At 47.6% G+C, this 143,424-nt stretch overlaps 3 protein-coding genes, 1 long non-coding RNA gene and 1 pseudogene across 4 annotated transcripts in view; 4 read left to right on the top strand and 1 right to left on the bottom strand.

Annotated features, from left to right (window-relative positions):
• Positions 1-26,970: 26,970 nt before the first annotated feature.
• On the top strand, positions 26,971-28,864 carry LOC144249774 (uncharacterized). The gene is made up of 3 exons (XR_013342300.1): positions 26,971-26,998; positions 27,314-27,388; positions 28,805-28,864. It is a non-coding gene; the product is annotated as an uncharacterized LOC144249774 (long non-coding RNA).
• A 9,123-nt stretch (positions 28,865-37,987) lies between these two features.
• Positions 37,988-43,183, top strand: Cd8a (CD8 subunit alpha). The gene is made up of 6 exons (XM_026409487.1): positions 37,988-38,100; positions 38,249-38,611; positions 39,308-39,418; positions 39,629-39,739; positions 40,210-40,240; positions 42,199-43,183. The coding sequence occupies exons 1-6, from the start codon at positions 38,052-38,054 to the stop codon at positions 42,248-42,250; spliced, it is 717 nt and encodes a 238-aa protein (XP_026265272.1). The 5' UTR covers positions 37,988-38,051; the 3' UTR covers positions 42,251-43,183.
• Positions 43,184-45,155: 1,972 nt separating this feature from the next.
• Rmnd5a (required for meiotic nuclear division 5 homolog A) lies at positions 45,156-80,281 on the bottom strand. The gene is made up of 9 exons (XM_026409459.2): positions 80,080-80,281; positions 71,331-71,473; positions 60,480-60,614; positions 59,059-59,159; positions 55,212-55,378; positions 54,469-54,634; positions 52,005-52,107; positions 50,373-50,527; positions 45,156-49,244 (listed from the first exon to the last, which is right to left on the bottom strand). The coding sequence occupies exons 1-9, from the start codon at positions 80,219-80,221 to the stop codon at positions 49,181-49,183; spliced, it is 1,176 nt and encodes a 391-aa protein (XP_026265244.1). The 5' UTR covers positions 80,222-80,281; the 3' UTR covers positions 45,156-49,180.
• A 9,392-nt stretch (positions 80,282-89,673) lies between these two features.
• Positions 89,674-92,722, top strand: LOC113197246 (heat shock 70 kDa protein 13 pseudogene; annotated as a pseudogene).
• A 41,600-nt stretch (positions 92,723-134,322) lies between these two features.
• The window catches only part of Rnf103 (ring finger protein 103), a 21,527-nt gene continuing 12,425 nt past the window's right edge, over positions 134,323-143,424 (top strand). Inside the window, exons 1-2 of the mRNA XM_026409473.1 lie at positions 134,323-135,062; positions 138,258-138,397. Coding sequence (XP_026265258.1) covers positions 134,837-135,062; positions 138,258-138,397 — 366 coding nt within the window. The 5' untranslated portion in view covers positions 134,323-134,836. The remainder of the gene's footprint in view (positions 135,063-138,257; positions 138,398-143,424) is intronic.

Genomic DNA, 143,424 nt, shown 5'->3' with positions numbered 1-143,424 from the left:
CATCATCATTCTCTGCCTAACCACAAACCCAGAAAAAAAGTGACCACAGACCGAACTCTTCGAAATTGTAACCCAATATAAAATTTTCCTCCTTGTTTATCACAAAGATTGTTTATTCACCAGGATTATTAGTAACAAAACATATGGGAAGCATGCTGAAATTGTAAGTATTCCCACCAACTCTGTCAAGATCCCAATGCATTCTTCACTGAAATATAAGACACAATTCTGAAATTCATTTGGAGCCACACACACACACACACACACAAAAAAAAGTATGAATAACTAAAGCCACACTGAGAAAAAAAGAGTTGAAGGTATTGTACTTCCTGATTTAAGATACATTGCAAAGCTGTAAGAATTTAAACCACACAGTATGGTTTAGATACAGAGACCAATGGAACAGAATAGAGAGATCCTGGAAATAAACTCATGGTTAACTAACATTCAACAAAGGCACTAATAAAACCCAATGGAGGAAGAATATTCTCTTCAATAAATATTGCTGGGAAAATTGTATTTCCACATGCAGACAAATGAAATTGGACCCCTATCTTACAGCATGCGCGCGCGCGCGCACACACACACACACACACACACACACACACACATACTCAACTCAAAATGAATAAAAGATCTAAATATAACACCTAAAACCATAAAAGCAATTTATTTTTTTCCTCTCTGTCTGCCTGGAATTATGATTCTACCTCAGATACATGTGCTTTCTTGGCTGTGGGTTCATGCCTTCCCATCAGGATGAGAGATATAGGGGATATGTTTCTTGACATTGGCCTTGGAAATGATGTTTTAGATATGATACCAAAAATTTAGGCTGTAATAGCAAAAAAGAAATGAATGGGACTACATGAAACTAAAATGCTTCCTCACATCCAAGATAACAATCAGCTAAATGAAAAAGCAACCTATGGAGGAAAATACTTGCAAAACATGCATCTGATAAAGGGTGAATACTACAAATTTATAAAGAATTCAACGCAACAAGAAAAAAAAAGCAAGTGACCTGAGCAAAGTGCTGAACAGTCATTTCTCGAAAGAAGATATAAAAATAACCTACAGGTATATGAAAGGTGCTCAACATCACTTATCATCAGGGAAATGCAAATCAAAACCACTATGAGACACCACTTCACACCCATAAAGAAGACTATTATCAAAAAGATAAAAGATGATTGTCGGTGAGGATGTACAGAAAAGGGAGCCTAACACACTCTGTGGAAATATAGCTTAGTACAGACATTGTGGAAAACAGTATGGAGGTTCCTAAATAAACTGAAAATATAACCATCACATGACCCAGCAATCCCTCCTTTGAGTGTACACAAGAAATCTCCACCTCATAGAGAACTGCACTCACCTTATTAGAATACAATATATTCCATGTTCGTATAAATATATCAAAATAGATTTCCACACATTCACAAAGTAGAATTTCATACTATCCACAGTATCCAAGATATGGGACCAACTTAAATGTCCATCAATCCATCAGTGGACATTTAATTTATTTAATGTATAAAGAAAATGTGGTGGGCTGGGCATGTGGCTCAAGCGGTAGCGCGCTCACCTGGCATGTGTGCGGCCTGGGTTCGATCCCCAGCACCACATACAAAACAAAGATGTTGTGTCCGCTGAAAAACTAAAATAAATATTAAAAATTCTCTCTCTCTCTCTCTCTCTCTCTCTCTCTCTCTCTCTCTCTCTCAAAAAAAAAAAAAAAAAGAAAGAAAGAAAAAAAAAAGAAAATGTGGTGTGAGTGTGTGTTATTCAGCCATAAAAAAGATCTTTCCATTTGCTACAACATGGATGGATAACTCAGAGGACCTTATGCTAAGTGAAATAAGCCAGATATAGAAAGAAAAATATTGCATGGGCTGATTTACATGTGGTTAAAATATAAGAGAGCTCCACTACACAAGAGATAGAGAATGAACAGCCGTCACAGTTGGCGAAGAGCAGGTCAAAAGATGCAAAATAGAAAATGTGTAGGAGGAAGTTTAGAGATCTAATGTACAGCATGATGAAGTTGTAAATTTTTTAAAAGAATTAGATTTTAGCAGCTCTTGTTACCAAAAAAAGGGTGTGTATGTTGGGGAGGGGGGTAACTGTGAGATGACAAATATGTTAATTTGCCTCACAATAATTGCCCTAACATGTTGTAAACCTCAAACATACACAACAAAGCTTAGTTTTTAAAACCCCTAGGTATCCACCAGTGAACTAAATGAGAATATATCTATATACCATGAAGTCCATTAAAGTTATGCCATACAAGAATGTTTAATAAATGGGAAATATTCACAATGTATTCTTAAATTCACAAAGCAGATATAAAACACTAGAAGCTATATAAACCTAATATTGGGAGGGGCAGACTATGAGAAAAATATGTGTATAAGAAACATGCATTTAAAAAAAGTAAGCTGAAAGTGTACATGGCAAACTCTTCACTCTGATTATCACAGGGGATGGGGAGGGGTGCAGATTGCAAATGATTTGCACCTTTTTATGCATGTATAATCATACATTTATAGCCAGATAAAACAACAAAGAAATCTTAAATTTTTAGTGTTGTAATTTTTAATCTTTTTATTAGCAAATTCTAGTTATACACAGTAGTTGGGTTCATCCCAACAAACTCATACATGTGTGGAATTCAATTTCAGTACATGATCCCCTGTGTTCCTTCCCATCCTCCCTCCCCTCTCCCATTCACCTTCCTCTACTAGACTTCCTTTTGCTGCTTTATTAATTTATATTTGATTGGTTCGTTATAGTATCCTATTCTTTCTCCTCCCTTTCTTTTATTTTATTCTAACTTCTGCATATGAGAGAAAATATTTGACCTTTGAGCTTCTAAGTTTGGCTTATTTCACAGAGCATGATGTTCTCCATTTCCATCCATTCACTGGTTTATGCCTTTTTATGGCTGAGTAGAACTTCGTTTTTACATAATATATATAAAATGACAATTTTAATCCATTCACCTAGGTTGATTTCATAATTTAGCTATGGTGAATCATGCCACTATAAACACTGAAGTGGCTGTATCCACTTTTAGATCTTTTGGGTGCAATCTCAATTTTGAAAAAAACACGCAGAACGTGAATATGCTCGCGAATGTGTGTGCATGCGTGAGTGTGTCTACAGAATGTATAGACAAGGAAAGATTATTGTCTTTAAAAATTATGGAAGGCTACCATGGCAACCAGAACAAGGCCCATTTAAGAGTGAGGGAATCTGGAAGTGGATACCCAGAGAAAGAGGGAATCCGGAAGTGGGTGCCCCAGAAGTCAGGGAATCCGGAAGTGGATGCCCAGAGGTCAGGGAATCGGAAATAGTTGTGGTTGAAGGTGAAGGGATCCGGAAGTGGGCGGTGCCGAGGCGCTGGACGTGTCTGAAAGTGGCGCTGTGTGAGTACTGTCCCTATCTCTTCTCCTGCGCTTTCTGATCCTCGATTCCTTTTGAGACACGATTAGGCGATGAGATGACGTCGTCGTAAGGCCGCATCTATTTCAAATGCGCGGAACAGCCCTTGGCCAACCCTCGGCCGCAGAGCTCAGCCCTGCGCTGCGAGGATTTCCGTTAGACTGCGCCAGGGCCGTCGGCAAGGGCCTCTCTTGCCCCTGGAAAATGGCATGCCCACGCGCGGGCACTTCTACTACCGGGCTCACCACAAGGAACCAGATGGCCTTCACGCTGGTATTGACACTTGCCCTCCCTTTCCAGCACCGCCGGTATTTATTGAGCGCTTGCTGTGTGCTTGATACTGCATTCCCATAATTGATTCCCTGCACACATGGGAACTCTTGCCACTTTACAGTCAGGATCTGACGCTTAAGCTGAAGTCAGCAGGCTGGGAAGCAACACAGGATTTGACCCAAATCCCAGTGACGCCTGGTGAGATGTCCTCCCCTACACTGCTCATGAGGACCAGAGCCGAGCAGGTCCCACAGATCGTCGTGGTCTTCCCACTCTGTAAAGCCCAAGTTTGTCACCTGCAGACTCTCTGCAGTGCAGTCATGGCTGAAGCCGCAGCAAAGTCAACTAAAATGCCAAACCCTGTGCAGCTGGCACAAACGGACACTAGTTCTGAGTTCCCAATCTTCATGTTGGAGGAAGAATTCAGTGTGTCCCCAACTCAGTTCCAAAGTAACACATGAACACACTGTATCACATCTGCCAGGTACATCACCCTATGTTGGAATATCTCCTGTGGTGTGAAACCCTCTCTGAACAACCCATTCACTTTTCACTAGTTCTACCAGAAGGTTCTTTTCCTCAAAGGAAGTCCCTATAAATTTCCAAGATTTGCTCAAGACAAGTCCACTCAGTGGCTTCCATTAGGCTGCATGGTTGTTTTTTTTTTTTTTTTAATTTACTTTTTAGTTGTAGTTGAACACAATATCTTTATTTTATTTATTTCTTTTTAATGTGGTCCTGAGGATCGAACCCAGGGTTTCACACGTGTGAGGCCAGTGCTCTACCGCTGAGCCACAACCCCAGCCCTAGTTGCAGTTTTGACCAATCACCAAGATGACTTTTTACTGCTACAAAATCCACAGTAACATCTGTGTGTGACCATTTCTGTGGCCAGTTCCTATTTGGGCTGCTGTGATTCCACCTCTTCCCATCCCAGTAGAGAATCCTACCATGAGCTATCTTTATAAGAAATGATCTTGTACTGACTGTACAGTCTTCTTCCTAAGGAAGTGGGTATTTTTAATTATCATACTCCGCACCTGACAATGACACAGGAAGACATCTTCACAGAGAGGATTCAGATAGTGGGTTCGGTTTTTTCCACATAGCAGGACTCAGGTGATTCAGCAAGCTCTGCTGTTGCCCTTGCTGGGTCATCTTTCCCAAAGTTCTGCTGGTGGCCTCCTTGTGCAGGGTCACTTTCAGCATCATTGTTATGCATTAGTGCTTCCTGTTTACAAAATTGCATGTGTCACTAATTCTCAAAATGCAGAACACCAGTGTTTTAGAGCTGTTCTCTGTTTGCTCGTTGGGAGGAGCGCATTGCTGTTACAGCTCCATCACCAGCCACAAAACTGGGGGGACGTCAGTGGCTGGTGATGGAGGGGTAGGTGTGGCCTGCTCTTTCCTTCTGTGGCCCAAATGGACTCCTGACCAGAAGCAGCGCTAGGAACATAAGATGGGCCCTCCCCTGCTAGCACAGAACTCCCCCACCAGACCACACTTCCTCCTCTGTTTGCAAGGGTACATTGATATCAGATAAATGATACTTTCTAAAAAACCACCTGAAAACAGGCAGCTTGATCTGCTTGATCCAGATTCATCAGAGCCCAGGAGCCATCTTAGAAGTTTTGCTCCAGAGCCACGATCGGGGGTCCACATGTTCAGGTAGGAGCCCTGTTCACCAGCAGTGGAGCTTTGTGTCCCCTCCTCAGGGAAGGGTCTTCAGCTGTTCCTCATGGTGTGTCTTGGGGGTGGCTGGAGACACATGCCATGTTACTCAGCCTGCTGTAGCCAGGTGATAGCAACAGAAGGGAGTGGACAGGAGGAGAATGTCGGGTGGGAAATGGCCCTTTCCAGGAAGTTCCGGCACCTCTTTATGGCCTGTAGACCATTCGTCCTGGAAGAGATGGCACAGGGGCCCCAGAACTTTTGCTTCACTGCTATGCTGCTTAGTAGAACAAACTCAGTTTCTGAGGAGTGTACAAAGATGGCCATCAGCCAACAAGAAGCAGAGCTGCTCTGGCCTAGGCTCCCAGGGCCCAGGTCTCTCCCAGAGCTGGGATATCCACCCAGTGCGCTCCTTCCCAGCTGGCACGTGCTTAGCATGCCTGCCAGGGCAGCCGTTGTCTGGCTCCGGCATGATCACAGCGACCGCAGGCCTGCCGCAAGCCTCTGCCTTTGCATGCCTGCGTTTGCTGACAGTTATAGATTCAAATGTATCAGATTAAAAGGATCAAAAGAATCCCCTGAGCCCTGGGAGAAGAACCCCTGAGCCCTGGGAGAAGAATCCCTGAGCCCAAGGAAGTCACAGGGAATGACCCAAGGGGGGTTGGGGACTCTCAAGGAGGGTGGTTGCCTTCAGGAGCAGGGGCTGGGTGGCAATAGGCAGAGCAATTGCCACTGGGGTCCCACTTGCACCTGCACCTTTATTGTGGGGAAGTTATGTAGGGCGCCCCTCCACCCTGCAGCACCCCTGCACCCACCCCACCAGTGCTGCTTGGGACAGAATGAACAAGTTCACGTTCGATCACAGATCCCAGCCACCATCCCTGTCCTGTTCCTGGCCTCCTCTGGGTACCCAGAGGTGCCTCGGGAGCTCTGGACTGTGACTGCCCAAGATCAACTCTCAGGAAATACCGCTCTCAGGGCGTTTCACATTATTCAGTCTCATTAATCGCTCATTTTAGAAACAGGGAAACAACCCAATCGGTTGGCTGTGCGGGAGGTTCTAATGCACAGATCCATTTACTCAGCAGAGTTATTCAGAACTCAAAAGCTGTGGTCGGGGCTGGGGCTTAGAGGAAGAGCACTTGCCTAGCATACTGAGGCACTGGGTTCCATCCTCAGCACCACATAAAATTAAAAGAAAGGTATTGTGTCCACCTACAACTAAAACATAAATGTTCTTTTTAAAAAAACTTGTGGTCACGAAGATTTCCTGAGAGATACAGAGAACATTTATGTAATTACAGAAAGGAAAGCAGGATGTAACATTTTGGTTACAGGAAATGAGGTCAAGGAGAGGCCTCAGGACAGAGGCTCCAGAAAGCACATCACTGGAGAGATTAGAATCACCTTTCCACCTTCAGGGTGGCCCCTGCTCCCCTGTCCCCCTTCCTCTCGGGCCCCCTCCCTTCCCTGGCCCAGGGGACCAGGAACATCCCCCAGCCAGGGACCTGCGAGAGGATGAGGCATGGGACCCTTTTCCTCTTCATCTGCTCATTCAACCGCCAATCACTCCTCATACAGGGGGACCAAGCAGGTGGCCTCTCCTCCCAGAGTCTCTACTCCTAGGAACTGAAGATAATGATCTGCTGCCGCCCAGCTGCGCAGAGACATGGGAAGAGTAGGTGGGGCTGCAGACGGAGCCATGCCCAGGGGTGTGCGTCCCTCCCTGCCTCCATCTTGTCTGGGAAGTGGGCTTCCAAAGTCCTGATCCTGATGTCCCACGGGTGAGCGTGGCAGAATTAGCACCCCGTTTGACATTTGGTGGGCCTCCCTCAGCCTCAACCATGCGCATGCCTGGGCCTTCTTCTCTTTTTTCAGGCCACAGATGGCAGCCCTCCAGCTCCCACTGTATCTAGAATGCACCCCAGCCAGCTGTCCCTGGGCCCCAGGCTGCCCACAGTCCCTGCACACACTCTGTGAAAAAGCCCCTCCCTCCTCAGTGTCTGGACCCTCCAGGGCTCCTCCTCAGCGTCTCCAGAATCACCCTCACTCCTGCTCCATCCACAAGGCCCACGGTGGTCTGTCTCCGCACCCAGAACTCGTCTCTTCCATTCTTCCCACCACGTTATCACTTCTGAGACCACATGTGCTTCGTGAGCAGTGCTGAGCCCCCGCCTGGCAGCGTGCCCACACCTGTTGTGGGTGCCAGTGAGATGCCATCATCAAGCAAATGAGCGTCACGTTCCCAGGGAAAACAAGCCCAGGCCTTGGTCCTTATCCTCAGAATGCCCTTCAAAATGGTCATGCAAAGGGACCAGTAGGAGGTGCCAGAAAGGTCGAATTCAACAGAAAACAGAAGAGTTTCCCAGGGGTGGGGGCAGACAGAGAGTCGGTCTTCTCTGGAGTTTCTGTTCAGGAAGCTGAGAAAGCTGTCTGGATTTGGGGCGGGGGGGGGGGGGGGGTCCAGTGTGGCACCTGAGCCGCTGCTGTTCTGTTTTGCCAAAATTTCACAAAGCTTTATAAAAAGAGAAAGAGAAAACAAGGTCAGCATTAAGAAGCAACATGTGACCGTGTGGCCCAGACAATGAAGGGCAAGAGGTGACACACACGGCTTGATCCCTGCCCTATAAAGAGAGGTCCAGCTCTGGGGCCATGCCTGGTGGAGACGTCCACCTCTGGGGCCATGCCTGGTGGTGAAGACCAGCTCTGGGGCCACCTCTAGTGGGGAAATCCAACTCTGGGGCCAGGCCTGGTGGAGACATCCAGCTCTGGAGCCACCTCTGGTGGAGAAGTCCAGCTCTGAGGCCAGGCCTGGTGGAGACATCCAGCTCTGGGGCCACGCCTGGTGGTAAAGACCAGCTCTGGGGCCACCTCTGGTGGAGAAGTCCAGCTCTGGGGCCAGGCCTGGTGGTGAAGTCCAGCTCTGAGGCCACCTCTGGTGGAGATGTCTAGCTCTGGGGCCAGGCCTGGTAGAGACATCCAGCTCTTGGGCCACGCCTGGTGGAGACATCCAGCTCTGGGGCCAAGCCTAGAGGAGTGCAGCAATGCAACACCTCTCTCAGGAGAGAACACAAGTTATTGTTAAATTCCACTTGTAAAAAGCATGTCATTGCAGTAAGGTATACTGCAGTAGGTACACTGCAATAAGATATACTGTAATAAGGTGCACTACAGTAGGTACACTGCAGTAAGGAACACTGTAGTAAGGTACACTGCAGTAAGGTACACTGCAATAAGGTGCACTACAGCAGGTACACTGCAGTAAGGTACACTGCAATAAGGTGCACTACAGTAGGTACACTGCAGTAAGGTACACTGCAGTAAGATACATTGCAGTAAGGCATACTGCAGTAAGGCACACTGCAGTAGGTACATTGCTGTAGGTACACTGCAGTAGGTACATTGCAGTAAGGTACATTGCAGTAAGGTACACTGCAGTAGGTACATTGCAGTAAGGTACATTGCAGTAAGATACATTGCAGTAAGGCACACTGCAATAAGGTACACTGCAGTAGGTCCATTGCAGTAAGGTACATTGCAGTAAGGTACACTGCAGTAAGGTACACTGCAGTAGGTACTCTGCAGTAAGGTACATTGCAAAAATTCAGAAACTGGGAGGGCGGGGAGGCAAGGAAAAGACACCTTGATGTATTTATTTCCTTCCAATGTTTTAAAATATTTTTATGTGGCTGTAATCATGCTCAAGCTGTCTTTAAAAAGCACACCACAAGCATTTTCCCTGTTCCTATGTAATTTTCATAATTATAATACTTCATAATTTTAAGCTTAAAATTGTATTGACTGGATTCCCATCATTTACTTAAATATTCCTTTTTAAAAAATCTCAATTTCTCTCAACACTTAACATCTCTGTTCATACCCTATTATGCCAAATCTAAGATTATACCCTCTATAGAAAGATTCCAAATGAGAATTAATTGTGTGTAAGAGTATGAGTAAGAGTAAAGCTTTTTCTCTTTTTAAAAATAACTTTTAGGGTTTTTTTTTAATTTTTGTGACTGGTTTATTTTACTTATTATAACATCCTTAAGGTTATCCATTTTGTAGCATGTGTCAGGATTTCTTTCCTTTTAAGGCTGAATAATATTCCATTTCACACACACACACATTATGTTATGAAATAGGAATTTTCAAAATGACTCTGAAACTCCTATTTCTAATCTTTTTTTTTTTAATATTTATTTTTTAGTTTTCGGCAGATACAACATCTTTGTTTGTATGTGGTGCTGAGGATCGAACCCAGGCCGCACGCATGCCAGGCGAGCGCGCTACCACTTGAGCCACATCCCCAGCCCCCCTATTTCTAATCTTATTGGAATAGCAAAGACCAAACTCATCCTTCCCCTGTGTTTTAGTCGCTTGTCATTGCTTTGCCAAAAGACCTGAGCAGAACAGCTAAGGAAGAGTTTACTGTGGCTCGTGGCTTCAGAAGAGCTTTTAGTTTTAATTGACATAGTTATTGAACAAATTTATGAGGTCCAGTGTGATCTGCCATACGTGTGTACAATGTGTTCACATGTAATCATCACATCCATTACCTCAAACATGGACCATTTCTTTGTGATGGACATTCCACATCCTGTCTGCTGCTGTTTTGAAAGGAGCGATTTCTACCAGCCACAGTGACCCTATGGAGCTGCAGGACATCCAAGGTCATCCCTCCTCCCACTGCACCCTGAATGTGTTAGTCACCACTCTCCCTTCCCTTCTCCCCCTCAGCTTCCCAGCCTCTGCTAACCATTCTTCAGACATATGCCCTTCGTTAAAAATATATATATGTGGGGCTGGGGATGTGGCTCAAGCGGTAGCGCACTCGCCTGGCATGCGTGCGGCCCGGGTTCGATCCTCAGCACCACATACAAACAAAGATGTTGAGTTTGCCGAAAACTAAAAAATAAATTCTCTCTCTGTCTCTCTCACTCTCTCTTTAAAAAAAAAAATATATATATATATATATATATATATATATATATATATATATATATGTATTTATTTATGATGCTGGGATCTAGCCGGCTCTGACACGCTGAGTGGGAGTTCTCCTGCCAGCTGCACCCTCTGGTTTCCTCTCCAGACAAGATCTCCCCACATCCCAGCTGGACTTCCACTTCTGACTTCTGCCTCAGTCTCCCGAGGAGCTGGGCTTACAGGGGTGCACCACCATGCCTAGTCCATTTGCCTTTTGTCAAACTGAATTATTTGGGGATTTTACTTGGTTTTATGGTTTTGCGGTTTGATATGTTTCCTATTTTGAGTTCAATTTTCTTCTATATTCTGGATTTCTGGATATTCTGGAGTAGTTTGTCACTATTTCCTACCGTTCTGTAGGCTCTCCTTTGCTCGGTTGTTTATTTGTACTCTCTGCTTCCGTGAGATGGACTTTTCTATGTCTAGCTTCCCTGGACGTGAGAGCGCCTGCAGCACTGGTCTTCCTGTGTCTGACTCTGCTTAACACAGCGCCTTCTGCTTCTTTCCCTGTGCCACAGATGACAGGGCTTGGTCATGGCTGAGTGATCTGTGCCTCTGCCACACTTCCTCCATCCAGTCAGGTGTTGGGGGCACCTGGGTGGAGTCCCTCTCTTGGTCACTGTGGTGTGCTGGGTCAACCCAGGCACTGCAGGGGTCTTTTCCATATACTGATTCCAGGTCCTTTGGGGACATTCTCAGCAGTGGGATTGCGATGGGTGGTTGAGGAGCTTCCATTCCCTGTCAGGGCTGTGCAGACTGCATCCCGCCCACCAAAGGGGAGAGCTCCCTTTCCGCCAAGTCTGCATTTCCCTGGTGACGAGTGATGTTGAGCGACTTTCACGTATTTAAGACCATTTGTGTGTCGTCTTTGGCGATTCGCAGCATTTGTCCATTTTTAACGGGACTGTGTGGGGGTTTGGCTGCGGAGCTGTTCACTGCCCCTGCTCTGTCCCAGTCCCTGGAGGACAGGCAGTCTGCAGCGCTCCCGTTCGTGTCCTGTGCTGAAGGGCAGCACTTAGCTTGCGGCGAGCTTGCCCATTTTCGCTTGGTTCTGTACTTTGAGGGTCGCATCGGAAACATCTCTGCTCAGGCCCAGGTCCTTAAGCGCTGCCTGGTGTTCCCTGGTGGCTGCAGGGCTTCGGGTCTTTCGGTTGATTTTTGTGAGACAATCTTTAATATCTGGTGTCAAACTGCTCTCGGAGGTGGTCTCCCACCCACCGCGGAGTCACCCACCCCAGGCAGGGTCACTGGGAAGTGCTTCCCCAGGGTTGAGTACCTCTGCATTGGAAGACGGGGCCACCTCCCCGGCCCTCGCCCTCGGTCCACGCTCTCCTTACTCATAGGGCTGGGGTGGCGGGGTGTTCACGCTGCGGACCCGGCAGGAGCCCAGAGTCCTAGGGAGCGCCCATCGGGCACCACGCCCAGGGCCCGGCAGGAGGCCTGCTCAGGCCCAGGTCCTTAAGCGCTGCCCGGCCTTCCCTGGTGGCTGGGGAGGGTGGGGAGGCACGGGCGGCCGGCCCCAGCAGGTGCCAATCAAACCCTGGAAGCGGTGCCCGCGGCGGCTCCCGCTTCCAAGAGGCGTGGGCAACAGGGCCAAGAGGACTAGGGCGCGGGGAAGCCGCCGCGGGCAACAGGGGCGCTGGGAGGGCGCTGGGAGGGCGCGGGGAGGGCGCGGGGAGGGCGCGGCTCCGGGGTAGAGCTCTGCGGGGCTTTCCTACTCAGCGGGATCTTGCTAAAAGTGAAACTGTGATTCTCAGAGGTTCTCAGGGCGTTTGCCCTGTGGGGGGAGATGTTCCATTGGGGGTCCACACTGGCTCCGAAACCGCCTCTACGGCTTTCAGCCTTCCAGGGCCCTGGTGCCCCCACCCCCAGCTCTGGACAGTTCTAAGGCTGCCCCAGGGCTCCGCCTGTCCCTGCGGGCCTGGCAGAGGAGCCCCGTGGGGCGACGGCACGTTGCGCTGCCTCCTGGCTTTCCTAATGCAGTGACCCCGTTAGCAGGTGGGGAGCAGGATCAGAGAGGCTCAGGGCATGCTGAGCATTAATAAATTGGAGAGCTGGGATTCAGTCCCAGGCGGCCTGATTCCAAACCCCTCACCTGTTCCCTGACAGGTTCAGAGAGGGCCCAGCCAGTCCTGGAGACCTTCAGGAGCAGCAAGCCTGGTGAGTTTGGAGAAAAACCCGAGAAGGCTCGTGTAGCCTTATTAAAAAAAAAAAAAAAAAAAAAAAAAGCCAGCAAAAACTTGGAGCTACTGGGTTATTTGGGGTTGGGGGCAAAAAAGTCTAGTTGGCCCTTTCAGGAACATCCATAACTCACAGCAGGTAAGGCCAGATAGGTGAGCAAGAGGGAGAAGGAGGCTAGCAGGAAGTGGTCAGAGCACTGGATGGCCTGGCCGGTAGGGCAGCGCCTGGCAGACCTGGCTGCCTGTGTGACCTAGGCCAGTGAGCAGACCCTTCTGAGCCGCAAATGCCAAACAGGGGTAAGGAGAACACCTAGCCCTACCTGGGCGCTGATGACACAGCACTGCGGAGCTCCGGCAGCCCAGCAGCAGGGGATGCTGCTCGGACCACTGTCACTACAGGACAATGTCACTAGCCGTCTTGAACTAGCCTGGATCTGCCTCTACTCGAGGCTGGGAGACGTACTGACCTTGGGGTTCCAGGGACTTCTCCAAGGCTCAGACCATGGACTCTGTGTGTAGGTATCCACTCCACTGACCCACACAGGACATTTTTGTTTTACACCATGAAATACGTCAAACAAAGAAAAGTACTGAACACAATATGTTTGTCCAAGGTAGCAAATTTGACATTTTACTGAATTTGCTTCTTTCTTTTATTTCAAAATGCTGGTGTCCAGACCTTTCCTTCACCAAGGGCTCCAGCCTCCTGTCTGCCCACTGGTCTGAGTTTGTTGGTTCTGCCATCAGGCTCCCCTCTCTTCCCACTTGTGATCTTTTGGTTATGTAAGTATGTGTCTAGAAATAACGACACAACAATGATATAGAGCTTTGCTTTGCATGTGTCTTTATTTTTTATAAATAATGTCAACTGTGCATGTGCTTTTGAAATTTGTTGGTTTCATTCCACATCACGTTGCTGGGTACACTTGATGACTGTACAGCTCATTCATGGTGGTGCGTTTCACTTATCACCAGGGAGTTTTTCCATTCCTTGGTTATTGGATACTAGGTCGTCTCCGATTTTTGTTACCATGAGTTTCTAATTTCTGCTGTTCATATTTTCATGAACATTCTCCTACATAGAAGTGTCTCTGAGTACTAAATTAGAAGTGCTAGGGCCAGGCATCTCCACTGCTCCTAGAGATGGCCAGGCTGTCCAGATGGTGCCACCAATTCGTGCTCCCACCAACTATGCATTCAAGTTCTTCTTTGGCCATATCCTCACTCTGTTTGGTGTCAGGGACTTATTAGTTTTTACTAAGCTGACTATGAAGAAGTGTCAGTTGTTTTAATTTGCATTTCACTAATTAAAGTTTAGAGTCTTTTGTTTGGATATTGGCTAGCTTATGTTCCTTGCTTATTGTTAATTGTCTTTATCTTATTAATTTGTAAGTTGTATATAGGTGGATAATGATTCTTTATTGTTTTTGTGCAAATATTTTTTTCAAACTTGAGACTTGTCTTTTAAATTTGTACTGATTTTTGTCCTACACACATTTGTATGTGTGGCACTAGCAATGGAACCCAGGAGTTTGTGTCTGCTGGGCAAGCACTCTACTACTGAGCTGTACCCCTAGGCCTGTACTGTGGAGTTCATTTTTTAATATAATAATATATTATCACACTTCTGTGGTTTGTGCTTTTATGTCTTGATCAAAGAAATTTAGCCTCACCCCATGTCTTTAAAACATCATTTTTCCCCAAAACACATTTTACAACTTTGCTTTCTGCATTTAGTTACCAAGGATTGTTTGAGATAAGAGTTGATTGAACCCTGGAGTGCTTAACCACTAAACCACATCCCCAGCCCTTTTTTGTATTTTATTTAGAGACAGGGTCTCACTGAGTTGCTTAGGGCCTTGCTAAGTTGCTGAGGCTGGGTTTGAACTCACATTCCTCCTGCCTCAGTCATTGGGATTACAGGTGTGTGTCACGACGCCCAGCTAGAGCTGAATTTTGACAATGGTCACAGAGCCCGTGACTAACTCCCCCACTGACCTGCCTGGCCACCTCCCAAGAAAACTTTGAATTCACGGGACCTGTAGACTGGAGAGGGAAATAACAGCTCTCCACCACGCCATGCTCAGCAGGGACAGGCCTTGGGGACAAACTCCCTGACACACAGCGGAGCCTGCTTCTGTTCCATTGATGGCTGACAGAGGCCACCCCACACCCCCACTCTGCTGGGGGAAATTTGCAAAGCTTGGGGGTGTTCCTGAGGTCTCATGCAGCCATGTGCCCACACATTCTTGATTCCAAGTGCCAGGGGATTTAGTTGCACACTACTGAAATTACCAAGTAATCTTGGTAATAGAGGCCCAAGGTCATGGGGGAGGCCCAAGGGCATGGGGGAGGCCCAAGGGCATGGGGGAGGCCCAAGGGCATGGGGAAGGCCCGCCTCCCTCAGGTGGGATGCCCTTGCTTACCTGGGGCATAACTGCAACCAGAGCTTCTGCATGCGTGGGCTCCTCATCTCCAGGAGAAACAGAAAGAGTGGGCTTCAAGGTCATGAATCGAATGGATTTGGATCCCATTGTTACCTAAAGCCACTGAGGGCTCCAGCCCTGGCTCCTTTCAGTTGACATAACATCTAATTGGCCAATAGAGTCGCAGAAAAGCCAGTCATTCCTGGAAAATAACCAGCAGGCTGCCTGGAGCCCTCATGGGGCAATGCCCCTGGGTCCTTAAACCCTGCCTGGAAATTGCAGCCTGTTCCAACCTCCTGAAAGCCCCCAGGCCCATGAGGACGCATGGGGACACTCTCAATGCCCCTGTGTCCTTAAGCCCTGCCTGTAAATTGCAGCCTGTTCCAATCTCGTGAAAGCCCCCAGGCCCATGGGCCTCTGGAAATCCTGAGCAAGCAGCCCAGGGACACACCAGCCACCCTCACCAGCATGCCTCCCCACAGGCCCCCAACACACTCCATCACTCGGCTACCTCTGCCCCCCAAGTTCTGGGGGCTCCAGCTCTACCCTGGCCAGCCATGGCCCCTGTCCTGTGAGCCTCAGTGTCCACCTTCTGGCCAAGACTGTCTACCTGGAATCACTGTGCCCAGAGTCTGGGAGTCTGGAGGGACACAGCGGCGCAGAGACTGGCTACTGCTGGGGACATCGTGACCCTACACTGGTGTTGGTCCCTGTGGGCCTACAGCAGATGAGCCCATGACAAGGTTCCAGAAGGTTCCTAAGCCATGCAGATGTTCTCTCCTGAGGGAATGCAATTTTAAGCCTTTCATTTTAAAAATGCTTGTTTAAAAAACAAGCATGCACACATTCGTGAATATATGAATACACTTCTTGTCTTAAAGAAATGTAACTAATACTTCTTCGCTTTCCCAAATCCACCATCAGCACACCAGTTTCCACGGTGCCAGAGGTTCTCCTTTGTGTTACACAAGCACACACACGGTCTTGATGTGAAAGAATCGTAATGTGCATGTTGGCCTGTGAACCACTTAGCAATATCTGTTAGGGTTTGTTCTATTTCTGGACATACACATGTACTGGCCCTTTTACCTGCTGCGTGGCACTCCTCCAGGCCAGTGGGCCACGATTTAAACTTGTACTGCCCCAGTGTTGGACACTGGGTTCTCACCCAGGTATGAGGAAGCATTTATCTTGTTTTGTTTTGTTTCTGTGATGCTGGGATTAGATCCCAACCTTGCACATGCTAGGCAAGCACTCTGCCCCAGCCCTTTTTAAAATTATTTTTATCTTGAAGCACAGTCTCTCTCTAAGTTGCCCAAGCTGGCCTTGAACCTGTGGTCCTTCTGCCTCAGTCTCCCAAGCAGCTGGGACGACAGGCATGGCCACTGCCCCCAGCAGGAAGTGTGTTTGCTGCACATACAGCTAGACAAGATGCCGGCTGACCGCTCAGGACATCCCTGGGAAAACACTGATAAGTAGTTCTCTCAGTGGATGAGGCAAGAGGGAAAGACACAGAGAGGCTAACCCCGAGAGATTATTTACAAATACAGTAGATATTTACCAGTGTATAAAAAATCACTTTGTGAATGGTTTAAGTATACAACTCAAGACAAGAGATTGTCAGAGGATAAAAAAACAAAACCTAACCATACAAGAAACCCACTTTAAGTATAAAGACTCAGACGGGCTGTAAAGGGAGGCAGAAAGACCCTGGTGGCCACACTGAGAAGAGTGGACACAAGGCCCCTCACCAGGCATCCCTAACAGCAGGATCTCTCGCTGGAGGCAAGAAAGACAGAGATGCAGGGAGAATGAGATCCACACCTACTGTAAGGTCTGTCAACACCCTCCTCCCGTCACCGACCAATCCTGCAGACAGAAAATGAGTACTGGTCTGACTGACCTGGACGGACCAGGGCTCAGTGGGTCTCATGGACAGACTCCTCCACACAGCAGGAGTGGGGGCAGGTTCTCCACAAGCTCACGGGGAACATCCCCCTAAGGAGATCACACTCTGCACCCTGAGATCAGCTGACAGAGTTAAATGAACAGAAATCATGCAAAGGGCTCAGGCCACACGAGAATTTTTTTTTTTTCCACACGAGAATTAACAACAGAAATCACACACCTGCAAAAGTCTCCACGGGATCAAAGATCAAACAACATCCTTCTCAATAACACACACGGGAGAAAAAGGAACCTCAGGAGAACTTGCAAATAGTTTGATCTCAATGAAAATGGAAAAGCAACTTTTCAAAATTTATGGGATGTAGCAAAGTAATATGTAGAGGGAAATCCACAGCATTAAATGCTTTTGTTTTTTTTTTTTAAAAAAAAAGATCTGGAGGTGTAGCTCAGAGGAAGAGCACGTGCCTAGTGGGCCAGTGCCAACACACACAAAAAAGATACAAAGAGAAGACCTAAAATCAACCATCTAAACTTCTCCTTTGAGAAACAGGAGAAAGAAGAGCAATTTAAACCTAAAGTAGGCAGGAAAAAAAAAATACTGAAAATTAGAACAGAATCTTTGAAACTGAAAACAGGAAATATAGAGAAAATCAAAGAAAAAAAAAGTTGGCTCTGAAAATAAAGCTAAAAGATAAGTAAACCTCCAGTCAGGCTCACCAGGAAGAGAGAGGACACGGATTCCCTGTGTCAGAAACAAGAGAGAGGTAGTCCCTTTTGACCCCATGGACAGCAGGGACTCTGAAGGGGCCCTTTATATGGCCTGACCACTCCTGGATGCAGACAGGGCCAAAGGCCAAAGGTCCCAGCCCCAAGCCCCCTCCTTGCTCACCAGCCCTCTCTGAGAGACCTCAAAGTAGGAATGTCTCTATCAAGAACCCACGTCATCTCACTGGACACCAGTTTTCCTATATTTCAGCCAAAATGCACTTTTAAAAAATGTGGGTTTTTTTAGAGTCCCCAAACTGTAGAGTTTGGGGCTGCATAGGACCTGCAGGTCGTGTATCTTGCTGAAGGGACCCCTGTCCTGGGAGAGCAGCAGAGGGGCTGGCTGGGTGAACGTCAGGCTTGGAGGGGTGAGTTTTCTTCCTCAGTGAGGTGTTTTGTGGTAGAAAAACAGAACACAATTTCTACAACACAAGAGCTGGCCAAAGTTAAGTTCACTGGTTTAAAACATAGAAAACACAATCACACACAAAAAGAAAACATGAGCACAGAAGGACAAGAACTAACAATCCACATCTGAAAATGAAAATTCAACTAGTTGTCAGACCAACAGGGGAAAAATGAGGTCAGCTGCAAAAATAAATTCTTACATTTAAAAAGTATCTCGTGAGCAGTGCTCCTCAGAGCCCGCCAGCCACCAGCTACGCAGCGCCCGCCGTCACTATAGGCCCTTTACAAAGCCACCGACTTGAAGTGTGAGCAGTTCTGGAAGTACTTGGAGAAGTCGGGGGTGCTGGACATGCTCACCAAGGTGTTGGTAGCCTTAGATGAAGAACCAGAGAAACCTAATAGTGCTTTGGATTTTTTAAAGCATCACTTAAGAGCTGCTACCCCAGAAAATCCAGAAATAGAGTTGCCCGGCTTAGAATGGGCAGAAATGAAAGAAAAATATGAAGCTAATGTAGAAGAAAATAAAAAACTGAAATTAAAGCTTGTTCAGTATGAACCACCTCAGGAGGAGAAGAGTGCTGAATAGGATTCTTCTCAGCTGAAAGGACACTGCAAAAATGGTTTTATATGACTTGAATAATTTGTATAGTATATAATCTTTTCTGAACAGATGCTATAAAACTCTTTTAATATGTTAAATTCACACTTCAAACTGTTATAAACACATATACTTAGAATCACCAATAAAAACTCAATAACTTGCTTTGGGTCTTAAAGCAGAAGAATCCAAAGTGAATCCTGAAAAAAAATTAAACATTAAAAGATATCTATTTATTAGCCTAATTAGGAATAATGGTACTACTTGTATTTTAGCCACGGAAGATTAGCTTGGAGGTATCCCTTGGTTTAGTCTGGATATAAGCATAGATAGAATCATTCTCGACAATGAAGATGACCGTGTTTATATTCTCTTTAGGCAGCTGGAGAGATCTGTGTGACAAGATGCTTTTGCATGGGTTCCCACGAATCATCTTCTCTTATTTACATAATGCAGAACAAATAACTCTTCTTTGCCTCCATTTCACCTTAGATAACTGGGTGTGTGCCAGTTTAACTCTGACACTGCCGCAGTCTGGCTGGGCACAAATCACGAGCCACTAAAGCAGGAACAAATTTTATTTTTTCTACTGCAAGAAAAAACCTCACACACGCTCCTGGGGAATCCTCCCGAAAAGCCACGAGCTCCTCCAGCAAACCCCCAGCCGGAAATCACTATCCGGGAAAAACCTCCTCCTGCACTTCGACAACCAATGGGAACTCCCGGGGAATCCCCGTGAGAACTAAAAATAGCGCGAGAACTCAAAATTAGCGCTAGAACTCAAAAGTAGCGGCAGAGGCGGATATTAACGCCTTGCCTGTCAATCAATACTGTTGGCAAAATGCCAGGGGCCATACAGACTCGGCTGTGGCTCTCAGCATGACACCACGTTTTCCCTCTATGCAATCATGCCCTATCTGATAATGTTGCCCTGATTGCTTTATTGGGTCCTAGTTGCACATTAGCCTGTTTTTCAATTTGCTTAGTAATGCAGTTACCCTGATTATAATTTATATAATTTTAAACAGGATCACACTATTACCCTGCCTTACTTAATTGCTTAGTTGAGCATAGAAGTAATATAAAATTCTGGTTCATGCACAAACTGGAGTAAGAGGAATGAGCCATATATCATGGGCAATGTTGGGTATAATTATATAGTGGTTTTTCCCCTCAAAGTATTTTTCTAATTTTCAATTCATTTTATCTTCATTATCCCTGTGAAGTAGGAAAGGCAAGTATGAAGGGCGGTTGGGCACTTAATTTTTAGGCCAAAGACTGATATTACAAACTATTTGCTAACTATAGAACCTTGGGCACATCAGTTAACTGCTTTTAGATTCACTTTCCTCATCTGTTAATTGAGAAGAATGTCTGTGCTGCCTACCTCACAGGGTTGTTGGAGGGTCAAAGGAGAATGTATGTGAAAGATTTGTAAATGGTAAACCAAAAAAAAAAAAAAAGTATCTCATTTCTTGCCTTTCTCAAATATAACACTGACAAATATGTATGTACTGTACATATATGTATATATAGAGAGAATACGTGTACGTGTGTCTAATTCCTGTTGCTGAGTGGAGTTTAGTGAAACATGCATTCTCATGTACACATTTGTCAAATTCTTAAAAGGACAATTTGGCTGGAAAGCTCACTTCCTTTTGAAAATCTCAACCAAGAGAAATAATTCAGAATGCATAAAAAGATGTATATGCTGGTATGGTTCCTTATTTATCATCTCAACAGCATTTTTACATTCATAATATCACTTTTTAAAAATTTTTAATATTTATTTTTTAGTTATCGGCGGACACAACATCTTTGTTTGTATGTGGTGCTGAGGATCAAACCCAGCCCAGACACAACATCTTTGTTTGTATGTGGTGCTGAGGATCGAACCCGGGCCGCACGCATGCCAGGCGAGCGCGCTACCACTTGAGCCACATCCCCAGCCCCATAATATCACTTTTAAAATACAGAAAGCACAAACTTAGAAATTAGAAGAAATGGAAAATCCAATTGACAGATGAAGTATACAAAAAGTAAAGATATAATAGTTATGGTTAATAAATTTATGGAATTTTGTGCAAAACTATGCCTAAGGTTATTTACAAATGGGCTTGGTGGTGCTCACCTGTAATTCCAGAGACTGAGGCAGGAGGATTGCAAGTTTGAGGCCAGCCTGGGCAACTCAGCAGGACCCTCTCTCAAAATAAAAAATAAAAAGGTTGGGGATGTGGTTCAGTGATAGAGCACCCCTGGGGTCAATACCCTGTAACACACACACACACACACACACACACACACACACACACACTCTCTCACACAAACACACACACAAATCAACCATCAATCAAAACTCAAATCCAAAAAGCAGAAATACAATCACATTCTCAAACTGCAGAGTAAAAAAAATTTTAAACAAAGGGTAAATACCTGTCCACTTGAAAAAAAAAACTGTAAACACCTTTTACAAACTTGTAGCATAACTAAGAAATAAAAATCAAAATTACATGCTACTTCAAATGAAAATGCAGACCCCACCTAAATGCCCAACTAGCTGGACAAAACAGAGTGCAAAGTCATGCAGCTAGCACGTATGATTCAGGAAGGGCATGTCATAGAGAAATTGTCTGAAATATGATTTAATCATTTTTCAAAGCAGGCTGGGGCCAGGCATGACCCACACCTGTAATCCCAGTGGCTAGGGAGGCTAAGCCAGGAGGATCACAAGTTCAAACCCAGTCTCAGTAACTTAGCAAGGCTCCAAGCAACTTAGCAAGACCCTGTCTCAAAATAAAAAATAAACAATGTGCTGGGATGTGACGCAGTGCTTAAGTGCCCCTGGGTTCAATCCCCATACAAAAAAAAAAAGGAAAAAGAAGCAAGTAAGCAGGCTAGAAATTTAGTGACAATTATGGGAAATAATGAAGCAGTACAGAACAAAACCAAACAGGAGGGCCTGGGGCTGTGGCTCAGCAGTAGAGCGCTCACGTAGCACGTGCGAGGAGGCCGAGTTCCATCCTCAGCACCACATAAAAATAAATAAAATAAAGGTATGTGTCCAACTACAACTGAAAAAAAATTTAAAAAAACAAACAGAATTTTTTTTTTTTTTTTTTTTTTTAAAGAGAGAGTGAGAGAGGAGAGAGAGAGAGAGAGAGAATTTTTTAATATTTATTTTTTAGTTCTCGGCAGACACAACATCTTTGTTGGTATGTGGTGCTGAGGATCGAACCCGGGCCGCACGCATGCCAGGCGAGCGCGCTACCGCTTGAGCCACATCCCCAGCCCAAACAAACAGAATTCTTAAAATATACAGTAAAAACATTAAAATTCCATGTTGACACTAGGAGTGATTTTTTTAATTCTCTACAATATTTTTATACTCTAAAATACTTTTAAGCTAAAAAAGAAAGGGAAAACTTTTCTTTAGGCTAAATGTTAATTGATAAGCCCGAGGCAGAGAGGGCCCTGGTTCGCTGCTGTATGTGGTCGCTCAAGACTCCTGCCGACCACAGGGAGAGGAGGATTCGTGTAGCTCCCGCCTAAGGACGCGCGCGCCTCGGCGGTGGAGGGCAGGGCCTGCGCTGACGGCGACCCCTGGTTCTGGCACCTCCAGGGCCGGCGGGGGCGCGCGCCTCCAGGTGAGCCGGAAACCTCACCTGCCAGCCTGGAGCCCCGGGCCACCCCCCACCCCGCGTCCAGCTCCGCCTGCGCACGGCTGGCGGCAGCTCAGATCTTCCTCTGCTGCCATCCGAGGGGGACCCCCTGGACCTAGCGCTCCACCTGCCCCGGGCACCCTGCGCGCAGCGGCCCAGGGGTCACCGCTGGGGGCCCGCAGATCTCACCCAGTCAGCCCGGGTGGGGCCCTGGGCGCCGGAACCCCGGGATCTCCACTCCAGGGCCTTTCCTCTCTCTTCTCTCTCTCTCTCTCTCTCTCTCTCTCTCTCTCTCTCTCTCTCTCTCTCTCAGCGGAGAGGAGAGTTGGAAAAACTCCCCTCCTGACCCCAAAAAGAGAGGTCTCGGATTTGAGGACTCCTGTTCACCGTTCAGGTCACACCCTGTGACCTCTTGGCTCGGGCCAAGGCCACTCCACCGCCGCCGACCAGAAATTCCGTCCCTTGAAACATGCAAAGTCCACCTGCCACCCCGGCCACGCCACTACTGAATCTGGGTCGCCAAAGATAAGTCGGGTTCTGAGGGCCTGTAACAGAACAGGTGACCTGTAACAGAACAGGAGCGTAAGAAGGGATGGCGGGCGAGGCCGAAGGGTCTAGGGGAAGGTGCCGCCGGCCGCCCCCGGCGGGTAGAAACGTGCACCTGGGTCCCTACACGAGGTCCAGAGCGACTGAATCCGAGTCATCCCCTCCTCCCCCGCTCCAGAACCTGCCAACTAGAGCGTCGTCGCCTCCTGCAGGGCCGGGCTGAGCCAGCGCGTGGGTGGCGAGCGCCCCTGCCCTCGCCCGGGATGCCCGGAGCAGGAGGCTCACCAGCCCAGGCCAGGTTCCCCGTTTGGGGAAGAAGGCGAGGCCGGTCTTCCGAGTTTACTTCCAACTCCTAGATCCTTCCTCTCCTTCCCCCACCCCGCCGGGGACCCCAGGGTCCCTCCCTCGGCCAGTCCCCATTCCTACCTCCCACGGCCCTGATGTCCGCGCCCGCGGCAGCTGCGCTTTCCCGGAGCAGGAGCCGGAGCCGCGTTGGCGACTCCGCGCCGGGCTTGCTGTGCGCCAAGGAGGGATTCGCCGGGGACTGCCCAGAGGTGGGGTGATGCTCCGCACCCCAAGGCTGGCCCCGAGGCTCAGGCGGACAGGCCGGAGAGGGACAGCCGCGTCCCTCGCCAGCCGCGGGACCGGCCCACCTCTGCCGCTGGGCTGCTGCGCCCCACAGGCCACGCGGTCCTCCAGGCGGCTGGCCGCTCGCCCTCCTGGGCTCCTCTCCGATGCCGCTGCCGCCGCTACCCTGCTGGTCCAGGTGCGGCCCTGGTCGCCAGTGTGTCCCCCCCGCATCTCACCCCCTGCTCCGGGTGGGCCCTGGCTCGCCTCCGCGCAGCTGCACCTCGAATCCAGCGGAGACCCCCTCAGCGCCAGGACCTGCAGAACCGGCCAGCCGCCGGCGGACACGCAGGACCGCGGCACCCACAACCCAGGGCCCCCAAGCTCCTCGCCACAGCACGCGGCACACCGTCCTCCAGCCGGTCGGAAGAGACTGGCCGTAGGGCACCGGGAGACGCCAGTCAGGGCCCAGCCGCCACCACCCGCAGCAACCTTGCAAAGGTTGATTTTAGCGTCAGAGGTGCCAGAGGGCAGCTCCCTCCTCTCCTCCTGCTAAAATGGGAAAGTGCAAACCATCCTGAGAAGGCAGAAGAGGAAGGGAGGAGGCCGGAGGGACCCAGCCACGAGAAGGGCGCGGGAAAGCTCTGCTCCCGCTTGCCCTTAAGGCTCCCCTCACCAGGTCTGCACGCGACCCCTCCCCACCCGCACACCCCGCTTTCCGGAGGAGGAAAGTTCCATCAACGTCCGGGGTCCCAGCTGCAGAACGGAGCCTTGGCCGGGCCCTCGGACTCCGGTGGGCAGCTGAGGAAACCCAGTCCTCCCCCAGCAGTTTCCATCGCTGCACGCGCTGGCTTCCACAGCTCGCCCCACAGGTGGCCAGAGCTGCTTTGGTCCCCAGTGGGCCTGTCACTAGCAGGGATGGTTTGTAAGACGTGGGAGTGAAAAGGTTTCTGGTTGAGTTGAGGTTCCCCCAGGGACCCTGGACCAGCACTCAGATAAACTAACCTACTTCTGTAAGAAGAAAACTTTCCACCGACTCCTTCAAGTTTCCATTGTGAGTAGACTGTTTAAAGACAACGGACTGTTTCCACCAGCAAAGCAGAGTAATGAGAGAATGAGAAGAGGAAGGAAGGAGAGGAGGAGAGAGGGAGGGAGGGAGGGAAGGAAATGAAGGAAAGGGAGGAACTTTTGGCTCAGTGTTTTTGTGAGCTTCAACTGACAGGTCTCAGGACATCCTCCAAAGAGTTGAGACCCATTTGGTTGGGGAAATTGGTGGTTAGCAATTGTTGGAAAGGAACAGGCTCTCTAAGCATCCACAAAATTCATGTTTTAAGTGAGGTATGTTCTGGAAGGCAGGGCAGGGTGGACGTTGCTTAAATCCTGTTGCCCCCCAACGGGTGGTGGGAAGGATACAACAGGCATCTGGCAGAGCAGCACAACCCAGGAGCCAGCAAGCCTGCAGAAAGACAGCCTCAATCATGACAAGGGACATGCTGGCTCACACAGGACATGCCTGTGCTTATCTGCCAGGTTAGCAGAGCTGAACAGACCGACCAAGCCAGTGCCACAAAGCCTGAGGGGAATGCACATGGGCCTGCAGCTGGTGTGGGCATGTCCCCACCAGCACTGTGGAAATGTCCAGAGCTTTGGAGCTGAAGAGAAGCTCTTTGAAATGAGTCCTGCCTTCCAAGGTGACAGACTTCTCAGAACACCCCTTCTCCAGGTTGACAGCCAAGGGCAAGTCTTGTCCTTGACTCTAATCAACATGTGTGTGTGGGGGGGCTCATGGTAGTGTTATAATGGCAAAAATCAGAAGCAGCCTAAAGGCCATCTGCAGAGAAATGGCTAAGCAGTGGCACTGTCATGGACCTTGTTGCTCTGTAAGCCCCCAAAATATAAAAGATGATGTACGCCTTTGCTCATATTTTTAAATTTATTGTGGTAAATTACACAAAACATAAAAGTCACTGAACCATTTTTCAGAGGACAGTTCAGTGGCATTTGCATGTGCTCTGTTGTGTCACCAGCGCTACCTCCATCTCCAGAACTCTCCATCTTGCACCACCGAAACTACCAGTGGAGGGTGGTTCCCCATTTCCCTCCCATCCACCCTTCTGCTTTGTGTTTCTGTGACCTTGACTGCATGGGCACCTCTTGTGTCTTCTGGCTGGCTGATTTCCCTCAGCACAAAGTCCTCAAGGCTGTTCTACTTTGTAGCATCTGTCAGTTTCCTGCCTCTTAAGGGCTGAGTCATGTCCTATTGTGTGTAGAGGCCACATCTTGCTTATCCATTCATTTGTTAATGGACACTTGGACCGTGCCCTCAGTTTAGCTGTTGTGAATAATACTACAAGATGGGTACACTTCTTTGTGATGACCTGCACAACCAAACCCTAAAAACCAGCAAGGGGCAATGAGGAATTAAGAAAGACACACAAACACAAAGACAAATCTGGGACCCAGTGGGATACCCACCTCAGATGAAGGAGCAGTGGCCAGAACTAGCTCAGCACTTTTGTTATATATAGGATCTCACAATCAAGAAGTTAGAGCACATTGTTATTTGTTCACTAAAAAGTTACAGAACTAGAAACATTTTTTGTAGCTATTCTACTGTTGCAGTGCTGGGAACATCCTGTTATTACCCTGCTGAACCCCAAACGCACATTGTCCAGAGTTTCTGCAGAGCAGGCAGGCTTGAAGTTTGCAACACTTGCAAGATACCATGGTTATCTTGTTATGCTCAGAATTATCTATCTCCTGCAGCTGGCCTCTGGGATCAAGGTCAAGACAGTTGTTGTTCTGTACCTTTGCACAGAAGTTCCTCAGCAGGGCATTACCATAGCTCCTGGGCAATCTCATGCTGCACCTTTACACAGGAAGTTCCCAGAGCAAAGCACAGCTGCAGCTCTGAGGGAGTCAAAGACCATGATCTAACTCACTGCTCTCCACGCTTCTTCACTTTTATTTATTTTTCAATTCATTTCATTTTTTGGGGGGGTGGGGTACTGGGGATTGAGTCCAGGGCCTTGTACATGCTAGGCAAGGGCTCTCCCACTGAGCTACAGCCCCAGCCTCTTTTACTCATTTTTAGCTTGACATTAAAGATGTTTCATCATTGTAAAAAGGATAATTTCCAATGTAGATATTTATTTTTAAATTCAAACCTTTATATCATCCTTTTTAATTATGTCAAATGCCATGTAAATACTATATCAATTCTATTTTTTTTAAGAGAGAGAGAGAGAGAGAGAGAGAGAGAGAGAAAATTTTTAATATTTATTTTTCAGTTCTCGGCCGACACAACATCTTTGTTTGTATGTGGTGCTGAGGATCGAACCCGGGTCGCACGCATGCCAGGTGAGCGCGCTACCACTTGAGCCACATCCCCAGCCCCTATATCAATTCTATTTCAACCATCACCCATTTTTAAAATATAAAAACAAGTTCTTCTTTAACAAATTTTTTATTACTCTTGTTTCTTCCTTGAACTGATGAGTTCTATCTTGCCTCCTCCATACATTTGAGATCTTCTGATGACACTTCTCTGCACAAAAAGTATGTAAATTTCAATTTCCTGTTAAACATAATTTCTAAGTGTTAAAAACACATTTAGTGTCTTCATTACAACCATTTGTAGTGCATGATTATTCAAAATAAAAATAAATTATAAATCTTGAAAATCATCAGGCATAAAAGGTAACCTCTCATGATATCATATTAAGATTATGCAAGATGTGATCATTGAGGGATGCAAGGTAGAGATACAAGATCTCTCTGTATTCTTTTTTTTTAATTAAAAAAAATTTTAGTATTGGGGATTTTACTCAGGGGCACTTTACATCCCAGCCTTTTTTTTTTTTTTTGAAACAGAGTCTTGCTAGGTTGCTGAGGCTGGCTTGAACCTGGAATCCTCCTAAGACACTGGGATTACAGGCCTGCACCATGGTACCCCTTTTATTGTTTTTTATAACTGTGTATCAATCCACGATTACCTCAGATTAAGAAAGTTTTGTCTTAAAAATAGCTTTCCAGGAGGGGACCTCAGCTCTTAATGAAATAGGGCCCAGTTAGTTCATGAAGCCATAGGAAAACATCACTTACTCTAGAATGAGACAGAATCTAGAATCACGCATTTTCCCTTTTTGTCATGTGATGTAAGCACTGAGAAATCTGGTTTCCATAAAGAAATATGTGTTTTATTACAACATAGTAATCAATCTGTTAGCTGTTCCGTTTTTTGAAATGGCAATACCAGTGCTCTGCCAATTGCTGTACTGTTTTGCTGGGCTGCTATAACAAAGTACCCCAAGTTAGGTGGCTTAAACAACAGAAATGCATTGCCCCCAGTTCTGGATGACAGAAGGTTGGGATCAGGGGGTGAGGGGTGAGCTTGTCCTGGGATTGTGAGAAGGCTCTGGTGCTGGTGAGCCGCTGGCCTCTGGCACTCCTGGCTGTAGAGATCTGGCCCAGTCCTGCGCTGTTTCCAGAGGGCTTCTCCCAGTGTGTCTGCATCCAGATTCCTCCTCTCCACAAGGACACCAGTTAGGTTGGGTTAGGGCCCGTCCTAGTGACCTCCTGTGGACTTGATAACCTGTCCTCTACTGGAGGTTAAGATGGGGATTTAGGATAAAGAGAGACAAATACCAAATCTGAAAGGAACTGCCCACAGTGGTTGAGATGCAGACAGCGCAGTTGTAAACCTGAGCAGCAAGCTGGGCCCAAGCTCTTGTAAAATGAGGGAAACACCAAGCTCCAAGTTGGGCAGCTCCACCTGGCTCCCCGGAAGCCTGGGCCCCAGCCCAGGGCAGGGCTGCTCACTCTGAGAAGGCCCACGTCCCCCTTGGTGTGCACCACCTCCTGGAAAAGCCTCTGCCAGGCCTCGTCTGCCTCCTGCTGAACTTCTCTTCCACCACGTATGTCAAGGGCCTTGCTGGTCTGAGCCGAGTCCCTCTCCTCTGAGAATCTCTGGGACCCTCTCCAGAGACCCTCTCTCCTGTGGCAAGGTCACATCCTGAGGTTCTGGGGGCAGCACTCAGTGAACTCAGGGACACAGTTCCATGTCAATTCCAGCCCCAACAGGGCTTCGTTTAGCTTTGTTGAAAACGAAAACTTGGCCACTGCTGGCCTGAATGTGGCTTATTACCGCCTCCAGAGCCACTTCCTGTCCTGTTTCCTGGATGCTTACTGGACGGGGCTTCCCCAGAGCCTACCACATAGGGTCAGTGATGCTGTCCTTTCACCTAAATGCCTAAAGTGTTGAGCTCAGCAGCTGTTGGGGGAACTAGGAATATTTTAAATTGAATTTCAAATCAAATTTCAACACACACAACATTTGGATAAAATGCTCTTATTGTATCATAGGTTTAAACTTTATTTTCATGAAAATCTTGAAGCTCAAGATTTAGCTCATTTGACTCATGGGATACAAAAATACTGCTTGACTTCACTAGAAAAGCCAGTCCTCCATGTCCAACAGATCAGCAAGTCAGATTGACTTTCTGCTGAAAAAGAAGCTTGGCTCCTCTTACAGTCCACAAAGATGCCTCACCTCTGAAATGTAGGTCTGAGGTGGAGAGCAGGTGGAGAGGGTGGAGGGGGTGGAGAGGGTGGAGAGTGGGAGGGGAGTGGGTGGAGAGCGGGTGGAGAGCGGGTGGACAGGGTGGAGAGTGGGTGGAGAGGGTGAGGAGGATGCAGAGGATGGAGAGGGTGGAGAGAGGGTGGAGAGGGTGGAGAGGGTAGAGAGCAGTGGAGGGGGTGGAGAGTGGGTGGAGAGTGTGGAGAGTGTAGAGAGTGTAGAGAGTGGGTGGAGAGTGGATGGAGAGAGTGGAAAGTGGGTGGAGAGGGTGGAGAGTGGGTGAAGAGGGTGGAGAGCCGTATAGAGCAGATGGAGATCTGTGGACAGTGGTGGGGCTATGAGGCCCAGAGCCTGCCCCAGGCACTCTGCCTCAGGATCTCTGAGACTCTGCCAAAGAGAAGGGCACTCTCTGCGGGTTCTTGAGTGCTGGACAGTGAGTTGCAATTTCCCAGGTGTATCACTTTGATTGGTGCGCCAGTGGGGTTTAACCTTGGGGTGTGTGATACCACAGCAAAGCCCAGGAGGGTGCACCTTTCTGTTTTAAAATGGAAGAAGAAGAGCCATGAAAGGCCAGGCCAGGAGGGATGACCAGCAGAAAGCCTGACCCGGCTCCTGTTCTTGAGCAGATCCATCTTGGAAAAAAACACCACAGCAGCTGAAAAGCCCGAGGCCCATCCCTTAAGATTAGGCCTGTCCTCCAGGATGGCCACGCTCCTCCACGGCACAAGCACCCAGATCTGAGAGCCACTGAACCTTAAACTATGCACAAGAAAATACTATGACACAGCATTTAAAATAAAATCTGTATGAGGGGCAGGGGCAGGGTCTCAGTGGTAGAGCACTCGCCTGACATGCGTGAGGCACTGGGTTCCATCCTCAGCACCACATAAATGTAAAATAAAGATATTGCATCCACCTAAAACTAAAAAATAAATATTTAAAAAGATAAGTAAAATATATCTGTATGATCAAGTTCGTGGGGTCAGATTCAAGGACATCCAATGGGATGACTTTCCTGTATATTGAAACGCAGAATAAGGTCATATATTCAATGCACACATACATATGTATGTAATACAAGTATTCATACAGAGAGGGTGGGGTTGGGGGGTGTAGAAGGGTGGTAGAGACCTGTGAGACCCTGGGCTGATTCCCAGTTAGAAAAAAATAAAATTAAATATACTTATATATGCATATGTATATATGATTTTTATAAATCTTTCATATGAATATGAAAGTAGATTTTAAAGCAGAGTGTTCCCAGAGATATAGAGGGACATCTCATAGGGACAGAGGGCAGTTCATCCAGAAGATAGTCCTATATGCATCTAATAACAAAACTTCAAAATAATAAGGCAACGGAAGAAGACAGAATTACAGTGAGAGAAAAACCCAGTCATAGTTGGAAAGTGAACATCCTTTTCTCATAATTGATAGATTAAGGCCCAAATTTGGCTTCTGTGGAGGAGAAGGGGTGGGCCTGGGAGGGTACAACTGTGCGTATTTGCAGGGTTCCTCTGAAGGAATATCACAAACACTAGCACTTTGAAGTTCTGCGGGGTGGGCAAGGGGCTGTCTTATATTCTCTACTGTGTTCAAAGGCTTTAAAAACTTTTTAAAAATGTGTGCAAGGCTCGGTGACACAAGCCTGTAATCCCAGCGGCTCAGAGGCTGAGGCAAGAGGATCTCAAGCTCAAAATCAGCCTCAGCAACTTAGTGAGACCCTGTCTCAAAACAAAAAAAAAGGGGGGGTGGCTGGGAGGTGGCTCAGTGGTCAAACATTCCTGGGTTCAATCTCTGGTACCAAAAAAAGACAACTTTAAAAAGAGTGAACGGTAAGACATTTCAGTAAGTGAAGGGTAAGAGACAGGAAAACCCGACCCCTCCCCACCCTCCCTCCCCTGTCCCCACCCTCCCTGCCCTCTCCCCACCATCAGCCCACAACATGTGGGAATGGGTGTCCTGTGCTGGCCAGGGCAAACCTAGGCCCACAGCCTGGCAGGCAGCATCTCCTCCACTCTGAGGGCCCTGCCTGGTTCCTGTGCCTGCGTCTTCTTCCCACTCCTTAAATGTGAGCTTCTCCGGAAGGTTCCAGATCCTCTTCCCTCCTCTCTTCCTGCCCCCCCTCCTTCATTACATGTTCTTCCACAACTTAAATTACACCCCCAAGACTCCTCCCCTGTCCTGCTGGCTCCGCCCCTCGGGTCAGGCCCTTCAGTGGCGTTTGGGACACTTGTGCCCATGTTCTGGAGATCCGGGATCTGCACCAGTGTCTCCAACTTATGTGCCCACAGCAAGCCTGTGGCAGCCCGAGGGAGGGGAGGACGCTGTCTGTCAGCGTCAGTCCAGCACAGGAGGAACCCAGACGACGGTGACCCCAGCACAGCCCAGCTTACTCTCTGGCCACCCACGCCACCCGCTAATGGTCCCCCAAGCATATTTCAAACATCCACCTGGCTCCCCGGGATGCCTTCCTCTCAGTGCCTCCCAGTTCACTCTGTAGGTATGGAGACGGAGGGACATGGTTTATTGTCCCTGCTTGGCACTCTGATGGTTTATTCCACCTGGGGACATAGGTCTTCAATTGTGAAACTTTTTTTTTTATATTTTTTTATTTGCATCTGGACCCAATATCTTTATTTGTTTATTTTTTGTGGTGCTGAGGATGGAACCCCGTGCCTCACACGTGCCAGGCAGGTGCTCTATCACGGAGCTACAACCCCAGTGCCTATGAAACTTTTTTAGCCATGGTCTCTTCCAATATTCTTTCTCCACATTCCCTTTATTCTCCTTTTCTAGGATCATAGTAAACATTTCACTGTCCCAATCACATTTCAGCAGCTTTGCAAACTGTGGGGGTGTCTCTCTGCGTTGCATCCTGTGAGCTCCTCAAGGCTAGCTTCTAGTTCACTAATTGTCCCTTCAACTAGGTCCAATTTAGAGACTGCCCTAGCTTAGGTCTAGGGTTTTCATTTCCCACCTCTAGTATTTATCCTCTTCAACTGTTCTGAATCTGATTTTTCAGCATGTTCTTGCTCTCTTTATTTTAAGCTCTTTTCAGATTGTTCCATAATTTGTATTTCTTTGGAAGCAGATGTACATCCTAATTGTTGAGCCCAGGAAGGAGCCCAGGAAGCCAGCCCCAGCCAGCCCCAGTCCCAGCCCCGGTCTCATACACACTTTGAATGTGGAGTGTGTGTGTGCAGGGTCTTAAGTAAAATATTTTAAAGTTTCTTCTTCTCTTTATACTCCCTCCTCTTGATTTTTTTAAATTTTTTTTATTGATGAGGGGGTTTCCAGAACCCTCCACCAAAGCAGGCCCCATACGGTGGCTGTGACCGCGAGCCTTTTGATCGGAAGAAATGCAGACCCAAGCTCCCATTTCAGAGAAAGCCTGTCTGCAGCTTCCCTACAAGGGAAGCACTTGGGACGCTGGTAGCTGAGAAGTCACACTTTGTTTTAGTCAGCGTTTTTGTCCCCGTGACCAAGAGCCCTGACAAGTCAGCGTTTTTGTCCCCGTGACCAAGAGCCCTGACAAGAGTAATTTAGAAGGGGAAAGTTTACTTTGGGTCATGGTTTCAGAGGTTCAATCCATGGTCACCCAACTGCATGGCTCTGGGCGAGATAATACAGGATGTCATGGCGCAAGGGCACAGTGGAGGAAAACACCTCAGGACCAGGCCACCCGGAGTACAGACTGAGGGACAATATAAAGCCCAAGGGCATGCTTCCAGTGACCCACCTCCTCCAGCTACCCCCCACCTGCCTACAGTTTCCACCCAGTTGACCCGTGTCAGTGGATCAATCCACTGAGTGGTCACACCTCTCATCATCTGGTCACTTCACTTATGAGCCTTCCTGCTCCGTCTCACACATGAGCTCCTGCCTAAACCACAAGGCCCTCGGTGCCTCTGCATCCCAGGAAGGGACTCTGGAAAGCCAAACCCAAGAATGTTGGCTCAAAAATGGAGCCCAGGAAGCCAGCCCTGAGTCCAGCCCCGGTCCCAGCCCTCCACCCACCAAGAAGTCGCCTTGCTTTTGAGTGAACCACCTTGTCCCCTCCCTCCTGCTTTTACTCTGAACCTTGCGGGACTGTGTTAAGCATGGTATTGGCCCAAGACTGACCAGAAATCAAAAGCCTCCTTCTAACCCGCCTCTCTCCTAAGTGTCACTTGTCCTCGAGCCTAGCCACACCTACACAGCCTTTCCTGACCACTCTGCCTCCTTTGGTCTGTGGTACCCTGCCTTTGCCTTTGCTGTGCTCCTGCATGCCAAGCATTCCTTGAAGGCCTAGTATAGGCAAGGCGCCCAGTGTGAACAAGGTGAAGCAGGCCTCCTCCTCAAGGCCAGGGCTGGTGGGTGGCTAGAGCCAAACCACTGTGTCCCACCCAGAACGCCCCAGGTGCAGGTGACACAGTGGACGATGGAGTCCATACTACTGTGGACACCAGGAGTGGAATGGGAGGACACCAGGCTGGCCACAGGAAGGAGCGGCCTGAACCAAGTCCTGGGGGGCACAATGTGCAGCAGAGAAGGCTCTGGGTGGAGGGAGAGCGCCTTGAATGGCCTGATGGGACAGGAGCAGGTCCCTCTGAGGAGTGCAGGGAGGCACAGCCTGTGAGTCCAGATGCTCCGGAGACTGAGGCAGGAGGATCGCATGTTTGAGGCCAGCCTGGGAAACTTAGAGAGACCTGTGTCAAGAAAACATTTTTGTCTTTGCAATGCTAATATAAGGGAGATCTTGGCTGATGTGAAATAATATTACCCATTTTAAAGCTCATGAGCTAAAGTGATTCTGTATTTCATAACAGTTCTCCAAAGCATCTTGAATATATGCAATGATTTTAAAAAGTTGTGAGCTTTTTTATTCATAACAATAAAACTGTATATGAATAGTAAAAATAATCCCTGGGGAAAGCCATTGGTACAGTGGAAAGTACTGGATGATACTGATTCTGGCAAAAACACAAAAATATATTATTCCATCTCCATGTAGTAAAAAATATACTTGTACAATATTTTGTACTTGCATTTCATATTATTAAAACAGTGAGTGAGGTCCTGGGTTCAATCCCCATTACTGGAAATAAATAGATAAAAGCTTAGAAGAAGAGCAATGGAGCAGTGCTGAATCTGGGGGAGGAGAAGAGAAGAGCAGAGCGGTGGGGCCCGCACCCAGGGCCTCCCAGGCCGCACCCAGGCTCACCAGATGCGCTCCTGCAGACCCAGAGCTCCGGGGACCGACCCAGGGGCAAGTGTGAGGTTTTCGTGAGAAGGGACCACAGCAGAAGCCACGTCGGCCAGTTGGGAGACCACTGCCAAGACCCAGGGGAGACGCAGGTCCTGGGTGGAGGAAACCAGAAGTGAGTTTGAATCCATAGCATCAGGGACTGGTGAAGAGCAAGGCCCTGGCGCCTTTAGGGCTTCAAGTGACTGCTCCTGCTGTAAACAGGGTGACTTCAGTGTCTCCATGGCCCCCAATCAGCAGGAGGAGACAGGGCGCTTCACCACTAGCTCCGGTCGCCTCTGCAGCCCCTCCCGGGAGTCGTGATGCTTTTTCAGGGCTCCTCTGCCCAGCTGTGCATCTGGATGTGTTTCAATCCAGGTGAACTAAAATTGTTTTATTTCCACATTTTAAAAGCAAATACCTCGAAAATAACAAAAGGTGTGCTACTGGTTATTAGCTACTTTCTCTCTCTGCGTGTTTTAAGAAACAAGGGGCTCTGTGGCAGAGTGCGGTCATTCCCATTTCTTCTCGCCACCCCTTTGGGTACCACAGGGAGCACTGCAGGAGCTCACCTGGCCGGGATGGCAGGCCCCAGCAAGCCCTCTGCACACCTGGCCCACTCAAAGCAAGCATCTCCAACCCGTGCAAGCACCTGCTCTCTGTCTGCTGTGAGCGGATGTCGCTGTGGTTACATCTGGAATCCACCCCCCTCTGTGAAAAATATCATTGGGGTCAGAAGCCTCCTTGGTGGGGTTGAGCACTGCCTTGGCACCCCCCAGCCCACGGTGCTCTGCACTAAGGGGCTGCCACCCCCACGGCTGCCACTCCTCCGCTCAGGGCTGGAGGGCCCCAAGCCAGCTACAGATGACTTCCGGGACACCAAAATTCAATGACTGTTTGGAGCTGTGCACCCAAAAATCCAACCAGCACCCGGTAGGGAGGTGGTTCCCAAGATCCAAACATCTGGAGGTTGACTGGAGTCTCCCCTAGTTGGGAAAGGCTCTCCCTATCCAAGCACCCTTTTTCCACCTTTATGACTGCATCCTGTAGCCACGAGGGCCAAATGACACTCCTGCAATGACAGCATCGACCAGGCACAGGGGGACCTTCCAGCTAAAGCAAAGCTTGCCCTGTTAATTGGGGCCTGTCTTCTCATCCATGTGCACCACAGGGACAGCACTGTGTCTGCACAGCCAGGGAGACACACACACACACACACACACACACCTGCACAAGTCCTTGCAAAGGTTTTGCTTCTCTTTGAAAATGCTGCATCTCCTGGTGTAAGTCCTTGATGATGGGTATACTACATCTACCCCAGCCTTGCCAGAATAGTGACTTCAAACCACTTAACTTCCCATTAAAAGGAGAACCAAACCTGGGCACCGTGGCACACGCTGTAATCCCAGTGGCTCAGAAGCCTGAGGCAGGAGGATCAAAAGTTCAAAGCCAGCCTCAGCAAAAGTGAGGCTCTAAGCACCTCAGTGAGACCCTGTCTCTAAATAAAATACAAAATAGGGCTGGGGATGTGGCTCAGCGGTCGAGGGCCTCTGAGTTCAATCAGGTACCCCACCCTACCCCCCCTCTAAAAAAGGAGAACCAAATTAGGAACACCTACATAAAATGCACCCACTTAAAAGAAAGGGCTGGCCAGGTGCAGTGGTGCAGGTCTGTCAACCCATCAACTTGAGAGGCTGAAGCAGGAGGATCAGAAGTTCAAGTTCAGCTTGGATAATTTAGCAAGACCCTGTCTTAAAATTAAAAAAAGAAAGGATGGAGGATGTAACTCAGTGGTGGAGCACGCCTGGGTTCAATCCCCATTACCAAAAAATAAGAAATCAAGAATGGGGTAGACCCATACTGCTGGCACAAAAAGCTTTCCTTCTAGTGTAATAAGAAAAGGAAGTTGCTGGGCTGGGCCTGTAGCTCAGTAGTAGAGCATTGCCTTGCTGTGGAAGGCACTGGATTGAATCCTCAGCACATCATGAAAATAAATAAAGGTACTTTGTCCATCTACAAAACACACACACACACACACACACACACACACACACACATATATATATATATATATAAAAGAAAAGTAAGTTGCAAATTTAACATGCAATATAAACATCTGTCTGTGCACAGATAACATCTAAAGGATACACTCAAATGTAACAGTGGTTTTCTCTGGAGACTTTGTAGTCATTTTTGTGTTGTCTGAAGTTTTTTTTTATATATTTATTTTTTAGTTATAGTTGGACACAATACCTTTATTTCACTTATTTATTTTTTTTATGTGGTGGTGAGGATTCAACCCAGGGTCTTGCATGTGCAAGGTGAGTGCTCTACTGCTGAGCCACAAAGTTTCTTAAGAATATATTACTCTTGTAACTTAAAACACACTTTAAAAGCATTTCTAAATAGAACATGCTCCATGTTAGAGTAAGCACTTTGGATACTTTGAGGAGGGGAGACACTGAAATCAAAGTAATTAAAAAAATTTTTTTTAAAGCCCAGCCAGGGGCTGGGGCTGTAGATAAGTGGTACAGCACTTGGGTAGCATGTGGCCCTGGTTTCCATCCCAGCACTGCAAAAAATAAATAAGTAATAACAATAACTTAAAAAATTAAAAGCCTGCTTCAATCTGGCCCCAGCAGGGGAGCAAACAGCTCAGGGCAGCTGTGACATGACAATGGGGAACAGAGGGCACATCCAGATACTAGGCACAGGTCCTCGCTTGCAGAACTCAGGCAAGGCAGGCCAGTGGAATGGCCTGCCAGTGGTTGGCCTCTGGAATCCAACAGCAGCTGGAGGGGCAGCACAGTGGGGGGCTCCCTGAGAAGACCCCCAAGCCCTGAAGAAACTGGGAGAGAAGAGCAGGCCAGGGAGGAGGAGGGAAGAATGCCTCCTCCCCACATTCTCCCAGGCCACACAATGTCCCTGCCAGCACCCAGAGTGAAGTCCCATCAGACAGCCTGGGAGCTGGTCCCAGGGCCAAGAGAAGAGCTTCCCAGGCAGAAGCAGCAGACAGGGCCATGCCCAGAGGAGCAGAGCCTAGGGGACCCTGATCCTGTGAGGCTGCAGAGCAGGAGCATGGGAAGGCAGGCCAGGTGGGGAGGGCAGGGCTGGGAGGAGCCAGCACCCAGCAGTGCAGGTCATAGGAAGCCACCAGAGTGACAGTGTCAGATCCCACTTAGGGAATGACCTTCATAGCAGGGGGGCTAGAGGACCCCTCCACACACAGGGTCTGGAGTGGAGACTACTGCCTGGTAAGTCCTCCTCGCTGAAGAAACAGTCCAGAGGCCTGGTCACCAAAGGACACCAGTGCCCCTAATGCTTCCCTGCTAGGTGCCTCAAGGCAGTTCCCCCAGAATGTCCCCTGCCCCATTTCTCACGAGGCAGGCATTCCCCTTCTCAGCCCCAAGGAGACACAAGCCTCGAATGAGGGTGCAGTGGACACTCCTCCCCAGACCGCTCCGCCTGTTTGCTGAAAGTTTTAATTTCCCCTTATCGTCTGTCACTCGCACAAGAGGCTGTTCCAAGGGCCGTTTTCAAACTTTGTCCTCACCCTTAAACCCAGTTTTCAGCTGTCCTATGATGCTCCCCGAGGCTATTTTTCTGGCCCTATCACAGCTCCCAGCCCCCTCGCCAGGCGGGAAGGTGACAACCGCGAAAAGGAGGCCGATCTCCTCTGTGGGGGCTTCGGGTGACATCACATCCTCCAGTGCGAAGTCAGGCTCTGAGGCCGGTCGAAGGGCAAACTTCCCCGTCCTCGCCCCGCGGTTCCTGAGCGCCGCAGCCCACCGCGCAGGGATAGGGCCATGGCCTCACAGGAGACCTCGTGGCTGCTGCCGCTGGCGCTGCTGCTCGGTGAGCGCGGGCCCAGGGCGGGCAGCGGTGCGAGTCCGACAGGGCCGGGGCCTTGGGGCCGGGAGGCCGGCAGGGTGCGGCAGGGTGAGGGCAGGGGCGCGGGCCACTTGCTCAGCCCCGCTGCTGCCCCCCGCTGCTTCCACTGCAGGCGCCGCCGTCGCCCTTGGGTCCATCCAGTTCCGAATGCAGCCGCCGAGGGTGGACGCGGAAATCGGCCGGCGGCTGGACCTGCGCTGCGAGGTGATGACGGCCAGCGGGGCCCAGAGCTGCTCGTGGCTCTACCAGCCGCCGGGCGTGGCTGCCAGGCCCACCTTCCTCATGTACATCTCCACCCACCGGACCAAGCTGGCCGAGAAACTGGACCCTCAACAGTTCACGGGCAAGAAATCCAGAGACAGCTACACCCTCACCCTGAACAGCTTCCGCGAGGAGAACCAAGGATACTACTTCTGCACCGTGGTGGTCAATTCGGAGATATCCTTCAGTCCCTTGGTGCCCGTCTTCCTGCCAGGTCCGGGCATGGGGCGCGGCGCCTCTCGGCATGGGGCTTGGGGTCACCTCTGAGCACTCCTGGGGGCTACTTTGATGCGGTTCCCATTACACAGGCGGGGAAACTGAGGCTAAGGTGTGCTAGGTGGGGACCAGAGGTGACTTTTTTTTTTTTTTAATGTACGGAGGATCCAACTCAGGGCACTCAACCACTGAGCCACACCCCAGCCCTATTTTGCATTTTATGTAGAGACAGGGTCTCACTGAGTTGCTTAGGACCTCACTGTTGCTGAGGCTGGCTTTGAACTGACGATCCTCCTGTCTCAGCCTCCCAGGGGCGGGGATCATAGGCGTGGGCCGCTGCGACGGCTGGAGGCGGCTTTGGTGCCACCGACCATCAATTGTGTGGCCCTGGGCAAGTGTCTTAAACCCCTGCACCTGTGCTTGCTGGCAGCAGAACCCGGTTGTTAGCTGAACTCACAGGTTACTAGAGAGCCTGGCGGTGCTGCTGGAGCGCACGCTCCCGCATCGCGGTCTTGGTCCCGCTCACAGAGCCGCCAACGTCAGGCCACCGCATTGGCCGTCACTGGTCAGCGCGCGTCCAGGGGATCCTCCTCCCTTGCCCCAGGGGAAACCGAGAGGAGGGGAGAAGGGAAACCGCCGGCGCGGTGCATCCACAGCCCAGTCGGCCCCAACCACCCCGTTGCTCCTCCCGCAGCGGAGCCCTCCCCGACGCCCGCGCCGCGACTACCCACCCTGGTGCCCTCCACCACGCCTCTGTCCAGGTCCACGAGCCCCGAGACTTGCCGGCCCGCGACGGGTGGTGCAGGTGAGGTCAGCGGGTGCTGGGGCCTGGGTGGGCCAGAGGTGTAAAGGACAGCAGAAGGAGGCCTGGCCTGGGACGACCCTGATCCCCTGGGCGGTCCAAATGTGGGGAAACCGCATCCTGGAGGGGAGAAGAGTTCAGGGGGGCGGGCGGGGGAGGAAGGATGGGAGGCCCGGGCCTCTTCCTAAACGTGGGCGTCTCGGGTGTTGTCAGCGGACACCAGGTGGCTGGACTTCGCCTGTGACATCTACATCTGGGCGCCCTTGGCTGGGACCTGCGCGGTCCTTCTGTTGTCACTGGTCATCACCGTCATCTGTCACCACCGTAAGTCCCCGGAATCACCACGCCGGGTTCGGCCCCACTCCCACCGGGGTGGGGTTCGAATTTCTGGAACTCCCAGTGGCTGCCAGGACCGGGCAGGGACATTCCTTCCCTGAGGTAGGACGCAGGGAGGTGTCCCCGCCCCTTCCCGCCCTCCAGGAGGTTGTTGGGAAGCATTCCCCGCCCAGTTGACCCCGGCCGGCACTGAATGCAAACTGCAGGCGGCAGGGGACCCCCACGCTCCAGCCCTGTGCCCTGGAGGGCTGGGAGAGAAACCTGGAACCCTTGGCGCCTCCCTACCACCCCATCCCCTAGGGTCCCAAGCAGCGTCACTCGCTCAGGTCTGAAGAGGCTTCAGTGTGCTGAGCGCTCAGGAGAGTAGAAAGACAGGCTCCTGAGCCACCAACCTCAAATAGCAAGGAGGGCGTCTGGATCCGCTGGACACTCACTTTCCCTTATTTTTCCTTATCTAGGGAAACGAAGGCGTGTTTGCAAATGCCCCAGGTGAGTCTCTTAACCCTGGTCCTGGCTTCCAGATGGCAGATGGTGAAATGCTGTCCCAGAGAGAGGTCCTGGCAGTGGTGTCCTGGGGCAGGGAGTCAGCTGTCTGTCTCAGGGAAAGCAGAGCTGCTCCAGTAAATCTCTGTTTAATCGAGAGCCAAAAACCCACCTGAGGGCTTCCACCAATTCTTCCTGGCCCCTCAAATAACTGAGCTCCTCTTTTTCTACATGATTCTGTCTGGATTTTATTGTTAAGATGGCCCCCTGCCCCTTAGCTGGTCTAGTTTTTTGAGGGAAAGTTAATCGTTTATCTTCCAAACAAAACAAATAACCTTGGTTCCTAATTTCCCTGTGTCAAAGCAGGGCCTTGATTTGCTGCCAGGGACTGGAGGAAAGGGGGTCAGAGGCCGGGGATTAGCTCTCTTGCAGGTCAAGTGACAGCCCCATCCAGTTCTACTCCCATCATTTTGAAATGATCAGAAAAAAAGTTTTTAAGAAGCCCAGTGTCTGCACTCCTTCGCTCCTTCGCCTGAGGGCAGGGCAGCCCAGGTGCGCTCCAGCTCAAGCAGGCCTGATGGGAGCCATGCTCGGGACCCCCTCATCTCCACAGCAGCCACGGATGGCCAATTCCAGGGTCTCGACTCAGATCACAGCCCTGAGGTTAGGAAACCCACTCTAAGCAGCGAGGCAGGGATACACTCCGATGACCACAGCTGACCATTCAGCTGAGGACTGAGAGGGCCAACCTCTGCACACTCCAATTCCACATCTCAGCCAACCTTGTACTGAAAAAAAAATTGTGAAACGTGTCTCTGCCAAACAGAGAGGGGTTCTTCTGGCCATCGCTTCCTAGCCGTGCAGTGTGACATTTAACTGGCATTTACACTGAGGAATCTAGAGGTGATCCAGGCAGTGGGGTGTGCAAGGCTCTATGCAAATACTATGCCTTTTTCTATGAGGGACCCTAGGGCTTTGGTATCCAAGTGGGGGTGGGGTGGGGTCCTAGAACCAACCCTAGTGGATATGAGAGGCAGCTGTGTGTTTTTTTTTTAAATGTTAAGTTTCAAGATGATCTTTCACTATAACCTTCGTTTTACAGATGAGGAAATTGAAGCTTGGGACATTTGAGGGCTGGCGGAGGTTGGAGGGCACTGAATGTTAATGCTAACCAACTGCGGTGTATACCAGTTCCTTTCAGTAGGCAAAACTATTCCACATTTTACACCTTGGGTTTGCATTTTATTCTCCTTGGTATTTCTTTGCAGAAATTCAAATTCAGCACCTTACACATTAATGGAAATGTAATTAACTTCCAATGTGTATATTATATATACCAAGGTCAGAGCTCTAAAAACTAAGGATTTTTATTACTTGGTGTGCAGTTGGGAGTTTCTCCAAGAGAATCCCTCATCTCTTTTCTGAAAACTCTTATTTTTGAAAGGAATAAAAAAATACAATCCTGCCTAACCCTAACCCAAAAGATCAAACACATCTGAGGAATTCACACAGCCACATTCCCATCTCAGTGATGGCCCAGGGCAGCTGGGCTTCAACAGGCATGGCACCGAGAGTCACCGGCCAGTACTGAGAGAACATGTAGTGTGATGTCAAGTTTAGGTTGTCGCAGGCACTCTGGCTCAGGGCACTCTATGTGGCCGACACTCCTCGTCCCTGTGAGCCTTGGATGAGGGCCAGGTCAGTGGGTGGCAATGGCTGGCATGGGGGAGGAGCCTCCTCCTACCTTCCTGGGGACCTTGACAAAGGCTCCACGCAGCTGGACTCTGGTTGTGTGGCCTTGGCAGTTTCTCCCACCTCTCCCACCCAGTGCCACCCCAGCATGGTTGTGGGGGTCAAACCAGATGGAGCCAGAGCAGCACTTGGTACATGGCCAAGGGCTGGTCATGGCCAGATGCTGGACTGAAGGGCTCTTGCTACAGTGACAGCCACCACCTCTCTTTCAGACCCGTCATCAGAGCGGGAGGCAAGCCGGGCCTTTCAGAGAGATCCGTCTGACATGGCACTGGGCCACACAACAGCCACTACAGACTCCAACCTGAGACTGCGCCCGCTAGACCACACGGCCTCCTCTTCTGGGCCCCTGGTCTTCCTTCCTGTGTGTGTTCTCATTTCAGTAGTGGGCAGGGTGGGAAGGGTCCTGGGTCCTGTATGTATTCACTTGGCTTCACACAAAGCTTTGTCTCCGGAACGTCATAAGAGCCAGTTGTGTTATGTTCCTGTGGGGGGCCAAGAGCCCAGGGCAGCAGAGCTGGGCCACTGGTACTCACCGTCTCAGCTTCTCCTCACCACTTCTCAGAGGCTGAGCCCAGCTGGGAGCAACCCGGTCAGAGTGGCACAGGGGCCAAGGCTGGGGCCTGAGCTGGAGGGAGCCCTACTGCCACAAGGGCTGTCCCCCACACCATGTGGTGCCTTGCAGGGTGCCTGTCCCAGACCTCAGGGATCGAGCATTTCTCAGGCCCTGTGAGGTGCATGCGGCTAGGCCCTGAGCCTCAGGGAGGCCAGAGCATCTGCCTGTAGCAGCTCCCAAGGCAGCTGGACTCCACTTTGCACCGCTGTGTAGACAGCACAGGTGCCCACAGCAAAGCTGAAGGACAAGCAGTCCTGGAAATGGATCCGTCTCAGAAGAAAATTCCAATGTGGAAGCAAAATGGCAGTCCCAGCCTTTCCTCAGCCGAGGGTGAGGCTTGGAGTTGAGCAGAATCTCTAGTTTGAGGTACCACAGAACATGCTCCTGGAATCCCTGATGACTTCTCATACTTTGAAAGGTCCCTGGAGAGCTCCAGCATATTCCCTGGCCTCCCCAAAGCCAGCAGAGGGGAGGATGAGTCAGAAGGCGGTGAGGAGGCTCAGAGCCCAATTGCTGCCCTCAAGTTGCATATCAAGCTCAACCCTACAGGTGGGAGACTGACCCGGTCTATCCACTGCTCACACTGATGCATTTTCTTCCTTTGGTTAATAAACATTCATGGTGGCCTTGAGCAGCTAACCAGTTCCCCTCTTTCGGCCGCGCCACACTTACTTTCCTGATTCTCCACTCTGATAGGGGCTCTGCTGGGATTCTGCACACCTAGAGGTGTTATCAGGCCAGACCCACCTCCGCCTGAGCTTCCATGACATACATGGACAGGGATTAGCTGGTTCCATCCCTAACAAAGGGGGGATTAGCCACCTCTTGCTTCACCCCATTCCTTCCTCTTATTCTTCCTTGATAACACACAAGAGCTATCACCAAATCTCCATTTTGTGTTGAGTTAACATGTGTGTGAAGTGAGCACACAGGTCCTCAGGGTGCCGCTCAGGGCATCCCGGCAGGAGCCCACCTGCCCTCTGCTCCGGCCTGCCTTCCACGACCTTGGAGACACTGGGATTACAGGCGTACGCCACCACAACCACACCTGGCTTTTTTTTTTTTTTTTTAAATACCTTCTATTAAAAGGATTTCACTGCTGGGCTGGGGTGCAGCTCCTTGGTGGGGCACCTACCTAGCATGCCTGAGGCCCCAGGTTCTTTCCCTGGTACTCCAAATAAACAAAGAGGACTACTTCAAGTAAAATGGTAAATAACCATTTAGAACTTAAAAATACCCCACACCTGACCAGAGAGAAAACAGGAGGCCTCTCTGCAGGCCACGCTGCCTAAGGCACACCCAGGCAGGCTGTGGATCTAGGCTCAGGGCCTGAGGTGGCCAGATCATCCACCCTGCGTCCTGCAGGCAGAGCACCCACTGGTCCCAGGCTGCCAGCCTCAGGCCCAGTGTCCTACTTGCCAGTTGCAGGCTTGAAGCAGATCATACAAATCCATGGGACAGATGCCTACGACATGGTTTTCTTTCTTTTTTTGGACCCTGAAATGACTTGTTTCTTGGGCCAGGATCTAGCCTTGACACGGCTCATTTGACAAATACTCATTTTTTAAACAATATCATTTTTGTGGAAGGGAAAGATCAGCGAGGAAATGGTCCTTTGTCTCTTTGGCTTTAACACTGCGTTGGAGAGCCTGCCAGGCCTTGGAAACCCTCAGCCTCGCTGTGGTGTGTGTGTGTGGGGCAGCCATCTGCCCGCCCACCAGCAGCCTCAGGGCCTGGGGGTAAACCCCCCTGCACGGGGTGGTCTGAGGACCACAGAGGCAGCCCAGCAGCAGTGACTCGGGAGAGGCCAGGGGCAGCACCCGCAGGTTCTCTGGCAAGTGACTTCATTTCTTGATAACTCAGGGAAAATGGGAGTCCTAACAGTCCTGGCCTCAGGAAGAGGAAGACAGGAGTTCACCCAAACCCACTGCCTGGAGCAGCGCTGGATGCAGTGAGCAGACTATAGACCTGTGATGGAACCCAGGAGTGGCCGGCTCCTCCTGTCCGTCATGCCCACTGCGTGCTGTCCACTCAGCCACCTGGCTCTCCTGTTTCCACATCCCTCCCAAGGGCAACAGTGCCCTTCCCAGTGGGGACCTCAGCAGCCCTCCTGAGAGCAGCCCGGGGAGAGGGACCTGCTGGCCTCTTCCCCACCACCTGGGCCGCTGGCTCCCAGCACGAGTGGGTGGGACCCACGCGATCCCCAGAGGAGGAATATTTTTAGTCTCAGACATGACTTCATCTGTCCCTAAAAAGATGAGCAAAAGGAGCACAAACCAACTCTTGGCCTCTGCCACCTAAGCTGTCAGGGAGGACAGAAATGGCTCCTCTTTCCTCCACGGGCTGCTGCCCTCCCACCAGCCTGGGCAGGGCCAGCACAGCAGCCAAGACACAGAGCATCCAGCTGCGGAACCCAGGATGCGCCCAGGCACCTCCTGCCCTCACACTGCTGGTGGCAGAGCCAGGGAGGCGGTGGCAGAGACCTTTCCTGACTGAGCGGCGCTGTTCTTGTCTCACACCCTCCTGCCTCGTCCACAAAACCATCCACAAAACCACTTTTAAATGTGCATTTCTTTAATTTTTAAAAATATACACAGGAGAAGCCATGTGTTTTACATAGGAATACACACATCACAAAGCATTTCTTATAATTTTCCAAAACTCTTATTATATCAGTCTAAAATTTATAAATTAAATATATCAGAATTTTTTTAAGTTAAATGAAATCCCTGAAACTACTAGATATACTCAACTTTTTCCAAAATCAAATGAACAGAGAATGAGTATGGTGTGTGTTAAGTTGGGTTTATTGCCTATAATCTATAAGATGCAACTTTATCGTGCCTTGCAAACAGGATACATCTCTTAGAAAACAGATCAGAATCGTCCATACGTAGAGCTCTATATGATAGATTACAGTGCAACACTATTCTCGTTACATAATTATAGAAATACTATAGAACCCAAGAGCACAGGGTAAGCAAAGAAATACAATCCTGAGCCATCTGAACAAACGATTTGATGAATCCTTTTAGTGTAAATTTAGAAAGCACAAAGGAGGGGACCCCACGCACACACGCGGTCATGAGCAAAGCATACCCAGCGCCTACCCGCCGGCGCCAGCATCTGGATGGAGCCCACAGCCACTCGCTCCCACCCACCTCCAGCCCCTTCTGGCCCTAGTACATTCACTCCCACCGGGTCCCAAAGAGAAGGTCAGGCCCCAGTGGCCCCAGTAGCTGTGCTGGAGGAGGCTGGCTGCTGTTCAGGAAGCCCATGCACATCCTCACCCAGTGCGGAGGAGCCCGGGCTGCCAGCCAGCTCCGGCAGCCCTGCCTCTTTGGAAGTAAAGGAAGCATGTGCCCACTACAGTTCACAACTGCAGCTTAAAAACACTTTAAAAACCAAATTTTTTTTTCTTATTACATCTTAAAGTAAAACCAATAGTGGAAAATTCACCCTAAAACTAACTGCCTCATCTGCTATTAAAATACATCTGTCACTCTATTTTTGGTATCTACTCAACTACAGTCCCACGGAGTCCATGAAGCGTGAGCTCCACCTGGCCAGGCTGCCAGCACCATGCCCCCAGCCCTGTGTGACGCCACAACAGGCAGCGCACACGCAATCGAGTGACGAAAGGTATTTGGTTTTGTCTTCACCTTGCCCATCCTAGCGATGAAGCTGCCCAAACCAGGTCTCCACACCTTCCCTGAAGATGACCTAGTCTGCTGACAAAGCTGACTGGCCAGAGGCCATACTTGTGCTCTCCTGAGCAGCCCATCCAGTGCAGATGACCAGGAGCTCTTGGCCTCTGCAGTTTCTATCACCCCCAGGTGAGACGGTGGAGGTGGAGATGACTCAGCGTGAGACCACCGAGCTGGATCTGCGCCACCTGTGGGACGAGCTGGAGAGAGGATCCCGCCTACATGACCTGGAGTGCTGCTAGGGTCTGTCCAGTCTGCTGCCACAGAGACTGAGACAAGACCTGTTCACAGCCTTCCTATTTTCAGTTAAGTGCTCACACATTCACAAATACACACCTATGAATATGAGGTGGCTCTTCAGCATTTTAAAATAAAGAGGCACCAATACCCGTTAATTTATGTATTAGAAGTCTCATATGACCACCCAGGAAACAGAAATGACATCTGTGATGATCACACACAGAGGAAAGGATGGAGACCAACCTGAGCCCTGTGCAGAGTGTCCTGGACAGAGGCTCCGGCTGGCCAATCTGACTCTCTGGTGGGCTTCTGCCAGTTGAGCACAGTCCAAGGACTGCTCCCCGCTGGCCAGTGGAAAAGGCTCTGAGAAAACCTTGGGAACCATTCTGGAACTGCTCTCCGCCTCCACCACCAGTGTGGCTGTGAACACCCCGCCTTTCGGCCAGCGGAGGCAGGAGACGGGTGGCATCCTCTGCCCGGGGAGGTGCTGGGACGGCGCTGCTGGAGCAGGACAGGTGCTGTACCGCAGCCTCTTTGGTTAAGGTCTGGCCTCTTCCGAGTCCCTCTCCTGCACACGGAGTCGCCAAGGAGGTTTGAGTCTACACTTAAATAAGGTCAGGAGACAGTTTTTGTGTGAACTGTCAGATGGAGAGAGCTGCAGACCAGGCCTTGCCCCACCCAAGGCGGTGGACTCAGGCCCAGCCTCGGGAAACCGTCAAGTCAAATGCTCATTAACACACGTCCTTTTCAGTTTCACGGGCTGCACAGGAAGCTGTCACAGGACTCCCTGCACTACGAGGGGACGAGGCAGAGCTCTGGCCTTTGTCCTTACAAGTGGCCCAAGCAAACTGTGTAAAGAGGCTCACTGCCCAGAACTTGCCACCAGCCTCTAGGACACATGTCACCCAAACCCCATGTGAAGCCCAAGTGCTGTGTAGGAGTCGAAGGTGGAAAGAGGAGAATAAGTTGCAAATAAAGTAAATTTCTGGCCTAGAGAGAAAACCATCACAAAAGAAGACACCTCAGAATGTGACTCATAGGAGAGTCTCCTGGCCAAGCAGTGACACCGGCAGCACCCGCTCTCTCCACCTCCTTGCCCCAGAGACAGGCTGCTGGCTGCTGCAGCAGAGTGGCTGTGAAGAGCCTTCCCAAGTGACACGAAACCGCTTCAGGCCACGCGGCCGGGCACCAGTGACTCCTGGCTGACCTACCCAGCCATGGTGGCCACACAGGCTCTCCTGCAGTCTCCTCCACAGACAGACCCCAGTGCTCCCAGTCCAAATCTGCTGTCTCCCTCCCTCATCAGTCCATGCGCAGCTGATGACACAAAGCACCACGTCCTGCTCTGCTTCTGTGGTCATCTTTCTGTATTTTCTCGTAAGTACTCCTGCGTTGGTATCCAGCTCCGTGGGATGAAGCCAAGTTGGCCAACTCCTGGTGACCTCCACACGACACTCTTCTCATGAGGGAATTCTTCTCCATGCAGTTCCTCTACAGAGAAGGATCTTGTACGTGGCTCTCCCTGATAGTGCTGTACATGAAGACACCTCACAAGAGAAGTGGTCACCATCTACATCCACCTGAACCACAGAGTCACAGTCAACAAGATGCTGCACCTGCAGGGGAGAGGCCCGACAGAATGCTAATCCACCTGCTGGATGGAGGTGGAGAAGGACCACAGGGAGGGGCAGGCAGCTGCCGCATCAGCACTGGAACAGGCTGCTTCCCTTCCAGGGATGGTGTGCAGAGCTGTCCTGCACACGCCCACACAGCACCACGCTAGCTGGCTGTCGGGAACAGCAGGTGACAGGCGGCCAGTCCTGAGGGCAGACTCCAAAGGACAGGGCCACCCAGACCAAGAGCACACTTCTAACTTCAGAATTTCATTTTATTGAACACATTTTTAAAACAAGCACCTCTTAGCAATTAAAGTTTAAAAAAAATAATAATATTCCTCCCACTCTGTTCTAGCAGAAGACTTCTCATACTAGCCTGCTGAATTCATGCCGGTATTTTACACAGGCACCCGCTGGGGCCAAAAGGAGCCCCGTGGCAGTGTGCCACCTCCTCAGCCAGAGCTGGAGCAGAGGGAAACATGGGAGGGCAAGCGTGGACTGTTGTCACAGCCGCTCTCCACTTCAGCAAAAAAAAAAAAAAAAAAAAAAAGGCAAAGATAGGTTTACAACCACAATTCAATCTGCCAACCTTTCTCTGAAGAATTCCAACTAATCATGTATATATAACAGGAAAGAAAGCTTTTTCACAAACATTCTCAAGGCTGACAATTATCAAGAAAATGACAAAGTAAAAGCAGGAGGACATTAAACGCGTGGCGGAGAGGGTGGTTTCTGTTTCTGCTTAGAAGTAAAAAATCACCATATAATGAAGTACAAAACCTGCACTGAATGTGACTGCTGGTGTAGGTGCTGATCAAAAACGCAGACCAGAGCCAAGAAGCCAGGGGTGGCCCTCGATGGCTGGCCACAGGCTCCCTCGAGTGCAGCACTGGGCAGTTTCCAGAGCACTCTCTGCATGACACGGGAGTCCTTGGTCAGCCGACTCAACGGACACTCTCTTCTGAATGACCCACAATTCAGTTTCACTTACAAATTGCAAACTAAATTCATTTCTTCAGAAAAATATCTGTTTGGCATCTCCTGGACTTTGTTCCATTGGGCAATATGGACATTTTAATCTGAAAACAAGACAGAAAAGACGGAGTCAAGGAGCAGGAACGGTACGAGCACTTCATTCCACCTCCTGCAGAAAATGCCGGGCGATCATGGACGCCCTGCAGGTGTGCTACCAGCCTAGGAGACCCAGCCACCCATGCCACCCACTCTGGCTTGCAGGGTGACCTCGTTCTCCCTTCCTGTAAGTGCTGAGCTTTGAAGGGTCACAACGTCAACCAGACCTTAACCCCCAAGGTCTTCTTCAGTGGCAAAGGGTGAAAATTGTTTTAAACAAGGTAGTCCTCTAAAGTTGCTTCTGGGGTTTCAGAGTGGTTCAGTTTCTCTTCTCCGAAGGTCTTTAGGCTCCTGTCATGATTTCCACATGTGTGGACCGCAAGCCCAGAGCCACGCTCACTAGAAGCTGTCTGCAGGCCTCGCAGTGGCCCAGGGACTCAGACAGTCTGTGCCAAGACCAACTAGCTGGCAGGCTTCTGGCTGCCACAGACGCCACCCTGGGGGTTGCTGGGCAGCCTGGGAGGGGCACGAGCAGCTCTCCAGCCAGGGCCTCCCATGAAAGAAGGACCTCACCATCAAGGGTCTAATTGACACAAAGAAAGAAAATACAGCTGCTTGGGCAGTCAAGAGGCCCCTGAGACTGGCTTCTGGCTCTGTTTTTTAATTGCATCCACATTTCCAATTGTGAGGACTTACACATCACACATGGAGAAGGGAACTCACTGTGACACTCTATAAAAAGTCACCAGGAGGAACCTGGCCAGACACCTGTTTCCACAGGGTGGAGTACACAGGTCTAACCAAAAGAGGGCTCTATCAATAGGACATAAAAAATCTCTAAGACAACGGGCTAGGGAGAGGGGCACAGCGCTCAACCACAGCAGCAGACACCATGAAAAGGGGCTGGGGAGATGCACCACCCACCCAAAAATCTCAGGATTGAGGATTGTGCCTAGAAATCTACTCGCCAAATCCACAAATGCACCAAACAGACTGACAAAAGATAAAACCTACCCATTCTGCCAAACAGTGAAAAAATCTATTCCTAAATCTAGCTCCACTCATGTACCCTAGTTCTTCTCATCATCCCAAGTTCCAAGAGACTTCCACAGTCACATCCAACGCTGGACACTTACTTGCTACCATTAAACATCTTGTTCAGGGCGTCTCTTGATATAATGTGACCACAGACCAACTTCATGGGTGGATTGCTATCTGTTGTTTGCTGACGAAGGATGGGACAGGCAAATATAGAGTGATACCAGCACTTTTTACCAAGGTCCACTTCAATCTGCTCAAAGAGAAAGAAACCAGAGCGAGTTACGGTTCAGAAAGCCATCTACGCATCAACATATCACTGAGCAGCAGGCACTCCCAGGCACTCCGTCAGACCCCTGTTCTTGGGGGAACCTCCTCCAGTAGGGGACTCAGGCAGGCAGTCTGAGGAGTCAGTCTAGACTGTCTACAGCGCTCCACCTCTGAGCACATCCCCATCCTAAACACTCTTGAAAACCCATCAGGAGAAGGAGCACAGCCCCCAGAAGCCCAGCACACTTAGCCAGATGATAAAATGCAAAGTGGTGACTTTTAAGGACAATCTACACACAGCTCACTTCTCACTTCAGACCAAGTTTCCCACGTTTTGTAATGGTCCAGAGAAACTGCCTGAAACAGGACGTTAAGGAAGATTCAAATGAACATTCTGTGACTGCACATTAACCCATGACATCTGTGCTTTTCTCTCTGTTGAAATTAAACAAATCATAAAAACTGAAATCGGCTAGGTGTGGTGGCAGTCGTGTAACCCCAGCGACTTGGGAGGCTGAGGCAGAAGGATTCCAAGTTCAAGTCTTGCCTCAGCAACTTAGTGAGAGCCCGACTCAAAAACTAAAAAGGGTTGGGGATGCGGCTCTGTGGTAGAGCACCCCTGGGTTCCATGCCAGGTACTGGAAAAAGAAACAAAAACAGCTGCGGAGCATTGAGCAAAGCAACAGGCCCCTGATGGAGGCTGCAGAGCCCTGCAAGGCTGCCCGGAGAAGGCTGCCCACGGAACGGGACCCACAGGCCCCCCTCCAGTGCCTATCCAGCAATGGGCAGCCTATGGTCCCAGTCCAGGCTGCTCTGCTGTGTGGGCACTGGCCTAGCTGGGAGGCTGCAGCATGAGCAGGCTCAGCCCTGCCCTCTCGCTCTCTGAGCATAGGGACTGGAAGGCGTCTGTGCTTCTAATCACAAGCCTTTAAGCAGCTGGGCAACCGACGGGCCAGTGGGCTGGCTGGAGAACAGGCCCCGCAGAAAGGCACGATGCACATTTTAGGTCCCTGCAGGGTCTGGACACCACCAGGAAAGAAGGACAAGTTCAGGCCAGCCTTGATGCCAACTGTCGAGGAAGCAGCCGCGATACCCTAGGCCTATGCTGAAGCTGCACCACAGCTGCCCACCCCCTCCTCTGCATACGCTGGGTCTGGGGCTGAGGTGGCTGGACAGAGGCACGGCCTGGTGTGCATGCTGCTGGTCATTCTGTCGTGGTCATCATCTCCATTTTTCATTTACACTTTATTTTCCACAGTGCTGGGGAGCAAACCTAGGGCCTCGCACACGCTCGTCGAGGGCTCTGCCACTGACCTACAGCCCCATAGACATTTTTTAAAAAACCAACTGTCAGATGGCCACAGCAGTATTTCCCAGTTGAAAGGCAAAATGGACATTTAACACCCCTGGAACCCGCAGCCTCTCCAGGAGGGCAGTCAGCGTCCACAAGTGGCACTCACCGGGAGCTCGTCCTTCTGGTTCCACACGCCAGTGCACTGCCTCTGCTCGATCACCGCCTTGATGTTGATCAGCGCTGGCAGCGCCACACAGCCCGCTGAGAAGCTGGGGGTGGGGAGGAACGTCAGCTGCAGGTGCTGGGCTGGTCCTGGGAGACCCAGGCCCTGGCCACTGGACAGCACACAGAGCCTCCACCTGCCAGGGCCAAGCCCAGCCTCTCCCACTATAAGTATCTGCCTTTCTCCCACCTCCCGACTCACTGTGTGTCTCCCACAGCCACTGAGAACCAGCCCTGTCCAAGAACAGACCCCACCTCATCAACATGGGAGAAATGAAGCCTTACATTTACTATTTTAAAATTCTCATTTTCTGAAAGGGCCCCAGTTTTCTCAACGCCTAGAGAAACAAAGCTTCCGTCCATGAGAAGAGGAAGCAGCACTGGCACCCATGCTGAGGGAGGGTCAAGAAAGGTGGGAAGCGTCCAGTCAGAGAGGGCCAGTCGGGACAGGAACCCAGGGCCTCGCCCTCCAATTGCATATCTCGGCCCCTGCTTCAAGGGGGAGGGACGTCCACTTGGCCCCCCTGGCCTCTCCTGCTCTCTCCCTCCCACGCGCCCAGGACACTATCATTCACTTCCCTGGAAAAGCTTCCTAGAGGAAGCTCAGCCAATTGGGAGCCTTTACAGCACACTCTTGGTCACAGCAAGTTGTCACGCTTGCCAAGACCCAACTGAAGAGGCTCTGCTGAACAGTCACTAGTGGCACTTTTTCTTCCGAGGCTCCTCCTAGACCTGGAGCCCCTTCCGGGTGGAAGCACCACTTCTCAGACCTCAGAGTCCCTTCTCAGGGCTGTTCCTAGTCATCCCAGGCTCCTCCCATGAAGAAGCCTGTCAACTTAGGACACTCCTGCGGCCACCGCAGCCCAGACTCCTGGGGTGCAGGCATTGACACACCTTCCTCGCATGCCAACCCAGTCAACTTCCTGTGTACACCCCACTTTAGCACCTGCTCAGGGGACCCCAACGGACAGCAGCACCACAGGCACCAGGGCCAGAGACACTACCCGTCTCCTGTGCCAGCATGGAGCCCAGGGAATGGAAGGCAGTGGCACGGTACCCACCCTGCACCCAGGGGCTGGCACATACCAGGGGCTCAAACCCTGTTGAATTAAGTGAACAGAGAGCTAAAGTGTTATTAAAACAGGTCCTTCAACTTTGGTTTCAGGATGCTTTTACAGGCTTAAATATGAAGGATCTCAAAGAGGTCTGGTTTTTGTGGGTAATATCTATGATTTAATGTATTAGAATTTAAAACAAATGAAAGGAACTTATTCACTTAACAACTTCACCCTACCTCATGATGAGTAACGCCCTCACGACAACACCTGCTCCTCCAGCCAGAGGGTGTGCTGAGCAGACAGCTCCGCTCTCCCACTCCCGCTCTGCAGCCTGCCCCCAGAAGGAGGCCGCCTGCTGCAGGAAGTCCCAATATACAGCACCTGACTGCCTTTCCAGATACCTGGCTACTCTTCAGCACAATACGAAAGCTCAGCAGGCTTCTCAGGGTGGCTGCAAAGTGGAATCTGGAAGCTGACCGCTGAGGGTTCTGTACTCTGCTGCCCTGAAATCTACTGGTCCTTCACACTCTGAATGACGCTCCTACCCGTGCGTGATTTTCCTAACATCATGCTAATTACGACCTTCCCAATGCCTCGCTCCATTACATAATGTCCCCCAAACTCTTGTTAACACCGCCTGCACCCCAACAGCCTCTGTGCTGGGGAGCTGGCGAGCTCACGCCAAGGGCACTAGTATTGGAGACTTTCTAATCCAGGTTCAAGTCCTCAACTTTACATCATGGCAAAGACACTGTTCGCTGTTATCTTGGACACACAGGCCTCCTGCACTCACTTGGAGAGTGTAAGGAACAGTGGTTGTCAGTGATTCTTTTTATCTTTTAAAGGATTCTTTTTTCCTTTTTCTGTTGTTGTTGTTGTTATTTTCATGCGGTGCTGGGGATCAAACCCAGTGCCAGGCAAGAGAGGTACCGTGAGCCACAGCCCTGGCCCTGGTGGTTAGTGGTTCTCTAACTCCAACTGCACACAGGGAGGCAGGAAGCTCAAGTGCTTTATGCCACCTTCCCAGTCCACCACCCAGAACGCTGAGCAGATGTGCGCTCAAAGTCGGGACTGAGTCAGACGGACCACCCTTAACGTGTGGTCAAGTGCACTAAGTATGGCCAGCATCTCTCAGCCTGCGCGTGGCTAGACTGTCCCCAGGTAACCCACCACTGTTTCTGCATGATCTGCACAAACCTCAGCAGTGGAAGAGACCCCCGAGGTTCCCACTCCATTCTGGAAACTGCTGCCTAAAGCCACACCCTTGTCGAATGGCTCAGCCCCTCGGCTCCAGTCACCACGACAAGCCGAAGGGGCTGCCTGAGGGGGCAGCACATAGCTCCTCCATACCTGACACTGAGAGGGGACTCCACAGAGAGCCCCAGGAGGGCGCAGGCGTCCCGTGTGAAGATGTCACAGATGTCGGCCCACTGATTGGCGTCAAGCAGGTGCACGTACGGCGAGTTCTCGATCCCTTGTCTCAGGTACACGAGGCTACCCATCAACACCTGAATGTCTAAACGAGAAAGTGCTGCAGTCTGCAGGTGCGGGCAACAGGCTGAGGCCAGGGCAGCCACTCAGCTGACCCCGCCTGAAACAACGTGAGGCCCACGGCTGGGCCTGGCTGCAGAGCCCAACCTGCAGCCCAACTCCTGCTCCCACACAGGCATGGCATAATATCACTCCCCAAGAGTGACTTCGATGTTGTAAAGGAGCCGCCACATGTCCTGGGCGCAGGCAGCCGGAACTCCCAAGCCACACACAGGGAGCAATGGCTGCCGCCGGCTCTGTACATGGGCAGTGAGGCCAGGTGAGGTGGGCAGGAGGAGGGCGAGCACACAGCTGCTACTCCCTGTCTCCCCAGGCTGAGGGATCCCCAGCTTCCCCTGCCTCCCAGAGTTGCCCCTGCAGATGGTGGAATGTTCAGTCTCACTGGAGTCAGCTGAAGCTTTTTTGAAGAAGTAACTCTCATCTGCAATCCTTTTAGTTTATTAGCAAATGCATACACTAGACCTCATGGAGACCACCCCTTCTGCTCCAGTGGTGACAACAGACCTGTTCCAAACACGGAGAACACCTGGCTCGAGACTCACCTTTTTGATGATTTAGGGCAAATGGCTGAAAATTTTTAGCATACTGCAATGCTTCTCGCTGATTTGTGGTTCCACCCATCAACAAGCTAATGAAGTAGAGTCGGTGCAGCTTGAACTCCAGGGAGCTGTTCTGCGCTATGAGCATTTCTCGGTTTGACACTGCCCACCTGAGGAAAGAGCAGAGTCGAGATGGTCAGGAACATGGGGAGCTGCCACCAAGCTGCCTGAAAGCTAGCGTGGCGTGTCTGGCTGCCCCCTGGTGGAAGGCTGGGGCAGCACCACCAGCACCACCAGCACCAAAGGCCAGAGGAGGAGGTTAAGCTGGATGACCACAGCAAGTTTCCCACCAGGACAAGGACCTGGACAAGGACATCACAGAGGCATCTGGGTGTGAGCAGGGCCACGCCCTGAGCAGGGATCCCCAGGAAATCCTCCCTCCATGCCTGGATCCTCTTTCCCTGTGAAGATGGCCTGCTGACAGACCAAGGAACCACTTATTCCTGAACTTCCACTTTCATTAGCTAAAGAAGGTGCCACTCACCCTGGGACTAACAGCAGCAGGCAGGCATTTGTCCCCAGGGTCCTTCCCACACCTTAGGAACTAACACTACACAGATAGTGTGATCTTCCCATGCCCAAGAGACCTGTGCAGACCTGGTGTCACCAAGGGAAAGAAGAGTACCCAGTTCTGAGCTGTCCAATGGGGCAACCTACACCTCAAGGCACAAACAGCCAAATAACCCCTGCACTGGGACCACCATGACAGCAGGGCGGCCACACGCAGAGAAGGACCCCAGCCGCTTGTTCACAGTCTGACTCCCCAAACACACCCGAGGATAGAAGCAGCTGGTATCATATTCTTTGATTTGATTTTCATCTGGACAAATACTCCCCACCTGACCCAATTCATCAGTCAATGCAATCTGAACTGAGTATGAATCAAAATCTGTGTTAACTCCACAAAACACCAGAGATCAATGTTCCAAATTCTTCACGGTCAGCGGACAGGACTCACACTGGACCACCCAGACCACCCTTCCCAAGGTCTGCACAGGCACTTCTCAGTGACCTGCAGGTGACCCACATCACAAAGCTTCTGGCTTCAAAGTCAAACTGGGTTTTAAGCATTAACGGTCTGGATCTTGGAAGTACCTATTCACGTACCACTAGGATCCTGGGCACCAACCTGGCCCTCCCAGCAGCTGTCCTCTGTGAACACTAGCCCCCAGCACGAGCACCAGTGTGCTGGCTGGGGTGGCCTCCTTCCTGTCTGTCCCTGATGGGGACACCACCACATCCACATAAGGTCACTCAGCCAAAGCTCACTCCACACCCTCAACTCCTGCAAGCATGAACACCCTCTCCCCTCTCTCTGATCGGGGTCTACACGTGCAGGACTTTCTAGTCAAGCAAGGGAGCTGGACAGCAACTATGAATTAAGAATGAAAGCCACCAGAAAAAAGGCAAAGCCCATAAATAAGCAGTTCACAAAATAACCTCATTTTCACAGGAAAATGTTCATGATACCATGTTAAAGGAGGAAAAAGTAACTTTTAGCTAGCACCCCCACCCCCGCTGTGGTGTCAAGGATTGAACCCAGGGCCCTGCACATCCTAGGCACATGTCTATCCCAGAGTTGCACCCCCCACCCCTCTTTTTGTAAATTATTTAATTTGAGACAAGGTCTCCCAAAGTTGCTGAGACCGGCCCTGAACTTTTGATCCTCCTGCCTCAGCCTCCCTAGCCACTGGGATTACAGGTGTGCAGCACCATGCCTGGCTCTAGTTACCAGGAACTTTAGCAGTAGTTCCTTGGACAGTGGATTTCCAGCTTTATCATCAACTGCTGAGGTACAGCCTGACAGCCACATGCACTGTCAGCCCAGCATGGGGCCCACCCAGGACCATGGGTTCCTGAACAGTCTGTACTGGTGTCTCTACAATGAAATGTTACCTTTACATTTGAGAAAGTAGTACCTTGGTAAGCTCATGTCTAAGTAAGATTTCTTCACTAACAGTAATTACAGACTATTTTTCCTAAAAGTAATTCAAGCTTTTCAAGCTATAAACATGCAAATCTTTTTCGAAACTTACTGAGACATTTAGATAATGTAATTCCTAATTTACTATTTGAATTTGTTTATACTTTTCAAATTATGTCACCAACAAATAATCAGAATAAAGGGAATGTTAAATCCTCCCTCTGCTCTTCAAGAAATGTTTAGAAAACTAAATAGAAACCCATTTCAAAAACAACATCACAAAACCCAACACTCACACAACCAGGTCTACACCATATTCCCCAGTGCTGGGGAATAAACCCAGGGCCTCACTCCGACCACTGGGCAACACTGGACCACTGGCCACGTCCCCAGCCCCTGGCCTCTTGGTCAAGTCAGTCTACTCTGAAAGGCTTCTTCGTGTTACTTCTGAATACTTGTAAGACTGGGGTCTGCAAAGCAAAGGGACTTCTAAGCTTCTCCCTTCCTAGCAAAGTGTTCTTCCTAAGCTGATGATGCGATCCACTTTTACCTCTTTCTGGTCAGGGTCCTCCCAACCCCAGAATTGTACCCGTGGACTCATGTTGGGACTTCTTACCCTCAATTCCTGGGCCACAGTTGACTGGACAGTAGGCAGAGGCTGCGTCTCACAGCCACGCCCTGCGCTGCCTCTGGCCAGCTCATCCACCTGGCCCTGCTTTGCCCCTCCCATCGATGCCCTTTCACGTCCACTTCTGGAATCTGGTGCAGGTTCCAAGCAGCATTGTCACATACATTAGCTGCCTCCCCAGGTAGTACAACGCTGTCAACTCACACTGACACCCGAGCCAGCTGGGCCATCTGTCATTGGCAGTGACGCTCTAACATTCCTGCAGTGGTGTCTTCTCAACAGGGAAACTGACTTCGGCACTATGGCCTGAATGTCAGACTGGAATTTTGTCTTTTAAAAGTCTCCAGCCCAAAGTAGAAGTAAATGCTCCATTTAGGAAGGAGCAGCTCCCGCTCTGCGGGGCCTGGAGGGCCCTGAGGCAGGCTCCACACGCTCCCCAGCCGGTCGGGCCATGTCCTGCAGCACTGGCCGGTGTCACTTTCAGACCCAGGGGTACTCTACCACTGAGCTACACCTACAGCCCTCTGTAAGTCTGATTTTGAGACAAGGTCTCGCTCAGTTGCCTAGTCTGGCCTCAGACTAGAAATCCTTCTGCCTCAGCCTCCCAATTTGCTGCGATTACAGGTGAGGGCCATCACACTGGCTACTTTCTAATTACAGGGCTGTAAAATAAAACAAGGAAGAGCAGGTGACAGGAAGCCAAGCTCAGCCTTCAACACCTACAACATTGGTTATTGGCCCCTTTATTGAAAAGTCTGCTGGCACTGCTCCAGAAAAGCACCATAACTTCCTCAGATAATTCCTGTCAGTGACCAGTTCTTAAAGGAGCATCAAGAGGTACAGTAGTCGTGAACAGAGCTCCATGACCCAACGTCTGCACTCCCCATGGTCACTCTGTCCCAGGACACCTCCCCAGAAGGCTGGCCCAGAGTTCAGCACCCTGTGGGGGCTCAAACATCCTGTCACACAGCCTGAGCAAGGGGGGTCGTCAGAAGGGGTCCCACAGAGGGTGGAGCACCAAGGACCCAGGGAACCTCTCACACAGTTCAGACCAGCTGAGCACGTTCCTATTCTACATCCCTGTATTTCACTGGCTAAAAGAAAGAACTCTCCACAGATCTCTCTGACGTCTACCCCAGGTAAGACAAATACATCGAAACATGTCTAAAGTGCTTTCTAATTTAATTTTCTTACAGTTCTTTCAAAGTATCCAAAAGAAGGCAAATTCAGTAACTCACTCCAGGGCAGGTCTCAGAACTCTGACTTTTAAAGCTTCTAATATCCGATTTAACTCCACAAACGGTTCTTTCTGACTTGGGTCTACAGAAAGACCAGATTCCTGAAAAACAGAAAGAGCGTTTGTTAGCAGGAATCAGGATGAAAGCAGCATAGTGAGTATACTCCAGATCACAGATAGCTGACAGCTCCTGGGACAGGTGTCTCCATGGTGGAGACTAATGGTGGCTGTCACTCTGCCCACCGTGCTGCAAGGGGCACCTGTGGCTTCACAGCCGTGCTGCAAGGGGCACCTGTGGCTTCACAGGAAGGAGGCTGTGAGACAGCAGTGCTGGAGGAGTAGCTGCCACCCTCGAGGGCTGAGGACAACTGAGAAGCAGCTAGGTCACGAGGCCTGGGAGCTTCAGGGAAGGCGGAGCACATGCTGTGCACTCCTCACTGCCTCCCACTCTGCATAAGGAAAACAAACTTCATGTTTTTCTAAGCCACTGTTGTTCGGGTCTTTATTATTTGAAAATAAACTTAATCCTCAATGATATAATTTACTATAAGAAATTTATAGACACACAAACAAAATCCCAAAAGGTTCAGAGAAAGATTCGAGTTATCATTTATTTGAATTGTTTAAAATAGAAAAGGCTTAGATTATAGTTCAGTTTGAGGACTGGCTTTAAGTTACTCAGTCCTGTTGGCCCTTCATTTCTCTAAACAGAGGGAGACAACACATGGGGGCCTACCACAGTTCCCAGTCCCTCACCAAGACCCTGTCCCGCCCTGGGCAAGCTCCCTCTTTCTCCAGGCCTCGCCCCCCCGCCCCCCGCATCTGCAGACCTTGGCCCCCCATCTGCAGACCTCAGCCCCTCATCTGCAGACTTCCAACAACAGTCCCCACTTCCTGGGGCTCAGAGAGCAAGAAACGCAGGGCGGGGCCTGAGGAGCCCTCAACCCGGGCAGCGGCAGCTGTTGGGACTTGGGACTGCAGGGTACTGGTGAACCATCCCAAGAGCCAAGGCCCACCTCTAATAGAGAGAAAGGGCAAACATCATGCACTCGAAGTAAACTTTACTTTGGAATTTGTTTATAAACAATCATCCTTAAGCGGGGCCAGATGAGGAAATAAGCCATGCTTCTGTCCAGGCCACCTCTCTGCTGCACAATCTCCCTAGCTACAGAGGACTAGGGAAAGCAGTCTCTATTGATCCCTTGGCTCAGGGCCTGGGACCAGCGTTCTGGGCAAAGGGGGGGGAGAATGGAGGCAGTGAGTTTTAGGACTAAGATTGGCACCACTAAAAAAAAAAAAAAAAGATTTACCTGTAAAATGAGGTCCAGCCTCATTTTAAAATCTATCAACAGCCTGCAGAAGACTCAACCCCCACTCTGCAAACAGCACCACCCAGGGGCTCCCCCGTGGACACGCTGATACCTGGCAGAGCTCCTCGGCCACATCCAGCATCCCCTGCCGGAAGAAGTGCTCCACCATGACCTCATTGAGGAGCCGCTGGCTGTCGGCCTGCCAGCAGCCGTCGATCCCCACACTGCTGATGTCAGAATCGAAATTCTGGGAAAAGAAAAGGGGGTCGTGAGTCCTGACCAATTCACCCACCCACCAAAAATGGTCTCCGCTCCCCTCTAAAGTTTCCCAGTAAGTACCAATCCTAACTTATTAGACACTACCGCAGAAGGCACACTCGTCAGTCTCATGGGACTGCTAACAATTCACACCCCCACTGGCAAAGGCACGGGGAGAGGGGAGCTGGAGCTTCCGGGCTTGCCATGCAGGGTTGCACGCCCAGGTCTGAGCAGCACATTGGAGAGCCTGACAACAACACTAAGGCAGACTGGCGACTGTCAGGCACATACTCAGTGAACACAAAACGAAACTGACTCTGACACTATAACCCAGAACGACCATCAGGACTTGTGGCCTGAACCCAACCAGCTCAACCACTAATAAATCAAAGTTCTCCACCATTTTTCCTTTTTGGTTACCAGAGATTGAATCTAGGTGCACTCTACCACTGAGCCACAAGCCCAGCCCTTTTTATATTTTATTTTGAGCCAGGGTCTCACTAAGTTGCCCAGGCTGCATCCAGCTTGAGATCCTCCTGCTTCAGCCTCCTGAGTCATAGGAATCACAGAGGCACATCACAGTGCCTGGCTGCCACTTCAGAGCACTGAAGAACGATGACTGACATACCCAGGGCACAGCGTGAAACCGTGCACATACAAAGAGCCAAGAACATCTCCACACATACAACAGGAGGTGACCAACAGACACCAACACCAAAGTGACAGAGATGCTGGAGTCACCAGGACTTCAGTCCATTACAAAAATGGTTTAAGAATAATAAGGGCCACACTCTTGAGGCAAACGGAAGAACTAAAGATACAGTGAACAGAATAAAAACTCACTGGATAGATTCAAATAGAACAAAATCTCAGCGCAAAATGTCAGTGAAGGTCATTGGAAACCACCCAATCGGAACAGAAAACAAGATTTAAAAAAAAAAAAAATGAACACAGCCTCAACAACTGGTGGGAAAATACAAGAGCTAACAATCGTGTCATCACTGAGCCAAAGGAGAGGAGAAACGGTGCTGTGGAAAGGAGAGCTGGAGAAGAGCCCAAGTGCGCAGACCAAACCTCCCGATGAAGAGGCCCGAGAACTCCAGAGGACAGGTTCACAGAAATCCTACCCAGACACCTTTCATTCCACCTCTGAAACTTAAAGACTGAAAACCAAAACTCAACAGAACCTGCAAGCAGCTAGAGAAAGCAGCGAATGACTCCAGTGATCACAGACTTCTGCCACCACCACAGAAACCAGAGTCCATAAAGGAGAGAGACAACATCTTTCAGACTCCAGAAGAGCAGAGCAGTATCCCAGAGTTCTGCACCAGCGAGTGCGGCCTTTAGGAGTGAAGAGGACAGACAGGCACTCTCAGGGGAAGGAGAACCCGGCCTGTGGCGGGCAGCCTGGTTCTGCAAGAACTGCTCAAGTGCGTTGTGGGACAGAAGGACAGCGAGCTGAGCTCTCTGAAGGAGAAGCAAATCTACACCATGGTCTGAAAGTTGCCTTTGTCATAGGCACTACCCCCTGATAAGCCTCTAGAACTTGCTTTTTTAAAAAAGCATATAAATTCAATTAGACAAGATCTTTAGGTGTAAGTGAAATTACAATGCTCAAATACAGGCTGACCAGATGAGAACAGGTAGGAAGTAACTGGCAATGCCACCACAAACAGCCCACTGTTTATAATAGCCACAATGCAGAAGAGCGCTCCTCTCCAAAATTTAGCACATTTTTCTTCCCCCTAAAGAGCTCTCTACCCTGTTTTTAGAATCACTAAAATTACTGTCAGTCTGAATTTTTATTCTCTCTGATTACAGACATCTTTCTTGGCCTAATACCAAACCTAAACAACAGAAATACTACCAAGTACCTCTACACTGAAGCAGTGGTGTCCATATGTATACGGAACTGTTCCATAACACCTAGAAACACGGCTTGTGCAAGACGCTGGAGTCTCACTTCTGCTTATCAGACTCTGCCTGATGAGAGTTGACTGCACAACAGTTCATCAATACTCTAAGCAAGTTGGACTACCTTTGTTCTGATGACTAACACACTGCACATTCTGGCCCTCCTGATCATACTGCCCAGAGGGTAATGTGTGCTATTACGCGCTCTCATGCTTTACTCACAAAGAGGCAATCAATGAATACAGGACAGGCCTGGGTCTCTAAAGAGGGCAGAGCTGACCGTAAACTCAGGACTCTTCCCTCAGTGCTCCAGACGAGAACCCTCAAGACTAAGCTCCCTTGCTAACTTGTTAAACGGATTCAACCCAAACACAACCTACAGGTTTCCACTGCTCACTTTACAATTATTCCTCAGCCTCATCGGCCCCCAACAAACATGTCCAGTACTTTTTCCTCAGGAAAGAAAGCAACTTCAGAAGAATCCCTTCCTAAGACAGCTTTACACGGCAGCATGAACCAAGTCGGGACCTCGACAGCTCCTGTGACAGCATCTGCTCACATCAGACAAAAGAATCATCGTCTCAGACTGGGACTGTGGCTCAGTGGTAAAGTGCTCGCCTAGCATGTGCAAGGCCCTGGGTTCGATCCTCAGCACCACATATAAATAAATACAGTCATTGTGTCCAACTACAACTAAAAAATAGATATTAAAAAAAAACTGAAGCCAAGATCATTGGAAGCAGCCGAGAGCCCACAGCTCCCACTTCTGCTCCAAATGCAGGCTCCCAGAGTGGCGTCAGGCAGGCAACGCGTCCTGCACCGTTGCTAGGTGACCGGACTCATCTGCCAGGCTACCAAGGAAACCAGCAGCACCGCAGACCCGTCAGGAGGTGGCCGACGCTGAGAATACCTGCTGTTACTAGCATCTTCTGTTTTGTTATATTTTTTCCTTTCACATTTTTAAAACAAAGTCTGGCACAATATTCTTAAATGGTCAGGTTAAGACTCAAGTAAGAACCAAAAATTTAAAAAGCACACATCCAAGGGTGTGTCCCTCTGCAGAGGCTGTTATAGCTTGGGAAAAGAAATCCAGAACACACCACCCTGAGCTGAGGCACAGGAGGCCCAGGCCGCTCCACTAAAACATCGCCAGGAAAGGAGGCCCACAACCTAGCCACAACTCAAACATGTCCAGATCAGTCCAACCTGAAGGACTGGCTTTCACTGGTTACCATCAAGAACCAATCCACTTCTCAAGTATGTTTTGTAAAGTCACAATTACTGAACAGCCAGGGTACTGTGGTAAGACCCAGCATTTGTTTTAAATCCTAAGTACCAACCCTCTAATGCATTCGTTTTAAATCCTAAGTAAGTACCAACCCTCTGCTTGTTACTTTTTCTCAAACTTCCCATCCACCCCAGAGAACGCCGTGGTGGGTACGTGGACCTAACAATGTGTGACTGGTACATCAACAAGGAACCGTCTTCCATCTTGCCTGGTGACGAGAAGGACCTGCGAAGACTCTTAGCAGAGCAAGACCTGGGTAAAACCCTGGTCTCCACAGATGTAGACAACAGCTACTTCACACCCAACCAACGGAAGGTCAGCATCCAGGAGCCAAAAAACAAACACCAGCTCCTAATGGTGACCAAGGCAAATCACCCATGGGGAAAATGGAAAGAGCATGAGATTCACAGAAGGGGCAATGCCAAGGGGATCTGCAAAGAGACTCTCAGCCACCGAGATGGATGGTCAGAGGACAAGCACAACTAGACAACACCCCTTCATTTCACCTGTCGGATTCTAGAAGAGGGGCTTCCAGCCCGGCAGCATCAGGGGTAAATGAGAAGTGAGAAAACAGGAACTGCCGGCGTCTGGGCCGACTGGAAACCCTACAGGAGAAATGCAGCAAAACCCAGTGGAGCCCAGATGAGGCCCTGGTCCCCGATGAAACAGCTCATCCTCGGTGATTCCCAGAGAACTCCTCTAGAAGCTCAGCCACCTTCTTAGATAGTCTACATTCTCCTCTACTTTTTCAAAGAGATGGTAGATTCACACTGATAAGCACTGGCTTCATAAACAGAGCACAGCAATGTACCAAACCATTCGGAGCTTTTAAGATCCCCAGCACCACAAAAAAACAATGTAAAGGATTTTTAAAAATCCTTAAAATGCTCCTTCATCCTGCCTGTGCCCAGAGCCCTGCGCAGCACCAGGCCCGCACCCGTCACAGCCTGGCATCTGCTGCCTTTTACTCCTGGCCTGGTCGTCTCCCCACTGGCTCTGTATCTGAACTGACCAGGGAAGTCCATTTGAGAGACTATTTGTTACCTCCCCCAAGCAACATCCCTCTTAGGCTAGAGGCAGAGGAGGAGAGCTGCGTGAAGGTCCTCAGGGCACCCAGCTCTTCACAGCTTGTTCTCTAGCTCTGTGACCTGGGCAGGGGACTCAACCCAAGTCTCAGTTTTCACACTTTCATCCAGGGACAATCACCCCCACCTTACAGAATGCTGAAGATTAAGTTGAACGATGTACACGACACCCTCTCTCCCTGTCTCCCACCCAGCTGTAGGATCTGAGAGCTGGGCCTGGCCCTCAAATTTTCTGATGCTATGCTTAATTTAAGAGTCTCAATTAGAAACATAAAGACTTACTAAAGCGTTTAATAACAGAAGTATAACAACAAACTCACTAACTTCAAGTCATTTAAATATAACTGCAGACTATCAGTGGGCGTGGCCCAATGGGTGCAAGGTCTTCCCTTCGCCCAAGTGGAACAGTGCCCAGCCAGGCATAGCCCCACACCTTCAGCAGCAGGCAAAGTGGGCCTTGGGGTCCAGGGGGACTCTCTGACCTGCAGTCCAACTGGCTGCAGAGCCGCGGCTCTCCCCCAGGCCTGCTCCACACTTAAAACAGACCCCCATCGCCCACATCATGCACCTGTGTCTGGAGCAAGAGTAAGAAGCAAACTCCCAGAACCAAACCTGGCGCCATCAACACAGTGTGACCTGGGGCAGGATGGCTTTCAGATGGAAAGGGCACACCACTCTGTCTGACACAGAGGCTCAGGCCAGAAAGGGTCACAGAGCCCGGCTCTGGTCCCTGTCAGGGCACCTGGTTTCTACCACACAGTCCTTTTGCCCAAATACACTAAATTTGAAGGAGGGGGCAGGCAGGAGGGCAACCGCCTGGGAACCTCTTCGCCCGTCTCCTGCCCAGGGCTGCTGCCCAGCGCAGACCGGATTCTTTCCAGGGCTACTCACCCACCACACTGAGGCTCATATTCCCAGCCTCTCCCTCCTCAAAAGCCCAATGCAAATTAAAAAAAAAAATATGTAATGTTTTGAACAACCAACAATAAAAATTAAAAAAAAAAAAAGCCCAATGCAAAGGCCAGGGGAGGGAGCCAGAGTGCCCACCCTACGGCACACGCAGGTGCCAAGCTGGCTGGGGCAGTTCTGTCCTCAGAACAAGCACAGTGGCCAGCCAGCAGGCACGGGGACCAAGGCAGTGCATGCTCAGACTGCATGATCTGAAAAGCAGCGTCTTCATCTCGATCACAAATTTCCACAAGTTACTAAACGCCTTGTCAAAGTTCACACAGTGTCGTTTGTTTTCTTGGATTGTATTTTTGGAGAGAATGGTTGATTTAACTATTTTGGTACTGGAGATAGAACCCAGAGATGGTTTACCACTGAGCCACATCCCCAGCCCTTTTTATTTTGACAAAGTTGCTGAAGCTGGCTTCAAACTTGCAATCCTCCTTCCTCATCTTCTGAGTCACTGAGATTGTAGCTACACGCCACCACCCCCTCACACCCAGTCACGCCTACTCGAAGGCAGCTCCAGACTGCTCACCGGTCACCTTAAACACATGCCTCTCACCCTAGACACTGGTACCCTGCAGCTTTCATTCCTCATCCAGACTGCTCACCCTAGACACCTTAAATACACGCCTCTCACCCTGGACACGGCTGCCCCTGCAGTCTCAACCCCTCAGCACATGCTCCACAAGCTAGCTGCTCCACCTAGCGGCAGAGAACTGCTCAGACCATGGAGTTTCATTTTTTGATAATTCCCTCCTCCAACAGGAGCGGCTCTGCCCTGGCCATGCTGATTCTCCAGTAAAACACACTGCTCAGAGGGGATAGCTGGGTGAGCACGTCTCCCAAGCTCACCCCTGGCATATTATTCCACACCCCTGAGCCTGGTTTCCCCTATTTGAGGAGGGAATGGCCTACCAGCACCATGGGGAATGAACCAACCCATGGACAGTTCCTGGTCCAGCCTGCGCAGCACGGCCCACCCTGGGGCGTGATGGCCGCCTTCTCCCTGCCGCTGATCACTCCTTCTTTCCAGTCCTCAACTACTTTCACAGTTCACTCTCTTTTCCTCTGGTCTCCTGTTGGATCAAACCCACACCTGCTGGGCTTTCCACCATCTGCCGTCCCCCAGCCTGAGGTGTCCCTACCCCTAGTAGGAGCAGCCCCCATCAGGCCAAGCTGTGCATGCTTAGACACTGTTCTGTCCCTTCTCAGTCCTGAAGAAGGTCACCCCCACTGCTGCTCTGAATGACACCCCCCTTTCCCAGTCGGACACTCCACAAGCCCTAGATGGCCCTAGACGGCCCAAGAGCCCTTCCTTCCCATGCACCCTCAGAGTCCTCCAGTGCCTGGTGTGTGAGAAAAGCACTCAAGTGCACACAGCCAGGCCAGCCTGAAACCCTACATGGACACACTGCTTTAGCTTTTCACCACACCGCGGATTTTAGACACTTTGACATCCTAGTATTATTATTTTATCACATAAATACATACCTGGAAGTCTGCAGCAGTAACTATTTTTATTGGCTTTTCTTAGGAAATAAAAAGCCAGTGACAAATTTAAAACAGTGATTAAGTGCCCTAAACAGGACAGAATTCTAGATTATCTACAAACAGGAAAGGCAGTTAAAAACAGTCCAACATATTGTTGTGGAATCCAAGGGCTGATATTCTTTATTTATAATAATGCTCATACTATGGGCATATGAAACAGTCAACATGTTAAAGCAGAACTCTTCGAAAAATTTTTTATTTATTTTTTAGTTGTAGTTGGACACAATACCTTTACTTGTTTATTTTTATGTGGTGCTGAGGGTTGAACCCAGGGCCTTGCATGTGCTAGGCGAGAGCCCTAGTGCTGAGCCACAACCCCAGCCCCACAATTTTTTAGGTTCATGATAACCTAAAACCTATAAAATGTCTTGGCTAACACCACAGACTTCTTTTTTGCTTACATTTGGAGAAGAACTAGAGAACTTAAATACCCAAGAAGCCTTAAAATATTAAAGGAAAAAATTACCATTTAGCATGTCAAAAAATTAATACCCAGTTCCTTCCCCCAGCAGCCTGCTCAGGCAGAGAAGAGCCCTATCCCAGAGACCACATGACCACAGCAGCTTCTGGCGGGAGGCTGGCCTTGGAAGCCAGTCCAGAGAAGGCGAGACCACCACTCCAGCCCACGGCCTGAGCAGGGAGGCTGGGGTGGGCACGGAGGTGACCCACAGCCTGGGCCTCCCTTACACCCCCACGCTCCTGCACACCTCATGCACAGCTGCTCCAAGCCCTTCTCAAGGGCCACGCTTTCTCTCCTCTAAGCTGTCACAGGTCCCTACTCTTCAAATCTAGAAATTCTTCCTGACTTCCTGGCCACTGGCAGAGTTTAACAGTGTGATTTTCTCTTTAGACTGGTTACTATCAATATGCTTTAAGAAACAAAGGCCAGCTTGCTCAAGGGAGAGCCCCGGCCTCCCGCCTGTCATCTGGAGAGGGCGGGGCCCTCCTAAGCTGCTGGACGGCACTCTGGCCTGTCTTCAGGTCCTGGACCAGTCTGCCACCAGCCTCGGGCCACATGGCTTTGGCTCATCACCAATTCAGGGTCCACCCGGCCTTCACAACAGCTGTCCAGCTGCACAAACTAACAGGCTTGAGCGAGAGCCCGGGGAGTCTCCCATGACAAGGCCTACACAGAATTCCCCCTGCATGCAGAAGCTTCAGGAGGGAGACAACTCCCCCCTCAGCCAAGCCAGACAGGATCAAGAACACAGGGAAGAGCGCCCTGAAAGGAGGAGCAGGCCCCCCTTTGTGCGTCTGAACCACCCTCCAGCGCCCCTGAGAGCACCCGCTAAATCCAGAGTTCCAGGCGGGCTGGGGCACCGTGAGGCACTGGGTTCCACCCTCAGCACCGCATAAGAACACATATTGAAGGTACTGTGTCCATCTGCAACTACAGACATTAAAGGAAAAAAGGTGATGTGTGATAGATGAGAAGAACCCAGGCCACCTAGAAGTTGCATTTAGAGGAACATGGAGCAAGTCTGAAAGAACTGTAAAAGAATTACAGCTACTTGAAAAAGTCCTTATAATTTCCAAGTACATGCAAAAAAAAGTTCTCAAAGGAGGAAGAGCAGATTATGTAATCAGGAACACTGCCTCAAACACCCGCCCCTCAAAAAATGGGAACGCAGTCGACCACTTCAAATGTGTCCCCTGGTGCGCAGAGAGGGACTTCCGTTCTTGTCACCAGGCACATCTAAATGTCACCAGGCACATCTAAACGCTTTGCCTACCAACAACCTCATGGATGTCGTACAGACCAGAAGACAGCTCAGAGAGGCACCAGTGCAAGCAGGTAAGAACAACCGGGCTCCGATCATTTCAACAGGACAACACCTGAACTAGGCAATGGACAGGACAGGTCCCCCACCCGAGGCTGGAATCACACCTGGAGCCTCACTTGCCTGGCCATTCCCAGTCCTGGGGGTTGGAAGTCCACACACATCAGGTGTGGCTCCTGAGATCATCCCCACTGATTCCAGAACCAGGGGCCTCTTTTCCAGACACCAGCTCTGATTGGCTACTTGGAAGGATCAGCTCTTCTGACCATAAGGGCGCCTTCTGGTTCTGCTGTCCAGCAGCCAGCCTGGTGGTCATGCAGATGTCCCCAGGAACCTCCTAGGGTTTTCTCTGTGCTTTGAGCCATCAGAATCACTAGCATGCCTTGGTCACTATCAGCCACCAAAATCTGAAGCTTCTTAACACCATCAGGAGTTAATGCCCTGGAAATGATTTAAGACCTACAAATGATTTAAGACCAACCCTCACATGGCTTACTTTCATTCCCATAAGCCTTATGCTAACACACCAACAGACACTTCAGGTACCAACCGAAGAATTCCAACGCCACAGTCCAGGCAGGTCTGATGCCAAAGCTGTGTGCACCACCTAGGAGTTATCAAACAGGCCTCACAACCTCAAAAAGGCTGCAGAGGATACTCACTGGCTTCCCAGCCCTTGCCAGTGACTGCCATCACTGACCCAGCCATGTGTCTGGAACCTGCTGAGCCCAAGCCCTTACCGCACAATGGCCATGGTGAGAGTACTCTGACAGGCCAGGGATGCCTCTGTAGGCACGGCCAAAGCAAGTCCCTGAGCTCAGGCATGCACAGCCTCATCATACCCCTCCAACCCTCCGGGTTAAAAACAGCTCTGAGACATCTCAACCCAGCCTTTCAGTACTGCTGCAGGCAGTCACTCCAACAGCTGGCCCCCAGCTGGACACCAGTCTCTAGATCCGCAGTGCCCAGTTCTGCGTCACAGTTCTCACTGGTGCACATACAGACTGGGCGACTCTACAGCTCAGCAGATACCATACCTCTGCTAGGAAGAACGCCTCCCCCCATTCTTCCTGCCCTTCCCAACATGCTATGTGAACAGGAAGACCCATGACCTGTTGCGCTCTCCCAGTGGCTGAAGTGGTCATGGGAACCAGGTGGTGACCCTGGACGACCCTCCTGAGGCCCCATCATGACGGGGAACACCAGGGAAGACTGGTCTAGTGCTGAGAACACCAGCAGCTTCTGAGCCCCGCCTCAGTGCAGACTGCGAACTCAAGATGCCCCTCAGAGAAAGCCACCCAACAAAAAGAGTCCTGCTGGCTGACAGCCAGCTCCCTCTGTTCCCTGAAGGCAACACTGAGCCAGCCTGGGGGCCACGCCTGTTACCCCACCACCGGGGGATAGAGGCAGGAGGACTGCAAATTCAAGGCCAGCCTCAACAACTTATCAAGGCACCAGGAATGCTAGCAACCCTGTCTCAGAAAAAAATCAGGGCTGGAACACAGCTCAGTGGTAAAGCACCCCTGGGTCTAATCCTCAGGACCCCCCAAAAAAGGCAACACTAAAGAAAAGCAACCAGCATGCCCACAGGAACACAGGGTCAGGAGCACTAGGAAGGACAGACCTGAGGACATAGCTCATCACCCACAGCAGATGAAGCTGGAGCAGGCACCCTGGCCACAGGAGGCTCCTCCCAGCCCCTGGGCTAAGGTGCTCAGAACAAGGCAGCCTTGGTATCCAGGCCCTGCCCAACAGGCAAATGGTAAAACAACAGAGCCATAAAAGGAGAGGGGGTTTGTTTTGATTTTATTTTCATTTTGAAAATAACAGCAACAGGGACTGGGGCTGGGGCTCAGTGTAGAGAGCTCACCTAGCCTGTGTGAGGCACTGGGTTCCATCCTTAGCACCACATAAAAATAAATAAAGGTCTGTGCCCATCTACAACTAAAATAAATAAATAAATAAATAAAATAGCAGCAACAAGGCCCTTCAGTAAGAACAACAGTAAAACCAGTTCAGCAAAGTTACCAAAAGCAAAGACAGAGGAATCACATAAAACAATCTGGGAAAGCTTACAGTAGCAAGTACCAACAGAGAAAGCTGAAGAGCACCGGTGCCCCTCGGTACCATACCTTATCGATGGCTTTTCCAACCCGAGAAACACTGCTGTGGATGTCTTTGTGGTCTGAGGCCAGTTTTTGAACAGTATCCTTTATTCTTTTACAGCACTGAGTCAAAACAAGTGACAGTGTCCCTGATAATTCAGCATCTTGGCCTGTAAAACAAGAAAGGCAGATTACTCCCCAAAGCAGACCCATAGAGGGCAGGTTTCCAGGAGACCCTGGGAACAGCAGAGGTGGAGGAAGATAAAGTGAAGTCGGGATCTGCTTCGAGGCAGAGGGACACATTCACAGATGTTAGTGTTTCAAGTAAACACCACGAAAGCACTCTCTGGGAATAAGAAAATTTTAATATGAAATAAACCACTTCTTTGATAAATGTCAACACAAACCGAACACCACCACCAAGGCAGTATTATTTTTCAGAAAATTATGTCTAAGTGAATAAATTTATTTATTCAACTCAGTGAAAATGTTCAAGGCATCCTGGAAACCTTTTGGTTTTGGCTGGCTGTGGTCAGGCAGGCCTACAATCCTAGCTGCTCAGAAGGCTGAGGCAGGAGAATTGCAAGTTCAAAGGACCTCAGCAAGGTCCTAAGCAACTCAGCAAGACTGTGTCTCTAAATAAAATATAAAAAGGGGGCTGGAGATATGGCTCAGTGGTTGAGTGCCCCTGGATTCAATCCCAATACAAAAAAAAAAAAAAAAAAAACAAACCCTTTTGGTTGTCACTGAATTTCTTAGATGATTTAGTTTAAATGCTTTTTATTCCATACAAATGCACGCCCCTCCCTCAATGAACCCTGGCACTAAGCTTGCCGGGAGCTTCCCTTGCAGGTAACACCTGGTGCTGGTCCGGAGTCCCTTGCAGGAGTTCGGCATGTCCTGAGTGGGTGCACTGGGAGAGGACCCCGGAGGCACCCTCCTGGCCCCTCTGCCAGTTCTGCTCAGTAGCCTCCTACTGTGATGGAGCTGAGCCATGGTGCCTCTACACCTGGCCCCAAGTCCTCCCACTGGCTCTCTGGACCCCGACACGTCTCTGAAGCTTACTAAAGCCATGGCCTCTTGCCCTGTGCTCCCTGCCTCCAGGTGGTTCCTCCGGCAGGAAAAGGGGAGGAAGATGGAGACAGAGCAAACCAATCCTGTCTGACCATCACTCTGCCATATCTCACATCCCCAGAGAGCACCAGGCCTGGTTCTGGACCTCGACCCACATTCCACCCCATGGTTCTGAACTTGGTTTACATCAGAGTCACCCAGCGACCTAGTTAAAGCAGCTGTCCCACTCCCCAAGTTTCTGACTCACCAGGTAGGGCCTGAGAATCTGAAAAAGAGCAAGTCCAAGAACACAGAGCCCTGGAGTCTCTTCATTTCACAAACATGCACTGTGCACACCCACTAAATAACCAGATAGCCATGCCCTAGAACTTACCAAACAGCGCGACAAGCAAACCACGCGTGATTGAAAAATGACACATGTAGTGGAGGGGCCAGAGTGGGAGAGGGAGGGTGTGAATTCAAAATTGCAAAAACAGGGGAAATGGACAGCAGGCCCCACTGAGACAATGACCTCTGAGTGAAGACTTAGGAGAAGCAGAAGAATGTGCCACATGGCAACCCTGGGGAAGAGCATCCCAGGACGAGGGGCAGAAATAAACCCTGACCAGCTGAAGAACAACAAAGACACCAGAGTGTCTCGAGTAAATGTTTGGCAAAGGAAAACAGAGAGGTGGCTGGAGAAACCATGGGGTCAACAGGTGAACGGATGAAGAAAATGTGGTGTGTATACACAATGGAGTATTACTCAGCCATAAAGAAGAATGAGATTATGGCATTTGCCAGTATATGGGTGGAACTGGAGAATATCATGCTAAGTGAAATAAGCCAATCCTCCAAAACCAAAGGCTGAATGTTGTCTCTGATATGCAGAAGCTAACACACCATTGGTGGGGGAGGGGATAGTTCAATGGATTAGACAAAGGACATGAAGGGAAGGGAGGGGATGAGAATAGGAAAGATAGTAGAACGAATGGAACATCACCCTCCTATGTGCTTATATGAAAACACAACCAGTTAACTCCACATCATGTACAACCACAATGAAAAATGGGAAGTTATACTCCATGTATGTTTGATATGTCAAAAACATTCTACTGTTATGACTGTCATGTGTAACTAAAAAGAATTTTAAAAAGTTAAAAAAGACTGACTTTAATTTTAAGCCAAAGGGAGATCCACTGCAAGGTTCTGGGCAGAGAAGTACAAAAGCTGAGGTGAAGGTCCAGAACGGTCATCGTGTTGGACACAGGAACAGATCAGTGAGACAAGGCGTGGTAGAACTCAGGGACCTGCAGCACCTGGCAGAGGGTTTCCCACTGACTATGAGGGTCGGGGGCTCTCAGATGGCCCCAAGATCTTTAGCCAAGACAGTGTTGTCTGCAATGAGGAAGGATAGAAGGACTAACAGCTAGAAAGTCCACAGGGCCCAGAGGATTAGGTGGACACACAAGCCGGGAGCTCCAGGGCACATCAGGGACAGTCTGTATCAGGCACTTCCAACCTGTCGTCACATAACTTGGCTAAGGAAGACCTGGGACCTCAGGAAAATCTCAAAACGTGTCTAAAAGGTGCTCGGTGCATCCTCCAGAGCAGAAGGGACCTGCCGCTCTGCCTCGGCTGCTCACTTCTGCTGTGTCTAAGCGGGCCACACTGAGCTGAGCCTCTCCATGAACCTCACCCTGTGAACTCCTGCTGTGTATGTATATATGTGTGTGTGTGTGTGTGTCTGTGTGTATATACTTTATATAGAGTTACGAAAAATCATGCTGTGAACGGTTAACTATGAATGTAATGCATTCCACTATTGCCATGTATGTAAGAAATAAACAAAAAATAAATATTTTGTGTTTCACACTTAAGTGAAAAGATAACTCACAGAATGAGAAAAGATACCTGTAAATCACGTTAACGTATCCAGAATAAAGTAAAAACCTCTTAAAACCTGACATAATGTGACCATCAATTCAATTTAAAAATGGGCAAAAGATCTGAATAGACATTTTTCCAAATTAGACACATAAATGACCAATAAGCATGTGAACAGGTGCTTGAAGATAGTAATCATTAGGCAAATCAAACAGGTACTCCTCCACACCCACAGGATGGCTTAACTGAGAAGACACCAGGCGTCGCCAAGGAAATGAGACAGCAGGCAGGCTCCTCCTCAGAAAGCCAGGGTCACCACCTGGCTCCACTTCCCTCAGGCTGGGGGACTGAAAACAGTGGGCTCATGCACGGGTGGCCAGGGCCCTGCACGCAAACCAGCAACCGCACAGGATGGCCATGCAGCAAGTGTGGGACAGACAGCGGCCAGTGGTAGGAAACACGGGGGGAAGTGTGCCATTAAGGTAAGCGAGATAAGCCGGACACTAAATGCCCCGTACAGCATGGTTCTTCTTATGGGAGAGTGTCCAGCAGGGGCTGACCCAGAGACGCGGCAGGCAGGGAGGGTGCAGAGCAGTCCGTGTGCTGAGCATGGGGAGCCAGGTCACAGGCACGCAGGCACAACACTGCAAACCCAACAGAACCTCCAGCTCAGCTCCTCTACAAGGTGAACTGCATGGCCAATAGGTCACACCTCCACGAGAAGATCCTTAGAGCCATGACACCTGGTCTACTGATACGGGGGAATACAAGGACCCCAGAGAACAGAAGCCAACCAGTGCCCAATCTGTGAAGCGGAGGGTCACTGAACAGGACAATGTCCCTGCTGCTTCCCAAAGAAGCCACCAGTGGTCCACAAGGCCCTGGCCATCCCTAGTAGAGGACAGGGCTGCAGGAGCAGAGGCTCCTCCAAGTCTCCGAAAGCAACCCCTGAGGAGTCCCGGCTGGCCTCATCAGCAGGAAGGAGTGGGCTAGCTGTTGGCCAGTACAGAGGTCTTGGTCCATGTGGTCCTTAACAGCCAGCCGGGTAGCAGGACCAAAGATTTACTAATAGGAGGTAGAAGAAAAGCCAACCCACAGCAGTCACGCATGGACAGTTAGAAGGGAAAGACCGTGGCCATTCTAAATGTGACTAAGGACATGCACCTACACCAGCCCTAGGAGCCCCCGACCAGCACCTCCAGAAGGGACCCAGGCAGACCAGGGCCCTCTATCTAGACAGAAACAAGAGAACAACTCCCTTTTCTGATCTCAGTGTGTGCTCTTTAGTGGTCCATACCCAGGGGCCTCGTAAGAAGCGAGAACCCCCACCCCACAGGACTTACTGAGTTGGGTGTCTTAAGACTTGGGCTCCCTTTTGTATTCTGTTTAAAACTGACATGGACAGTTCTACTTTAAAGCCTAAGCATCTGACCCTTTTCGTTTGAAGCAACCATTACTCAAAGACTGATTATCACTGGCCACGAAGCCTGCACAACCAGACTGGAATGGACAAGAGATGGGTTGGGGGACTGTGACAGGCATTAAGACTCTGCTTTGGCTTGCAAAGGTTCTAAGCATGGCTAATAGCAGGGTTACAGACTTGGCATCTCTGCCTCCATCCCTCTGCCTGGAGCCAATTTGGGTTCCAGGAACAAGGTCTGACCTGATAGACACTTGGGATGAGTCAAGGCTACCCCCACCTCCGCAGGCAAGGCCAGCTTCCTCATCCCACAAGACCTGCCTAACCAACCCAGAGCTGATGAACAGACCACACCCGTTGTGAGAAGCCCCAGGTGGTGTCCTCACGCCCCTTTCTATAGAACCTCAAGTCTCTGTCAGCCCCTGGAGGACAGGGCCAAGGACATTCAGTAACTAGTTACCAGATGAACATAAAAACAATAAATGATATGCTGCACACTCTTGGCCAGCACTGGAGACTGCGACTACCAACACCAAACACCAAAAGAATGGGAAACAGTGCTGTGTCCATCTGCCAACGTAATCACCAAGTAGAAAACTCCAAGGATTCTTTGCATGGACACACACTCATACACCAATTTCCAAATAAGACACAAATGAAGGGTCCTCCCCTCCCCCACCCCAAGCTTCCCCCCTCTTTCAATAACACCCCACACACCTCTGGAACCCATTGTCTTGTATTCAAACTTGACACTTTTGAGTCAGTTTGTAAAAGAAAAGCCTCCTAAGCTATATCGAAGAGACAAAGAAATACACCTCAACACCAGTACCACGAAGTCCTATAAAAGGACATCCTGAGTCATTCAGGAGCGCGTGACACTGAACATGTCAGGGCTGGGTCGAGGCTCAGCTGTAGAAGAGCCTCACCTAGTACATGCAAGGTGCTGGGTTCTATCCTCAGCACCGCATAGAAATAAATAAAATAAAGGTATTTTTTAAAAAGGGGGTGTCTGGGTGCCACAAAGCTGAAGATCATACACTTCCCGTTGTCCCTTGGTTTTTAAAAGTAACTCTCCATGTTGTTCTGCATTGTGGACATCTGCTTGTCCCATTTTCTTCCCTGCTGACCACAAGGCTTAAGACAGCAGGTGTTCAACTGTGTGACAAGACTCACTCCCTATTCTGGCCCCTTGATTCTACGAAGAAGTTCTCAGGATGGACAGCTTTCTCTCCCTAACTGCTACTGGATATTTACTCTTTTAATTTTCTACCTGTCCTAATTTTCACAATTCGGTGGTTGGGGAAGGCCTCGAACAACTACACTGACACAAGATTGTGAGCCCAGACCACGGGATTGCAGGCCGACAAGGGCCAGGCCCTGGAAGGAGCCCAGCACACTGGAAAGCAAGCTGTACAGCAGCGGGACCCAGCACGAGTAGGTGCTGTTGACACCCAGGACCATGACGAGGACTCAGTGTAAAAAGCCTGACAACTTCACCTAGATTCCCCAGAAATACCCTACACCTGGCTTAACGTTTTCATGACTATACTGGAGGCAGAAAACAACTAAAATATCTTAGTTTATAAATATTACATACACTGCATTTAGCTCTGAGTTACTGAAAACAACTCCACTTTCACAAAATGGAGAGAATTCAATAAAAAGCAAAATGGAAAGCAGTTCTGATGAAGATAAACAAAAAAATCTATTTGGGAGCATGATTCTAAGAGTGCCCAAATGAAAACTCAGACTTCAGATGGCTTTACTCCACAATTCAATCCAGAACAGTTTTTTAAGGAAAAATTTTAAAAAGTCAAAAGAAATCAGGCATCAATAAGAAGGCTAGGAAGGAGGAAAATTTTGTTGTCCCACACCTTTAAAAGTCTTAATCCTCTAAAATAAACAATATAAAGTCAAGACAAAAACAAAAACAAAAGGAGGGAATGGTGACATTTGGAGTCACTTAACGTTCAGGGAGTGCTGACCTAGGTAGTGCCCAAGGTCAGCAGTGCCCAAGGTTCATGCCCCTGCTATCAATTTTCAGAGGATTAAGAAATCTAGGAGATAAGGGCTAAGACTCTCAGGCTGGTTCTTCTTAAAAGTCTAGGCCGGCCAGGTGTAGTTACACACACCTGTCATCACTCCAGGGCCTCAGGAGGCTGAGGAAGGAGGATGATGAGTTCAAGGCCAGTCTGGGCAACTTAGTGAGACCCTGTCTCAACATAAAAAAAAAAAAAACCTGCTTAAAAGGGTTGAGGGTATAGCTCAGTGGTAAAGTGTCCCAGTCTTCAATCCCCAGTATGATTATTTCTTTCTGTCCCTGAAAAACTAAAGTGGACCACTGAAGCCTAAGGCTGCCTCAGAGTGACCTCAGCACCCAGGACACAGCAGCTGATCAAAAGATCAGAGGGAAAAAAAAAGGCCCAGGCAGAACCAGCTTTTTTCCTAGAGGCGGTATACCCTGGAAACAAAAAAAGTTTGGGGAGTAAAATAATGGCTGGTAAATCTGCCAAGTGAAAGAACACAACTGACGTTCAAGTTCTGACCTTTCAGAACAAAATGGTAGGTTCCCTGATGGGCGCTGAGACCCAGAGAGGTCATTAAAGACCCAGAGCAGTGTGTCACGAAACCAAGCACGCACAATAAAGTTGATGCTTAACAGCTAAACTAGACGGTACAGACGAACAGTGGTCCTGGGGCAGAGAACAAGACCAAGGACTGTCACAAGGAAAGCAGACTCACAGTGTATGAAGAACTGCATAGAGGACAGGAGCCGCAGGCTCAGTTTTTAAATGTCAGACAGTCCAATTTTAGGTACTTCAAATTAAACATGTAAAGACTTACTTCATCTCCAGACATCTTTATCTCTGGAATGAATTTCTGAAATTAACTTTTTATTCCAAGTAGAGAGGTCTAAAACAAATTCCTGCCTCAGTAATTTTACCTGCTGGTACTGGCCCTCAATTCCCTAAAACAAATCTCATAATCACATCCCCTCTGCAACATCTCCTCTCTCATGGAAGGTTCTTTACTTTCCATCCTTTCCCTCTTAAATCCGGCCTATCCTAACCCTGCACTGCTAATCTGGTCTGGAAAGAGAAAATATTCCCTCCACTTCTCCAAATCTGGGCCCTTCATTCATTCTTTTCCATCACTGGCGCCTTCCTTTGAACCTTCCACAAGAGGTGATTTCCAGGGGAGGGGGCTTCAAGGACTGAACTGAAGCAGCCTTGAGCTTCCTTTCCCCCACCACTATAACTTCTTCTTAACCCCCAGGTATCCAGCTGGTTCTAAGAACTCCACAAAACTGCAAGGGTCACCGGCTCCCAAACAGCCAATGACAGCAAAGCAACCTCTCTTCTCCTTAGCCTGGCCCCTTTCCATTTCTGAGCTCTCTGCCTTGGCCTTGCACCCTCCAGGGGCAGGTTCCAGGCTGTGGCTCCAGGCATCTTAAGTGATCACCTGTTGTCCCCTTAGAAATGACATGGAAAAGCAGCCCTAGACCTTTGTCTATCCACTGACAATCCTCATTAAATCCTCTCCTCCCTCTCTTGTGTCCCAAACCAAACGCACCCGTCTTCCCTCCCACGCCCTACTTCCTATCTGTGCCAGGTTCAACACCAACGCAGCCGCCTTTCTTCCACTGACAGAGCCCAGTCGGCTTGCCCATGGGCGAGCACCGTGTTCTGCCTCGGTGGTCTTGCGGCGTTAGCATTTCAGCCCAAGCTCTTTCTCAAAGTTCACAAGTGGCTTCTGTGCTTAAAGTTGCAGGAGCCCACAGGCGGGGAAGGGCTCGGGCTCCTGAGAAACCCCCAGACGAAAGTCCTGCACTGCCGCTTGGAAGGGGTCATCTCCAGGGCTACACCGACCAGGAGCCAGGCCTCCTCATTACTGTAAAGCCCCAACAAACGCTCCCCAAGTCAACTCGGCAAGGCTGTCCTGGGGCGCAAGGCGACAGCGAAGCGATCTTGGCAAAATGCCTCCAACGGAAAACCCGACTTCTGGAAGGAAAACAGGTACGGACTGGGCCGGATAAAGCGAGTGACCGCAGTTCCTGCTGCAATTCGCTCCTCGCTCCCCCGGAGGCTGCTCCGGGGATGCGGACGCGGGTCGCCTCAGCGGTCTGCTAGGGACCGGCCAGCGACGAGTCAGAAAAGCGGCTCCGCCCGCAGTCGCTAAGTTGCCGGAGGCCGTGCTGAGCACCAGCTGGGGACGAAGCTGGCTTCCAACAGAAAGCCCGGGAGGGAGGCCGGCCCGGGACCTCGGGAGGCCGAGGTCAACCGAAGGCCGCGACCCGCACAAGGCCGCGGGCCGCGGGAGGCAGGTCGGGGCCTCGGGAGGCCGGACGGCGGAGGCCCGAAGTCACTGGGCCGCCCCGCGGCGGAGCGCGGACGGGGAAGCGGGCGCGGGCCTTACCGTGGCTCTGCAGGATCTCGCGCTTGAGGCCGCCAGCGTAGTCGATGAGCTCCTCCAGGCCGCGCTCGCACAGCTGCGCGTAGCCCGAGAACTTGAGCAGCACCTTCTCCAGCTCGCGCTCCACCGTCACGCACTGCTCCATGCCGGGCGGCGTCCGCGGCGGCCGGCCGCGAGGCTCCCGCGCGCGTCCCGGAGGCCCGGCGAGGAGGCGGCGCGCTAGCCACGGCGCCGGGGCAGCCCCGCGCGCGCCCGCCCCATGGCGCCCAGCCCTTCGCCGCGTCCCGGCCCAGCTCGCCGCGCTCAGCCCCGCGGCGCGGAGATTGTTTTGTTTTCCGGGAGCCGCCGCCGACCCGGTCCTCCCGGCGGCACCAGGCCCGCGACCTGAGGGGGAGGGGCGGAGGGCGGTACCACGCCGCGGGGGAGCGCGGGCCGTACCACGCGGGCGTGCGGGGTGGCGCGGAGGCGCGCGAGCCGCGATTGGTCCAGCCGCCGGGGGTACCGCCTCAAAGCCCGCGCAAGGAGGGCGAGGCGGCTGCGCGCGGCGTAAACAAGGGCGGGGCCCCAGGGCTCCGGGGGACGAGCCAATAGGCGTGGGAGAGGCCGGAAGCCAGTGTCCTCCAATCGCCGGCCGCGGCGTGAGCCCCCAGCCAATTCGGGTCGAGGGCCGAACCAACGGGCTCGCTGTTGGAGGGGTGACGGGAGAGCCCCGGACAGCCGGTCGTCTTGGGGAAGCCCCTCGGGCCTCACGGCAGGCGTCCAGAGGGCTGCTTCTGTAGCTTCGCTCTATCCGCAGTGCCTCTCGTCTCCTCGGCGCTCTGGAGGGAAGAGGGTCCGACGTTCCGGGGTTTTGATAGAAGGACCAGCAACGCAAGGTGGAAAACCGAGCCCGGCTGCCCGCGGTCTCAGGCCGGGGTCCCGGGCCGGCGGTCAGCGGCACGGTGAGCAGGGCCGCTGCTGGCCTTCCGGGCGCTGGCGACACGGCACTCGGCCGCCCTCCCCAGCCTGCGTCCTAGAGGCCCTCCTGCCAGGTGACCGCGGGCCGGACCGCCCAGGCCTTGCCCGGCGTTTGTGTCGCTAGCCCGGCCCGAGCCCCGGTACACGCAGCTCGAGCGCGCAGAGTCCTGGACTCCCGGGACCGCCGGGCTGGCCCAGTTCTCAGAGCCCCTGCACCCGCCGGTGCCTGGGGCAGGAGGACTCCTGAACGTCCCTTAGCTCCCAGCTCCCGTTGGCGGAGCCCTCGTACCTCTCCCCCCCCTCGTGCCCCCCGCCGCCGGGTGTGCTCTTGCCTGCGCAGTGCCACCTTTCCTCTTCGTGCCTTGTCTGTACGGCTTCAACTACAGTGTGAAGGCAGATCCCTTTCTACTACGGTGCTGGTGTCACGGCGGTGACTTTTTTTTTTTTTTTAACCAAGGTGGTAAACTTGTTGAGCCTTAATTTCCTTTTCTATGATTTGGAAATAATTTGATGAATTGTTCATGGGATTCTTGGACTGAATCAGGCGGTCACGTGACCGTAGGTGGGAGTCACAGGGTGAAGGTGGTGGTTATTATTAGGACAAGCCCGACTGGCGCTGTTTTAGATCTTTCTCCTCCCCGTGTGTCCCATTTTGTTTTCTCCCTTCTCTCTTGGCAGGTGGCCCTTATTCCTGCTTCACTGAGAGAAAAAATCATCAGTTCCTACAACCTTGCCACTCTTTGAAAAAAAAAAAAATTCTACCATCAGTTTTGTGAAAGTTCTCATATACCTAAAGGAACAGGATTCCCCTTTCCCGGGACCACCCTGGGGCCCTACTGCATTTCATTCCTGCTCACTCCTCCCTCTCGCACACTCTTCCTCTGGTACTAGGTTCTTCCCCCTTTCAGGCTGAAAGAGTCTGACCCTAGGTGTAGGGGTCCCTTCACTCAACTTTCCTCAAGCTGTTTTTCTCTTCCTTGGTCCTTTCACTCTCAAACTGCTCTGGCAAGTCTATTCCTCCCTTTCCTCCAAGAATCTCCCCCATAAACTCAAGTCAACCTAGTCTCCCCATCCCCTCAAAAGTTCTTGCAGTGATTAAATAATGTATGTAAGGCATTCAACATAATGCGTGGCACAAGGAAAGGGCTTTTATTGTCCACTGAGCAGAAATAATCCAAGACTCCTCCTTATCAACAGCTTCAAGTGCAAGGTCTGCCCAGTGTGATAACCCAGCACAGTTCCTCCCCAGGCACCAGCAGTCAGTGACCCCGGGAGTGAGTACCGCTGAGTCATGCCTTTTCTTCTGGAATACCAATTTTCAGCTTTCGGACCTTCCCTTTCTTGTAACAGGACAAGCCTTATTTAACTATTGACACCTTCTAGAACTAGGACCACACTGTTCAGTACAACAGGCATCAGCCACATGAAGCTATCTAAATTAAAATTGAAGGTAAATTTCACTTCCTAATTGTACTAACCACATTTTCAATACTGGATGGCCACTTTGTTAATCAGCACAGAATGACATTTCCATGGCTCTGTGGTTTGATACTGTGCTGAGCCAAACCACAACCCCACCAATGTCACCAGCCCTGTGTTTGCTATATGAGATAGTCTGATGCATTCATGCGTACCACCCCCATATTTCTAGTTTTCCTGTTTGTACCTTGTTTATTCAACTACATTACCAGCTCCCAGATCAGGGCTGACTTCTCTTTTGTCTTGTGATGTAATCAACAGAGAAGAAAAAAGTCTTATGTACTTGCTAAAAGAAAGAGAATAAACAAATTAGAGTAGTCTAGGCTTCAAATTTAATTCAGAAAAGAGATAAAAATAGTACTTGTATGGGCAGAGACTTTTCTGTTCTCTCTTTAGTTTGCAGTGGCCCTTCCTACCCAGTGCATAATTGCTTTATCCTTAGAGAAGGATCTTTAGAAACAAGGTGGGGCAGATTTAGTTTTTAGAGCAACTGCAAAATTATTTTTAATTTTTGTTATTTTATTATTATTATTTATTTTTATTAGAAATTTAACTTCTATTTGTACCATGCAACCAAATAAATAAATAAATAAATAAAACACACCAAAAAACTCACTCCAGTACTCCAGTATGTGGATACTTGCTTCCACATCCTGTCCAACCTGGAGAGTCTTTCATTTGTAATTATTCTGTCCTTTGCTTTGGTCCTCCCCTCCACTCTAAATTTGATTCTTTATAACATGTAGCTAAACATTTTTTTTTAATGTAACTCAGTGGTAAAGCACATGTGTACACAAGGCTTTGGATTCCATCCAGCCCTGCAAGAAAAGAAAAAGGAGAAGGAAAATAAATCTTTTGTCTTCTGACCAAAATGCATATTAATTGTAGGAAAATTAGAAAATAAAATGACCAGAAATAAAGATCCTATGAAATCTCAACATCAAGGAGGGGAAAAATCAGCTTTAACATTTGAAATTTACAGATTTTTCCTGTGCAAATACATATGCCCATATGTGTATTTTTACCAAAGATTTTTATAAGTTGCTTTTGTTGTCCATTCATTTCTCTAATTAAAAAAAAAAAGGTCTAACTCCTTTGATTTGTACTTATAAATATGAAACCAGGCAGAGGCATGGTGAAAAAAAAAAGAGCCAAATTTTCACTTCTTTCAGATTTAAGAAACTATAAAAAATTTTGACTGATATAAAAAATGTTCTTTCCTGCAAGATATACTTTCAGATAAGGGTAAGAAAGACTTTATAATTACAATTGTGAAAAGGAATTAGCAAGGTTTACAAAGACTTTAACTAATTTCCTGACTTTATTCTAGTCATAGCTGATATAAAAATATAGGTAACTGATAAAATATGTTAGGAAAATATCGGTCCCTTTCAGTGTTTTAAAAAATCAATTTTCTTCAGAAACCTGAAATCTCTGATTGAGACAGGCCAACTGGAAAATGAGTGAAAGCATAGCTAGTGGCAAAAGGTCCTGATCTGAATGCCTTCTGCTCTTCTGTCCTGTGTGGTGGGTGGGGCACACTGGTGCTGTCTGCTGGTGGAATGAGATCATGCCCCACTTCCAGAGATTGGTGGGCAGTGTTGAAGATAACACATTTCTTCTGTGTCCACCCCGCCTTCAAACTGCACTGCCCTCTCAAAGTTAGCCTGTCCTCAGCAGTGAAGCTCCAGCATGGCCTCCACCACTTCCAGAGGCAAAGACAGTTCAGACGTGGCAGCCTCCAGTTAGGTCACCCACTTCTAGACTCCATGTAGATGGTACCTGGGCAATGCCCTTATACGTGGTGCCCAGTCCACAGGAGCATTGGTTACTGTGGACCTGCTGCTCCAGGCCTTATTTGTCAGAATCTCTCTGGAATCTGGTTGTCTTCCTGTTCTGTTTTTCTATTTCCTGATCACCATTTTGTGTGCTTTACCAGGTGGAGGAGGAGAGATGCTAGCACTGTGACCTGGAAGTAATGTATCCAACCCCTCCCAGCATCAGTTTCCTTATCTATAAAATGAGAAGCTTGCAATAGATGGCCTTTAAGTTCCTTCCAGTTCTGAAATTACAGATGTGACCAGTGCTTATTAAGTAGAATGTGAGGCGCTATGCAGCCAAACAGGAATGGGCAGATGTGCCCTCCTGCTTCTGAAAGCTTGTGGTCTGAATCATTACTACTCATAATAGAAACACAGGGATATTGTTTTTTGTATTTTGTTTTTAGTGGGTGGGGCTTTATTTATCTTATAATAGCTGCGATTTGCTGAGAGCTTACAGTATGCTGGGCATTCTGTTCCAAAATTGTGACTACCTCAGTCCTCAAAGCAGCCTTTTTTTTGCCCCTTGTGTGATACTAGAGATGGAACTCAGGATCTTGTACAGGGTAGGCAAGTGCTCTACCACTGAGATACATCCCTGGCCCTTTTTAAATTTTATTTTAAGACAGGGTCTGGCTAACTTTCATAGGCTGGCCTCAAACTGGTGATCCTTCTGCTTCAGCCTCTAGTGGCTGGGATTAAAGGTGTGGACCTTCTACAGCCATCACAGCCATTAATTCAGAAACCAGCAAGAGACAATAGTGGATGAAGGAAAGACAGAGGAGCTGGGGCCAGGTGGATAGCCAACCTCTGATGGAGACTGACTGACCCAGAGCTAGCTCAGCACATTGATTATATAGGCTTTATCTTCAAAAGGCTACTGGTGAGAAAAGCAGGCAATCTGAAGGACATAGCAAAACATGCAAGACATTGAGGTCATCTTGTTATGCCCAGAATTCTCTATCCCTGGGAGTTGGTGCCTGAGCTCAATGTTCCAATTGATACAGCTGCACGCCTTTGCACCCCCCAGCCAGGTGTCATCATAACAACTGGGCCATCTTGACCTGCACCTTTGCACAGGAAGTTCTCAACACCAACAAGCCATGAGGGAATCAGAAACCATGGTTCAAGTCACCGCCCTCCACATGGACCACCACACCCAGCTCCATTTGCAGCCTTTTAATTTTTTTCTTAATTTCTGAGTGCTCTCATCATTTTGAAATGATGACTTGTCCTCCCTTCCAGAAGTACAAAGGGGTTTCTCTCTCTGATATATACCATGAAAATTTGGTAAAGCGCCTGGAGGTACAACGGAAACATGGGGCCCTCCACGACTGGGCCCAGGTAGAGCTCCTAACTCAGACTCATTCACCCAGGTCCTCAAGGTTCCTCCAGCCCTGGTTCCTGGGAGGTGCCTGCTCCAACATCATGACCTGCCTGCCTGCCAGTCTGCAGGAGCCAACAGTTGACTCTCTGACCTCACTTCTCCAGTGAGTCTGCCAAGAGCTGATGTTTTTCAATTTGTTCAGGTGTTTACTTGTTTGAATAGTGATCGCTTCCAGGCTCCTTATGTGGTAGGCTAGGAATGGGAAGCCTCTTTGTATGCTTTTGACTCTGTTTATGCACAGAGTTGCCTCTCTGCAGAGGAGGTGTCTAGGGTGTGCACTGCTAAAGGGGTTTTTAACCACTTGGGGAAGACTCCAGGTACTAAACTAAGCAAGTGTTTTAAAATAGCCTTTTGAGACTTCTGGCTCCACCAAAGTGGGCCATGTCCTCCCTTAAAGAAATCTGGACATGCCCCGAAAACAAGCACACAAAGACTTTAAAAGATGGGGGCATGTTGAACTGCCTAGAATCTCAAGAGTTGAGAGAAGATACAGTGAAAATGCCCCAGGTTTACTTATTTCATCACAAATCCAAACCAGGCACTTATAGAAAGTGCCATCCCAGCTCCATGAACAGGCACAGAAAGAACACATCAAAACAAACAAACCAACAAAATCCTGTGTTCTCTTGCCAAGGAGTGGGACAGTGTGACCTGATGGCAGGAAGCCTTGTTGCAGAAAGTGCCCCGACATACAAAAAATTGTAACTCCAGCTTTTCAACCCTAGGCAAGAACCCTCACCAAACTTTAAAACTGTTTTAAAGTCCAGACAACCAAATGTGCATAAAGAAAGGAGGAACAGTAGAGAAGGATGAGTGGCATAAAACAGCAAACTGATAAAAGACGGCCACACCCTCCATCCCCCAGCAGTTCTAGTGGTACCAGCCTCAGAGTGGACCTTAACCCACCTCCAACCTGTGGGAGTGGAGGCAGCTCTGTTCCCCTGTGGATGCCTGGGCAGGCTGACTATGGAGCTGAGCTGTCATCTCTGCCTGGCGGAGGCAGGCAGGGCTCCAGTACTCAGCAGGTACTGTCAGCAGACTGAACACCCCTGATCAGAAGCTGGTTCCACTTCCCTGGAGCAAAGCCAGAACTGAACTTCCATTGCACGACTTGCAACAAGGTCAGTGAGTCCTACAGCTTGACCAACATGGTGCCAGCCTGGCCCATGGGCACTGCTTACTAGGAAAAAAATAGAAGATAGGATCCAAACTTTCATAATGTGCTACCCAAAATGTCCAGGATACTAATTTTAAAAATTATCCAAGCAATGGTGCATGCCTGTAGTACCAGCAACTGGGGAGGCTGAGGCAGGAGGATCACAAGTTCAAGGCCAGCCTCAGCATATTAGTGAGACCCTATCTCAAAAGAAAAAAATTAAAAAGATGGCATGTAGCTCAGCAGTAAAGGACCTGAGTTTAAATCCCCAGTACCAAAAAACCCCACAAATTTTATATATATAACAGGAATATCAAAACTTGAGAAAGGCAATGAACAGATGTCAATTATGAGATGAATCAAAGGTTGAAATGGTCCAACAATGATATAAAAATAGCCATCATAAAAGTACTACAGTCTTGAAACAAAGTGAAAATCCAGCAAAGAAGTAGAAATTATCTCCCAGTGGCTCCGGATGCAGAGGCAGGAGGATCACGAGTTCAAAGCTAGCCTCAACAACTTAGCCAGGTCCTAAGAAACTCAGTGATACCCTGTCCCTAAAAAGAAAGAGAAATTATCAGAAGAACTAAATGAAATGATAAAACTGAAATTTAAGAATATAATAACTGAGAAACATGCTGTTTAGGCTCAACAGTAGAGTGACATAATAGGACAGAATCAGTGACTCTGAAGTCAGACCAATAGAATATCCCTAGTCTGAACTACAGGGGAGAAATTCCCCAGGGTGGGGAATGAGCAGTGTCATAGGGATTTATAAGATAGGTCAAAATAAAGGAAAAGTATATAAAGAAGTAGCTAAAATTTCCCCTGACTTAGGAAAAGATGTGATCCTACAGATTCAAGAAACTGAACAAATACCAAATAGGATAATCTCAAGGAGATCTCTGCCACAACACATGATCACCAAACTTGTAAAAACTGAAGATAAAAAAATATATTGAAAGCCAACAGAAATAAATGATACATTACTTAATAGTGAAACGACAGTTTGAATTAACAGCACCTCAAACTATGGAGGTAGGAAGGAATAAATCTGTCATTTTTTTCAAGTAATAAAAGAATTGTCAGACCAGGATCCAGTGGAAATAACCTTTGGTGATAAGAGAAAAGTCAAATTCTCTCAGGTAAAGGAAATCTAAGTGAATTCATCCCCAACAGACCTATCACAAAATGGTTAGAGAACTTTTCTAGGCAGAAAGAGGAGATAAAAGAACCTTGGAACATAGGAAGGAAGAAAACAGCTAAGAATAATATAAACAATAGAAGCCGGGCACAGTGGTGTGCACCTGTAATTCCAGCTGCTCCGGAGGCTGAGACAGGAGGATCCTGAGTTCAAAGCCAGTCTCAGCAAATTCTAAGTCTAAGCAATTCATTGAGCCCTTATCTCTAAATAAAATGCAAAATAGGGCTGCGGATGTGGCCCAGTGGTTGAGTGCCCCCAAGTTCAATCCCCAATACAAAAAAAAAATGTGTGTGTATGTGTGTATATATGTGTGTGTGTGTGTACATATTTTTTGTGTGTGTATATATATATATATACACAAACACATATATATACACGCACCCACACACACACCTTCTCTTGAGATTTTTAAATTTCTAAATTGACAATAGAAGCAAAAATTGTAACACTGTTTGATGTTCTAAATACGTGTAGAGGAAATAAAATGATTATAAACAGGAAGGGCAATGATGTAAAGGGAGGTCAGGTTTCTATACTCATCTTGAACTTACAAATTGATGGCATCAGTATATGATAGATTTACATATAATAAAACCTATGGCACCAACTAAAAAAAACCTATACAAAAAGATGCCTTTAAACAGTTACTAATATGGCATTATGTAAAAATGTGGATGTGTAACCGATGTGATTCTGCAATCTGTATTTGGGGTAAAAATGGGAGTTCATAACCCACTTGAATCTAATGTATGAAATATGATATGTCAAGAGCTTTGTAATGTTTTGAACAACCAATAAAAAAAATGTGAAGAAAAAAAATTAAAAAAAATAAAAACACTATTGCCTGGTGTGATGGTGCACACCTGTAATCCCAGCATCTCTAGAGACTGAGGCAGGAGAACCCAAGTTCGAAGCCAGCCTCAGCAATTTAGTGAGGCCCTAAACAACTTAGCAAGTTTTGTCTCAAAACAACAGAAACACTACAAGTATAAGGGAATAAGAGGAATTGTTTAACAGAAACTTTCCATCGGTCTGATGGAAAGTTTCTAGAAATGGATAGGGTGATGATTGAAAAAGTAGCCCACCTGGTGACAGGAAGAAAGAAGCTGGATACACAAAATCAAATGAAACATGCAAAACAGCTGTAAAAAGTGTAAAGGTGTCTTTACAAATATAGCAATTAAAATACAAAATTGGAAGAGTAAATCAATAATCATGACCCAACTACATGAGGTCTTCAGAGGTTCATTGCAAATATAATTAAATGAGCAGGTTGAATGTAAAAAGACATATCATGCAAACATTAATTAAAAGAAAGCAAGAATTGCTCTATTACTACCACACAGTGAAGATTTCCAAGCAAAGAAAATTACCAGAGATCAAGGTGGAGGTTATATCATGAAGAAAAAGTTAATCCATGAAGAAGCATAGCAATTCAAAATATATATGCTCTACACAGGAAAGCTACAAAATATGGTGAAAGAAAAAGAAAACAAAGAAATTGAAACAATATGTGAAGGAGAAATCAATCAATTCAAAATTATAAGAGACTTCAGCACCTGTTAACAATTGATAGACCTTCGGCGGGATTGTAATGGCCGGAGTGATGGCGATCTTAGGACTCAGCTGTTTAACTCTCCTATTGGCTGGCTACTTGGCACAACAGTATTTACCATTGCCTATTCCTAAAGTGGTTGGCATTGACCTGGGCATCACCTACTGTTCTGTTGGGGTGTTTTTTACTGGCACAGGAAAAGTGAAGGTGATTCCAGATGACAGTGGGCTTGTCAGCACACCTAGCATTGTGTCTTTTACTGATGGTGATGTGTGTGTGGGCTATGGAAGCTGAGAGTTGGCAGATTCAAATCCTCAAAACACAATGATGCCAAAAGATTCATAGGCAAGATTTTCACTCCAGAAGAGCTTGAAGCTGAAATTGGCAGATACCCATTTAAGGTTTTAAACAAAAATGAATTGGTTGAGTTTTCTGTGACAAGTAATGAGACCATCACTGTTTTCCCAGAATATGTTGGCTCTCGACTAGTGTTAAAATAAATGGCAGAAGAATATCTTGGAATGCTAGTTGCTAATATGTCATTTTTGTACAAACAGGATTTGACTTAAAACAAAGAAATTCAACAATTGGAGCAGCCAACCTTGCAGGACTGAAGATCTGCAAGTAATAAATGAGCTTCAGCAGCAGGATGCCCTGTGGTCTCCAGAAGGCTGAAGTCTTCCTGGTCTTGGTTATCTACCTGGGCAGGGGAACTCCGGAGGTGTCATTACTGAATAAACAAGGAGGGGTGTTTCTAACTTGAGCGGTGTCTGGAAACCATAAACTTGAAGGACAGGACTTCAATCAGCGGTTGCTTCAGTACTTGTGTCAATTGGTGTACCAAACATGGCTTCCTCCATCTAGGAAAGAGGAAGTCCACAGACTAAGGTAAGCTGTGGGAATGGTCCAGTGAAATCTGACTGCATCAGTCCTCCCAGAGATCAGTGTTGCCAACAGTGGAGGAAAAGAGGGGAAGGGAGCACAGAGTGATGACACCGAACTGCCAAAGGACAAACTTAACCCAGGTGGCCATACAAACAGACAGTTTGGACCTGGCCTTTCGGAAAGAAAAGTGGAAAGTCAGGTTTTATTTGAAACAGAAATATCCCAGAAGCTCTTGGATGGCCTTAACGAAGATCTCTGCCAGAAAATACTCGCACCCATTCAGCAAGCATTAAAAGAAGGCCACCTGGACGCGACTAGGCTGACAGGCTGTTTTAGTCGGGGCTCTCCCCCGAGTCTTGGGATCCCAAGTCACCAGGAGTTCTTGGGAAAGGGTCACAACCCATCTGTAGCCCCTGACCTGGCTGTGGTGGCAGGGGTGGCCAAGCAGGGATTGATGGAGGCTCGTGGCCTCTCCAAGTCAGTGCTTCAGACATCCCCAAAAAGCATCTACAAAACCCAACTTCAGTTGAATTCTGGAGGAATGATGTGTGATCAAATACAAATATATGATCTTATCTGGTGAGCTCTTCCCCTTAATCAGAGTACCTACTCCAAAAAAGAAGATCGCGTCCTAAAGGACCTCCCAGATTTACCTAGAAGGCAATATTTAGACACAAGAAAATTTTACATAGCATTTTTTTTTGAGAGGTCTCATTTCAGTACATACTTCTAAAATGACAAGAATTGAAATAAAACTCTTACTGGAGGAGCATAGGTGGCTATATTTTCTGGATTCTAGAAATAGATAACCATATGCACTTAGCATTATATTCTGTAAACATTAAATAGTGCCAATTATAAGGTTTTCCAGTTCTTACTAAATTGTGTTAGTAGGAGCTGGTAATTTCTTTACTTGGTCATCACATGTACCTATAAATTTGAACTATACTTGAATGACAGTGTTGATATCAGGTATTTACACTGGAAGATAGGATTATTAAGCTGCATATATATTCAATAATGGCCATATACAAATTTATTTTTACAAATTCAGTGTCCAGTTATGTGTCATATGCACATATTCTGCATTTTTCCAGATTATTTTAATGTATTTCATGAATCAGTTTTTCTTTCTAAAATAGGTACAGATTTATTCAAACTTTTCTGTATCAGCTAGGAGAAATACCCAATTTATATTGTAGTCCCTTCATCTACTGAGCATCATTCTCTGCTTGGATTTCCATGATTCTGCCTGACTAGAATACAATAGGGAATTATTCGTTGCATTCTTAAATTGTGCTAATGTCACAATAAAGTCATTGCTATATCATTTTTGTAATCCAAGATATTTGTAGATATTAGTAAATAGCATTAATTACCTATTGTGTTTCTGTTTTTCTTCATTTACATTTTCCATGAGCTCTGGAAAACACAGCATGGATTTGAACTACAAAAGTTAACCTGATTCAGTTTCATTGAGATTTTTTCCCCATATTTTGTTTCAAATGAGGAAAATGTATCAAACTATAAAAGCCCTGTTTTTATTCTGTATTATTTTAAAATAGTTATATTTGGATTATTTTAGCCATAAATTGGAGTGTGATGAGATCATAAAATTTGTGAATACTGGAAATAATTCTAACATAGAAGGCAATATGGGAAAATTTTCCAGAAATCAGCAATTGTAGAATTTGAGTATTTTGTTGTATTTTATTTTTAATGGTTTTTAGTTGTTGATAGACCTTTATTTTATTTATGTATTTATAAGTGGTGCTGAGAATCGAAACCAGTGCCTCACACATGTCAGGCAAGTGCACTACCGCTGAGCCCCAGCCCCAGCCCCTTGTTCTATTTTACTTATTTCCTTTAAGAAAAGCCACAGAGATCAAGTAAAAAAATAATAGCAGTTAATTTCTATGATTCCCATGTTATTTGAAGATACTTGTGTTTCTTTCCTTAGTGGAGACCTACTTCACATTAATATTCAAAAATTTTATATCCTAGTCACCATTTTTTTAAAGGCAAAGTGTATCTTCTTTTTCTGGTGTTGAACTTGAAAGATGTTGTTTCCAATCACTAAAGGTGAGAACCCAGCAAATATATTTCAACAATATCAAGACATTGAATAGTGTTAATATTTTTTCAGATATAAAAAGGAAAACATGGGCTGGGGATGTCGCCCAAGTGGTAGCGCGCTTGCCTGGCATGCGTGCGGCCCGCACCACATACAAAGATGTTGTGTCTGCCGAAAACTAGAAAATAAATATTTTAAAAAAAAAACACCTCTCTCTCTCTCTCACTCTCTTTAAAAAAAAGGAGAACATTTCTTAGCAGTGAAATTGATTTTGAAACAAATTTTAAATATGTTTGTGTACAGAAAATATTTGTAGTAGGTAAATAAAATATAAAATTCTTATTTTAGAACTAATTGAGAAATGCCAAAGATGAATCTACCACTGCATTAGGAAAATATTCAAGTGTTCTCTTGGACTTTATATAAATCTTAATAGATTAGAATTGAAAAATATCTTTGGGAAAGTCTTTGGGAAAAGTGTTCAGTCTCCATAGGGTATCACTTTTGACCTAAAATATTTTAAGATTAAAAAATTTGAATTTCTCAGATACTTGATATTGTTCTTAACAGTCTGTTAAACTGTTAACTTTTTTTTAAAAGGAAGTAATATGCAAAACAGGGCAGCTAATCACACAATAAAATTGGAATTTTAATAATTTGACTCTTTGAAAAATAAAATAGCAGTGTTGGAATTTTGGGGCAGTAGTTTAGCATATTCTATAGTGTAATTATACCTTTAAAATAAAATGAAGGAATGTCAGTCTTCAGTCATATTGTAGGGCTCTCAATATATACATAATCTTGACATTAATGTAATTATTTATTTTAATTATTTATTTTTTTTGAATATTTGTTTTTCAGTTTTAGATGGACACAATATCTTTATTTTTATATGTTGCAGAGAATCTAATCCAGTGCCTCACACAGGATAGGCTAACACTACCACTTGAGCCACATCCCCAGCCCCCAATGTAGTTTATTTAAAAGATAAGAATGCATCCTGAAAAGGGTCATTTATTAATAACAATCTGAAGTTGTTTTTCATAAAGCAAACTTTTTAGTTGTACATTTGGCTGGTGTTTTTTTCAAGTACATAACAAAATTCTAAATTTCTTACAAGTACAGTATGTGAGTAATTTATTTTGTATCAGGAATGTTTCAGTACTGTGTTTTCATCAAACCACCAACTTATCAACAGATAAATGCATAATGTGTGCTGAATATTATAGTATTGTGCAAAACAGATTGTGCCTCTTAAATATGTGTGTATACAGGTAATTCATGTTTTAATGTAAATAAATACCATTTTGCAGTTTGTTTTACAAAAAACATTTGAGGGCTGGGATTGTGGCTCAGCAGTAGAGTGCTCACCTAGCATGTGCAAGGCCCTGGGTTCAATCCTCAGCACCACATAAAAATAAAATAAAGGTATTGTGCCCAACTACAACTAAAAAATAAATATTAAAAAATAGTGTTAAAAAAACATTTGATAGAACAACTACACAGAAAATCAATTAAGAATAGAACTCAACATCATCAAAGATCTAATCAACATTTATACAGCATTCCATTTAACGGCAAACTGCACTTTCTTTTTAATTTTTTTTCTTCTTAGTTACACATGACAATCAAGTATATTTTTATAGACAACATACATGGAACACACCTTCCCATTTTGTGGTTGTACATGATGTGACATCACACCGGTAGTGTACTCATAAGAACATAGGAAAGTGGTGTCCGAGAACACATATTAGGTGCTCATGGAACATACACTGAAATAGATCATCTCCTGGAATGTAAACCTCAACAAAGTTAAAAGAATTGATATTAGATACTAAGTATGTCCTCTGAGCACAATGGAATCAAACTAGAAATAAATGGCAGAAATTTAACAGGAGAATCTTCAAACGTTTGCAACAAAACACTTAAATAATTCATGTGTCAAACCAGTTGTGATGATGCACATCTGTGATCCCCGCAATTTGGGAGGCTGAGGCAGGAGGTTAGAAATTTCAAGACCAGGCTGAACAATTGAGCAAGACTCTGTCTCAAAAGATAAAAAGGGTTGGGGGTGTAGTTCAGTAGTAGAGCACCCCTGGGTTCAATCCCCAGTATCAAGTAATAATAATAATCCATGTATCAAGAAGTCTCACTCAAAATACTTAACTCAAAAAAAAAAAAAAAAACAACCAAACAAATAACCCAGTCAATAAGTGGGCTAAGGAACTGAACAGACACTTCACAAAAGAAATATGATCATTCAACAAACATGAAAAAATATATATCATCTCTAGAGATTTGAGAAATGTAAATCAAAACTACTGTAAGATTTCATTTCACTCCAATCATAATGGCAATTATCAAAAATACAGGCAACAGTAAGTGTTGGTGGGATATGGGGAAAGCAGTACACACATTTGTTGCTGGTGGGTCTGTAAATTGGTGTAACCAGAATGGAAGACAGCATGGAGATTCCTCAGAAAACTTGAAATGGAACCACCATTTGACCCAGCTATTCCACCCTTGGGTATATACCCAAAGGACTTAAAATCAGCATATTATAGTGATGTAGCCACATCAATGTTTATAGCAGCTCAATTCACAATAGCTAAGTTATGCAACAAACCTAGATACCCTTCAACAGGTGAATGGGTAAAGAAAATGTGATACATACACACAATGAAATATTATTCAGGCTTAAAGAAGAAATTATGGAATTTGCAGGTAAGTGGATGGAGCCGGAGAATATCATGCTAAGTGAAATAAGCCAAACCCAAAAAACCAAAGGCTGAATATTTTCTCTGATAAGTGGATGCTGATCCATAGTGGGGGAGGAGGTAGGAAGAATGAAGGAACTTTGGATTGTGTGGGGAGTTGGGGGGGGTTCGGGCAGTGAGGAGAGAGGAGGGGAGTTGGGGATGGGAAGGGCAGTAGAATGAGACAGGCGTTATTGCCCTATTATGTATGATTGCCACAGACTGGCTGGGCACAAATCATGAGCCACTGAAGCAGGAACAAACTTTATTTTTGAACTCCACCAAAACACTACACACACGCTCCCGGGGAATTCTCCCGAAATCCACGCAGCTCGTCCAGGAACCAGCCACCAGAAATATCTCCTCTGAAAATCCCTCCTCCTGCACTTCCCCAACCAATGGGAACTCTCGGGGAATCCCCGGGAATCCCCACAAGAACTCCAAAGCAGCAAGAGAACTCAAAAGTAGCAGCCGAGACAGATAGTAATGCCTCGCCTGTCAACCAATACTGTTGGCAAAATGCCAGGGGCCGTGCAGACTTCACCGTGGCTCTTAGCATCTCGCCCCTTCTGTTTAATTAAACAACAAGCAATGTGGCTTAGGGACCATGCCTGTTAGGTTGTCCAATACAACATATGGTCCTTACCCGTCACTGGATGAGCTGACCTCTAGGTGTCAGCCTCCTGTCTTAGGTTGGTACCACTGCAATTGGATCATACCTGTCACTGACTACCGGTCCAGCATACAGCCATACTTGTGGATAGGCCTTTGCACCAGTTTGTGGGGGGGTGAGGTTCTTTGCCTCACCTCTGTTGGCCCCCAAATTTTAGACCATCACTAGTAGAAGGGAGAAGGATGCAAAATGCCACAACACTAAGCCAATTGAGGGCTCCTTTGAAAAATTGTACCACCAGTGACACCATCAGCAAAGATACTCCAGCACTACCACAATTCGCTGCACCAACAGATAGTTCACAATGCATACAAGTGATACATAGTCCAGGCAAGTTCTGCAAGCAGTTCAAAGCAGAGGAATCCATCAATATGTCCATTTCCTCCCAAAGTAAATTGACTTCTTGATTGAGCATCACTTGTTGAGTTATTATTCATTGATGCATCAGTTTATACAGTTTGTTGTGATAACTATCGAAGAAGCTGTAGTTTGGTTTTATCTTTGTCTTCACTGGCACTGGGATGAAGATAGAAATTCTGGCAATGATGCTAAAAAAAATTATGTAACATTCCAACAGGTACTAAGAAAACAATTTTCTGAACAATTCACATTATCCTGAACAGAATTATTAAATATAATGAAAAGGAAAGGTGAAAGTAAACAAACAGATCTGTTAACCTCCTTATTTTTTTAAAACAATCCTCAACAGCTGTTTACCCAATTTAAATTAAACCATTAAAATCACGTGAATAAAAAAAATATTTGGATCCGTTTTTTCATGAGCGCTCCTCATATATGATCTATGGATATACGCACATACAGACATATAACACAAAACAAGTGTGCACACAAACATACAACACATAAGACAATAGTAAAGGCCTTGTAGCTTACACAGGTGAAATCTCCATTGCAATGTTTAAAACTCCACAGTCAAAAAATAAAACTGATCAGAAAAACATTAACCTAGGTCTGTATGAGCTCAAAAAATAAAATAGAACTTTATGATGTGGGAAAAGGCAATAATAAAATAGATATTGAAAAAAGCATTCTTACACCACTGTCACAGATGTAAGAATAGCCAAGCTAGAGCTCTGGATATCAGCTGTTATGGATTTGAGTCAAATCATCTTCTTTTTGGTCTGTAGAAATCGCTTTGGTTAGTCTCTCTGGAATCCAAATCGGCTGTTGTTCTCCCTGTGGAAACACACAAACAGAACCCCGACTCCAGACAATCACTGGATCAGGACTTTTCCATTGTCCTGTTAGAATATCTTTCCAAAGTACCTTAGGCTTATGTACATTTTTTGGACACATATGCTTTTCCACAGCACTAAGCCCTGATGAATCCAAATTTTAAAAGTTTATTTTAAGTTTATCTTTGGGGGATATATACCCCTTTCCAATTCCCTCTTTTTGCTTTAATAAGTACATTTTAATAGTTTGATGAGCTCTTTCAACTATGCCTTGTCCCTGAGGATTGTATGGGATTCCTGTTATATGAGTAATGCCAAAGGATGAGCAAAATTGTTTAAAAGAGGTAGAAGTATAACCAGGACCATTATCTGTTTTTAACTGTTTTGGAATGCCCACAGTGGCAAAATTTTGTAAGCAATGAGCTATAACATCTTTAGTTTTTTCTCTGGCGTGAAGAGAGCCCATCAAAAATCTGGAAGAAGTATCAACTATAATACACAAATATTTTAATTTTCCAAATTCTGGCAAGTGTGTGACATCCATCTGCCAAATATGGTTAGGTATCAATCCTCTAGGATTGATTCCAAGATTAACTTGTGGTAAAAAAGTCACACAATTTTGACATTGTTTTATTATTTGTCTAGCTTGTTCCTTAGTTATTTTAAAATGCTTTTGTAAAGTATTAGCATTGACATGGAACCTTTTATGAAAATTTGTTGCTTCTTCTAGTGTAGGGAAAATATGTATGTCATGTGTAGTTTTATCTGCTAAATCATTGCCCAAACTAAGGGCTCCAGGCAATCCTGTATGTGCTCTGATATGTCCTATAAAGAATGGATCTTTTCTATCCCAGATTAGACTTTGTATAGCAGAAAACAAAGAGAAAACAGTAAGAGGAAGGAGAAATCCTACCAGCATCTTCAAGGGATACTATAGCATTAACTATATACTGACTATCAGAAAATAAATTAAATACAGAATCTTTAAACATCACAAAAGCTTGTAATACTGCATTAAGCTCTACCTTTTGAGCTGATTGTTTGGGTACTAAAAATGTAAAAGTTTGATCAGGGGTAACTACTGCTGCTGTACCATTATTTGACCCATCAGTGAATACATTTGAAGCATTCATGATAGGGGTTTTTCTTGTCATTTTTGGAAAAACTACAGGATGTGAAGACCAAAAAGACAACAAAGGATTAGATGGTACATGATTATCAAATGAAACATTAGATTTACACATGATTATTGCCCAAGTATTTAACTCATTAGCTAACTCATCAATTTGATCCATAGTATATGGAGTAATAATTTTATTGGGAGAAATTCCAAACACTCCCTTTGCTGCTTTTATTCCTTTGAGTATTAATTGTCCTACAGCCTCAGGATACCTAGTAAGAATAGTGTTAGGAGAATAAGATAAATGTATCCACAATAATGGACCTTCTTGCCAAAATACTCCTGTAGGAATATTTTTTGTTGGTAGTACAATAAATAATAAAGGCAAACTTATATCAATTCTATCCAAATGCATATTTTCCATATATGTTTCAATAATTTTTAATGCCTTTCTTGCTTCAGGCGTTAACATGCGGGGTGAATTTGGATCTGATGGACCATTTAGGATATCAAATAAAGTTCCCAACTCTCCTGTTGTTATGCCTAGATAAGGCCTTATCCAATTTATGTCTCCCAATAACTTTTGAAAGTCATTAAGTGATTTGAGTTGATCTACTCGTATTTGAATTTTTGGTGCACGGACCATGGTTGAGGATAATAGAACTCTTAAATAATTAATTGGAAAATTTAATTGTACTTTATCTATTGCTATCTCTAGATTATAATTTTTTAATAAATTTGTAAGTGTGGCATAACATTCCAGCAATGTGTTTTTATCTTTGTGTGCTAACAATACATCATCCATATAGTGAAATATTTGTAGTTCAGGATTTTGATTTCTAAGTGGCTTTTGTTAACATAAATTTGACACATAGTTGGGCTGTTAGCCATCCCTTGAGGGAGTACTTTCCATTCATATCTCTGATCAGGACCTTCATGATTCAGTGCAGGGATAGTAAATGCAAAACCTGGACTATCCTCAGGATGAATTGGAATTGGAAAAAAACAATCTTTAATATCTATAGCTAAAACATACCAGGTTTTTGGCAAAGCAGACAATTGAGGAATCCTTGATTGAGCAGGTCCCATAATAACCATCTCATTATTAATGGCTCTTAAATCTTGCAATAATCTCCATTTACCAGATTTCTTTTTAATGACAAAAATGGGAGTATTATAGGGAGATACGGAAGGTTGTATATGTCCCTCCGCTAATTGTTGTTTGACCAGGTCATGGGCTGCTTGTATCTTTTCTTTAGTCAGGGGCCACTGAGGAACCCATACTGGTCTTTCTGATTTCCAAGTAATTTTTATTGCCTCAATGACCCCTTCTGAAAACCCAATCCATGTCTATTTATTCCTTGATCTATTTGAATTGGTGCTGCTATACCTTGTTCTTGTTCTCCTAATCTTTTTTCTTTCCTGAAACCTTGTCTAGTGCTAATAGTGGGCTCATTTGGATTGATGTTATTTGTTAATGTCAAACCTAATTGATCTAGGACATCTCGTCCTAGATCATAAATTTATAGGAAGATGATCCAATACATATGGCTGTATAGTTCCTTCACATCCTTCAGGATCCTTCCAATCTAATACCATTGCACTTCTATGGGGATTAGTTGCCACTGCTAGGCCTTGAAGCGTTTGAGTGGCTTGTTGTAATGGCCAATGTTTTGGCCATTCTTGACGAGATATGATGCTAAGGTCTGCACCTATATCCAGTAGCCCATTAAATTCATGTCCTTGAATATTTAGTTTTAGCATTGGGCAAGAATCTAAATTTAAAGATAGCATAGCCCAATCTACACCTGTGGAGCCTAATCCCATGGAACCTCTTTCTATAGTACTACTGGAAAATTTATCATGTAGGCTGGGTATTATTAATAACTGTGCTATTCTATCTCTTGGTGAAATTACTGATATACCCTTTGGAGAACTAGCTATAATTTTTATTTCACCTTCATAATCGGGATCAATTACCCCAGGACTTATCATAAGTCCTTTTAGAGTAGAAGAACTGTGTCCTAACAATAAGCCTACTGTTCCTTGGGGAAGAGGTCATTTTACTCCTGTGGGAATGATTTGAACTCCCATCTCTGGAGTTAGTACTGCTCTGGTGGAGGCGCAGATATCCAACCCTGTGCTCCCTCTGGTTCGTCTGATGAGAGACCTGATGGATAATGTGTCCTGGGCACTACCCTGATGGTGTTGCTGGGTTCCTCCATGGTGTTTCTGGGTTCCTCCAGTGCCCCGTATTTTTGTGGTCATGGGCCCTGGAGCATTGGGCCCCCCTGTCCATTTTTTGGCAATGGAGCCCGATGCCTTTCTCCACGATATTGTGGGTAAACACCTGGTCCTTGTCCATTTTTTGATAACAGAGTACGCTCTATGGTGGTTTGAGAACAGCATTCATTAGCCCAATGTCTCCCTCTATGGCATCATGGGCAAATACCCAGTATTCTACTCCTTTGATACCTAGCTTTGTTAAACCCTCCTCCTATGGGGCAATTCCTTTCAAAATGTCCTGTTTGTTCACAATTGTAGCATGTTTTTGGCCTGGCATCTAAAGCCTGTTGTACTGCTGCTCCCAAGACTTGCCCTTGTTCATTAATGTCTCTACATAATTTAATATATGTGTTTATATCTCCATGTTTCCATGGTCTAATGACCTCTCTGCACCAACGATTTGCTTGCTCATAAGCCAGTTGTTTAATTAATGGCATTGCTTGTTCTGTATCCCCAAAAACTCTGGTAGCTGTTTGAATAAGCCTATCTACAAATTCAGCGTAAGGTTCATTAGCTCCCTGTATTACCTTAGATAATTGACCTTGTAAATCTCCATGTCCTTGTAAAGTCTTCCATGCCCTAATTGCATCTGCAGCAATTTGTGCATATATAGCAGGATCATATTCAATTTGTTGCCATTGACCCTCATAAGGTCCTTTTCCTAACAACATATCTAGATTTCTTTGAGGGTAACTGGCTGCTGCATTTTGCCTAGCCGTCTCCATGCAAAATTCCTCATTGGCAACCTTCCATGACAAATATTGTCCTCCATTTAGCACAGATTTACACATGCTAGCCCAATCTGCTGGCGTCATGTCCAAGTTGGTAATGGATTTGACCATGCTTACAGTGAAGGGTGCTTGAGGACCATAGGTTGTTACAGCCTCCTTTAACTGCTTCACTATTTTGAAATCTAAATCACAGTGAATTCGCTGCCCTCCTGCCTGCTCAAGTACAGGGCATGCTAATCTTTGAGGTCCTGTCTCAGGATCCCATCTATCAACTACAGGGGTTGAGGGCCACTCAGCTGTCTCCATAGGTGGAGCTGTTGGTTGAATTACACCCTCTGGTGATAGAACAGTGTTAGTAGCAGCCTCCTGTTGTAGCTTTTTCCCTAATAGCTGTTTCTCCTCTAAGCTTTCTTCCTTTAAATTTTCTTCCTCTGTCTGACTAGCTCGAGAGACCTTCTCTTTTGCTTGATCTAAAATGTCTTTCTCCATGGTCTGAACCTCTAACAATTTACTTAACACTCTTTCAGTTTGTTTTTTACTAATTTCTATTATAAAGATAACGCAACCCAATAAGATAACACAAAACAAAACCAAAACAGAATGAAACAAAACGGAACAAAAAATCATTGTATCAATTTTCCTGACATGTGCATTGTGGTCTATTTCTATCTCTTCTTCAGGGGCGAACAACTTCAAACCTTGAGCCAACCATTTTTCCCAGTTTGCCTGAGAAAGTTCTAGGGATAGGCAGCTTGAAACAAAAACAAAACAAATCAAAACAAGAACACATTGTTTTTAAAAATGGTCACCCATTCTCTTGCCTTTCCTTAGGGGCGAGCAATTTCACTTACCCCCAAGCTTCAGGCATTCCCCGCACGGGCCGCCAAATGCAGCAGTCTGGCTGGGCACAAATCATGAGCCACTGAAGCAGGAACAAACTTTATATTTGAACTGCACCAAAACACTACACACACGCTCATTAAAAAAAAAAAAATATATATATATATATATATATATATATATATGTGTGTGTGTGTGTGTGTGTGTGTATATATATCAGTGGATTGAACCTAGCAATATAAAAAAGAATTATATGCTATGACCTAGTGGAGTTTATTGTAAATAAATGGAGAAACATACCATGTTCCTGAGTTGGAAGAATCAATATAATGAAAATATCAATTCTCCCAAATTGATTATGGTAGGTTTAATTCAGAAGGAAGTATCAAGGAAGATGTTTTATAACATAGACAAGCTCATTGTAAAATTTTTATAGAGAAATGTGATCCCTTGAAAGCTAAGACAAGTCTGAAGAAAATACAGTAAGAAGAACCATGTTAGTTTCAATATACCTCTACAGCAACCAAGACTGTGTGGTACTGACTCAGGCACAGAGATCAATTGGATAGAATAGAGACTACAGAAATGGGCCTACACAGCACAGTCACAATCTGCATGCCTATGATTCCAGCTACTCCAGAGGCTGAGGCAGGAGGATTGCAAACGTGAGGCCAGCGTCAGAAACTTGGCGAGGCTCTGTCTCAAAAAGGGCTGGGAATGTTGCTCAGTTATAAAGTGCCCCTGAGTTCAATCCCCAGTATGAAAAAGAAGCAGCAGCTCACTCTTTTTTTTTTCAAAAATTAACTCAAAATGTATCACTAACTTAAATAGAAAGCATTTAATATAAAATTTAAGATTCTTTTAAAAATCAGTGAATATTTTTGGATTTAGAGTTAAGAGTTCTTGGATTTGATACCAAAAGACAATCTATAAAATGAAAAATTTTTAAACTCAAAATTATCTAAATTAAAAGCTTTTTCTACAAAAGATATTGAAAAGAGAATTGAGAAAAATGAAGTACTGAGAGAATATATTTGCAAACCATATATCTGACAACTTGTATCTAGAACATATAAAGAACTCATAAAATTCAAAGCAAAAGGGAAAAAAAACTAATCCAAAGAAGGTAAAGGACAAGAACATACATTTAACTAAAAAGAATAAGCAGGTAGCACATGAAAAGATACTTAATAATTATTATTTACTAACAAAATACAAACTGAACCACAAGATATTACTACACACCTATCAGGATGACTAAAACTAAACACATGACATACTGACACTGTGAAGGCTGCAGAGAAAGTGGGGTCACCTGTACATTGCTGGTGGGAATGAAAAATAATACAACCATTCTGGAACAGAGCACGGCAGGTGTTTTGACAAAACTACATACTTACTCTGGAACCTGGCAATTACATTCTTAGGCACTTATCCCAGGGAAATGATATTTTATGTTCTCACAAAACCTTATATACAAATGCTTGTATATGCTATATTTGTAATAACCCCAAACAGAAAATAACCCAGATGCCCTTCAGTGAGTGGACAGTCATACAGATCTGGTGCCTCCATGCCATGGAACACGACCACATAGACGGATCTCAAGGGCATTATGCTAAGTTTAAAAGCTGCCCTCAAAGCTTCCTATTACATAGTATTCTTTTTTTTAATATTTATTTTTTAGTTCTCGGCGGACACAACATCTTTGTTTGTATGTGGTACTGAGGATCGAACCTGGGCGCACGCATGCCAGGCAAGCGCGCCACCACTTGAGCCACATCCCAGGCCCTTATATAGTATTCTTGAAATGACAAAATGATAGACAAGGAGAGTGGATTGGTGGTTGCCAGAGACTAGGGATGGTGGGAGGGAGGAAAGGGGCTAAAAGAGCGTGGCATGAGAGGTCCTTGGGGTGGGACTGTTACATATTTTGCTTGTACATGTGATGGAAACAAAATGCAAATGAGAGCGCAGGACAGTGAGCAAGCTCAGTGGGTGGTGCCAGTGTCTGTTCCTGGTCGTGCTGTGATTATGCAAGGTGTTATCACCTGGGACACTGGTGGAGGGTGTGTGAGACCCCTGCATCACTTCTTACAACTATACACAAATATACAAATGCCTAAAGAAATTGTTTTAAATGGCTTTCTGAGGGTAGTAGTAATGAAGGCAAAAGGCAGCCACCCTTTTTATGTCTTAATTATTTTGTCTACAGACTTTCTGTCTTTGGTGTTACTCTAATTTCTTTTACACTTAATTTCCCTATTTTTCTGTTGTCCCTGTTTTTCCTATTAAATAATCAATAGTATATCTGTGTCTGATGCGAGACTAAAGTTGCATTTAAATATAGAAACTTGCTGTGGATCTCCACAGGGATCATCCCCACTGTCCCCAGAGCAGCAGACTCCATTGAGGTTGTCAGGCACCCTGAGTGGACAGCCTGCAGGCACCGAATAAACTGTGCTTTTGCAATGCCTTCCTTACTAGTCCTTTAAATCACCTCATGTGTTAAAACAAATAAAGTGACTTTTTTGTTCAACTCATTCTGAACCTCTGTCATTACCCTTGGTTCAGAATAAAGTATGACTTTCTAGAAAGAGTAATGACTCACTAGAGTTCCGGGAGGACGTGTTGAGCAACAGCATTAAGGGTCAGAATACGCACAAGACCACAGCCAGAGACTGCAGACTCTAGGGAGGAATGATAAAATAATAAAAAAGAGAGGGACAGTGACGGTCTGTACCATAGACCTAAGTACATGCCATTCATCTGCCTGGCCTGCCGTCCCCTGTCCTCCAATCCTGCTCAGGTATCCACACCTTCCCACTCTCTGTATCCAGGGCTATTCTCATCCCCAGGCTGTGCCACTTACATGAGCAGGCATACTTCCATCGCAGTATGTAAAATGGTCAGAGGCACTACAGTGTTACCATCGAGAACTTGACACAAGAGGTGCAGTGGTGCGTGCCTGTAATTCCAGGGTGCAATCCCTACTACCGCCAGGGGAAAAAAAAGGAGAACCAGAACAACTGTGATACCAAACTGAGCTTGAACTCAGCTGTGTGATGGTGAGCCAGTTATTTAATGTCTTGTTGGGACCCAATTTCCTCATCTACGAAATGGCAGTAGTTATAGTGCTTACCTCACGGAGTTGTAAAGATTCATCTGTACAGGTACAATGCTTGGAAGGCACCCTACACCGAACAAGCACTCTGTGTGAGCTGTGATTCTGTGTGATGTAATTAGACCATAAACTACTTGAGCCAGTGTGAATTATTTATTCCCCTGAATTATTCCCCAACTGCTCTGAGGCCTAATGCCTTGACAGATGCTCTCCTGCAGTGGCCGTGGGCCTGGAATCTGGGAGCCCACAGCTGGGCCATTGTCAGGTGTTGCTGGGCCCATTGGTCACCTGGAGACTCCTCTGAGGGGCAGAGTACCCAGGGTCACCCACGTGGTTTGGGCAGGACGGGGTCCTTACAGGTTGTTGGACTTGCTGCAGTTGCTCTCTAGCTGCTGGTCAGAGCCACCCCCAGCCCTCTGTGGGGCCAGGGAGTGCAGCTGGCTTCCCTGGAATGAGCTCGCCAGGCAGGCACCCAGCATGTAGCCCATCTCAGAGCGACTCACCCCTAAGGCATTGTATTTGCTAAAAGCCAGTCATGGATCCAGGCCAGGATCCAGGTGAGTGAGGGACAGGGCAGGAGGAGGCAGGATCCCTGGGAGCTGCCTGGAGGCTGCCCACAGCTCTGCCTCCTGGACTGAGGGTTCACGTTCCATTCACAGGCCACATGCACCTGCTGCCTCCCTCAGCCCCCGAGGTGCCTCGCTCTGTAGGTAGAAAATAACCTTATGATAGTCATAAAGCGCCATTTTTTCTTATTCATTTGAACAAAAGGGAAAGGGTAATGTTTTTCTTCATTATGAAGGAAAAGTACAGAATCTTATGTCAGTAACACTTAAACTATATGACTTTTTTTTTTTTTTTGTACTAGGGATTGAACCCAGAGACCCAGGGGTGCCTAACCACTGAGCCACCATCCCCAGCCCTTTTTATATTTTAATACAGCTCTCACTAAGTTGCTTAGGACCTCATTAAGTTGCTGAGGCTGATTTTGAACTTGCAATCCTTCTGCCTTAACCTCCCAAGCTACTGGGATTACAGGCATGCACCTCCATGCCCAGATATGTGAATAAAATGCTATAAATCAAAACGCAAAGAATAAGACTTTCCTTAGAGCTGGGGTTGTAGTCCAGTGGTGGAATATGTACCTGGCATGTGTGAGACACTGGGTTCAAGCCTCAGCACCACATAAATAAATAAATTAAAATTATTTTTTTAAAAAGTAAATTAACCCTTAAAAAATAAGATTTTCCTTAGATGTTATTTTTTAATTTTCTGATATTTATGATAATAACAACATTTAAACATTAATTTGATAGACCCAACCTTTCTTAAAATTGGGCATCTCGCCATAAAACCATGAAAAGATAATTTCGGCTTTACTATAAATTACTGCAAATTCTGAACCTACTTGGAATGCCTGCCCGTGCCCTGAACTCACCCAGGTCCGGTTTTCCCTGACCATATAACAACCCTTTCCTAAACCTTAGTGACGCCTCATAAATTCTGGCCCTCCCTGGCCGGACAATGACCCTCTCTGAGTCTCTAAGATCTCCATAAATTCTGATGCCGGGGCCAGCAAAAATGTAAACTTGTGTTATGCTCCTTAGAGTGTTGTTATCTGTAAACCCCCCCCTTTTGTGTAACTTTTTGGGCTATAAAACTGGGCCACAAAGAAGCCTCGGGGCTGTCTTGTTCCCGCTGTTTTGGGAGGGAAAGGCAGCCCGGCCGGTCGAAATAATAAGCTTGCTTTAATTTGATTTTAATTGGAGTCAGTGGTCTTTTCTTGCGTCCTGGTCTAACAAATTACTTTATTTCACTTCCATGTTTGACTTGAGTTGAAGATACCCCAAGAGATCAGAACGTAAAACCTACTTTTGCATCTTAAATTTCAAGTAATTTCAACTGTGTAATTCTGTTTACAGTGGGTCTGGGACACCAAGAAATGTGGATGATCTAACCTCCTTTTCTCAAATCAACTCCTTGTCACGGCTGCCTAACGAGGTGAACCAACGGGGACGCATGATTGCAGGGAGCAGGGACCATATGCCTGCAGCTATCCCCAGGCCACGTGGAAGGCAGAGCAGCTGTGTGCCCCGCCTTGTGCCCCTTGCTCTCTGACCATTCTCTCCAGGACACACCTTTCTCTAGACATAGACAGAAGCCACCCACAGTGTTGCCGAGGAGCCTCTGGCTGGGGTCCACAGCAGCCTTGTCATTGCAGAGCCGAGTTCAAGGGGAGCAGCCACCCCTTAGGATCCTGGGGGTTGATTGCCGGAGCCCACAGGACACCAAGCCCTGAGGTCTGTGTTGTTCCAGTCCTTGCATGCACTGGTGTGGTGTCGAGGGGGACCCACACAGATGCTCCGTACACTTCAGGTGATCGCTGGATGACTTACAACACCAATGCTACGTAGACAGTTGTTAGTCTGTGTTAGGGGAAATGGCAAGGGGAAAGGTAGTACCTGTCTGTACCTACGGACGTGTCTTCCTATACATTCTCTATGTTGAATTCACAGGTGTGAACCCATCCTGGGTGGAGGACTGGCTATATTTTGGTGGCACAATGACAAAAGTCCATTTTTCTGGTTCCCAGGCCATTGAGCCTGACTTTTTTTTTTTTTTCTTTTTAAAACTGGGACTTTGAGACAACATTACATGTTTAGGCTTGAATTATACTGGAAGTTCTGAGACTATTCCTGAACAGTACTTCCAGGGCTCTCTTGCGCTCTGACTTGTTAGATCCAATTAACTTCCCATCCCTCTACTCCTGACCCCATTGTTCTGGAAACTGCTTCCTGGTCAGCCTTCAGTCCTGATCTAAAGGGATCTCCTAATTTTCTCTGCTTTCTTCTGCCCCAGCCCTCTGCTAACTGAATGCCTTCCTCCCTACCGCTGAAATCTGATCCCACTCCTCTGAGCTTAGAAACATGACTTAAATCATGTTTCTCCACTCAAAGCCTCCCCACTCTGGATTTTTCTTGTTGATTAAATTGTCACTACTTATTTTGATTTTTAACCAAATACTCTCTGTTCAGTTAAACCTTCTGAATGTGCATCCACCCCAAAGCTGGCACCTCAGGGTATTTGTTTTGCAAGTTCAGAGCTTTGGAGATTAAATAGGCCATGAAAGGGGAGTGAGTCCTGCAATTGCTGTGCCATGTCACCAAGTGGTGGCAAACAGTGCTGCCACACATTCTCTGCATGAAGGGCACAGGAGCTAAGAACACTTTTCCTGAATCAAATGGTAGGTTTCTGCCTGATCTTTCTTCAAAACACAAGTCCAAAACATAGTAGAGAAAGAGTTAAAATCACTTCCAATTAGACAGCCACCTACAGGCAGTACCTCTGTAGAGCAAGCATCTGTGGATGCGCATGTGTGGGGACACACTGTAGGACACAGACAAGTTCTTTTCTATGGTTTTTTAATTATTTCCAAAACTCTGAAATTTTCAAAATTTGCTGTTTTTACATAGTCTAAAAATTTCAAGTTTACTACTTTGCTGGCAAGAGTTTTATGTGACTACTCTTGAGGCTCAGAAGTGAAATATTCATGATTCAGAATGAAATTGTGACACAATAGGTTTGGAGTTTTTTTGTTTGTTTTTTTCCCACTCTTCCTTGTCACATGACTTTTCAACCGCAGTCTGACTGGGCACAATTCAGGAGCCACTTGTCAAAAGAAACAAACTTTATTTTTAAAACTACAAACGCCAAACAAAACAGCTCCTCAGGAAAAACCCTCAGAGCCCAACTGCCACCACCGGCTTCCACAAGCCTCTCCCACACACCAACCACCACCTCCCACAATCCTCCTGCTCTTGAGGCCGATTGGCTAGGTCACGTGGGCGGAGCCAAAGAAGTCCCCCAATGAGCAGTTCCGTAGTCTGAAGGGCAGGGAAACAGCCCAATGAACATGACTGCAGAGGAGCCAATCAGCTAGATGTTGCTGGGGCCACTGTGAGCCAATCATCAGCTGGCAGCTTGAAGGGCAGGGAAACAGCCCAATGAACATCACCGCAGAGGAGCCAATCAGCTAGATGTTGCTGGGGCCACTGTGAGCCAATCATCAGCTGGCAGCTTGAAGGGCAGGGAAACAGCCCAATGAACATCACCGCAGAGGAGCCAATCAGCTAGATGTTGCTGGGGCCACTGTGAGCCAATCATCAGCCGGCAGCTGGAAGTTTGCTGGCAGCTGGAAGTTTGCTGGGGCCCCTTTGGCTGTGGCTCTCAACATTGTCACATGACTTTTCAACCTCTCGCATTTTTTCCTCCGGTCATTTTTCCATATTAAATATATAAGTTACTATTTCATAGTCAGGAGAAAAAAATTTTGCATATTTTCCAGTGAATAGAAAACAGCATTTAACCACTGAGAAAAATTCAACTTAATTAGAATACAGTATTTAACCACTGAGAAAAATTCAACTTAATTTTACTCTCCCATGGCTGTAGTTTTGGTAATTTTTATTTACTGGCCTGAGTTACTGTTACTAATTTAACAACTATCACCAGCTTTCTTTGACCGTCAGGCACAAGTGTGCCTGTGTGTGTGTGTGTGTGTGTGTGGTTGCTTTATACTAAATATAAAGTGACAGTATCCTTGTTGGGGAAAAGAAAAACGACAGGTTTCATCATACTCAATAACCAAATTGTAAGATTCTATATAATTTTCTCTTCCTTGCACCTCTCTCAATTTAGCACTTGTGTTTAAATAGTATAGTAGTACTGAATTAAAATTCTGTTCTATAATTCAAACAATAGAATATATCAGTTCACTGACTGTTATGGAAAACCTATTGTTTACCATTAATATTAGCCCTACTCATATCCATTTATCTATTGAAAATGAAAATTTTAATTCTAAGGCGAATGAATGATTAGTAATTGAATAAATGACATTTAATATCTGTTGGTGAAGGTTCAAGATGGTTAAACCGCTAATTTCTCAACACAGTATCCTTATACACACACAAAGAAAAGTACTTCATTTTCTTCTGTGATGACAGTCTCATTCTCTCTTTGTAATCAAGTGCCTAAAATTCATCACTCAATAAACTCCTAGAAAAGAAGGGACACAGCATGGATCCAACGGCTCCCAGGAACGGAAGCACTGTAACAACCTGGCCTTCCTCTCCTGTCACCCAGCCCTCTGGACCCAAAGGAGTTGGGTGGCAGGGCTGCTGTATTAATCATCTATTGCCATGCAACAAATGATCCCAAAACTCATCAGCTTAAAGTGGAAAACACTATTTCACAGTTTTGGACATTCAGGAATCCAGGTGTGATGACATGGTAAATGACACTGGATCAGATTCTGGAAAATAGATGATTCTTTTTATTGCATTTTTTACATATTATGTATTGTAATTCTATATCATAGGCAACTACAAACAAGTAGCACACTTAATTTTGCATGACCATTACATTTCCCAGAATGTCTTGTTCCGTTGTAATTTCAAGTCTCTTGTGCACAATATTGCACTATTATCTTTTAATGTCTGTATAACTTGCCACGTTATCACCTCTCACATCACTGATAATGTTAATTAGCTTATTTCCTTTGTTTCCTGATTGCTTTAGCTAGAGGTCTATTTTATTAATTTTCTAAAAGAAACCGATTTTGGGTTTATGGATTTTCTCAACTGTTTTTCTGATTTTGTTTCATTCCTTTTTGTTCTGGGTTTTATTATCTCCTTCCTTTCTTGTGCCAATTTGGCCTTAATCTTTTTTTTCCCCGATCCTTGAGCTGAACTACTGGCGTGAACGTGTTCTGGTTCTAGGACAGGTGTCCCGTGTGATAGACCTGCTCTTCCACACTGCTCCGGGGACACCCCAGACAGACTGAGACGTCGTGTTTTCCTTTCCATTCAGTGAAGAATATTTTCCAACCTCTCCTTGATTCCTTCTTCAACACCTTAGTTACTTGGTTCCCAAATGTTTGAGATTCCCACAGATGTCTCAGCATTGCTAGTTCAACTCAGTGGTGATCAGAAGGCATCCTTCGTATGACCTGAACTCACTTTACCTTACTGACCCCCTGCTATTGACCCCAAACATAGCATATTTTGACAAAGGTTTCCACAGGTACTAAAACATACATTCTGATATTGCTGGCTAGAGTGATCAATCCGTGGAAATGAAATGACATCATTTGCTGGTGACGTTGTGGTAGAATTCCATGACCAAAACAATAACTTCCAAAGTGGCTATATGCACCCTGGAAGATACGCAGAATGGTCTCTTGGGGTCCAGAAGGACTGATTTAAGATGTAACTGATTTAATATATAATATACAATTTACAATAAAGATGAGTCAAGAAATTAAGCTTAATATTTACAGACTGATACTGTCACACACCTTTAAAAAATTTTTTTTTAGTTGTAGATGGACTCAACACCTTTATTTTGTTTATTTAGCTTTATGCGGTGCTGAGGTTGAACCCAGTGTGTCACACATGCTAGGCAAGTGCTCTACTGCTGAGCCCCAGCCCCAGCCACACACACCTTTTTTTGAAACTTCTTGTATATTGTGACGTTCAGGTGGTTTCCCTTATTGAAATGCTTGTGACCAAAGGAGTTTTGGGTTTCAGATTGTGTTAGCTCAGCAGTGGCACAAAATACCTCAGAAAGTTAACTTGAAGGAGGAAAGGTGCCGCAGTCTGACTAGGCACAACTCACCAGCCACTTATCAAGCAGAAACGAACTTTATTTTTAGAACACACATGCCACACCATGGGAGCTCTTCAGGAATTCCCTCAGAGCCCAACGGCCACCACCGGCTTCCCACAAGCCTCTCAACCCCCCCACTCCTCCTGCTCTTGAGGCCGATTGGCTGGGTCGTGTGGGCGGAGCCAAAAAAGTCCCCCAATGAGCAGCTCCGTAGTCTGAAAGGGCGGGGAAACAGCCCAATGAGCATCACCACAGAGGAGCCAATCAGCTGGCAGCTAAAAGTTTGCTGGGGCCGCTGTGAGCCAACCATCAGCTGGCAGCTGGAAGTTTGCTGGGGTCCCTTCGGCTGTGACTCTCAACAGAAAGGCTTATTTTGGCTGGAGGTTCTGTGGTCACTTGGACCTGTTCTTGGGTCTAGGGTATGCGGCACATCACGATGGGAGCATGTAGCAGAGGAGACTGCTCACCCCACAACCGCAGGAAGTGACAGAAGAAGGGTCCGGCCCAGTACCCCCAAGGGCATGCCCCCAGTGACCCAAGCCTCCCCTGAGCCCACCTAGGAAGGACCTATGGGCTGGAACCAAGCCTCTAAACATGGGCCTTTGGGGACTACCGCAGACCCAGATCGCAGCGCGGGGTGTTAGGTTTGGGGTGTGTGCACATGCTGGACGACTTTGGAACGTTTTCGTGTGCTTGCTTCTTGGGGATGGGATTCACGTCTAAACATGAGATTCACTCATATCTCACACACACCTTATCAACACACAGTGAAGGTGACTTTATACACCTTCAGTAATTTTGCACATGAAGTGAAGTTTCCTGCTGCAGCTGTAGGAACGAGGAGGTCTTCCTCCCTGGGGGACGCTGAAGGACATGTGTGTTGTGCCCTGTGTTGCTCCTCATTTTGCTATATTTGCAGTAGTATGTGGACAGCATGCCTTTATTGTGTTTGGTTTTTACATGGTGCTAAGGATGGAGCCTGATGCTTCACAGGGGCCAGGCAAGTGCTCTGCCACAGAGCCCAGCCCCAGCCGGGCACCAGTGTTCTGACTGCAGCCCACTCAAGTCAGTGCGGAATTTCCCATTTATGGTATCATATTGGTGCTCAAAAGTCTTTGGGTTTTGAAGCATTTGGAACTTTGGACTTCCAGGTTAGGGGTGCTTGACCTGCGCTGCAATTCTATAAGGTGTCGCAAATGCTCAGTTCTATGTTTTAAAGAGAACTGTGAGGGACAGGCCCTTGGCAGCACTTGGCGTAGGGTGGGGACACCATGCAGTTTCTAAGCCCCAACAGAAGTTCCCTTGCACATCTTTCTCCCCTGGAAGAATTCTTGAAAGGATCTCCAGGACTCAGAGACTGCTGTACACAGATCACTTTATTTGCAGCTCATGATACATGAGCATGAACAATAAGCTGCAGGCCATGTGCAGTCCAACCAGTCGCCTGAGTGGCGATCCCATACTTTTCTGAGGATCTGTTGTTTGTTGCTTACTTATTATCTTACCATTTTATTGGTTCTTCCTCCCAACAAAAGGTATTAATTTTTTTATCCCTTCTTGTTTTGTTACCTTATCCAGGCAGATCCCAAACTCTTATCACAGATTCCTACCAACTGGGAGTCTAATGAGGCCAACGGGCGGTAGGTGCCGTGTGCAGCTGTAGTTATTTCCCTCATTTAAAATTAAAATGGCTTTTTGACCATCTGCTCTTTGGTTAAGATTAGCTTATCTTTCCTGAAATAAATGTCCTTGGTGCCTTTTCATAAAAATTTTAAACTCCTGTGGTAAATATAGTACTTTTTTGTTAATCACAGGCTTAAGACAAAATGAGGTTTCATTTCTTTAAAGGTAGCAGAAATAGACTTAATTTATACAAAACTTGTAGACTGCCCTTAATGTCATCGAAAACATGAGCATTTATTGATAATATTGAAAATAAAAGCTACTAAAACTCTAAGCTAAAACTCTAAGTTTGGTCAAAGACCATTTTATTCAAGAAAACATCAAAACATTCCTTACCGCAGTCTTGATCAGGTGCCCACATAAAGACCTAGAGGTTACAAAAGTATTATATAGCCCTATTACTCTCTTGGTCTCTCTTTGTAGTCTGTACAAGAGGATTGGAAGTGTTGCTTTTCCAGGCATGTTGGTACACGCCTGTAATCCCGGAAGGCTGAGGTAAGAGGATCACCAGTTCAAAGCCAGCCTCAGCAATTTGGCAAGGCCCTAAGCAACTCAGTGAGACCCTATCTCTAAATTAAATACAAAAGAGTGTTGAGGATGGGGGTTGGTGGTAAAGCACCCTGAATTCAATCCCCAGTATCAAAACAAAAAAAGTCTTACCTTTGAAGTAAACACAGTGTCCCTCTCTGCTGCCTCCAGTGACTGTGTGGTAGTCAGAATGGCACACACCTCATCTTCAAGTGACAAAGACAACTTCTCCTTCAACAAGATAAAGGCTCACACACTTAGGGAGTTGGAAAAAGTGAGCAAAACATGCGTGTTTCTTCCCGGGAACAGCAGGAGCCTGAGTTTCCTGTTGGAGGACACCCAGGGCTTGTCCAGGGTGGCCTGGTAGGGCTCTGCTTGGCCAAGGGAGCAGCCTGCAGCTCCACCCCCTCTCCTGAACTGTGTGCCCAGGCAGCTCGGGCCTTGAGTGCTGAACCAGCCTTTTGCTCTGCTGTGGGCGAGGGAAGGCAGCCTGGGCCCTGCCCCAGGGTTCTCGTCAGCGTGTCTTTGAGGGTCACCCTCCTCCCTCACATGTAACTTAGCGAAGGTTCCAATTCTTCAAACCCCAGAACTTTGCCTCTTGAAGTCCACACATTTCCCGGGTCTGGGGACTCATGTTTCCAGCCCCAGTTCCTCTGCCAAGCCACCGCATTTCTGTTTGTAACAGAAAAAGTGTGTCCATGTGTCCGCACGGTTTACAACATTCTGGGCGGATCTCCTGTGTAGTGAAGTTGGCCTGACTTCATCCTGACTTCCAGATTTATTCTCTGACAGGCTCAACACCCGCCCCCCATGTAAGGCAGCCCTGTTGAGCACATCTCGCTGGCCTCAGGACAAAGGCCAGGGTCACCCGGGCCAGGCCTCCCCAACCCCGGACATGAAGGCTTTGGCCAGACTTCACTCTGTGCAGCTGCAGTTAACCACAGTCCGCTTCGGCCCAAAAATGTGAAATGGAAACTTCCAGAAATAAATAACCTGTCAGTTTTACTGAGCACTGTTGTGACTAATGTGATGTGACCTCACACACACAGTCCTGCTCAACCCTGCCCAGATGGGAACCATCCCTTGTTACCTGCCTGCTGCCCTGAGTCACTTAGCAGCTGACTGGCAGGGAATGCTCATGTTTGGTGACCCAATATTATTGATAATATTGAAATTTATTTACCTAATAAATTTATTTACCTAATAAAGGAGGGGATACTCCTCGCCCCCCTCTGTGGCATGGTGGCACCTCACTTGGCCACAAGAGGAGCGGTGGATGCAGTGCCCCATGATCTGGGAGGAAGATGCATTCACACAGGCTTTCCTGCGGTAGAGGGCGACGGTCATTCTGTTTCACTATTAGTCCTGGTTGTCCCTGTTGCTGTGACTGGTGTGCAAGTCCACCTTTACCATCTGCCAAGGGAAAGAATGTCTGGCTCAGCCCCGTTCAGATGTCCAGTGGGGACTTGGAGCAAGGCCCCACAGGCAAGGGGCCACCACAAGGGCAGCTTGGTCTTCGTTTGTTTGGGGCAGCTCTTCTCACAGGAAAAAAAAAAAATTCTGCTTACTTACCAACCTTACCAACGTCGTGCTTTGACATTTGTTGGTGACATTGTTGACTCGTGGACCTGCATAAAAACTAATCATTGCCCCAGGTCACCCAAGAAACTTCCTGTGATATCACCTGTCTCAGCTATGGTGCCTGGGAGCGGCCACTCCATGCCCCAGTCACCCGCCTTGGCATCTGCGCAGGCTCCTCTGACAAGCTGACCTTAGGCAGTCCCACGCCTGGCTTCCCTCCCTAGACGATGCACAACTGCTACCCCAGGACCCCCGACCTGAAAGGAGCAGGGGTGGGTTGGGCACTCACCTGGGTCAGCAGAGCTTTTGAAACTTTTTTAAAGAAAAAAAGCTGATTAAAAAAAATCACTTTCTTGGCTGCACTGTGGCTCAGTGGTAGAGTGCCTGCCTAGGACAGGTAAGGCCCTGGGTTAGATCCTCAGCACCACATAAACAACAAATAAATAAAGGCTAGATTTTTAAAAAATATAACTTGTCATTGCTTAAAATATTGAAGAACTAGAAACTACCTTAGTGACCAATGGTAAGAGCGCCTGGCAATGCAATGTGCCCAAGTTGTAAAGGCTTCTGATTCTACCCATGTCACCAGCTGGATGGTGCCCACCAACGGAGGGGCTCCACTTTCTACTGGGATCTGTGTCCTTCCTCTTGTCTCAGATGCCAAGGGGGCCTTCCACCAGCCCACTCTCCATCTGATGGGAATCCCGTCCTCAGCTCCGGACTCCAGGTATCCTTCCATATACTGTCCCACTGGTTCAATCTTAATCTCTGTCAGCTAAACATCTTCAGATCTCTGTCACTTAAAAAAGAGAATAGCCTAAAAGGTAACATGCTTGTAATCCCAGCCACTCAGGAGGGAGGCTGAGGCAGGAAGATCCACAAGTTCAAGGCCAGCCTTGGCTACTTAGGGAGGCCCTAACCAACTCAGAGAGACACTGTCTCAAAATAAAAAATAAACATAAAAAGGGACGTGGAGGTGGCTCGGAGGTTAAGCACAGCTGGGTTAATATCTGGTACCAAAACGTAAATTAAGGAACCAGTGAATAAACAAATAAAGATAAAAACAAAGAAGTTGGTCTTGGCCTTGACAAGAATTCTTTCTCTGCTCTGAGGTGAAGTGTCTTAACAGCAAGTCTAATGACCTCCTCCTACTCGCTAAACTTGACCAATCTGACAGAGGGTATCCAGGAGGGGAATATGGGGAAACCTGTGACTCCCCAAGGCCTCCATAGTCACCCCAGCTCCCTCTCACCTTTGCCTCCCCAGGGCCTCCTCATAGACACCCCAGCTTCCTCTCACCTGTGCCTCCCCAGGGCCTCCCCCAGGGAACCCCAGCTCTCTCTCACCATTGCCTCCCCAGGGCCTCCCCACAATACCCAGCTCTGATGTTTTGTCACAGAGGCAGAAAGCTGACTAATACCACTATGAGGTTGGGACTGGCTTAGAGACATGCGCCTTGCCTTGGCCTGTGTGGGCTGATAGCAAAGTACCAGAACAGGGTGAACTGAAAACAGCAAAAACACGTCTGTCAGACATCCAGAGTGGGAAGTCCAGGGTCATCTGCTGGCAGGTCAGGTGTCCAGGGGGTCTCTCTGGCCTCGATTTTTGTGGACACTAACCCCATTAATGAGGGCTCTGTCCTCATAACCTGACCACTTCCAAAGGTCCCATCCCATCATACCACCCGCTTGGGGGTCAGGATTTCAGCAGATAAAGGGACCCGACAGCTAGACCACTGCTCACCCCAAGAGTGTGCTGAGTGGGCATCGGGGGCAGGTGCAGGGCAGGGGGCAGGCGTTGGGGAACAGGCGTGGGGGGGGCAGGTGGGGGGGGCAGATGTTGGGAGCAGGCGTGGGGGTCAGGTGAGGGGGAGCAGGTGGGGGGCAGGTGTTGGGGGGCTGGCGTGGGGTGGAGGGCAGGCGTTGGGGGGCAGGCATGGGGGAGCAAGCATCGGGGGTCAGGTGTGGGGCAGAGGGCAGACGTGGGGGGAGCAGGTGTGGGGGGCAGGTGTTGGGGGGCAGGCGTGGGGGGCAGGCGTGGGGAAGCGGGCACTGCAGCTGTCGTGAAGAAAGAGGGCCGTCCTCCAGATGAACTGTAGCTGAACTGTAATGGATATTTAGTGTCTCAGAAGGATCTGGCGTCCCATCTGACATAGAAGACCCAGCCTATGTTAGGAGGGCCATAAGAAATGACTGCTATTGGACACTTTTTACCTAAAAACTGGCATTTCATAGGGGTAATGGGACAGATTGAGGTGGAGGCCTTTCCCGGCCTCTCTGGTCTCTCTTGGGTCCTCCCTTTCTTTCCTTTTCCTGGAGTGGCCTGTGCTCTGTCACCCCAGCCTGGCCCACCTCTTCATCTTAGCCGGCTCTGAGTCGAGGCTCTCAGAGGCTGTCGGAGGCTGGCCGAGTTCACAGCTGACTTTGGTCTCCACATGTCAGGTGAGCCCTTCCTCATGAGAGGCTCCGCTGCCCTAGGTCTGCACGGTCTGTTCACCTTCTTGTCCAGCCGTCCACCCAGGGCTGCGATTAGCTAGGCGTGAAGGGGCTGGGACCTCACCTGGCTGCCCTCCCAGCGCTGTTGCTGCCCTGCCTGGGGCTCTGGGCGAGGCAGCCGCACCCCTCACACCCTCAACCCTGTCACTCACCTCCCAGCTACCTCCCATCCCCAACGAGGATGCTTGTACTGGAGGCCAACTCCTGCAGGTGGACTCCCACAGAGGCCAGAAGGCAGCACCCTCAGACCATCCTGGGCCCACAGCCAAGAAATCCAGCCACCAACCAGGAAGGAGAGACCACGCTACTCGGGACACATTTGGGTGCAGATTGCGATTGTCCTGGCTGGGCCACACTTCGACCAGTCACTGTGGCCAGTCACTGTGGCCAGAGGTGGAATAGCACCGCTGGGTCAACCTGGGCTGCTGTCCATCTTCTAACCAGGATAGGGCACTGAGTCCTCAGGGCACTGAACAGTCAGAGGCACCAAAGCACCACATTGCTCCCCATAGACATGTGCCATTATTATGTGTCCATTAAAAATGAATCTAACAACAATAACAATTCTAAAAGAAAGAAAGAGAGAGAGAGAGAGAGAGAAAACACTCACTGCCCCCCCCTGCCCCCACTGCCTTCCTCCTGCGCTTCCCGCCACTCCTGCTCTCCCTCCCCAACACCTCCCTGCTCAGGGCTTGCTCTCCAGATTGGGCCTTGGGTCCTTCCCTCCCTGTGCTCCCTAGGGTCAGTGGCCACGCCCACCACCCTGTCACTGCACACCAGGGCACCTGTGCTTTCCGACTTCCGCCTTTCTTCTGACGGTTTCACTCTGCACCAGTTCTATAAAATCCACGACCCCCGCCCCCCATTTCATGGCCATATTTACCTATGGTACAAGTTGGGGTCATATTTACCCTCATGTAAAAGACAGCTGGTGACAGTGTTGAGAAAACGGTGAGTGGTTTGCCTCCCCAAGTCAGAGGAAGGGAGGAGGTGGCCTTGCCGTCCTGGTGCAGATGCCCAGCTTCACGGCCCCAGGCCACTATCTCCTCACACCCTAGGGAGCATGGGCAAGCCATAGCGCTCCAGGCCTGAGCTGGTGACCCCTAGTCCTTAGGTCCTCAGGCGGGCCCCTGGGTCCTCTTTCCCTCTGATGTCCCCCCTGGTGCCCTCACCCTCCAGCCTTGCAAGGTCTTCTTCTCAGGCCCTGTGCTCCTTCAGCAAAGTGTGCTGAGAAAAGCAATTTTGCAAAATCAACAGAAACAGATAGACTCTAATTGCTTCGTCTTAAATAGGCTTTTCCCTCTGTTTGGTACCAGTGGTTAGTGTCCTGTTCCCCAACTCTTCACTAGCCCACCTGCCTTGCCTTGATTTCCCTGACCTCCTGACCCTAACCCCAACCAAGAGGTTCAGAGAAACCCCATTTCCATTGTGTTTGGTTGCTCACAGGTAAAAAAGGACACACCATTCAGGAGGTAACCAACCTTCCCTGGTGGAGTGTGTCTTAAAGTAACAGGACATGCATGGTGGTCAGCATCATATAACTGCTTGGAAGTGGGTGATTGATAGGAAAACACAGCAAAAAATTTTTAAATGTCCCTTCCCTTCAATTAAAAAGGATTACCTTTTAGAGAATTTCTCCTAAGTAAATTATCAGTTATGATAAGTTGTAGAAGTATGTGGTAGAATCAAAGATGGTCAATAAAGTCCTGTTGGAATATCAAATAATTGGAAATGTCCAAAATTAGGGGATTGGTTAAATAGTGGTGGTATGTCTATAAAAAGATTAATATGCTGCAGAAATGGGATAAAACTCAGAATATATTGCCAAGTGAAAAAATCAAGTTATAAAACAATATCTATGTGTGTTATTACCCCCACATTTGCTTATTTTTAAGTAAGCATAGAAAAAATTCTAGAAGGTCTCTATTAAGGCATTGACAGGGGCTGGGGGTACAGCCCAGTGGCAGAGTACTTTCCCAGCACAGAGAGACCCTGGGTTCAACCACCAGTACCACAAGGATTTAAAAAAGAACAGCTGGACTCAGTGGAGCCCGCCTCTAATCCCAGTGGCTCAAGAGGCTGAGGCAGGAGGATCAAGAGTTCAAAGCCAGCCTTAGCAAAAGCGAGGTGCTAAGTAACTCAGTGAGACCCTGTCTCTAAATAAAATACAAAATAGGGCTGGGGATGTGGCTCAGTGGTCGACTGTCCCTGAGCTCAATCCCCGGTACCAAAACAAAAAAAGCCACTACATCTTATTTTGTGTGTGTTTTGGTGACAATGTAGAGCATATCATCATTTTTGGATTAGCCTAGGAAACTAACAATCTTAAAATTTTGTCTTTTGGTAAACTACCTCCAGATTTTGAAATACTAGCCCTACTAATAAATGTTCACACTATAGTCCATTTGTAAGTTAAGGACTTTTCATATTTGATAATAGGTGTGAAGGAAATTTAAACATTAACTCATGATCTTCTACAGTGCATCTGACAGGAGTGTCATAAATAAAGTTATGGTGCTTTGCCTTGAAAAGAAAAGATAAGGCTTGAGCTGGTAGGGTTATAATGCTTCTTTATGCTCTTCTTGCTTGCCCACATTTTCCCATTTTTCTCTAAGGATCGTGAATTAGTTGTGCGATCAAATGACATCAATAAGCGATGCTCTGATGATTCAGGGAGAGGTGTTTGTGTGAAGAGTGTCTGGCCGGCCTACTCTGGAAAGCTGAAGGCAGATTCCCCACGGCAGGTGTGCCCTCAGAACACAGGGGATGTGTGCAGGCTGGGTTGTGGCTGAGTGGTCGAGTGCCTTCCTGGCATGTGTGAGTCCCTGGGTTCAATTCTCAGCACGAAAGAAAGAAAGAAAGAAAGAAAGAAAGAAAGAAAGAAAGAAAGAAAGAAAGAAAGAAGGAAGGAAGGAAGGAAGGAAGGAAGGAAGGAAGGAAGGAAGGAAGGAAGGAAGGAAGGAAGGAAGGAAGGAAAGAAAGAAAGAAAGGCAAGCTATTTGTCCATCTACAACTACAATTTTTTTTTTTTTAATGAGAGGATCACAGCCTCTGGGACAGGAGTCCCCTGTGTTTCTCCCTCACTAGCAAAGCAATAAGCCTTTTTGTTTTTTCTCATTATTGCAACCTCATTATTGGATTGGCATCAGGGACAAAGACTGAGCTTTCGGTGACAACTTTGGCACCCCAGATGGGACCTAAGAGCAACCCTGCTCCAGCTTTCCTGGGCAGTTTTGGCTCTCCAAGGAACCCCTCTTCCGTGCTGAGGATGCCAGGTGGCTGGCGAACAGCTGGAGAGTTAGAGATGGCATGATCCCTGCCCTGTGTATGCCCTGTTCAGTTGCCTGCCATCTGCCACTGTGGACCTCTGGACTGCTCTGACGCTGAATGCTCTTACCTGTCCACGCCCCACCTGGCAGAGAACTTTGGGTGACTTCCCCCAACTTCACCCCCTTTCAGCAGGAAGCAGCTGGAGATGCCGTCACCCATTTTCCCATAGAAATGGAATGGAGAAGTTGACTGTGGGGATGTAACAGTGTTCACTTTATGCTTTGAATGTAGCCCCTGTTGCTCTGCCTCTGCAACTGGCTTTTAAATCCTCTCTCCCTGCTCCTCCCTAATCTCAGGGGAAACAGGATCACCTTTCTGGCCCATCCTAGGCAGAGGTATCTATCCCTGAGCACACACCCACCACAGGAAAGAAGTCATCCAGACTTTGGGGATGGCACCAGAAGTTCTCAGAAATGACCATCTCCCAAATTAACTCCAACAGAGAGCACAGGGAATGCAGGCTTTGAGTCACCTCTTTAACAGCCCCCAGTTCCTGCTGGTGGCAGGATCACAGCCTCTAGGACAGGAGTGCCCTATGTCTCCTTTGCCAGCAAAGCAATCACCTTCTCTTTCTTTTTTCTCAAAACAACTTCCTTGTTACTGGGCTGGCCTCGGGGACAAGGCCACAGTGGGCTGGAGGTACAGTTCTGGGATGGACTGTTTGCCCAGTATGTGCAAGGCACTGGGCTCTTCTGCTCATGCTGCAGAAGTAACAGGTTTCAGCCAGAGGTGAGATGCAGTGGCCCTGGTTCAACAGACTTGCCCATTTGTTAAAGGATCGAATCTGCACACCTCACTTTCTGCCTCCAGAGTTCAGTAGCCAAAATTTGACTGTTTCCTTATAAAACAGCTGTCTATATTTTATTTGGCTTATTCTAATGAGGATCCCCTTCTTGTGGTCACCCATGATGTGGAGTGTCACTGGTCATGTGTTCATATGTGAACACAGGAAAGCCATGTCCGATTCATTCTGCTGTCTTTCCCATTCTGACCCCCTCCTTTCCCTGCATCCCCCTTTCTCTGATCCAATGAACTTCGATTCTTCCCTCCCGCCCTCCCTTGTTGTGGGTTAGCATCCCCCTATCGGAGAGAATGTTCAGCTTTTGTTTTTTGGGGGGGTCAGTTTTCTTCACTTAAGCACAATATTCTCCAATTCCACCCATTCTCTGGCAAATGCCATAATTTCATTCTTCCATTGTGTATATATTCTACATTTTCCTTATCCATTCATGTGTTGAAGGGCACTAGGTGTGGTTCATAGCCTGGCCCACCTGACCCAGCTGGCCACTTTGCCACCCAGCCTGCCCACATTGACCTCCTACATAGCCCAGATTTTTCAATTCAGGCCGCCGTCTGCAGAGTGTTTGGATCACCATTGCCCTGTTGTGAAACCGTCACCGTCGTTGTCGATCACATTATCGATAAGGCATGTGCAGGCCCCACACCATGCCCTCCATATGTATCCTTCACTTTGACATTCACATTGCCCTCTGAATCATGTGTGGTCCCACCTGCATCCCATCATTACCCTCTCTAGGGTTCTTGGTTCCTTTATGTCAATTTGCATTTGCATTTGATAGAATTTTTCTTCTTTGTGAAAGATTTGCTTTAACATTTCCTGCAATGCAAATTGGCTCATGATAATTATTCTTATTTTTTGGATGTCTGAAAAAAGTTTTTATTTTTTTTTCTTTTTTAGTTTTTAAAAATTGAGAATTAACTCACATATAATAAAACTCACTTTCTCAAAGTGTATCACAAGGTCGTACAACCACCACCCCATCTCACTCTAGAACATTTGTCACCTCAAAACCCCATACCCATGGCTTCCGCCTCCCCTTACCCCCTCTTCCCAGGTCCAGGCAAACCCTAATCTATTTTTGGTCTCTAATTTTTTCATTTTTTAAAGACATTTTCTGGATAAAGAATTCTAGGTGGACAGTTATTCACTTACAGTTATTTCAAGGTTTTTTTAGCTGCGATGATTTGAAGATGAATCCTCCAGAGGTCCACATGGTAACGTGGCCCTGGCCTGGTGCTACTGGAAGGTTGTGGAGCCTTTGGGGGGGGGGGCGTAGAGGGAGGTCTGCTGGTCCTGGGGCCTGTGTCCTGAGGGGCATGTGGGACCCTGGCCCTTCCCTTCCTGCTTCAGACAGCGGCTATGAGTGGGTGGTTTTGCCCCACCATGTGCTCCTGCCATGATGCCCTGCCTTTCCACAGGCCCAAAGCCATGGGCTAACCTGTCATGGACTGGAGCCTCCAAAACTGAGGCCAAAACAAACCTTTTCTCCTTGTAAGCTGAGTGTCCCAGGTGTTTGTTACAGTGATGGAAAACTCATGAACACACTAGCAATTTGACTGTATGTCTTGCTTGTGCAGATTTTTCACATTTCTTCTTTGGAGGGTTCAATGAGTATCTTGAATAGCTTCCACCAAGTGTAAGAAAATTTTGGACATTATTTCTCTTTTCTCTCTTCCCTCCCTCCCTCTCCCTCCCTCCCTCTCTCTTTTCCTTGCAGGACTGGAGATTAAACCTAAGGCCTCACACATACTAGGCAAGTCCTCTGAACTATTCCTTCAGCCATTTTTTTCTTTCTCTCCCCGTCCCCGCCACCCCCAATGCTAGGAATTGAACCCAAGGAAGCTCTAACATTAAGCTACATCCTTAGCCCTTTTTATTTCATTTTGAGACAGGGTCTCACTAATTGGCCTGACTGGCCTAGGAACTTACGATCCTCCTGCCTCAGCCTCCTGAGGCACGGGGATCACGTGGCCATCAAGCCCAGCTTTGGCCAGTACTTCTTCAGTAGTTCCCCTCTCACCTCCTCTGGGCACTGCGGTTACATGTGCATGAGGCTTGCACGTGGTTAGCAGGTGTGCTTTTCTTTTCTTTCAGGTTATTTCCTTTGGATAATTCCTCATGCTGGGCTCTCTCTCTCGGTTTACAGTTTTCTCTTCTGAGTGATGTCTAATCTGCATTTGTTGCATCCAGTGTGTTTTCAATCTCAGACATTGTGGTTTTACCTCATGAGTTCACATAGGGTGGTTTTGTCTCTTCTTGGCATCAGGAGCATGACACACTATCATGTGAAGTGTTGTGATGTGATGGACCACTGCTTCTAACAGTTGGGCCAGTTCTGCTTCTTTCCTTTTTCCTTTTCTTGTGGTGCTGGGGATTGAACCAGGGCCTTACCATGCTAAGCAAGTGCTCTACCCAGCCCTCTGATTCACTTTTTTGTTTGTTTTGTTTTTTTAATTTTTTTTTTTTTTTAGTTGTCAATGGACCTTTATTTTATGTACTTACTTATTTATTTATGGTGCTGAGGATTGAACCCAGGGCCTTACATCTGCTAGATGATGGCTCTACCACTGAGCCACACCCCCAGCCCTCGGGCTCACTTTTGATTGGTCGATTTTTCCCCTCACTCTGGGACACGCCTTCCTGCTTCTTTGCTTGTCTAGTGACCTTTGAGCGGATGCCAGACATTATCAATCCTGCTTTGTGGGAGGTGGATATTTGATATCTATAAATATTCTGGAGCTTTGTTCTTGCATGCGGTTCAGTTACTTGGCAACAGTCTAACACTCTGGACTTTGCTTTCGTGGTTCATCAGGGGAGACCAGACCAGTGCCCAGTTCAGAGCTAATCATTCTTCAAGTGAGGAAATGCCCTCCTCTGGATGCCAGCCAGGGTTCTGGGAATCATGGACCTTTTCAGTCTTGCCATGGAAAGAGACCCCCACGCCAGCCCTGTGTGAATGCCAGGCTCTGCCACTGTACTTCTGTGGAGTGGGTCTTGACCGGTCTTGCTTGGGTGATCCCCTCATGCACATGTGTTGGTCCATGTTCAGCTGAGTCCTCAAGGAACTTGAAAATCTTTGGAATAGACGCTCTGTGACACTTTTCTCTCTGGTTCTCCGTCCTTATGACTCTGGCCTCTTGGTCTTCACAGAATCTGAGCTTCATATGCTCATTTAGGGAGATGGCTGGACTCTGCAGGACCCCCCCTCCCTGGGTCATGGCCCCGGAAGTTGGGACAAGCGTGGTATAAAGAACAGACTGCATGCATACAACTGTATGACTGTGTAGGTGGCTCTTAAGCCACTCCTGTATCTGGTTCTGAGACCCAGACTTAGCTAGGACTTAGCTCAGAAAAGGGGATTGTCTTGGGTGACCTGGCCTTTAGCTGGTCCCAACAGAGGAAGAAGAGAACATTGAGGCCACAAGCACCTTCAGAAGACATTGTCTCGTGGGGATCCCATTGGCTGAGATGCAGAAGGGGAAGTCAGACAGGTCCACTGTGGCTTCAGGGAAGGAAGAGGGAGCAGAAACTAAGCCTAAGGGTGGAGAGTAGGGGACACATGTTCCAAGGAAAGGTTTGAAGACATGTTGAGATATGACAAAGTGCTGGTGTGGAAGGGGAAGGCAAGGATGGTCACCTTGCCAGGTGCGGTGGTGCACGCCTATGATCCCAGCCACCAAGGAGGCCCTGGCAGGCCTTCTTTCCAAAACACACGAAAATGCTGTCTGCTTTATTATTCTCTGTACTTTTTAGTATGTGCTTTTAAATATGTCTAATTTTTAAAAGAAAAATCCTTTAAAATGGTCTAAGAAAACATGGGAAATTCACAAAAAGAAAATAAACATATGGGAAAAGAAGGAATTTATTCTTCTAAGGTAAGCCAGAATAGTACCGAGATACCATTCAGCTCTAAAATCTCTTGACCTGTGAAAACGCCCAACATTGCAGAGGTCACCAGACCTATCTCTGCAGCAGGACACTCAGCAGAGGTGAACTTGCTTGTCACCTAGCATGTGCAAGGCCCTGGGTTCGATCCTCAGCACCACATAAAAATAAATAAAATAAAGGTATCATGTCCAACTACAATTAAAGAATAAATATTTTTTAAAAAGAATTGTAGGAGTGTGCATATTTTGTCCTTTCTTCTGTTGCTGGCCTGTGTTTTCTGACCTGCCATAATGAACATGTGTTCCTTTTGTAACAAAATATACTTCATCCCCTTTTAGTGAAGAGCAATATTGCTCTTTCAAGTGTCTCTTGATCCTGTCTCTCAAGCCAACCAGCTCCCATTGCTTTCCTCTGTCCTTAGAAGACCTCATTTCACCCTGAAGTTGTATTTATCAGGCCTTTCAGGTTTTCTCGATTTTGCCATGTGATGATTAAATAGAGCTTCCTGTCTGAATTATTCTACCATCATAGGTTTGGATTTTTTTTCCCCAAAAAGTCTTTTCCTGTTTCTTTTTAAATAATAGTTACATTTGTGTTACATTTTACCTAAAACATCCATCAGATGGACACTTAAAAATATGTTCCTACTGTGTTCTTTGTCTAATGAAATGATGGCATTTGCAGGTAAATGGATGGAGCTGGAGAATATCATGCTAAGCAAAGTAAGTCGGTTTCCAAAACCAAAGGCCAGTCGTGTTTTCTGATGTGTGGGTGCTAACTCACCATAAAGGGTGGGGATAAGAATAGAGGTACTTTGGATTAGGGAGAGGGGAGTGGAGGGAGGGGAGGGGATGGGGTCAGAAGGACAGTAGAGTGGGTGGACATTGTCACCCTATGTGCATGTAAGAGTACACAACCAATGTGACTCCACACCACGTGCCACCAGCAGAATGGGAAGTCATGCCCATCCACAAATGGTGTGTCAAAATGCATTCTCCTGTTGCGTGTAACTAAAGAGTACAAGTAAGAGTAAATAATAGACAGTGCACGCCTTTCCGGGGCCTGGCACAGTGCCCATGTGTCCTGGCAGGCACTCACATGTGTAGCTCCTGCGTGCACACGTGCAGTGTGTACCAGGCACTGAGCCTGGTGAGTGCCAAGCACCCACTTATGTAGCTCCCATGTGCATGCACAGTGTGTGCCAGGTACTGAGCCTGGTGTGTGCCAAGCACGTGTGTAGCTCCCGTGTGCACGCGCAGTGTGTGTCAGGCACGGGGCATGGTGCGTCCAAGCGCCACTTCTTTGGTCCTCAGAGCAAGCTTTGGAGTTCATTGTATTTTTGATTTTGCAGGTGAGGCTTCGAGTGGGTCCACCCTGCCAGAGAGGAGCAGGTAGGAGCAGGTAAGAGCAAGTAGGAGCAGGCAGGAGCAGGTGCAGGGCCTTGCAGAGGGCATCCGGGAGGGGAGGCAGCGGCACGCGGGCAGTCAGTGCAGGGGAAGTGCCACCCTGTGACAAAATGCACACTCAGGGCTTCATGGGCCTGGGCTGACTCCGACAGCTCTGTTCAGAGGTGGCTTCGGGCCAACTGTGCAGTTCCATAGCCAGTATCCAGAAGGACCGAGCCCTGGGGAATTAGTGCTCTGCGGTTACTGTCTTGAAATTCTCAATAGTTTTGTCTTTGAAGCGAGTTTGGCAGGTGAAGTCCAATGAACTTGGGTGCCTGTGCCTCGGCTCACACCAGTGCTGCCAGCCACCAGCTCCCCTCCTCCCTGGGACAGGTCCTTGGCAGCCTCTTTCCCATGGCCTGGTGCCTGGGCCATGTCTGTTCTCCTTACTGTGACCTCTGCGCCTGCCACCTGGACTGGCAACCTAGTTGTGTCCACTGCGGGGTGGTGGCTGATGGCGGCTGCGGCCTTCTGCCCTCAGGGGACCCAGGCCCAAGCATGGGGAGGTGCTGGGGCCAGGTCCTGCACCCAGAGTGTACCCCAGCAGAGCTTGGCAGCAACAATCTCTGTCCGTGCCTGGGTGATTTGCCCTGGGCAGGTGTCTGGCCCACCTGGGCTTGGCACTGAGCTGGTCCTGGCCCTCAGGACACAGTCTGCTGTCCTGGGCTGGCACCAGCATCCATGCTGAGTTGGCCATGCTGAAGGGGGGGAGGGAGGGGACACAGGAGGAGGGGCTCTACCCAAGTTCTCTGCCCAAAGGAGAGCAGCCTGGGACAGAAAAAATACCAGGACACGCAGGAGACACACCCAAAAGCAAGGAAGAGCTTTCTATTTCCATGCTTTTACGGGCCCTTCTTTCCATTTCTGTAGCCAGAGCTGCTGTCCCACAGTTCAACCAGTGTCATGCAGCTTCAGGCCATGGGAAGAGGGAACAGCTTGTACCTGGAGGAAAAGGGACTTCTATTTACTTATTCCGCCCTTGTTGACCTTTGGCTTGGAGGTGTTGATTCAGGGAGCCTGCTGCCTTTGTTCTGGTGGTAAGAAACCAGCACCATGATTCAGCTGATTCAGCGGGGAGAGATGAGCTTCCCACCCCTCATGTGGTTTCTGGACTGTGCATGGGACGGGTGGTGGGCAGAATGGGGGGAACAAGACCTTCGTATTCTAGGTAATTACATAGTGGGCTAACCGTTGCCTCCCGTCTTGCCTTTCATAGCTTTCTGTTTTGACACCATATGTTCCTGTCATCCTGGGGGAGTCACACAGAAAGCTGGCTGGCTGTCCAGAGAAGGGCTGTTGTCAGATGGATGGCCCCAGGTACACTCCTTCCAACCATCTTGAAGCCACTTTTTGCAGGCCTTTCTGACAAAGGCTGGTCTTCTTGTGAGACACAGCCGGAGGGTCAATCGTCTCTGACACAGCACGGAGGCCTTGCTTCTCCAGGCCCTGAGCAGGGCAGCTGGCCCACAGGTCCTCCCAGAGCAAGGCAGGACAGCCGGTTCCACAGTCACAGAGAGTGCGTCCCTGGAGGAGGTACCAGGCCCGCAGGACTTCCCACAGCAACTGTGTGCACGGCCGTGTGCCTGAGGCTCAAGTTGTGATTCCTTTTTTAATGACCGTACCTGTCATCATCAAATCAACTCTAGCTTATAATTATACACTGCCCAGGAGTAAGCTTTCAAAATGTGAACTAATCTGGAAATAAGTCAATTTTACCAATTTCCATTTAACTTTACTTCATGGTTTGGGAGGTTCCCCTGGAGAGTGGGCTGGCACAGGGGTGGGAGGAGAATTTGGGGTGCTGTAGGTTACAGGGATGGGTGGATAGGTTCCCCCTGGCACTCCATCATCCTTTTTCCTATTAGTTACTAATGAAATTAACATTTATGTCCCAGAAACAGGAAATACCAACTCTGCTTCTATGCAGGAGGCAAATTTTAAAGTGCCCTCTTACCTGCCTCCAATCTGTGCTTAGAGGTATGCATCAGCCAGACAAAAGATCAATACCAAACCCCCCAAGCAGGACAGAGATTGATACCCATTTTTTTTATATTTATTTCTTAGTTGTAGTTGGACACATACCTTTATTTTGTCTACTTATTTTTATGTGATGCTGAGGATCGAACCCAGGGCCTCGCATGTGCTAGGCGAGCGCTCTACCACTGAGCCCCAGCCCCCCCCCATTTTTAAATCATTTCTAACTACTTTTATCATTTTTTTAAAATCAAAATGTGTTCTTCATAATGGAGTTGGAAAACAAAGAGAAGAAAAGTGAGATCTTCTCTTTGTCCTTATCTGCCGCTCTCCTGGGCCCCACTATGGGACAAAGGAGCGAATGTTGGGATTGCGTTTTTAGTTTACCTGCCTACATTCTCAGCTTCCTACCAGCCTTCCCTTGCTCCCATGGCTGCCTGGAATTGGTGTCTAAGCTGCAGATGACTCTATAGTTAAAAAAAAAAAAAAGCAGATAAGAACAAATCCCAGCCCCCCGACCAACCCTTTCCCCCGTGGTTTGAGGAGCCTGCTACAGCGCAGAGCTTTAGGGTGGTTCTCTGGGTCGCCCCTTTGAGGTCTGGAGGCTGTTCCTGGGGGGCCTGAAGGGGCACATTTCACTGTCACCTGCCTCCCCTGGTCACAAGTCAGTTACCTGCCCAACCTAACTGCAAAGAAAGACAAAGCCGTGGTCTGTCCTGGCCCCTGGGAAGAGGAAAGAATGGTAGACACATGGCACCACCTCTGCATGCTTTTAGGGGTACCACACAGCCAGGAACAGCAGAGAACTGGGGAGCACCACACTGGGAAGCCCAGGCGGACAGTGGGGTAGAACACTAGAGGGTTTGCTCAGAGCCTCATAAAGCAAGCTCTGTGCAGCCACCCTCCTCCACCCCAGAGGGACAGTGGAGCGTCAGCCTTTGGAGTGAACAGATTGGCTGTGGACCTGGGAACACCAGGCCAGCTCAAGATCAAGGAAGTGGGTTGAGACACCCAGTCAAGACACAGGCCTAACACCTCTTCTCTCACACGTTGGAAGCGCACTCAAACTTCCTAGGCACAAGTCCTCTTCTAAGAAAGGGCTCCCAGGGCCTCCCAGGGAAATAGCTTCGCTCTGCCCCTCACCCTACAGTGAGTCCCACACCCTCTCAGAATGTCCAGTGAACTGTGCAATAGCTCCCCTGTATGAACCCAGGAACAGAGAGCCAGGAATCACCTAGCAATCAAAGGGAGTCTCTAATGGGAAAGACAAAGTCCAAAATAAACAAGTAGAAAATGAACTCAGGTCAAAGACGCAGGACAAACAGCAAAAGAAACTTCGGTGTAACCCACTATAATTAATCTTCAGAGAGCTATGAGAGCATATTGCAAACATACAAAAAGAACAGGATGCTATGGAAAAGGCACATCCCTGGGACCAGAAAGAGCTCTGAAAATTAAAAAGGCAAGAGACAGGAAGTGAGGAATTTAGCGGGAATGGAAAATAAAGTTGACAACATCTCCCAGAAAATAGAATCAAAGGTAAAAAGAAAATTGGAGAAAAGAGAATAAAATTACAGATGCAATTTAGGAGTTCTAATATCTCATTGGTAGTTTAAGACTGGCAAGGAAACAGACAAGGGAATTGTGGGAGAATTCCCAAGAACAAAGGGTCATGGTTGCACCACGGGAATGCCCTCAGCACAACCATGGGAAGAAACCGGCACCAGGGTGCATCAGGAACCCAGAAGGCCAAGGATGAAAGGAGACCCGAGGACCTGTGGACAGGACATGTACTGCCTGCAAGGCTGGCAAGGGTGGCATCTGAGTCCCGACAGCAAGATCCAGGATCATCCTGCAGGGAGATGATGGCCAGTTCAGCACTCTGCACGTGGCTATGGGTTGAACATGTGTTGAGAACCATCCCCAATGTCACTGTGGGGACAGGTGTAACCATCAAGAAGTGAGCAGGTCAGGAGGACTCCTACTCCTGAATGGATGCATGTTGCTGTGGTGGGAGGGTCTATGCTCTCTAGAGTGGGCTTGTTATACAGGAGACTCCTGGGCTGTCACAGGCTCCCTCCTTCCTTCCCCCCGCCCCTCTGGCATCTGCCTTCCATCAGGGGGTGACAGCTAGGAGGCTTATTCCAGATATGGGCATCCTGTTCTGCTCTTGGATTTCCCAGCCTCCAGAACCATGAGCCAAATAAACTTCCATTCATTATAAATTACCTAGACTGTGATATTCTGCTATTCCTGCATAAAATGCATTTAGTGGAATTAAAATGACCTCATAGGAGGATAGCCCACTCCTCCAACCCCTATTCCTTGGATTCCCAGATGAATTGTTCCTGCTAAATATCCATTTTTTTTATTTTTCAAAACACATTTTGAAATTTCAAAAGTAATACAAGATTATTTAAAAAAAACAACAATAACAACAAAGAAAGCACAAAAGAAAAATTTTAACTCATCTAAATCTCATCACACAGATTAATACAGTTGACATTTTAGTGTATACATCTCTGCTTTTTCCTAATATGAAAATCAGTACTCTGCCTTTTTTCACCAAACACTGTATCTTGGACATGGTTTCATGTCCATAACCATATGTCTACATTTTCTTTTCAGTGCCTAATGGTTCATCATTTGGATTACCGCATGTGATCCATTCTCTATTGCTAGTTATTTGGGTTCTTTGTTTTCCTTCTTCCCTTCCTTTCCCTGATTAACATGCTGTGACAATAAAACTGCACACACATCTTGTGTCCACGTCCAATTATTTCCCCAAGATAAGCTTCTGGAGGGGAGATTACTGTGCCAGAATGTGTATCTAGGGGAGCCTCCACCTTCCCTCCTAAATTGCCCTCCTCAAAGTTTATCCCCCCACACACCAAGAGAGAATGCAAACACCACACTCTCATATCCTGCCAAGCTGTGCACTTTGATAAGAGCTTACAGTTTCCCAAGGGTTAAACCACTAAGGGAACAAGCAAGGGGGTTGGCAAGGGAGGCATTGGAAACAAACAAGAAATGTGGAGTGCTTCAGTTCCTTCTTTCTGGTCCCTGCCACACTAGGAGACATTTCTACTTTGGAACTCCAGCCCTGGAGATTCCATCCGCAGCTCACATCCAGCTTTCCCTGCTGTCCCCCCTTTGCAGTATTTGACTTTGGGTCAACCCCTCCTTGCTAGAACACATTCTTTTGGGATGAAAGACATCTTCAACTCACGTGTGGTTTAGTCAGCAATATCACCCAATAACAGGGTCTCTGCTATGTGCCCAAGTTCTATGAAACTTCAGAACCAAGCTTGCTAGAATGAGGTGTTGAATCCACTGATCTGCCAATCTCAGAAACAAAGCCACACTGAAGCTAGTGAAAACAGGAGCAGAGTCCAAGAGCTCTTCCTCTGATTCTTTCTCCCTGTTTTTGGCCCTGCCTCCTGGTTCCTGCTCCACTAGCTGAGTTGAAATGCCTTTGTTAGTTTCATCCTAAGGGGTACTATTCTGAGGCTACATTTTCATGGTCCATTCTTCGCTTTATTCCTCATTTGCTCCAAGACTGAGGATCATGCACTTTCTTCCTAAGCTCTCACCCCTGGTTTAGGGTAGTTGGCAGTTTTGCACAATGGCTAGCATTTCCCTTGCATTTCCTAGGTCTGTCCCTTCTTGATAAAGGAGGCTGATAGAAACCAACTTTGTTCAGATCAGGAATCCAAAGCCCTCTCCCTCCAGACCGGCTCAGAGACTGACAAAGAATATGTGCAATTGTGTTTAAACAAATACAGAAGCAGCTTGTGCACATTTCTTATTTTATACAAAGTCCTCTTTCTTGCTGCCAGCATGCTAAAACACACGGAACTTTGCACCTGGACACACCATACTCAACAGCCTGCGTCCTGAAAGCTTAAAGGCTTCCACGCCTGACTTTCAACATCCCTGAGACTGAAGACAGAAAAAGACGTTAAGGGAGTGAGGACTGGACCTAGTTCTAACTCCCCTTTGGGCCCGACCTGTCCCAACATCTAAGTGCACAAACTATACTCATGTTAAAGAGGAAAAACTTCTGTTCTCTGGATTTAGCCTTCTACGACCTTGCACCAACGGTGCCCAAACTTTCTCAATTCACCAGGAATCGTATAACTGTACACTTTTAATTTTACTGGTTTATAACAAATAATTAACTGTGCCATTTAAAAAAAATAGAGTGCCACAGTCCGAAATCCAACCTCAAATAAAGTCCATTACAAACAACTGCAGGAGAATTGGGGATAGAGAGAAGACACTGGAGACGGAACTTCGGGAGGCGCCGAGAAGCCCTGCGGAGGCTGCGGTGGCGGGTTGCTCCCGCTCGGGTCCTCAACCCGCGGGCGGCCCCGATGTCCTGCCCTGCAGGCCAGGCCCCGCCCCTCCCCTGCGGGCCCAGCGCTTGACCCCGCCCCTCCCCGCCCACCCAGAGAACGAAGCCCCGCCCATAAAAGGCTTTCCCGCGGCTCGCCCCGCCCACCGCGGCCGGCAATTCCGAGGCCCCGCCCCCCCCCGGCCTGGGCCCCGCCCCGACGCCGACGTCAGCTGTTGTGTCTCGACTCCGCGGCGGCCGCAGCGGGTCCATTGCTCGGGGCGCCGGCCGCGGCCGGTGGAGGCGGCGGGGCGTGGGGACGCGGGCAGCGATCTGCGCCGCGCATCAGAGCGCGACGGGCTCTGTGTGGCCGGGAGGCAGCCGGGTCGTCGCCCGGGGCGGTCTCAGGCCTGTTCCTTGCCTGCTGCAGGACCGTCGCTCGCGCTCCCACCTCTCTCTGCGGAGACCGCGGCGCCGCCTGGGCCCGCCCGACGCCGGAGCCGCTGCGCTTCCGCCGCGCCCGGGAGGCCACGGGGCCTGGGCCCTGCCCGGGGCGGCTGCTCCCGGCGGCCCGGCCTCCTGAGACCGAGCTGTCGCGGGCCCTCCGTGGGAACGGCCTGGCTCTGGCCGCGCGGCCGCCGGGGGCCGGGTCTCCGAGCGCCGGGCTCCGGCCTCTGGACTACGAGGCCGCGCGAGGCTCAGCCTCCTCCGCAGCCCGGGCTCGGCCGCCGCCGGACCCCGTCCCCGCAGCCCACTCGTGAGCGGGAGCAGGCGCCGGGCAAGATGTGGCTGAAGCTTTTCTTCCTGCTGCTCTACTTCCTGGTCCTGTTCGTCTTGGCCCGGTTTTTCGAAGCCATTGTGTGGTACGAGACAGGCATCTTCGCCACCCAGCTGGTGGACCCGGTGGCGCTGAGCTTCAGGAAGCTCAAGACCATCCTGGAGTGCCGCGGGCTGGGCTATTCGGGGCTGCCCGAGAAGAAGGATGTCCGCGAGCTGGTGGAGAAGTCAGGCGAGTGCCGGTCTCCCGGGGTCCCCTCACCTGGGCAGCCACCGCACCTCCAGTACCTGGTCCCCCCTCATCCACCTGGGAAGGGACACCCGCACCTCCATTACCTGGTCACCCCTCCTCCACCTGGACAAGGGCATCCGCACCTCCAGTACCTGGTCACCCCTCCTCCACCTGGGAAGGGGCGACCGCACCTCCAGTACCTGGTCACCTCTCCTCCACCTGGGAAGGGACGCCCGCACCTCCAGTACCTGGTCATCCCTCATCCACCTGGGAAGGGGCGGCCTGCACCTCCGGTACCTGTTTACCCCTAGCTGGGAAGGGGCGTCCCGCACCTCTGGTACCTGGTTATCTCCCTCCTCCTGGGAAAGGGCGTCCTGTTCCTCCTGTACCGAGTTACTCCCCCTCTACCTGGGAGGAGGTGGCCTGTACCCACTGTACCTGGCACAACGACAGCTGGGAGAGCTGCCCAGCATTCTACAATAATATATGCGAATCCTAGTTTTGAGAAGGGCTGAAATTATTTGTTAGATGTTTTGGTATGTCTTTTTGAGGTAATTATAAAATGACAGTTTAAAACTAGCTTTCTAGCATTGTTTGTTAATTGAGTGATTTTTCTCAAAATTTGAAAATGTCAGTTAAAAGCATTATCAGGGGCTGGGGATGTGGCTCAAGCGGTAGCGCGCTCGCCTGGCATGCGTGCGGCCCGGGTTCGTTCCTCAGCACCACATACAAACAAAGATGTTGTGTCCGCCGAGAACTAAAAAATAAATATTAAAAATTCTCTCTCTCTCTCTCTCTCTCTCTCTCTCTCTCTCTCTCTCTCTCTCTCTCTCTCTTTCTCTCTCTCCCCCCCTCTCTCATTCTCTCTTAAAAAAAAAAAAAGCATTATCAGTTGAAATTCACAAAAATATAGGAAAAGAAAAAAAAATCCAAAGTCTGCAAATGTTTGTCACTTTAGCAATAACAAGCTACCTGGAGGGGAAGACATCACTAAATAATAAATATCAAAGAGGCATTTAATCCTAAGATTTCAACATAGGTTTGAACATTGCTAAAGTGGATACTATAGAGTCCTGGCTTTTCTTACTTGGAATTCAGTAAAAATGAGATGAAGTGTCTGTGTGAAACCTACTTTGTCCGTCTTGAGGTTATTTATATTTCTCTCTGGATTAAAAACTGTTGAATATCAACTTTTCATTGAGTGTCACAAGTACCCTTGCCTCTTAGTGGATTGAGGAATGGACTTCAAATAGTGCTAAGAGAATATTTAACACCTTAAAGAACATGTTTCCAGTAACTATTGGTTTGGGGTAGGGTTGGGTGAGAAATATGATTAATTTATTTCACTGCTGGATAAAATATATTTTGCTGAGGCACACTCCTGAGAGGAATGTGGTCAGAGAGGCGTCAGGAGTCTTGGAACTGTGGCTCTCCCTGGTTGTTTCAAGCCATCTGTCAGCAGTGTCTTTTACAGACCACTTTCCCCTGGGTTAGTACTTGTGTAGCCATGTAGTGTGACAGCCAAGACACAAACTGCAGAGCCTACTTCGTGCATACCTGTAGCTTACGGTCAGGAAACTCACTTCTCTGCACTGGGACACAGGAAGGAAACCCTTTCTGCAATGGCGATACTGTTTTCTTTTAGAGAAAGTATGCAGTGGGGTATTATTCCTGTCCCTTGTTTGCTGGCTGGTTTCTGATAACTTATTTCTACTACAAGGAAGAAATGGAGTCTGATGAATATAGTGTCTTGATGTGGAAATGAGAAGTGCCTTATCTGTGAAAGCAGAATCAGTTTTCATAGTAAAATAATTTGATCACACATTTTTTTCTTTTGACATTTATGACATTTATGGTTTCAGGCCTTCCTTTGGGCCTGAAACTCTTGTCACATTGAGTATACAAGGTATCCACATATAATTTATATGTATATAAAGACTATATACAACCTACAAAAATACAACTCAGATCACACATTTTTTAAAAATATTTATTTATGGGGCTGGGGCTTGGCTCAGTGGTAGAGCGCTTGTCTAGCATGCATGAGGCACTGGGTTAAATCCTCAGCACTACATAAAATAAATAAAATAAAGGCATTCTGTCTACCTACAACTACAAAAAAAAAAGTTTTAAAAAAATATCCACTATCTATTTTTAAAATATTTTTGTTGTTGGACACAATATCTTTATTTATTTTGATGTGGTGCTGAGGATCGAACCCAGGACCTCACATGTGCTAGGTGAGCGCTCTACCGCTGAGTCACAACCCTAGCCCCTCAGCTCACACATTTTTTCAGCAAAAATTTCTTGGGTATAGTAACTTAACTATCAAACTTAAGTAGTTGTTTTGAATGATTTTGCACTATACTTACTGCTTAATATTTAAGGCAAATGTTAAAGTAATGTGGCAAAAGTATTTTCCTTTCCTTTTCATTTGATGATACAAACTCTAAATTTACATTTTAAATTAGTGTATGAGTGTGGAGTTTGTTCTAAGAGATAAAGTTTTAACCTCCGAGTCATGGTTTATAACCATGCTGTTATTTTAAGCAGGGCTGATGGCAAATTCTCTGAAGCCTTTTCTCACTCTGTTAAGTCAGAGCATGTAAACCATATTGTTTGAAAATTATATGAAATCTAGACATGTGGACCTCATACTTTATTGGGATGGCATTTTGGAGTGGTACAAATTCAATTATTTATGAATAAATTAGTGATGACTCCACTAGAATATAGGCTAGACTCTTCTTTCTCCCCCAGTCCTAAGGATGGAACCCAGGGCCTCAAGCTTGATAGGCAAGCACTCTACTACTGAACTATACCCCCAAGCTTTTTTTTTTTTTTTTTTTTTTTATCTTGAGACAGTCTCACCAAGTTGTTGAGGCTGGCCTTGAGTTGTAATCCTCCTGCCTTGGGCTCCTGAGTTGCTAGGATTATGGTTGTGCACCATCTTGCCTGAAAAATTCTATTCTCTGAGAGGTGGATTTGTGTCTGTTTCATTCACTTTGATCTATAGTAAGGTCTTAGGTGTTTATTGACTATATGGCTCTTAAAGGGATGTATTCAGGTTCTGTTGTTCTTTCTGTAGAGTACAGTACTAGTACAATACATGGTTCTTCACTGTATACAGTGGAATTGACCATTGAGTCAGGACGTGGGACTGAGGAATCTCACCATTGTTGTTCTTTTCTTTAGGCGACTTGATGGAGGGTGAGCTCTATTCTGCTCTCAAGGAAGAGGAGGCCTCTGAATCCGTTTCCAGTACCAATTTCAGTGGTGAGATGCACTTCTACGAGCTGGTGGAAGACACAAAGGATGGCATCTGGCTGGTTCAGGTATCACAGATGGTGACAAATCCCTATGACTCAAGGACTTTATTAAAGGGGAATTATTCTAGCAAAATGGCTCATGCAGCCAGTGAAGCTTCTGTTTCCTTGTGTCATGTCTTAGACAGAGCTCAGTTCTCCTAGGGAGGCTACAGTGTCCACTTAAAGAGGTTTTTCTGAACAAGAAAATGAAAATTGAAGAATAGAAAAGGGAAAGTTGGGGAGGGGGTTGACTTTTTGTCAGAATCGGCAGGAGAAACCTCATTTTAGTTGTCATATCATCCTTGGGGTGATAAACATGTGCATGTGTTCCTTTTATTTAGTGATAGACAGTGTTTCTCTCAAGTTTTATTATTGTAGTTTGGAGTTCACCAATCCAAATACTGTTTGTGTCTAAGGGAGAGGGTCCTGATGTGAGAGCAAAGGGGCCTTCCATGGGGACAAGCTGGCGTGTGTCTGCAGGGAGGTGCGGAGGGCTGTGGGCAGTGCTCTTGTTCTGCTGAGGACGGGAGGTTCAGGTATTTAACTGTAGTCTTGACCATGTCCGAATTGGGAGGTTTAATTAGCATATTTGAATTCCAGAGCTCAAAGGCCTTTAAAAATTATTTCTTATGCTTCCCAAAGTACGGCACATGGTAACTGAGTAGGCAACATTATCATTATTATATTTTAATGTAAATGGGAATTACCTAGGTTATATTGAATGTACAATTTCATGAATATTGCTTAAGATAAAGCTAAAGTCACAAATTTTTAAGACGTGGGCTCACTTAAAGTAACATGTCGAGTAAATAAAGAGCGTGAACATGGCTAAAATGTGAAAAGGTGTGAATGGCAGAGACCTGGAAGCCACCTCAGCCAAACCTGCTCCAAGGCTCAGTGGCTTGCCCTGGGCGGTGGGGCCGTCCATCAGAGCGCTGACCCAGGGCCCATCCCGGGTCCCAGTCTCCCGTCACTGGTCCTGTCACTCACTGGGGTGATAGAGTTTGATTGGGGGGGCGGGTTATTAAAATAGCTTCTTCATGTTCTGAGGCAAAGACTGCAGAAGATGGCTTGGGGGAGAGGGAGAGAACCAGAGTTGAGCAGACTTCATTGCAGACCTGGTCCTGTCACCGACTTTCAGTGTGTGAGCAGGTAGATTTTCCAGTGCTCCTGGCTTCACATGGTACACATCTGAGAAAGACTGTGTCCCCCGTGCTGCGGGCTAGGACTCGTGCTTTCTTCTGAGGGTTGCGCTGGATATCTGCGGCCTTTCCTTCACAGTAACCTTGCTGTCGCATTGACCTTTTACCCTACAGACAGTCTAATGTTCAGCAGAGGGTGAACCTGAGAGGGATGGGTACAGTCTCTTATCCTTTCAAATTCTAGTTTATTTTTGAGTTCATTAATTGGAATTGAAAAAATAATCTGTAGCTTCTTTAAAGCTTTATAAGTAATTGTTATTCCATTTCTTTTCCCTGTTATTCATTTCTGATAGTCGGTCAAAGAAAATGTGCTGGTTTTGATGATCTTAGCTTTATTACTAAGTGTGAATTGAGTCCCACAGCTCTGTGTTCATGGTGTGAAAGGTCTAAATGCTTGTCATCACATTGACTGGTCCCATGAAAACCAATGGTAAAGATGCTGAGCACCTTGGAAACTTGGAAGAGCCACATCAAAAGCACAGACATTGTTTTGGTGCATCGAACGCGGCCAATAGCCAACACACGCATCCTGACTCACTAGTAGGCCTTATGTTCTCCTTTATAAATAATGGCCAGTGACCAAGTGGGGTGGCACACACCTGTAATCCCAGATCTCTGGGAGCGGAGGCAGGAGGATCACAAATTCAAAACCAGCCTGGGAAGCTTCATAAGACTGTTCTCAACAAACAAAGCAAATGATCTGCTATTTTTTTTGAGAGAGAGAGAGAGAGAGAGAGAGAATTTTTTAATATTTATTTTTTAGTTTTTGGTGGACACAACATCTTCATTTTTTATTTTTATGTGGTGCTGAGGATCGAACCCAGCTCCCTGTGCATGCCAGGCAAGTGCGCTACCTACCACTTGAGCCACATCCCCAGCCCCAATCTGCTATTTTTTGATGTCCTGTTAAAGATATCCATGGATAGACTCCCTTAGTATGTGATAAAATTATTCATTCAGTTTATCCAGCAGATACAGGTATGCCAGGCCCAGGTGCCAGGAGCACACGCCAGGCCAAGTTCTTGCTATTAGGTGGCTCACAGTCCAGGCCCACGGGGAGACACTGACGCCAGATGAAGGAACACTCCATAGGACATCAGTTAGTGGAAAGTGCTGCGAAGAGCAGGGAGCAGGCTAAGGAGATAGAATGGCAAAGAACTGTTGCACAAGGGGACACTTGAAGGAAGTGAAGAACACATAATGATTGTGAGTGTTAGCATCAAAGGTCCATTGACAACTAAGAAAAGATACCTATGTAAAAAAAATACCTCCTAAGAAGAGTGGAAGGTGTTTGTTTGGTCGTCTGTCTGTGGGAGAGAGGCAATGGAGAGACGGCTTGATCTTCCCAGGGACGCTCACTGTCACATGCTTGGCCACTGCTGGGCGCTTGGCCACTGCTGGGCGTGCGTTCCTTGGGACCTGTCAGATGGCAGACTTGGTCTAGAACAGTTTTTGCAGGACAGCTGAGAAGAGTGACAGTGCACCCTTGGTGGCGGGAACTGGCCAGCAGCTCATCAGCACAGACCCCTTGGGCTCAGCTCTCCAGTTGCTTTTGTTTTATTTTTTAAAAACACTCTATATAAAATTGAAAATATGTGCTAAAAGCAGAAGAGAAATATCCTCTCAGTCCCTTGTCATTCTTTGAGCTCAGATCATGCTAATCCAGCTTCTTAGAAAGGATAACTTTTAAGAATTTAGTTTTTAACTGAATTTTAGTTAAGATTCTTTTATATTTATTCTTTTTTGGGGGGGCAGGTAAGTAGGGATTGAACCCAGGGGCGCTCAGCTACTGAGCCACATCCCCAGCCCTATCTTGTATGTTTAGAGAAGGGTCTCACTGTGTTGCTTAGCACCTCACTTTTGCTGAGGCTTGCTTTGAAGTCATGATCCTCCTGCCTGAGTCTCCCCAGCTGCTGGGATTACAGGTGTGCACTATCATGCCAGGCTATGTTTATTCTTAAAGAAACTAATTTGTTTTTTAATTTTTTGAAGTCTGTAAGTAGTATTTTCATAATTAAAGATGCATTTGTTTGGGACTGGGGCTGTAGCTCAGTGATAGAGTGCTTGCCTCACAGGTGTGGACCCTGGGTTTGATCTTCAGCACCACATAAAAATAAATAATAAAGATATTGTGCCCATATACAACTAAAAATATTTTTTTAAATGCATTTGTTTTGGCCAGATCAGTCCTCTTGGAAAATGTCAAAACTTTCCTTGTCTCGCTTATATTCTTCACAGTGTGAAGTGAACGCAATTAATTTTGGTTTTCAAGGTAGCAAAATACATGTGACTTGTTTTAATAGTACCTGTGTATTCCATAAGGAAGCAGGTCCTCCTTATTTTTTTCTAACAGCTCTTTCTAACATTTTGAGTTTTCCTGCTTTATTCTTAACCTAAGCTCATATCTTTGATTAGCTGTTTATGTTCCAGTTTTGTGGATTCTTTGATTCTGCTACCACAGTCTTCTTGGCATCACAAGTAAAAGATGACAATCACTTTCCTTTGAGGAGACCTAGTCAGAGAGGCAGAAGGCAGGACGGGTAGGTGTCTGAAGTGGAGAAGTTGGCATGGTTGGTGGGGTTTGTGGATTTGTCTTCTCACATTCTAGTCCTCTGTTTGATTCTTGTCATAGTAAACAAAGGACATACTTGTTCCCTGCTGGCTGTCTTACATGACAGGGGGTTTAAAGTCACTGGGGTTGAGCAACAGTGAAAAGCACTGTGTGACTCCAAGTGCTGGGACACTTTGGTCAATATTTAATGTAGTTTTCCTGTTTAGCTAGAACTGTAAGTGATTGGTTCTAAACCTGTTTTGTGCAGGGAATGTGTAACTCCCTCATTCCGCAGTGCATTCTGGGAGCAATGTGCGTGGCAAGCCACTTCATCCTTGCACTGGTGCTGAGTTGTAAAGCCAGATCGTGAGGACACTGACAAGCACAATTAAAACGCCACTGAAATCTTGTCTTTGCCAGTCAATTTTAACTATTTTATATAGTTTTTGTACATATACTTAGGTTAGTCCATAATTTTTTTAAACATTTATTTTTCAGTTGTAGGTGAACACAGTACCCTTATTTTATTTTTTTGCGGTGTTGAGGATTGAACCCAGGTCAAGAAGGTTGGTGTGTCTTTGCAGAGCCAGGTGCTCCTTATGCTGTCTGTCCAAAAAACATCCCAGGCCACAGGCTGCTGGCGAAGGGACTTGGTTACAATGGAGGTCAAGAAGTTGGAGTCTCCTGGAGACTATGAAGTCAGGAGGAGGAAAACCAGTCTAAAACTGCAGAAAGCCCAAGTAGTTTTGGGCCTGACTTAGATCTGCATTGTGCGCCCTGTGGGCGGGGCAGACTTCTGCTGCAAGGGGCATCTCTGGAGACGTTGCCCTGAGAGTGGCTGGCACTGCCTCACTTGCCAGCCTGTGTGCCAGCCCTGCTCCCAGCCTGGGGTGCAAGCTGTACTCTCGCCCAGTTCTTCTCTAGTCTCTGAAAAGACTCCCCACGGGCAACCCAGCCTCCTTCCCAAGGTCCCAGTGTGGATGCCACTCAGAACCTGGTGCAGTTTCAGGACAGGGACTGTATGTCAGGGGCTTCTACTGGTGCCACACAGTTGTGGTAGGTCTCAGGGTGTTTAGTTCTGCAGTGTGACTCAGCCAGATAAGTTATTTTGTGAAAACAGCAATATTTTAAAAATTTTTATTTGTGTATTTACTCATTTATTTTGGTCCTGGGGAGTAGTGCTCTACCACTGAGCTACATCCCAGTCCTTTTTTTTAAATATTTTTTTAGTTGTAGATGGATACAATATCTTTATCTTATTTTTTAATTTTTATGCAGTGCTGAGGATCAAACCCAGGGCT

This window comes from Urocitellus parryii, chromosome 12, assembly GCF_045843805.1.
Source record: "Urocitellus parryii isolate mUroPar1 chromosome 12, mUroPar1.hap1, whole genome shotgun sequence".
Classification (NCBI taxonomy): domain Eukaryota; kingdom Metazoa; phylum Chordata; class Mammalia; order Rodentia; family Sciuridae; genus Urocitellus; species Urocitellus parryii.
Note: the sequence above shows the minus strand (reverse complement) of the source record. Positions and strands in the feature narration are given on the sequence as shown.

Excerpts from the sequence above, each read along its gene's own strand:
- Cd8a (XM_026409487.1), top strand. The coding sequence starts at position 38,052 with ATGGCCTCACAGGAGACCTCGTGGCTGCTGCCGCTGGCGCTGCTGCTC. Across the intron at positions 38,612-39,307 it reads GGTGCCCGTCTTCCTGCCAG|CGGAGCCCTCCCCGACGCCC; the intron begins GTCCGGGCATGG and ends CTCCTCCCGCAG. Across the intron at positions 39,419-39,628 it reads GCCCGCGACGGGTGGTGCAG|CGGACACCAGGTGGCTGGAC; the intron begins GTGAGGTCAGCG and ends GGGTGTTGTCAG.
- Rmnd5a (XM_026409459.2), bottom strand. The coding sequence starts at position 80,221 with ATGGAGCAGTGCGTGACGGTGGAGCGCGAGCTGGAGAAGGTGCTGCTC. Across the intron at positions 71,474-80,079 it reads CGAGATCCTGCAGAGCCACG|GCCAAGATGCTGAATTATCA; the intron begins GTAAGGCCCGCG and ends CTTGTTTTACAG. Across the intron at positions 50,528-52,004 it reads ACCAGAAGGACGAGCTCCCG|ATTGAAGTGGACCTTGGTAA; the intron begins GTGAGTGCCACT and ends CTCTTTGAGCAG.